The 137,706-nt window shown below is 36.7% G+C and overlaps 3 protein-coding genes and 2 long non-coding RNA genes across 7 annotated transcripts; all 5 read left to right on the top strand.

The window, feature by feature from the left end:
- Positions 1-21,167: 21,167 nt before the first annotated feature.
- On the top strand, positions 21,168-23,041 carry LOC100888239. Its single transcript, XM_030978961.1, has 2 exons — positions 21,168-21,422; positions 22,144-23,041. The coding sequence occupies exons 1-2, from the start codon at positions 21,221-21,223 to the stop codon at positions 22,473-22,475; spliced, it is 534 nt and encodes a 177-aa protein (XP_030834821.1). The 5' UTR covers positions 21,168-21,220; the 3' UTR covers positions 22,476-23,041.
- A 20,155-nt stretch (positions 23,042-43,196) lies between these two features.
- On the top strand, positions 43,197-75,044 carry LOC105445398. Of its 3 annotated transcripts, XR_004062610.1 has the most exons (5): positions 43,197-43,415; positions 49,201-49,496; positions 50,574-50,633; positions 59,713-61,116; positions 74,886-75,044. XR_004062610.1 is itself a non-coding variant. In XM_030977662.1 (4 exons), the coding sequence occupies exons 2-4, from the start codon at positions 49,202-49,204 to the stop codon at positions 72,099-72,101; spliced, it is 639 nt and encodes a 212-aa protein (XP_030833522.1). In that variant the 5' UTR covers positions 43,197-43,415; position 49,201; the 3' UTR covers positions 72,102-72,829. The 3 variants fall into 3 exon arrangements, 2 of the variants coding, with proteins under 2 accessions (XP_030833522.1, XP_030833521.1); XM_030977662.1 differs by lacking the exons at positions 59,713-61,116; positions 74,886-75,044 and adding an exon at positions 71,818-72,829; XM_030977661.1 differs by lacking the exon at positions 74,886-75,044 and having other exon boundaries at positions 59,713-61,268.
- Positions 75,045-87,688: 12,644 nt separating this feature from the next.
- On the top strand, positions 87,689-88,483 carry LOC105445473. The gene is made up of 2 exons (XR_004062609.1): positions 87,689-87,827; positions 88,408-88,483. It is a non-coding gene; the product is annotated as an uncharacterized LOC105445473 (long non-coding RNA).
- A 6,550-nt stretch (positions 88,484-95,033) lies between these two features.
- Positions 95,034-99,603, top strand: LOC115920905. Its single transcript, XM_030977658.1, has 4 exons — positions 95,034-95,219; positions 97,657-97,770; positions 98,185-98,583; positions 99,064-99,603. The coding sequence occupies exons 1-4, from the start codon at positions 95,192-95,194 to the stop codon at positions 99,393-99,395; spliced, it is 873 nt and encodes a 290-aa protein (XP_030833518.1). The 5' UTR covers positions 95,034-95,191; the 3' UTR covers positions 99,396-99,603.
- Positions 99,604-108,214: 8,611 nt separating this feature from the next.
- LOC100890996 lies at positions 108,215-121,978 on the top strand. The gene is made up of 5 exons (XR_004062608.1): positions 108,215-108,285; positions 114,067-114,362; positions 115,445-115,504; positions 119,076-119,391; positions 120,866-121,978. It is a non-coding gene; the product is annotated as an uncharacterized LOC100890996 (long non-coding RNA).
- Positions 121,979-137,706: the final 15,728 nt, after the last annotated feature.

Genomic DNA, 137,706 nt, shown 5'->3' with positions numbered 1-137,706 from the left:
TTTTATTACAAATACTATGTATGTTTATTTTAGGTAGTGTAGGTTGTAGTTTCACTTTGACCCATTCATTTTTGAATACTCTCTAATCGACAAAGTCCAGGAATGTTGATAAACCAATGTATTACCAAAATAATTACGTATAGTCACAAAATGACCCTTTACACTTAGTGAAAGATGTTCTTGTTTTGGCGAGCCTGCAATCCCAGTCTGTGCAGCCACGCAGAGCCTCTGATACATAATATATACGTGACTGTCATATATTACTCGGACATATGCATTCATCACTGTCTGTGAAATGTTCTGTTTGTTTTTGTTTTTGTTTTCCTTGGGTGTATTTGATATGTGCTACATCATGTATACTTTAACTTTAATAACCATTGGTCTCAAATAGTCCTCTATTAGTACATAACATACTGTTTCTAAGCGCACAAAATAACATCAAGCAGGTATACTATAAGAGGGGGGGGGGGAGGGTGGTGGGGGAGGAAGCAAATGGAACATCCCTAAAGTTCCTCCAATTGCTAAAAATGATATGTTCTAAGAAGGTTTGTTAGTGATTGTACAAAGCTCTCTATAAACGTGGAAAGGAAGTATATTACAAAGCGTTGAAGAACATGTGGCAAGGCAAAAAGGCATGGTCGCCATATCAATCATTTCCTTGCACGGGGTCCGGTAGATACATAGATAAATCGGAGATGCGATACGTGTCCTTTTATGCTACTACTACTACTACTGTTTTGTGTTACAACTTCCGATACGTTACTACTACTACTACTACTACTACTATACTACTACTACACATACTACTACTATAACTAGTAAGTCAATACAGCTGCTGCTTCTTCTTATCAGCAGTATAAATAATTTTGTATATTGCTTTGTTCAAGTACATTTTATCCATTTCTACAACACAAATCTTGTAATATACATGTCCGAATCATCAACGACCAATTTATCGAAATTGTTAATCATTCATTTGGTAAATAACATGTAAGCGGGATATTTACAGTGGTGCATTCGGTTAAGGATCTGAGAGGGTCCCCCTCACCCGCTGGCAAAATCAAAGTACCCATAAACCTTCACTAGTACACAAATTTCCCCTCCCCCCCCCCTCCTTTTGTTTTCTCTGGTCAAATTTTGTTTTAAATAATTTCCCCATCAAAGCAATAATTACAAATTATACTTCTTTTGGTGTGTATCAGTACAAGCTTAGAAAAAGATGGGTAGATTGCTGACAAAAGCTCTTCTTCTTTTTGTGATACGAAAGACGCAGACATTATATCAAGCTAAGAATCGCAAACTTCAAATCTGATGAAAAACTATATAAATGTGAATAATTTCATGAAATTGTTTAGTCTATAAAGCGTGTATTTGTATTTATAACTAAATAACATTGTAGTTGTCTTCGGTATCAGATGAACGTACATTAAACAATATTGACATTTTTAATTTCGCGATATTTTTACTCCAAATTCCCTTTTTAAAGCCATAAATTAATAAAGAACTACATATTTATGGTTAAAAGTATGTGAAGTTCATATTATCTGTTATAGCAGGTCAAAGGTAAAACAATTTTGTGTCCCTTCCGTTACGCTGTTGTAGGTACTTGTATTTTTTTTTTTCATTTGTATATATAAAAATGACGTAAAATACAATTTTGCAGACTTCATGCTTTTTTAGGTCTTAGTCTGCAACGTACATGTACTTTTTGGAATTTGAAATTACATCGTTTTATATTTCCAAAGCTTTGATCGAAGATCGAAGATTAAACTTCTCTTGCACAAAACTTTAATTATCATGATAAGTGACCATTTCACCGCTAAAGCACACCAGAGAAAGATGCTTTAAAATGTTGTTGTTTACTAATGTATTATGTCATTATTTCAATGCCTGCACACTTTGCTTGTACCCGTCTGTCACGCTCAGTTTTTCGCCCCTATCCAGATGGACGGTGTTAGTGCCAGGCGCATAGCTAGGGGGGGGGGGGGGGGGCGATGGGGGGGGGGTCGCCCCCCAAAAAAAAAAGAAAAAAAAAGAAGAAAAAACAGAGAGAGAGAGAGAGAAAAGAGAAAAAAAAAAAGTAAGAGGACGAATAAATATGCATCATAATCATTTATTAGAAAATGTAATAGTGAAACGAGCTTTGAATTCTATAGCCACCAGCCCAGCCCAGCGCAAACAAAAATTCGAAATTTTGTATCACCCCCGTGCTGCACCCCCTGGACCCCGACAAAGAGACATGATAAAGACTGTGTTAAAATATTATAAAAGAAACAACATTATATATGCATCATACTCATTTATTAGAAAATGTAATTGTGAAACGAGCTTTGAATTCTATAGCCAGCAGCCCAGCCCAGCGCAAACAAAAATTCGAAATTTTGTATCACCCCCGTGCTGCACCCCCTGGACCCCACCAAGGGCCCTAAGGCGGGCCTCTGAATGCTCATCCGACCGTTAAATTCCTAAATCCCCTAGCTTCCTGGAGCTCTGTCCCCTGGACCCTATTAGGGGCCCTGGACCCCACGCCAATTTACGCTTCACTCTACCTGGTCGTAAATACTTTAGCCCCTCCCTCTCCCACTTTGAAAAAAACGTTCCGCGGGGCCTACAGGCATGCAACATGTAAGAGTCGGATGGTGATGCAAATTTTTGTTCTCCCCCCCCCCCAAAAAAAAAAGAGTTTTTACTCATTACGCCACTGCATAACAATGAATCAAACATTATTTTTGAACATTCAGAAAAGGATTAAAAGTAGAGGACGGTACAACGAATCGTCTTCAGTTTATAGTTAAATGAAACTTCAAAGCTTCAGCATTCGCACAGGAGCTAGGGCGCTTCGCGCACTCTGTAAGTGATTCGAAACCCTAAAATAAAATCCTAGCTATGCGCTTGTTCAGGGCCCATGAAAGCACTGACAAATAATACCCGCATAGTTACAAAAGAAAAAAAATCAAAGATGAGCCCTTAAGGAGAGTGAATCAAAAGTATCACAATGCACTCCATTTCGGAGAGCCCTGCCCCAATACATTATATCATAGGTTTTCAAAACATATAATTTTAATTTTTGCACTTTAGGGGAAAACTTTCCGCAAAATAAACTATAAAAAAAATAAAAAAATAAAGAGTAAATCCATAAATATGTGAGGATTGGGTGTCCATTCTGTCACGCTTGAGTTACCTAAACAAATAAATTGAATATAAGATGGAGCATATAAGACACGTTGACTTTAAAAACTAAATTAAAACAAAATATGTGGTCCTTTGACAGAATAATACATAGTTAGAAGAGTAAATTGATGATAGAGGGCGTAGAAAAAATTAAATGAATCAATTAAAAAAAATATAAAAACAATGTTTAATTTTATGAAAATGTTACAGTAATGTTATAATACTTATTAGGATTCAGATCATTAAATTTCAGCACGATAGGATTAGGGCTTATCAATTAACAGTAGTTTGTTATAAACGCATCAAAAGACTCTCTATCAAGAAAGGTTTGCAAGACAAACTCATTTTCAAGGCGATGGTAAACTTTTTGATACGGAATTTGTTGAAGTATTCCCACAGTGGCTTTTCAATTGATGTCCGAATGATGTAAATAACAAATTTCTTTATATCATGGGATAGCAAATTTGGAATGAAAAAACATTTAATTATAATCTTAATGTTACCAGCAGGGTCAATACCAAACATGCGTTGCGTTCTCCCCCAAACTCCTGGGGACCACTCACAGGATCCTAAAGAGATCCAGCATTGGGCCTACACAAGGCCTGCCACATTTTAGAATGACTTTGATATTTTTGAGTGAAATTTAATATATATGCTTTATATATATATCACAGATAGAAATAGACTGAACAATATTAGTGAGAGCAATAAAAAGCGAATTTGACTTTGTATAAGTACAAATTTCGATACGAAAAGTGGGTTGCATTCTCCCCCAAACTCCAGGGGACCACTCCATGCACTCAGAGGTACCCCTAGAAATCCAGCTTGCCTACACAAGGCCTGACACAGTTTAGAATGACTTTGATATTTTTGAGTGAAATTTAATGTATATGCTTTATATATATATCATAGATAGAAATAGACTGTACAATATTAGTGAGAGCAAAAAAAAGCGTTTTTGACTTTGTAAAAGTACAGATTTTGATACGAAAAGTGGGTTGCATTCTCCCCCAAACTCCAGGGGACCACTCCATGCACTCAGAGATTCCCCCTAGAACTCCAGCTTGCCTACACAAGGCCTGACACAGTTTAGAATGACTTTGATATTTTGAGTGAAATTTAATGTATATGCTTTATATATATATCATAGATAGAAATAGACTGTACAATATTAGTGAGAGCAATAAAAAGCGAATTAGACTTTGTAAAAGTACAGATTTTGATACGAAAAGTGGGTTTCATTCTCCCCCAAACTCCAGGGGACCACTCCATGCACTCAGAGATTCCCCCTAGAAATCCAGCTTAGGGCCTGTACAAGGCCTGACACAGTTTAGAATGACTTTGATATTTTTGAGTGAAATTTAATGTATATGCTTTATATATATATCATAGATAGAAATAGACTGTACAATATTAGTGAGAGCAATAAAAAGCGAATTAGACTTTGTAAAAGTACAGATTTTGATACAAAAAGTGGGTTTCATTCTCCCCCAAACTGCTGGGGACCACTCCATGCACTCAGAGGTACCCCTAGAAATCCAGCTTGCCTACACAAGGCCTGACACATTTTAGAATGACTTTGATATTTTTGAGTGAAATTTAATGTATATGCTTTATATATATATATCATAGATAGAAATAGACTGTACAATATTAGTGAGAGCAATAAAAAGCGAATTAGACTTTGTAAAAGTACAGATTTTGATACGAAAAGTGGGTTTCATTCTCCCCCAAACTCCAGGGGACCACTCCATGCACTCAGAGATTCCCCCTAGAAATCCAGCTTAGGGCCTGTACAAGGCCTGAGACATGTTTTTAGAATGACTTTGAAATTTTTGAGTGAAATTTAATGAATATGCTTTCTATATATATTACAGATAGAAATAGACTGTACAACATTAGTGAGAGCAATAAAAAGCGAATTAGACTTTGTAAAAGTACAGATTTTGATACGAAAACTGGGTTGCATTCTCCCCCAAACTTCATGGGACCACTCCATGCACTCGGAGATTCCTCTAGAAATCCAGCTTAGGGCCTACACAAGGCCTGAGACATGTTTTTAGAATGACTTTGATATTTGTGAGTGAAATTTAATGTATATGCTTTCTATATAAATGGACTGTACAATATCAGTGAGAGCAAAAAAAGCGAATTCGACTTTCAGTAAAAGTACCAAAAATCGAGCAGAAACCTGGGTTGCATTCTTTCCCAAACTCCAGGAGGACCACTCCGGGGTTCTTCTAGAAATCAAGTTTATAGGGCCAACAAGAGGGCCGAAAACATTTCAGAATGACTTTGAAATGTTTCAGTGAAATTGAAGGTAGGTATATATGCTTGAACATTGTACAGATAGAAATAGACTAGGTTGCGTTGTCCATGAAACTCACGGGGCAGCTCAGGACAGTGAAGGATCCAGGGGAGGGGGCCCTTCCCTTGGCCCCAAAAATAGGCAATTTTTGTTTGCCCAAAGGGAGTGGGGGATGATAAGTTTTAAAAAAAGTAGAGCTCAAACCCCCTCCCCCCCCCCAGGGTAACTTTGCTAGTCATTTTAAGGACGGCTATTCATAAGGACCGCTATTTATAACGAGGAAAAGGGGGTCACTATTCACGAAGGCATGAGAACCGCTATTCATAATGTGAGATAAGGGTCGTTTTTCATAATGCACATTGAGGGTCATTTCTCATAAGGAACGCTATTCATGATACAAAATCGGGGTCGCTAGTCATAAACATGAAGAAGGGGCACTATTCATAATTTTTAGAGGGGGTAACTACTGTACTCATCATAAAGACCGCTATTCATAATACGAAATTAGGTTTGCTATTCATAATACGTATATAATAAATAGCGACCCTCTTCTAGTATTATGAACAGAGACCCCTATGAATATAAACGACCCCATTTTGTATCATGAATATCGACCCTCTTCTCATATTATGTATAGCTGTCTTTAGGAATAATAACCCTTTTCTCAAATTATGAATAGCGGTCCTTATAGGAATGTGGTCCTTATGAATAGCGAGCGGTCCCTGATTGAGCAGCACCCATGGCGAGTAGCAGCACATCTGGAAAGAGCTCACTTACTCTTGAATTTACTATAATAAAACTGGGACGACCGGGTGTGACGATTTTATTGAAAGTGGTGGATATTTTCCAAGGCGGTTCTCTTCCAACTTGCTAGGTCTACTTGTTTTGTCACTTTTAATTATATTGATTATCTCACATCTCTAGGAACGAAAATAGGCCAAGTCGCAGGGCTGCTTTTTTGGAGAAAAATTACAAAAATATGTTCATTGTTTTTTTGTGATGTACATGTCAATGCATGAAGCCCAAATTAATGATATTGATAAATCTGTGCGACCATCGGCGAGGACTTTGCATGAACAAGTGAATTGATTTCAATTATTTTTGTGAGATTCTGCATCTGCAATTTTCACTTTAGCGATATTATGAATGATATATTTTCCTGAAGAAAATACTTCCCCATGTTTAAGGCCAAGATCTGAAAAGTTGGGGCACTTTTAGGGATTTTGCAGCACAAAGTTATGTTCCATGTTTAGGGATTTTTTTGCAAAAAAGTAACCCATTAGAGCGGCACATCACTGTATATTGTATGAGGTTGGAAGAATTTACTGTTAGAGGGTGATGCACAGTGATGCCTTTAAAGAAAACTATAAGTATATTTGTGGTTTGAAAACAAAATCAGGATTTTTGTGCATGTTTAGAGGGTTAGTACATGCAGTAGAAGAAATATAATGAGTAACATTTCATACAACATTTATGCCATTTTTTTTTATCAACCTTCAACAATGTTACCGAGTCACTTTATATCATGAAAGCAATTTCATATTCTTGAAGACGGAATCGTTTGAGCTGCCATCGAGTGGTCATGTCTTGCGATAATTATGCCTCGGGTCATTTGTCACAAGTACCTTCTCAAACATGGAAACTATGTTTCTCGCATTCAAGAGATATGTACAATTTTTTTTGGTCTATACAAGTATAGTAATATATAACGTGTCGAAAGAAAAATGCTGAGCACAACATCATTGGTAAAAAATGGTATTATATCCAATTAATGGACGCATGAATTGTAAGTTGCATGAAGATATCCATAGATAGTCATACCGCACGGCAACTTGGACAATCTTTGTGTGCAATTTTTTTACATTAATTCTTAGCCATCCGTCTTAAATCGTGCATGGATCAAGGTAGTGAAGTAGTTTTTAGACTTTTCGTGTATTTTTAACTTATGATTGGAGACATTTTGGCGTGATTTTATCAACTTTCGATTTGGCGGGAAAACGGCGGCCATCTTGGATTTTCAGCTTGAGGTTACCGAATGAGATAGCCTACTACTAGAAACGTGATCAAGAACCTACCATTGATATTTCAATTGGAGATTAGCACTGGAGACAAGACATCTTAAAGGGAAGTAAACTCTTGACTTTTTCATATTACTTCTACCTGTTTACTAGTCTAGACTAGACTAGACCCTATATCAACATGATGAACACTATTTTAATAAGAAGTGTAAACCTTCTGTTTTGTTGCCTTGTCCTAAAACAGACAATTACTACCGCAAAGAAGATTGAATTCTCTTCTCCATATGGAAACCAATTGGACAATGGGTTTTCATACTCGATTCAGAGAGAAGACTGTACGTCAAATTCTGCAATTTATTTCAAGGTCTCTAGGATCTTGTCTCGTCCAACTTTCCTCAATATTGAATTAAGACCAAACAAATACATTGGATTTTGTCTCATCCTACTACTGTCTGGTGACGTGAGCCTGAACCCAGGCCCTCGTAGAGCGGATTTAAGCCTGTCTAAGTGTGAAGTTTGTAAGACTCTTGTGAGGAAAAATCGTAGACAAGTGAAGTGCTCGGATTGTGAGGATACTTATCACGCAACATGTGTAAACATTAGTTCGAAAGAGTATAATAATGTGGTGAAACATAAACTGAAATGGTACTGCCCCGCATGTAAACCTGAACCTTGCGGCATGTGTGAGGAGCTAGTCACAAGGCATCAGAAAGGAGTGGAATGTGACAGATGTTTAAAGTGGGTCCATGCTTCTTGTGGAGGGGTGAATGATGCGGAGTACTCAAATTTGGAAGGGAAAAACTGTACCTGGGTGTGCCCTATGTGTGACTTTATGAACTTTTCAGATACTCTGTTTAATACTTCCATGGATAGTACTACTAGTAATCGATTTTCTGCTCTGAATGACAGTGATGAGGGAAACAACAGTTACACTTCTGATTCCCAAGTTCCTTCTCAAAATCAGAATCCTAAAAAGACATCAAAGAAAAACACAAAGAAACGTAAGAACAGTAGGGATTCATTGCGAATTATGATGGTCAACTTTCAAAGCATCAGAAATAAGACGGCTGACACAAAAGTACTGATAGATGAATACGACCCAGATATAGTGCAAGGTGTAGAGACATGGCTCTCAGAGGAAATAAGCAGTGCCGAGGTTTTTTCTGACTCTTATGATGTTTTCAGGAAGGATCGGCAAGTAGGAATACACGGCGGAATACTAGTCGCATGTAAGAAAGATCTCATTCTGACAAGGAAGGAAGAGTTTGAGGTGGAATCTGAACTTCTGTGGAGCCAGCTTGAATTAAAGGGGCGCCACTCACTCTTGATTGGCACTGCCTACAAACCCAGGCATGATGACAAAAACTTTGTTAGCGAGCTTGAAAATTCCCTTGGAAAAATCAGCAGAAAAGGGAGGGGTTACAACATTCTACTTGCAGGGGACTTCAATCAGCCTAATATTGATTGGGTAAACTCTACTGTGGTATCTAACCACTCGGCCTCAAAGGATACTGCAGAATCTCTTTTGCAGACGGTCACAGGTTTTGGATTGAGTCAGTATGTTAGACAGCCGACCAGGAGAGACAACATTTTAGATCTTGTTTTTACCAATAATGACAGTCTAGTTCGAGATATCAGGGTCAAACATGGAATCAGCGACCATGATATAGTCATCACAGATCTGGACTTAAAAGCCAAATGGAAAAGAATACCGAGACGAAGGTTCTTTGTTCGAAAGAAAGCAAATATTGAGATGATCAATGAAGAGTTGGGTAATTTTCAAGACCGATACTTCAACATGGATCAAGCCTCGGTCCAGGAAAAGTGGGATTTGATCGAAGGGGAAATCAAACGGGTCATGGACAAGCACATACCACAGAAAACTGCAACCAAACCAAATAGTTTACCTTGGTTTAACAGAACTCATCACAGGCTTAGGAGAAGGAAGCAGAGAGCTTATAACAAAGCAAGGGAATCTGGAAAGAGTGATGACTGGGATACCTTCCTGTCGTGTCAAAAGAACTGAGGAAATCTTTAAGAAAGGCGGAGCAGGTGTTTGTGTCAGATAATCTAACTAAAGCAATGAAAGAAAACAAAAAGCAGTTTTGGTCATATATGAAAAGAATGGGTAAAAGTGAAGGAGGTGTTGCGGACCTCAAGGTTGGCAACACAATCATCAGTGATGGGCAAGGAAAAGCTGAAGCTCTAAACACACAGTTTGCAAGTGTCTTCACTAAAGAGGATCAAACTAGCATTCCGTCGTTGGGAACTAGTAACATCCAGAGTATTCCCGATGTAGTGATCCATGAAGGTGGAGTTCTCAAGCAGTTGCAGGACCTATCTCCAAACAAAGCACCAGGACCTGACCAAATACCTCCCTGGTTCTTGAAGATGTTTGCATCAAAACTGGCACCATTGTTAACAGACTTGTTCCAGGATTCTATGGACAATGGGATCTTGCCACATCAATGGAAGATGGCTAATATCTGTGCTATCTTCAAGAAAGGAGATAAAGCCGCTCCAGAAAACTATCGACCTGTGTCGTTGACTTGTGTCGTGAGTAAAATTCTGGAACATATAATTCACTCACATATCATGGACCATCTGGAAGAAAACGATGTGCTAGTGGATACACAACATGGATTTAGAGCGAAGCGATCCACCGAAACTCAACTTATCTCAACGATCGATGATGTTGCTAGAATACTTGACCGGGGTAACTCGGTACACATGGCCATCTTGGACTTTGCTAAAGCGTTCGACAAGGTTCCACATGAACGACTACTGGAAAAGCTTCACTACTACGGGATTAGACACCATACACATCGGTGGCTTAGGAATTTCTTGACATTCCGAACCCAGAGAGTGACTTGTGAAGGTAGTATGTCATCAACAAGCAAAGTTCTATCCGGGGTGCCCCAGGGGACAGTGCTCGGGCCGTTACTGTTCCTGATGTATATCAATGACCTCCCAGACCTGCTGAAAAGCCAGACCAGACTATTCGCAGATGACTGTTTGGTATACAAGGAAGTAGAGAACGAGAGGCACACAGACTCCTTACAGGCGGATCTTACATCTCTGGAGTCGTGGCAAGATAGGTGGAACATGAAGTTCAACGCTTCCAAGTGTTCAGTAATGATCATCTCGAACAAGAAAAAACCTCTGACAAGGGATTATATCTTCTGTGGACAATACTTACAACAGACAAATTCTCATCCTTACCTGGGAGTAGAAATAGACAGTAAACTGACATCGGCGAACCATGTTGACAACACAGCCATGAAAGCCAACCGCACGTTAGGATTCCTCAGGAGAAATCTATGGTTTTGCCCAGGGAATGTGAAAGCCCTCGCATACAAGACCCTAGTGAGACCAGTGTTAGAATACGCAAGCTGTGCCTGGGACCCATACAGGATAGGGCAGATTAATAAACTGGATGCAGTTCAAAGGAGGGCAGCACGCTTCGTAACAGGGAACTACCAAAGGGACAGCAGTGTCACACAAATGCAGACCTGCCTTGAATGGGAATCACTCGAACGCAGGAGGGAAAAGAGTCGTTTGGTTATGCTGTACAAAATCTACAAGGGAAAGGTGGGCCTAAAGCAAGAGGACTACATACAAGTATCAACAGGGTCAAGGTTAAGAAGAAACCACCAACACTCAATAGAAATCCCCTTTGCCAGAAAGGACGTATACAAATACTCCTTTTTTCCAAGAACTGGACGAGCATGGAATGCCCTCGACCAGCAGTCCGTAATAGCTACATCAGTTGATAATTTCAGAAACACACTCTAGCATGCATTACCTGCCATACAAGTTAGCGACATGCGGAACACCGCCCTGCTGACTACAATTTCAGAAGGTTCAGAAGGAAGAATGTACAGTGTACATGGGGTTGGTAATCTAGAGAGTTGGGGGAAAGTTCTTTTCATTTATCGTGTATTTCTCTACATAAAAATGATATTTTCAGATGATGTAATCATTATCATTTACAGCGAAAGAGTTTTAATAATTGTCATTTCCCAATTTTCAGGACTAAACTCAAAACCCGTTATCTAAAATATTGTTTGTTTATCTCATATAACTTTTTTGTCATGACTGATGGAAAAACTTATCAGAATGGGGCATGGGACACCGCCCTCTATTCTAGCCGTAGGGGTAAAATACAGAAAGGGGGTAGTTCGGGGTTGAGAACTCCTTAATACATCTTTTTTTTTTTGGGGGGGGGGGGCAACCACATCACCTCATGATTCGGGCGACGCGATGGGCTCGCTGTAACTTGTCTTTTCGTGCCCCATAATGCTTGTCGGAATGAACGAAATATATTCAATTCTATAAATAAACTACTAAAAAAATTGGCAAACTTATCAAGCTTCTTTAAAGTTAATAATAATTATTGCAATTGATAAGACTCTACATATTTTAATTAAGCAAAGTGGCATTAAAGTCAGTCCTTTTGCGAAAGGATTTGCAAATTGATGTATTTAGCCCCAGGTCCTGCACGATATGCTTCCTGGTTTCTTGCCCCAAGAATATTTTGAGGGAACGCGTTTCGAAATGAGATATGAAAATGGCTTTGAACTTTATTAATACTGTAACTACAATTTTTCCCTTGATAACGAATACAAAAATGAGTGGTAATATTCTCTCCAATTTGAAACATCCCCCCCCCCATCCACTTATTGGTGGGTGTTGATATATCACGATGAAGGCAAACCTTAACAAAATCTGTAACGCTCACTTTTGCCTACAGTTTCCCTGAAAAGTGTTATTCATGTGTAGACTTAAAGATAAAGTTGAACATTGTTTATCTGATGTTCTTCCCCACTTGCATAATACAATGATAACGCTCAGAAATTATTTTCACCTCTTCCCAGAACTCAACCTTCTCCTTAAGTGACTTACAACCATTAATGCATTTGTTTACTTTGTGTTGCAATGTCATTGCAAAGTATTTTTCAATTTGATCTTGATTACTAGCTTTTGAAATTTAAGGAAGTAGACCCAAAATAAAACACACACAAATCGCTTTAGTGTGGTTATTTTTTGTTCTTCAGAGTAAGCTTTTTTTTAAATATTAAAGTGGTTCTTAATCAACATTTCCCCAAAAATTAATTTGCTTTTCAACTGTGACTGATGCTTTTCAGTCATTTCGATTGCTTTCGGATTCATATACGCGGTACCCGCTGCTAAAATATGACTTGATGGTTGTCTAGTCGCAAATATCCTCGAGAGGGCGCCACCCTACTAGGACACATTTCCTGCATCGTGCCTCTTTTCAAAAGCATGCAGTACATAAATTTAGTTCAACACAATTGTGCAATATTCTCTCTAGCCTACTGTAATTCTCCTTTTGAATTCTTGTGCTTCTTGTCTCATAATGCGCCCCGGAATAGTTTCCTAGATATAGATGGCGTACTATAAGTGTTTGCGTTGTATACACTTTTCCTTCATTAGTAATGATATTATCATTCTTATTATTATAATTATTATTATCATTATTATTATTATTTAACCATCATCATTATTATTGTAGTTATTATTATCATTATCATTACTATTATTACTAATTTAACATTGTCATTAATATTATTTCTACAATTATTATCATGCATATTGAGGCGAATTCATCCAATGGCCAGGACTTGAGAAAGGTAGAATTCTGCATAAAAGCAATTTGAAATAAATCAAACACCGACAAAATGCCATTTAACGATCATTCACACTTAACGCATTAATAATAATATAGGCATGGATGTAAAGTCAATAGGGAAGCACGGGCGTATGGCAGCATTCTATTGAAGGGGTGCACGGGGGGGGGGGGGGGGGGGTCTGATATGCCAACAACATGAAAAAACTAATAAACTCAATCATTTGCTAAGGGAATCACCCACTAGTGACTACTCAAACGTTTGGAAACCCATATTTCGAAGGTAAGTATGAGGAAGAAAAATGCAAATGATTTTCGTATAATCCCTTCAACTATTTGCATGACTTACGAAACAATCAAATATAGAGAGTATCAGAAATACATAGGGAAGAAGGTGTCAAATGGCTAGAAGCAGCTTTCATAATTCATAATGATAAATTGTGCATATAATTATTATGCCGTTGTACGATTAATCATAAAGGCCTGGGCAAAATGTTCTCTGCATATCAACACACATACTTTAAGAAGAAGAAAAAAACATTCTCTTTAATTCAAAGTCGTTTTACAACTTTTTGAGCATCACATAATACATTCAGCTAAACTTGACACGAGGTTATTTTCCGCAAATAATATTATTGTTTATTCTGAATTTTGCAGAAATTAGATATATACGAACCCTTGTGCAATTTAACGTTGGAAATTTGGAATTGAATTAGGGCCTTGAGCGAAGAATACACGTTTAGCTGACCAAAAGTGCAAGTGGTTTCCACTCCCCGTGGGATCATAAAATATGTCATCTAGATCGTTTGCCTGTAGGTCTGGAGTATTGATGGTCGTTAAATACCTTTGAAAGGTCATTATATCTTATTTTTATCTGACAATTTGAAGCGTTAAAGAGAATCAAAATAAGTTATAAACAAGGCATATACAAGTCTCCAGCGGTAAGGAAAAGACAAACATAATTTAAGATATTTTCAAGCCGTGTTCATAGTGTCAATAAGGAATCTAAAAGTTCACGACGTTTCGTGCGCTATCTGCAACACTTCGTCTGGTGATAATAACTACTGTAAGCAAGGGTCTTTTATACTCTACGGGAGGACCGGCGGAGCGGTCCATAATTCGATCGATAATTGGAACAATAACGCACAATGCCTATTGGTCGACGCACACGGTGATCGACCAATCACCAGGCCGCTGGTTCGGCTAATGCACCAGGCCTATTGGCCGACGCATACGGTACTCAACCTACCAACGGGCCGCTGGCTCGGACCGTCTGCTGAATGGAATCGACCGGTGTTGGCTTGCAGGACGGCGAGTGTCATGGCGGCGTATCGTCCGCATCCAAAATTCGGGGATATCGATGCCGTTGTCTCTGTTAAAATTATAATATCACCAGACGGAGTGTTGCAGATAGCGCACGAAACGTCGTGAACTTTTAGATTCTTTATTGACCACATTGCGAGACAAACGAATATCACTAGCGATATTATTTTCGATACTACATCCGCAATGAGTAATATATTTAGCATTATTAAAACTTTTTTTTATTTTATAGAAAATATCATTTTGAAATGTTATGGGATGATATAAATAAATTTAAGCCTAATTTGTTTATCTAAATACCAACACATAAATATAGTACATGAACTTCTACGAGTACCAAAATAACAATGCTATAAATTGAATACATCTTTAATATAAAATGTCTTAAAGCGCTGGCATGCTGTATAAGACCGCACAAGGCAAAACAATTGCATATTAAGTGTTTGGCGTCACCTGTGCCTGGGAGGCGAAAAGCGAACTGAATCACTGCAGCCCTCGGGTCAGCCCTCTCGGTATAACTGCTTAGGGGGTATGAAGGTGGACCACTACTCTTATGCGAATGGTGTAGTTTCATTTCCAAATAACTATCATTTTAACACGGTCATATGTACATTTTTTCATGTGATGATATATGTATTTTCCAATATCATTTTCCATGCAGTGAAATACGCTACGGTAACATATTCAGTGGGAAAGATAGAAGGTAAGTTATTTCTCGTACCATGACAAATTTGAAGAGTTGAAATTAATTTCAATTTCTCTTCAATTTTCCGTTTTAGACAAAGCAATTTGATTTGTTTTCGTCTCAGTATTCCAAATGTGTGTTTCACTGATGACAACCTAAATACATGTATATGCACAACTTTCGTATTTTTAATCATTTGTCATATATTGCTCAAAATTTCACGAATTTCAGTCATTTAAATATGTGGTCTGACTTGGCTCTTAATACGTCAAGCGTAACGTGCATGTTCTGAATGAAATTCATCATGTTTTCATTTGTAATCTTTTAATGAACATATACTTCTTTCACTTCGGCTTTTATGCAGCTTTTCATGATATGTAGACTGGTGCATATCTTACATTGGTTGTTACATATACGATTGGTGTTTTTTTTCGCAGGAAAGATATCCTACTATGAATTGTGGTGTTTGGTGGGTGAAATGAATGAGTCTGATTTGGCAAAGTTGGAGGAGGGAATCCGCGACCTAGGCATTCTTGGCGTCGAAGGAGAGTTCACACAGGATTCGGTCTATAACGTTCTTTGTGACTGGAAAGAAACTAACTCATGTAAAAATGAAGGAATGGAATTAAGGAGTACTTTGAACAAGTGTGGAATTCGCTATCCATGGAAAGGCTTGAGCTGTAAGTTTAGATTTCTTCGTTTTATGAAAAGTATTTCTTTAAAAAATATATATTGTGTACGTCAAGTATTATATGAATATAACGAGAGAAAAGGGAACATTGAATTGTATCGTATTGTAGGAAATGTTGCACTGCAACATCCAGTTCACTAATTTATTATCTTGATAATCTAATATTTAGCTCATTAAAGGCAAGTTTTTCAAGTTTTCCCCACGAGAAACATGAATCGATAGATGCGTAAATGTATGAACCATCTCGAAGCGAGGGCATTCATAAAAAAATAATATAAAATAAAAGAAAAATAGGCAATATAACTTTGGGAGCAAAGACATAAAATATCAATAATTATGCCTTTAAAAAAATATTTCACTGAAGTACGCAAACAACAAACATCATCAAAGGTTTCTGAAGAACTACTGGATCACATTGTGCGGAGCATTAGTGAGGAAGGTGGTCTTCGTCGCTTTCTTCGTGAACTTATCGATCAAGGCCGATTTAAAACTTGGTCTAAATCTGCAGCAGAGAAAGGAATCAGTGCGACTAAAGCTATGGAAAAATTGATAAGGTGGCGTGACGGGAATAACAAAGAAGTTGACATCCATCTGTTGAGTCTCGCTCTAGAAAGAGCCACGTGCAAACTACTAGGCAGGACTTTCTTCATGAGTAAGTGATGTGTGAATTAAGGTTTCAAATTTGTGATATACTTGGGGGAAATCCGTATGGCCTATTTCTTCCATTGTTGTATACTGTATTACATATGTTATGCTTAATCTTATGGTGGATCTTAAAATTGAACAGCTGCAGTTGTTAAAAAATGTGTTTTTTAAAATCATTAAATATTTTACTGATATAGAAATTATTCAGGTCCTAGATTAAAGGAAAAGATCAATTAAAGATTGTGTAAGTTTTCTTTCATAACATTGAATATATGAGGAGACCTGAGAGAACAAAGAATGTTAAGACTTTTTTTAGAGCATGCAATAATGATGCTAAAACTACGCTTGCATTTATCAATTATCTCGGGCTAAAATCTATTTATCGTTTTAACACGCGATATGAGTATAAATTCGTCCGATATTTTGTAATACTGAGGTAAAAGGACGAATCTTCAGGTTTGAGTGGATGACGTCTTCTTCTGAAACTCTCATCCCTCTTCTCAATTTCTCTCTTTAATACATTTGTTATCCTATCCACAACATGCCTCCGTACGCTTATTGCAGCCACAGCAATACTCATTTACTGTGTGCAATATTAAAAGATTATTTTGTAATAACAATTTGAATAAAGTTACGCGATTTCTCTTCTCCTTTTTTTAAAGTTCCTAAACATCTCCTGAAGGCTATATCCCAACTAGAGTTACAAGCGTTCGTCCACAAACTGACAGGACGACACTGTACGAAGCTTGCTAAAGCCGTAGGCATCTCTGACGTGAGTGAGATTCAAGCTATAATAGATGAGAACAACGAAGATCTATTTGACACTTGTCAAATGATCAGTGCATGGCTTGCTGGACAGGAATGCTGCAACTACGAGAAGAGATGCAGGCTTGATGATGCTATCATCAGAATTGGTCGCCATGACATGACAGGTAATGTATTCTTTTATGTTAATGAGAAAATTGGCCATCAATTGGTGCCGCTGCAGTCATCGCCGAGGACCCTTGTGAATGCGATGTTCAGTATATTATGTGTTGTTACCATTATAGCGGCTTTGTACACCCGAGCAAGCTACCGTTTCACAGCTTCTTGCATGTCTGCAAGCATTTGTAATAGCAGTTATTGTTTATGCACATTGTACCGTGTCTAGTGTTTCGCACGTGCTAGTGATAGTCTATCTATCTAAGGGTGTGTTTATGCTCAACTTTTTTGGGCCAGAATCAGGCATCTGTTACGCGTTCAGTTCAAAACACGGTTGCGTCCTTTCTCACTTTTGTAGAATCACCGAAAAACGGCGAACACGATCGCCGATCGTAAACTCACAAAAAGGTACGTCTACGATCGGCGATCATTTGTAAACGCGTTTAAATGGGGTCAACGCACTGACCTCTGGTGGGTCTACGTAGCATGTGCAGTGCAGGTTTGCGAATCCAGCTGTAAGACCACCCAGCGAGAATTGCCTGGAGGAGCCAGAGAAGTGAGCATAAACAGTACATCGTGGAACTGCGATTACGATGAGCGTTTACGATGAGCGTTTCACATCGCTCATTCTGCCCTTAAAATTGAGCACCCTAAGTATCTTCTCCCGGTTCGGAGGTTGATTGCAACATCTCTCCACTTCACTCTATCGTCTGCCATTCTGGTGCACTCTTACAGTTTTAGTCCACTCACCAGTTCTGGGTCTCCCTCTAGGTCTACTTACTTGTACTCTTCCTTCCAATACATCCTTTAAGAGGCTTTGGTGCTTTTTAACATGACCAAAGTATTTGATTTTTCTCTCCTTAAAGGCCCACTGCACTACTTGTAGTTACTTGCGCCCTCTATATAACAAACAATGCCTAATCGGTGACCATTGGTCCCCCATGATCCTCTTTTTCCTATGTTGACTGAGAGCTGAGTTAATGAGATAACCACCTGTCCAGTAATCTTGCAGGGCAGTCTAATCCCTCCTGTAAACTATGGCAGATAAGCTTTAACTAATCCCACTAGTTATAGTACCATCGTGTTAATCCGATTATCTCACAATAAACTTGGCACATGGGGGATTTGTGGCTTGGCACAATGGGGATAAGCTCGGTGGCAGGATAAGAGTTTAACAACTATCGTCAGAGATATCGTCATCTCTAAGGTCGGAGCAGCGGTTTTGATAGATTGTTATGATTTCATCAAACCTTAATTATGTGCTTTCTGTTGTCATGTTGGAAATTTTGTATGAGTGTTAAGTTCAGTTTTCTTAATTTTTTAGTACCAATGCCTGTACATTTTTGCGAGTACACTGTCTTTAACATTGGAAAAAACGGTCCATGGTATTATTTTCTTTGTTTCAGATTTTTTCAAGACGACGTACTATCGAGTAGGAACGGGAACTACACTAGTAGGACCACACCCTGATGCCAATGCTTTCAGTAAGTACATTGGTCAACCGTTGCTGTTGTTCTTTTTCTTTAGGTGTTAGTTATTCTAGGAAATCAAATACTTATTACAATAATGATTTCTTGAATATGTCACAATAATACGTGATAAAAAATACCAGATATGCATGTGCTAAACCAAAATTGTGATCCGCTAAAACCAAGTTGACTTCGTCATTCTTATTGGTTTGAACCTCACACAAATAGTCCGACTAGATTGACTGTCGCTGTCATAACAACAAAGCAAATATATGAGAGTCCTTCACAAAACTGAAAATTATTGTCACGAAAAAAGAAGTGCTAATAACAATAGCGTAATTTAAAGAAACCCACGTGATTCATGAATATTGTAAAGTATTTCCGGTTGATAAAATTCATGTCCTGCCCGCACGTTAACAATTCAAAGTCGATGATGCAATTTGAAAAACTTTGGTTGATTTACAGGTAGCAGTAGTGCATTCGATGACGACCTGGCAGTCTTAGTGAAACATCTCCCCTCAGAGGCAATGCATCCTTTTCTTGAGAAGCTTGGCATCCCGGTTGACGAGGGGAGTGAAGTTCTTGAGGAGAGGCTGCGAGGTTGGAGGGACAATAAGCTGAGTGATAATGAAGAATGTCTACTTCAGGACCTCGTTTCCATTTACCAAGAAGTGCTGAACGACAGTAATTGCAGTGATGGTAACTAATTACAAAGATTCATGTGTTTTGTTTGTGGATGACGGCAAAATCACTTACCCAGTCAATCCTTCTCTACAGGGAATATTCTTTTAAAAGAAAAAAAAAAAACATTATTACGATGACACAGAAGTTTACTTATTACTTATTGATTTTTTTTTCTTCTAAATTTGTAGTTATAAAACTTGCTTTAAACACTTCGCCTCCTATAGAGAAATAAAACAATTTAATATGATATTAAATGTTTTCCTTTTATTTGTGGTTACCATTTACATGTATTGTTTTGCAGTATTCGACTTGATAGATGGAGAATTGAAGAACTTGGTTGAAAACTTCCCTAGTGAACAGGTGCAAAATCTCACTTCAAGGCTTGGCATAGATACAAAAAACGAACGGGATAAATCGCTCCTACAACACCTGATAGGTTGGAGGGATAACCATGGAATGAAGACATCCCGGGACGCTCTGAAAAAGGCACTCCATGAAATGGACTTACCAGGTTAGTATTTACTTGTTCAGGATTGATAATAATAATAACAATAATAATAATAATAATAATTAACAACAACACAATCATAAATTCAAATGCTCTAGACACCGGAAGCAAAATTGCTACCTTTCAATTCCAAAAGAAAATCGTTCTTAACATCCAAAACTTCACATGACGAAACACAGCAATATTATAACTAAACAAAAACACATTCGATTAGAGATTTTGTATACTGCAGTGAAATATAAAGCAACCAGGAATATTATTTCCCGAACAAGTACGACATATTTCACAGCATTCTAGTTCATACCATTACTAACTAACATGACTAATGGCTTCCTAATTTTGATAAACGTATCCTCTAATAGTGGGCTAACATTTATTTCTCTTCTTTAAGGATGCATTGTCGACCGGCTGCCTCATCAACATGTATACCAGACTGAGATGGTTCGTTTGGCATACAACATATTATACCAAGATGTTGAACCATTGGCCACACTTCTCGGTATGGACACGAGCAGACGGGAGGTAGTTCAGAAAGCAGATAATGGGACAATAGGTCTTTTGTTACATCTATTGAATCAATATAAAGATGATGACGTGTATCGGCGTCGCGATTTCTGTGTTGCACTGGGAAATCTTGGATATCTGGATGCTGCTCGATTAGCCTTCTTTGGTAAGAAAATTGATCCGAACAAAGTACCCCTAAAAAATGCTTAATGAATTCGATTTAAATGAACTAAGCCCCACAGTATCTCAAACTAACTCCATGTGGATACATGTATTAACAAAAAAAGATTCTTCACGTTTTTGAAATAAACATTTCCCCATCATATTTTTATCTGGCCCTAGCCAATTAAACAATAACGTAAATTTAAAGTAACTTATGCTTGGTTTAAAATCTTCAATCCAATTTCCCTGCCAATTTCATCTTAATTAATTTAGCATGTAAAAAAACATAATGTCAACGAGTTTTCTTGAAAGCCATTTACGACTCCGCAATAATAGACGAAATTACACCATCTACTTTAGTTTTCATCATGTTCTGTAAATTCATTTTCTTGAAAAAAGCTACATATGTTTATATTACCAAGGTTATGAAGAAAGTCTCAGCGAACTTTGTAACATCACATCACAGTTGAATGAGGAGGAAATGGACAAATTGGTTGTCCATCTCAAAGTCGACAAAGCCGACAGATCAATTGGGCGAGGAGCAACGGAACCATGCGTCAATTTGAAGGTGATAACGATGTGGAGGAATCGGTTTAGGACAGAGCCCTTTCACTACAGACTCAAGTTAGCTGTTGGCCTCAAAGCAATTCAGAAAACAGAGATTGCTTATGATGTTCTGGCCGGTAAGGAACACTAATAATTCATAATTGCTCATTATGGAAATCAAATGATATTGCCATATACTTTTCCGTACCAAATAAAATTTGTACAGGAAAAAAAATTTAAATCATGTATCTTGAATCTTCTCTGCAGCATTATGTAGTTGATAAATTCTTTATTATGGAGGAGCCCGTGCATTTACGCTGTGCCATAGCTGTTAAGGTCCCATCATAATTTACTTTGTACTCTGCTAATCTCATTTTAAATGTCCAAATGAAGTTTCCCGAGATATCATGCTTCTGCTATGCAGATGACACACAGCTTTATGTATCATTCAGACCTGATGAACATGCTCAAGAGCGATGTGTCTCACTTCTAGAAACATGTGTAGACTTTGTACGTGGGTGGATCAAAAAGAAATTAACGCTAGGTGGTCGAGCATATGCTTGTGGAGCCCTAAAACTCCTTAATAACTTACCATTGGAAGTCAGGAAAACACCATCCGTGGATATCTTTAAATCTAAACTGAAAGCACATCTTTTCAAATAATTATAAATCTAAGCATATCAGGAGCTCTTGTGGAGCAGTCGAACATATGCTAATTGTTGGATAGCTTCTACACTCTATAAATGTATTTTATTATTTATAATTAGCATATCTTATACTAGACGGAATAAACTTTGTTTTCACACACCCAGAAAAGGATTTTTTTAATATAGCAAATTTGCTATTTTTTCCTAATAGGTAAAAAAGAGACATCGAAGGTCAACCCCGATGTCGTAGAACGTATTTTCAACAGTTTTGATCACGACAGACTGAACAGACTCTGTAAGGAAATTGGACGGTACAAACTTGTAGAAGAGAGCCGCATCAAAGCAACACAAGGCGTGAAGTTATGGGTAGAAGACTGGCTTGAAAAATTCGACAAAACCCCTGCGCGGCCAACAGCAACCAACTTGCCCAAAGACAAGTTCACCTCTCGAAGACTTAAGAATGACGAAATATTCAGGGCCGGATTTTTCGAACTTGCTGAAGAAATCATGCTAGTCGAGTATCCCAGATTCCCATCTGCTTAGTTTACAATTGCATTTCACGGGCTGCCTTATAACTAAATCGCTCTCTTATATTACCAAAACATAAAGAGAATGTTCATCATAATTATGTCAAATAATACATTTGATAGTATGACCAATTCAGGATCTGATATGGTGGCACCCTTAGTTGTACATTTTTGTGCTCATGTATTTTTACTTATTTTAACTGGATTTCGTGTACATCAAATAATGTTTACACCATCGTGGAAGAGCAATGGCTTAGTGGTAGAGCATTGGTCCTATATCCTGGAGATCCCGGGTTTCGAAACCAAGATAAATTTGTGCACAGTTTTTTCTCCTAATGTAGTCTCTCTCTCTGTCAGTCAAATTCTTTATCCAGTTGTATGTTTGATGCCATCATATCTAAATGTTTTATTCCAAAACCTATAACTTTCAAAAGATGCATTCTATATTATGTAGCATTATTATGATTTGAGCATGTCCATTGTTGGTAACATTGTATAGTTCGATCCACATTACTAGGTTCAAACCCTTACGCGTTTTTTTTTATATATTTTAGTTTGTATAGTTCACCATTTTCCCTTTTCCCCCTTTGTTCTTCTGAAATGGAGTAACCATATATTTCATTGTTATTGCTTTACATGTAGATGGAAAATGTTTATCCCCAAAATGATGTCCTTTGTAAATGTCAATTATCATATTCAAGTATGATTATGATTGAAACATACTAACTGGACATTATAGTTATTACTCTTCTTCTTCCTTTCTGCTCTATCCTCGATTGAACTCCTGAATAACAACAAAAATCCGTTATCTTTAATATTGAAGCTAATTAAACTTCTTGCGTGTGATAATGAATCGATTAGACATCCTATGTAATCCGATGCTATTTCAATTTGCATTACTACTGAAGGCTTTCCTTGAAAGATGTAATTTATTTGCTGACACCGAAATTTGATAACTCTAAATTTTATAATTCTTCGTATAATTGTATAGTTTTATATCAATTGTTTTTTATTTATATTTTCTGCATTATTTGTATTTTTATTTTTGTTGTTTTATGGCTGCACATTTTGATATAAGTCTTCATTTAATCCCAATGTACAAATATGATTTGTGTATCATGTATAACATCGTATTTTACTCAACTCCTTGAAATTCAAGTTAAAAATGTAATATTTCATCAGCCTGTTCCATCTGTTCTTGCTTGTGTACCTAACTATTATAATTGGCATGACTGTATATATTTGTTATGTAATCTGTAGGAGATTTCACCCTTCGGCCTTTTCGATTTAGCTTGTCCATAACTATGGATGCATGGTCTTATTGTGTTTTCACAAGTGCCTTCTTTATTTTGTTCACGAGTAAAATTGTACATAAAGCTTTATGGAGAGGCGACGTTGAGACTATTTGATATTTTCCTTGCTATTGAATGAAGGAGTAGGGTTGAGGGGATTAAGTCTCATGTGAATATTTGTTTCGAAATTATTTGCATTATTATTAATGACTTTGTAATCGACCCTGCTTCTTATCCTGAACATGAGTGGCTGCAGGTGTCACGTGATTTGAAGGTCACCACGGTCGATCTGCTGGCCATTGAACCTATAGAGCAATATATCAACGTCTCCCATTTTTTCCGAGTCTGTAAATCCCCTTTTACCCTTCCACAAGTTTTAGAGTGTCAAACACAAATAGGTAACAGATTTATGCACAAATATACATTTGCGATACATTGTCCACAATTCCTATGAGCAAAATAAAAATGTGTAGTTCTAAGCTTTTTAATTTGTTGTCATTTTGTCAAAAAGTATTGTTTCTCACCATAAAAGCAATCATGGGATCTAACGAAACAATATATGCTGCCATCAAAAACTGATGTTGAGTACCTACTGTATGTCTATTAATACATAACCTGCTAAAGATTTACGTGTAATTAGATATAAGAGCATTTTAATAATCATTTTCCTTGTTATTGTGGATGCATATATAAAGAGGAAATGACAAATCTTCTTGAACAAAGCTAAATGTATTGTTCTCTTGTGCCTTCTGGAAGAAGGGAGGACGAGAAATTGGTTCTTATTTAAATAAAACATTGCTGTCTCTTTTAAAGAGAAGACGTTATTGAATTAATAGTGTTAATCATATGAAAGCGACGTGTTTTACACAGATTAATTCTTTTTTTGAGGATATCAGAATATTGATGTGAGACTTTGTAATGACATCAAATCGTACAGTTTTCTTCTTCTTTAATTCTAAGAAGCAGTTATATTGTAGAATTATAAATACGGTGATAAACATTACAAATCTGAATATGAATGTTTATATTATATCTTTGCTTTTATATCATGTTATCCAAATCCATTTTAAAGGTATATCATATAGCAATGTAAATGATACGAATTAAGACCATGATAAAGGGCTAATCGTTTCCGCAAAAGTACTACGGTCAAGCTATCGATGTTTTCATTATATTTGAGCTCTTCTGTGAAAAGGGATTGTGTGTTTCGGTTGCCCGTGTGAATCATTGGAGGTCGCACATTTGTAAATATGTAAAGTAATTAGATGTATACATTTGCCTGAAATGACAAAGGTTATTATACAATAGGCAGGATTGTGTGGGCAGTAAGCCGATGTGGCTTTTTTTGCGGGAGAAACGGTTGATACATTTTCCCTCTTCGTTGGATTGGTTGGGTTTCGGGGATCTACAGGAAATATGTGGTCGCCTGTGGCTTTCTTGGTATTGCGTCTTGTCTCGCCAAATGAGACAGATGTGTTTATTGTGTATAGTTTCGTTTGTGCTAGACATCACGGTAATTGTCATAGGCAGGCGCGTACGCAGACGGGGGGGGGGGGGGGGGGGGGTCGAACCTCCCCCTCAAATTGTGTGTGTGTGTGTTTTGGAAGAACCTCCCCCCCTCAATTTTGTTTTAATTAACACCAAAAATAATACAAATTGTGCTAATGTGTGACCAAAAAAGGTGACCTTACCCCCCCCCCCTCGAACGGTTGCCAGGACCAATTCTTTTATATTTTTAATGTGCTCTTATTTCGATAATCCATTAACAATTTTTATGCGGGGATTGGAACTTGGTCCAAGATTTTGATAAAAATACATATAATCATATTCGTCTTAACAATCCTATTGCCAAGAAAAAATTCGATCAAATGAAGAGAGATTTAGATTTGATAGACCCATGGAGAGAATAGCATGTCCAGGATTTGTTTTTTTACATAGCGTCAACCTACTCCCTTTAAAGCGGCTAGATTGGATTATTTGTTGGTCTCCACTGAATTACTGTCAATCGTTTATGAAATAGAGATTTTTTCCTTGATACAGATCCGTTGATTCCTTGGTCAAGCTATCTTTCAATTCAAATCGTTGTAGGGTAGGTCAAGGGATGATAGTTATGTAGACAAAATTAAAGATGTAATGCAACAAACGAGTGAGACCTATTCAGTCCCATATGATTACAATTCATTAGATTTGGAGTAGAAGGGCAAGGTACACAATATGAATTTACTGTAAAACGATCATTTATTTTTTGATACGTTGTTGACCATGCTCAGAGGTGAAACAATTTTATACGCAGCCAGAAAGAAGAAAAGATTGGAAAATTTAGAATGTGATTTGGACAAGTAAATGATTGATTTGGAGAATGCATTGATATAAAAAACGGACAAAAATAGAGTTTTAGTTATATAATATAAGAATAAAGTTCAGTTAGAATCGTTGAGAAAAGAAAAAAAATGGAAGGAATAAGATGAGGTCTTGAATTAATTGGATGTAATATGGCAAGAAGTCATCGAAATATTTTTTGAATTTAGAAACAAGAAATGATGTGAATAAACGTATATGCAAATTGGTCACTATTGAAAACAAGGGGGTTATATCGCAGGATGATATTATATCACAAATTGTATTGTTCTATTCTAAATTGTATGAAAATAATCCTGTTGTTGATGTAGACTTAAATACAATATTTAATGATTCAGAAATAAGTAAATTAACCACATATGGCTACGATTGTCTCAATTTTCGCTCGCTGGATCACTGCAGCACAAGCATAGCTCGTTCGACGTCACTACCAAACTAGCCAATCTGCTGTCAATGACGTCATATTGAATGCGGCGGCAAATATATTTTGTGAAATTATCGAGAAAGGGACTAATTGCAAACTAGTTTTATTTTTGGATGGAAACGCAGACATTGTAATCTTGACATTCATTGAAGTCATCAAAATAGGGTAAGTTACGTCTCAGATGATTCAAGAGGTCTATTTTGTAGATACATTTTCAATTTCTTAGAATGTTCCACTGTGTTGCAGGGTACCGGGTGTATGCCATTGTATGTGATGTGTTCGCGCGCAATGGCGCGAATTATACATTCTTCTTCTTCGCTATAAGTCGGGTGTGAACATTCCTTTCCTTCTCAATACAATAACTTTCACCTGTCTAAGTTATTCAAACCATACCGCCTCGCCACTCCCATTACGTAATCATTAAAAGGATCTGCATATACAACATTTTCCTGCTATACGTTGTACCGCAGGTAAATACAAATCTCCATGGTATACCTTACAGTCCAAACGATAAATATATGTGCCTTAAACGAAGAAGGCGACAATCGGCGTAGCAGACGACACTTGATAGTAATTTTGTATGTAAGATTGCTTTGCTAAATATAAACTACTTTGTTAATAAATATCAACTAAAATTTCTTTTACATATTTTTAAACCGTCATTGATATTTAATAATTCATGAGTGAGTTAAAGAAACATACCAAACTATATAATGATATGAAATACTTGGTGGCAATTAGGGGAGTTTGACGTGATGACCGATTGCACCCCTCTGCTAATAACCGAATATTCCATGGTGTGTCATGAATATTCATGTTTTTACTTACCTCGGCTAAATGTTTGCTTTTACTAAATGGAAAAATTACGGTGGGGGCTGGATGAAATGGACATAATGAACCAAGCAGAAGTGATCTATGATAATTCATGCTTCTTATCCTTCGTGAGCTTGACCTATAATCTTAAAATCGCTTGGCAAACTGAGTCCAAAGTTCGACTTGTTTCACATGTGTATTATAGGCAATGGCGAGCTTGTAACCTATTTTGAAAAATTATGGTGGGTGAACTTTCAAAAGTCAATGAGACATAAGGGCTCTAATGAAAGAGCTAGTGATAACGTACGTCGGGGTGGATGTGCTTTTCGTTTAAACAAAAAATGAATTTGTAACGATTTGTTGTTTAAACGTCCATAGGCTAACATGTTAGGCTGCTGACTCTGACGATAGGGGGCGTTGTGAAATGAAACTAAACGGAGCAATATGCTTCAATGTCACAGAAGCTCGGAGGAGAACTCTCCATTGAAGAGGTACATCAAGCACTTATAAATATGAACAAATGAAAAATCACCTGGTCTAGATGGATACACCGTCGAATTTTTAAAGTATTTTTGGAAATAATTACACATATTTTTAGTGAGGTATTTGAACTCTGTATATTTATCTGGCATGTCCTAAACACAGAAGTAGGGAGTTATCTCTTTATTGAACGTGGTGTATAAAAAAGGTTCTGCTCGAATAGTAAACAGATTGAAGAACGTACTTCATTTTCTTATACATAAAAATCAGAAAAGGCTGTCAGGGAGTTCGTTTTGTTAATGATAGTTTAGAGACAAAATAATGGTGATTTTTGTTTTCTTCTCTGGAACATTTCCAAGAAAATTATAATATTCAAATAAATTTGCTTTCTTATCGTGGATTATGCGATGCAATTAGACAAGGGTTTAACAATTGTATTATTTTTTAACAAGGTGCCACAACCCCTTTTTCCAGAAACAATGGCATTTGTTATGAAACGTATTAAAGGATGTTCACATATCTATGCAATTTTATTAAAGAGAAGAAAAGGAGGATGTAAACATTTTCTTAAACGGAAATGCGTTTTCGACCTCCATATTGCTCCGTTTAGTCTCATTTCACAACGCCCCCTATCGTCAGAGTCAGCAACCTACACAAAAACGAAAATGCAACTTTGCGAACATATTCGAAATTTATTGAAAGGAAATCTCATGGAGGGAAAATGTTGAAAAGTATCACTTAAGGAAAAAATCAATATAATTATGTATTTTGTATGCAAATATTATTCAATAAATAAATGATGGAGAAAAGGAGATTTGGTAAGATAACTTGTGTTGAATAAGAGGGCCAATCTGCCTTGTTATTTCTTACATTACAGAAAGTACATTGTGAGATAATAATGGTTAAGAATTTAAAGCGTGACAATAGATGCAAAAGAGGAAAGTGTTTTAAGACAATATCAAATACTACCATAACGGTAAAGAGAGATACAAAAACAAAGCAAAAGATAACTTACAATTGTCAATATTTAGTTGGAAAAAAAAAGAGAAAGTAAATACAAACACCTTGTTTAAATTAGCATTTATAGCATACAAATTACAAATCAATAACTGATTTACAAATGGCATTTTGATGGTCTCATTTTCCATTGAAAGGCTAGGGCTATCCTACATTGATATCAATACTGTCAAAATGAAAAGAGATAAACCCAACATGCCTTTTTACTTGCACATGTGTTTGTTGTTGCCTAGCACTAAACAAAAACGTCTGTAGTAATTCTGTGGCCGGTGACCATTATAACAATCCTATTTTAAATACAGCTATACAAGCATAAAAGACGATTGCTTAGTTTCAGTTGGTGATAACATGACGTATCCTATTTCGCTTTGTGCTTGCCCAACAACAGGGTGTTTCAAGTTTCAAGTTTATTTAATTTCACTTTATCAAGAATAAGATATTTGAACATAATGAAAAATGGTAATTATTATAACTAAACATACAATATAGAAAACATAATGTACATGATATCAGATAATACAATCATATAAATCAATCAATAAAGTGGGGGATCTACTAAAAAGCAAAGCTTGTATTATTTAGGTCCCGGTTCATGGATTTGTGTATAACTAAGGGTATTTGAATTAACATAGTTACAAAAGCATATGATTACACGAGGGTTATCTTTAAGTGACACATTTTACTAAACATATCGTAAACAATTGAAAAAAGGAAGAATTATTCACCATATTGTGCCCAACAAGAAACGGGTAGGCCCAACTCTGTGTATAAATGACTCTGGTGCAGATAAGGTTTTGTTTTTACTCTTTGGCAATAGCTTGTCTGTGATTGTTAATTTCTATACTTTGTCCCTTTATAACTACGTCATATAATGTTGTCCTAAATCATTGGATTTCTTTATAAATTGTATTACCATGTATATATTTATTTTAGTTATAGCTGTCTATTTCTTTTGTGTATAAATTGTATAAAAAAGCACTAATACAAAAACTATGTACAGGGACCTTTTTAACTTACATGAATTAAAAAAAAAACACCTTCAACTTGAGTAAGGTACAATTACAACTTCACCGTGTCCTTTATTTCCTCTTGTTGGATGATCGATATTAAAATATGATTTACAGACAGTATGCAAAGTAAGGGGCCTCACAATGAACTCGGGGGGGGGGGGGGACCCCGCAAGTAATTCCTATAAAGTCAGACAGTTAAGAATTATAAATAGTACATTGACGACGATTACTAAGGTAGCTAGAAACTGTCAACAAAGGCCTTTGACAGATCAATGAATACACCGATAGCGAGTGAATTATCTTCAAAGTGAGAGTTGAGTTGAGTGGTCTTTCCACAAGCCAAATTGATTTACAAAACGACAAATTTGTATAGGTTTTGTTGTAAATGATACGTTCTAGAATCTTGGAGAAAACAAAGAGTACTGAGATAGGTCTTTAATTGCTAACTTGTTCCTTTACTCCCCTTTTGAAAAAAATTGGGTTATTCTTGCTAATTTCATTTTATCTGGGAATTTAACGGCACTAAGTGATAAATTAAATACATAGCATAGTGGTTAACGTATTGGGTCAATAACAGCTTTAATAATTTACTACAATTTACTATATTGCCCAATGAATAAAGAGGTGGCGCTATTCAAAGAACGTTCACAGAACCATTGCTAACTACCTCTGATAACACTCATGGAGAGGTATTGCTGACTTAATGTAATGTGTAGAGAGCACCGAGTTGGACACACTATAATAATAATAATATTCCGCTTTTATGTAGCTCCTAATGAAACTATCTCTAAGCGCTTTACAAATATACTATTACCCCGGTCATTGGATTGAATACTTGTCCGCATGCAAGTGTGTGCACAATCTCCTCTCCACTCCCTGGGAACATTCCAGCGACGCGTTACTTGACGCATAGAGACTGTTTGACCAACAATAGGGACTTTTAGAATAACTTTACGAGAACACGACGAATGCCGACTAATCATGCGTGTCAACGTACTAAACTGCCCATGTTGACTACAATTAGAAATCTTTTAGATTGCACTCGACGATATGCACGCATGCAGGAAGTAACACTATGAACATCACGAACAAAGAAAGAGGACAAAATATACAGTTCCAAATACTACCCTCAACAAAAGAACATCCCTTCACTGCTATTATGTAAAAATGTGTAGAACAGGTGAATATGCATGTGACACCTGTTCTACACATTTTTACATAATAGCAGGGAACTGATGTTCCTTTTCTACCTGAGGAACTGTATATTTTATGCGCACGCGGCATACTAGTACCTTGAGCATGTAAAGGCGCTATATAAATACGAATATGTATGTATGTATGTACTAGATTTAGGAAAATCAAGGTTGACGCACTCTCGATCGCCGACTGAGACGACGTCACACGTTGCAGTCAAAGCTGTAGACGTGCAAATCTAAAAGTCCCTAATGACGGTCGCATCCTACCGGGTACCCATTTAACACCTGGGTGGAGAATAGCAAGTACAGGTTAATATCTTGCCAAAGGATATTAGTGCCGTGTCGGAATTCGAACCCTCGACCTTTGCATAACCAGTAAAGCGCCTTAAACCACTCGATCACGACACTCCTACTATTGCGAATATTGTTTAGGGGAAGCCAAAACCAAAATATTTATGTTTAATGTTGTCACCAAATGAAACCAAGGTGGTCGATCTGTGTTAAAGATGGCTCTGACCACTGTAAGTGTCCATGGAATATCAAGTTGAAGAGAAACAAAGAGAGAGAGAGAGAGAGAGAGAGAGAGAAAGAAGCAGAGATTTTTTTATTTGTATATGCTTTATATGAAAAAAGAGAAATATCAGTTCATTGTCACCATTCGACACGCTTCTACAGTTTCTTTACATTTTAGTCACATGATCTGCATACAATTCATATAATTATAGTGGTTTGAGCGTGGCAGACAAGCAATGCACATTCTTATTTTACAGAAAAGAAGCGATAATTTTTTCCAGTCTCCTGTCACATTTGGAATGAAATGTGTCGGTAAACCAGGCGCGGATCCAGGGGGGGAGGCCGAGCGGGTCTCCCCCTTCCCTCTCTGCAAAAAAGAGAGAGAGAGAGAGAGAGAGAAGGAAAAGAAGGGAAAGGGAAAGAGGAGAGAAAGGGAAAGAAAGAAGACAAAGAAGAAAAGAAAAGGGGGAAAGAAGGAGATGGGGGGGGTCGAAAGGGCTTTGCCTCCCCCTCCTATCAAAGAATAAGAGAGAAGAAAGAAAAGGAAAAAATAGATAAAGGGAAGACAAAAAGAGCAAGAAAAAATGAAAAGGAGGGGGATATCAGTTGCAATTTTCCGGCCAACAAGTTGTGGATCAGGAGGGGCAAAAGGTCCTTGCCTCCCCACTCCCCCCCCCCCCCCCCCCCCGTCACCGCCAAAAAAAGAAAGAAGTCGATAATGATGGGTGTATCACCCCGGTACCTTAATCTAAGCTATGCCCTTATAAACTCAGATTTCATTTGCCGAGTAAGACCAGTCCGCCCCCTCATCGTTCCAGCGCCCCTAAATCTTTAGAGTCGGGCTATGCCACCGCAAGATGGAGCAACCCCCCCCCCCCCCCCCACCTCCGCCATCGTCTCCGTTGGCAGATCGCTGAGCCTTCGCCTGAGTGAATGGGTCTGTGTTGTCTTTTGCCATTTGCTTTCTTTGTGGACTCGAGAATCAACACCATATCGCTCTGTATACTGTGTATAAACTGTATTATACGATATAACGTTTCGTCTGTAACGATTTCAGTCTGGCAAAGACAAGAGCACACCTATCATAAACATAACTTCTAAGCCATAGCAGACAGTAGTACTACCGGTTCAGGTATGTTGATTTGTATTGATAATAGCAAATAGCGAAAATTTGTAATTATTAATCATCGATTATTTGTATATTTATGTCCCTGAATATTGGACATCTCTTCATAATCACCGGACTGTTGATCACTTATGGTGTTGGGTTTTAGTCTTCTTTGGTAATACGTTAATGAACATTTGCCATACTCGACCAAAGTGATTTAAATGGGTACTTGGCAGTAATTGAATCCTCGAAATTCTAGGGCGGCGTAATAGTAGTCATGTTAAAGCCAGAGTAATAAATGTGTAGCGTCAGGGGAGTCAAGTCGGACAAACCTAACCTATATAATAAGAACCCACTATTGTCATTAATAGTATTACTTATTTATGAGTATCATAACTACAACATGTATTAGTATTATAATGATTATGATTATCATTATCATCGTTATTATTGTTGTTATTATCAAACCAGGCAGAATGACAAATTTGATGGACCTGAAGTTGAACGAGATAGGGAACGCTCTGGGTGACAACGGGAATCTTCCGGATCTGGGATTACATCTTGGTTTCACACAATCCAAGGTGGACATGTTTCTCGCTACAAATCGAGTTGATGGCAAAGTGTCTGCAAAAGGCACCAAGAATATGCTATATGCATGGAGGAACAAGACTCTCGGCGCGGACCAGGTGAGGGAGCTCCGTGATGCCTTGGTGGCTGCCAAATTGGGGCATATTGCCGAGAAATACTTACAGTGATTTTCCAGGGATATTCTTAGAGGACGAGTTGATGTCACCGAAATGTAACAATTGGTTGATTTCTTATAATTTTGGCAGTTTTTTTTTTATTGTTCTTCGAAGCTACCAAAGTTTCATGTCAAATAAATATACTGGTATCACTGAAAGGTATAGACGATTACATTATTTTAAAGGCCCTCTGTACTAATTGTAGCTAATTGCTCCCTCTATATAGAAAACTTGCCAATCGATGCCTGTTGGTCCCCCATGATCCTCTATTTCTTATGTTATTTGAGAGCTGTCAATGCCCTCGCTGTGTGGTCTAATCCCTCCTGGCCAAACTAGCGCAGATAAGCTTTAACTGACGAATACCTTTAAAGAGGTTTCCCAAATCTTTTAAATGGCAGTTTCCATTGCTCCTGATGTCACAATTTCATTATGCCATTTGAGAAGAATCGATGAAAATAATGCCATCTTTTAAATAGAAAGATATTTTATCTCTTGGACAACTTTTGATATGGAAGTCATAAAAGGGTCTATTTGGCTTGTTCTGTTTGGCTAGGCCTGAATATTGGAAATATTAAACAATCTATTTGTCGAGCTAGGCTCAGAATTTTCACCATTTTCGCTGAAGGTTTCCCAAATCTGGAAGCTGTCAAACATGCAAATTCTTTTTCCCCCATTGTAATTTGTATATGTATATTTTTTTATAATAAAAATAAATAAATAAATATGTAAATCTAAAATGAATTTGATGAACAATCATCATAGCTAGGTGGCTTGTGGTTGTTGATAAGGAAAATGAAACCACAATTCATCTTTTTGTTTATAAGTTACTTGTTACTAAGTACTGGTATTGTATTTCTTTTCCAGATCACAATATAAAAAACAATATCAACAATATAAAAAAGTACATGTTCATATAACATTGAGAATATAGTGAGTGGCTAGATAGCCTACACAGCTTTTTAATACGACAACATCGTCGAGAAAATTAAAAGAAAGAAAGAACTTACAATAAATAAAAACAAGAAACATAATATTCATAGTCGTAAAATTGATGACATCTAGAAAACACAAAACACTTTTAAAACTGTTATTGACCCACCCCACCCCCTACCGGTGGTAAATGTAAATTATGCCAGGAATCCTCCACGAGTTTTAATCAATCTTGTTTACTTTGTACGCTAAGTTATCATATGTATCGAGCCTGTATGCAATTATTCAGCTGTATGTCTAATTTGAATGAAATAAACAGACCCATTGCACAGAAACTTAACTTGCTTTGTTTGCCTTTATTCATGGCCGTTTCTTCGTCTCATGTATAATTTTGCACATAACAAAAGACCCAAATTGACGCCAAAATTCATGTTTTGATTAGCTCCACGTTAAACCCTTTAACAGTTCGATCATCTGAAAGTCTTTGGTATATCTATTCCATGATAAATACAATGTTGCACAGTGAGATTATTATGTGGCATAAAAGAGACTGAATTCTACAATAAACATTAAAAAAAAATCCTCATTTACATGCAATTTATCACGATTGAAAATGTATGTAGAAAAAAAGTGAATTGGACTTGGAATGCGTTAGTTGAGTAACTGCGGTAAGGAACTGAAGTCAATCATATTTATACAAATTCTTTTATTGAACGATCTATCCCTAGCTTCTTGTTGTATTGGGTCAATCTGTTTAAGCACCTACCATACTTAGCCTGACTGCTAACCCTACGGTTTCTACAAGATCAACAACCCAACAGATAAAAAGAATAACACACACACACACACACACACATACACTCAAATGAAAAAATACATAGGAGGAGATGGAAACTTTAGGTCTCTATGGCTGTAGCCATTTACCTAAAGTGCACGGAGTATGTAAGACATGTGGGTGGCTTAATCAGTAACCCAATTTGTTGGTATAACCGAACAGACAGAGTATTTGTTTGTGACTCTGCAGATATATGCAATAAAAAGGAGTTTTAAAAAATGCATGCTGAAAAATAAACACAATAAAAATAATAAATTGTATAAACATTAAAAACATTAGAAAACAAAAGTCAGCGATTGTACCAGGGACACAGTGCGTCCCAGAAAAAACGAAACCGAGAATTATCGATGTTTTATCATAACTTAATCATAATCATAATGGATAAATGACACATATTTCTAAAGCTTAGATCCTCTTCTTTCATTTGATGCATATTTCACGCATGAGTGATTAAAATGAATTTGAAGAGAGGAAACCAAAAATTCATTTGGCGGAAGGTATCTAAATTTCAAAGAGAAAATCCTATTTCTAAAAAGTTGAGTTTCTGCCCTTTCATATGACACCTCAATCAGGAAAAAAGAGCAAGGAATGACAAAGTTCTGTTTGTTTAAAGTAGTGCTTGCATTTCAATAATTTTATCAAACGAATTCGTTTTCACTGGCTGCATGCCGTAGCAAAAAGCAGAATTGACAAAAGAAAAAATCCATTATGGCCCGGGATCCTCGGCGGGCGCATGCCAGGTGTCTACGATACCAACCATTATTGTTAACTAAGACATATGTTCAACAACTTAGCACCTTTCACATTTGCTTCACAGTAATAATACCGGCACAATATGGTTCTTTTTAGTGAATAAATTATTATGTACTCAAATGTTATGTTTTAATTATTCTGCTTCCCTCAGAGCAAGAGAATAAGAGGGAGGCAAGGCAAAAGAGGTAGAGTGAGGCACAAAGAGAGATAGAGGGGGTAAAAGAGTACAGAAGGAGAGATCGAAAGAGAGAGAGAGACAGAGCAAGAGAAGGAGAGGGGCCAAACAAGAGAGGGGAAGAGAAACAAAGCAAGAGAGAGAGAGAGAAGAGAAGAGAAGAGAGAGAGAGAGAGAGAAATGCAATGGAGAACGATGCATTAAATATTTCCATTTCCGTGACAGAAATGTGAATTAAATAGTTTGTATATAGGCACTTCACAAAGACGTATGCATTTAATTTGGTTACATTACGAAAATAGACTATTGTCAGAATATGTACTGCTGTCACTTTCGTTGTGACGAGCACACGTCACATCCGTACAGCAATTTAAATGTTTTGCTCGAAATAACCGAAACAAAAATCGCTCTTAAAAATCACTTGATTGAAGTACGCCCGTGATATTTGGCAGATTTAACCTTTGATTAATTTACAACAAGCTATAATCTTTGAAATTCGGAGTGGACTCGGGCTTTAACCAATGGTCCAAAATATTTCTCATAGACTTAACATGCAAACCTGACAAACGGCCTTGGCATAGTCGCGATTTCAACATTCAAGTGGAAATTTTGACATGATCCCAACATCTGATTAAAAGACAAAGTACACAATTTGTATAGCCCATAGTCTCAGCTATAAAATACCAAAATTTGAAAGAAAATAGAGCACAAATAAGCTAGATAGTGCTCAAAGATTAATGTAATGTAGATTCATGATGTGAACGAAATTCACCTTCCATCGACATAACACGCAAATTGAGAAAATTTTGACATGTCGCCTTTAATTGAAATTTTCACCATGATGACGTCATCAATGGGCACTAACCTTGTAGAGAATTGTCTCAGCTACAACATATCTAAGTTTGAAAGTAAATTAATCAATATCGACAAAGATATAATTGATTTTCCATAAATTTGCTGACGTCATAATATGCAAATTCGTTTTTTGAGTTCCAAGGCCATAATGATGATGTCCCGATATATATAATGGCCAGATGAGACCTGAAATCATATCTCCAACTCATATTCTATCCAAATATGAAAAACAAATTGGGGGTCTGTGGACTAAAGAGCTATAATGGATTTTGTATAAGCATGTTATTGCCCATATATGCTATGTATTACAAGATCTCGCGCGTACGAACATGTATTTTAAACGTACGCTCATTCCATTATTAGTGGTCATAAAAAGACAAACATGGTATCAAATTGTTCGGAAAAAAATGAGGAATATCCTGTCAAATTTGCACTAGGAGGATTTTTTTTTTTCGTTGGCGCATTTTTTTTTTTGGCGAAATGCTTAGAATGGCCTGAAACGTACTCTAATTTGATTTTAACATGATTTTGAGCATTTTTATATTTGCGCGCGCACTGACGCGCGGACGTACGCGTACGCGCACGTTTATTGACCTGAAATTGACCGGACTGATATTGACCTTGATCATGGTAAATATGAATGAGAAATGACTTTCAGTTACGAAGTTATGATCATTTGAGATTTTCCAAAAAAAAAAACACAAAATGGCGCCTGGATGACGTCATGAAGACCTGATGACCTTGAAAATGTTCCAGTCACGTCTTATGACAATGACCTATGACTGTGCTAAAATTTAAGGAAATTTACTGTACCGATCTTGAGTTATCCTGGCCACAAAAAAGTGGGGAGTAATAAATAAAAATTCTTAAAGAAAGAAAATTCTGACGAAAACAATAGGTAGTCTGTCGAAGACACTGAGACCACCTAATAATTGGCAAGGGCATACATTTGTAGTTATAAAAAAATGAACGCTAATGAGACAAATAAAAAACTGATTGAAATATGTTTACAGTTTGAGGCAATCTGAGAGTAAATTGAATTAAAGTGTATGTTGCAAACATAATATTATAGCGGTTTGTTTAAAATCAAGAATCTATTGATGTGCATGATAATAAAAAGTTATATGTCTGAGCAAATAAGAATTCAGAAGGGATTTAACAATTGCTATTATTGTTAAATGTAATAAAATCATACACTAGCGGTAAACTGATAAATGCGTGGACGAGGACTTCAGTGGATGACTTGGAGAGGAATTTACGAATTTTACCAATTTTTCTCAGAGTTAACAACGGTTTTGAATGAAATTATAAAACGATTTGTAATTTGAATCGGATGCAGTTCTGTGGTATTTCTTCGAAGGGAGAACAGATGTAGCACTTCCATCTTGTTGCCGTTCAAGAGCAGAACGTTTTCAGTCAACCAGGAACGAATAATACGAGGACAGTCATCCAGTTTCTGTAATATTTGAACAAATTGTCCAGACTTAATAGTAAAATATAGTTGGGTGTCGTCGGCATATAACATCGAGGAGAAACCCTGGGAATGAATGATGTCCTCTAAGGGTCTCGTATAACATGTGAACAGTACAGGCCCGACGACGGACCCTTGTGGCACCCCAACCTAAGCAGAGTAGGAACGTGAGCCATCGATGATCAATGGTTGATATCGCCCAGTGATGTAAGATTCAAACTTCAGTCAGTTGATGGGAAGGGACAAACTAATGACTCTTATTCATCTACATCTAGCTGACTGATGAATGTCTGGCATGATGATTTCACAAAAGTGCTTTAGCATTTGCTTTTGGAGGGTTTTTGTATGGGGTGAAGCTTTGCAGGTAGAAAAAACGTAATAGACAAATTATATATAAAATATATGACATAAGTGTACATAAAAAGTCAAAAGATATGTGATGTATACATTATTACAGATCAACATAAGTCAAGATGAATTTGTAATTTAGACTCCCTTTAAATTCCGAATGGAAATTTTAATGAAAACCCTATCAAAAATCAGTTATCTAAATAGAATTTGGTTATAATGAAATACAATTTATCATACTAAAATCCTGGCTATGAGCTGAAGTGATCTCATAAGTGTGCCTCGAAATAATAATAATAATACATTTATATAGCGCAGCTTTTATACAAAATATATTCAGCTGCGCTGGTTAATGCTAAAGTATTTCTTGTTACAGAAGCAATACCGGGTACACAAAAGAAAGTAATTATACAAGCAAGGTGCACATCTTACGCTATGGTCACAAACCCCAAAAAGTAGCCTGCTCGACGACCGGGCGGCGAGTTTTGGCCAATTTTGCCCGGTCACCAAGTGGCGGCCGCCCGGGCACTGCTTGTATTTAGGGCATCGCTCGGTCGCCGCTGAAGTTTTAGCGCGGAGTTAAAATTAAAATTGGTCGGCGTCCGTGCAGTGCCAGCTAGCTGTCGTAGTCGTTGTGGTGGAATCAACGGCGTAGACCTTGTTGAGAGGCAAAAGCGTTGTTGTTGATGACCAGCCTGAGGAAGCCTCACATATTTATTTGATTTAATTTGATTTTGTATTGAAATACATTTAAATCAGGATAACAAGAAGCAGACATAGGCATATATATTCCCAGTTCGCCCGTGAGAAATTCACGGCCCGGCGGGCCGCCGCATGTACGCCTACGAGACACACGAATATCACCAGCCGGCCGCCGAGCAATTTCTTTAAAATCAGCCGGTGGCCGTTGGGAGACCTCCTGGGAATCGGTGGGTCATTAGTCGGTCACTGCCGGGACGCCGCCCGGAGAAGTTACCCGATTTCGCCCAGTTTTGACCTAAAATCGACCTGCGACCGACGGAATATCGACAGCTAGGGCACCGCTCAGTCATAATTCGGGCTCTACAGCCTGCTCAACTTCTCCAAAATTCGTTGGGCGATGCTTAAATCCCACCGGAGACCAAGTAGGCTAGAAATCGGTCGGTCGCCGCTTTCAGTTGTGAACATAGCTTTAAAGACATCCTAAAGAATTCGGGCGGCGCCTGCTCACTTTTCACTCGCCACCCAAAATACGCTCGGTGCCCGGGCGGTCGCCGACCTAATTGAGCGTTCGCCGTCGAGCGATTTAGGTCAAAAATCGAAGCCGCTGGGTCAAAGGCTGCCGAGCGGTCCCCGCTGGGAGATCAGTCGGTCACTGGACGGCGAGTACAAAATCTGCGGCATTTGACCTAGCGGCTTCGATTTTTGACCTAAATCGCTCGACGGTAAACGCTCGAGTAGGTCGGTGCCTGGGCGGCGACCGCCCGGGCATCGAGCGTATTTTGGTCTACGAGGCACCCGCAGATGCTACGCCCAGCGGCTACTGAGCAGGCTAAAATCGGTCGGTCGCCACTCTGAGTTGTGACTATAGTTTGAGCCAACCCCCATGCGTGTGCGTGTGACTTTGCTTCCGCAAAAAGCGAATGCAATGCATCTCATTTGGTACATTTAATTCATTTTCTCACTCCGCCAATCCCAACATAATACATACTGTAATGAGGCATCACTTTGGCGCAAGTCGATTTTTGCACTCTCGCAGACAATGCCTTCTGTTCATCCAAGCGTGAACACTGTCACAAAAATGATACCAAACGATTTGGGATAAAACACTCTTTCATAAGATGTATGATAATTTACTCTTTAAAGATGATTTTTTTTTTTTTAATAATTAGGAATTTCCTAGGTGTAAACATTTTTTTTTTGTCTGAAACGGTACTGCAGGCAGCTAGTGAAAACGATTTCGTTTACTAAAATAAGGGATATGCAAGCATTTCTTTAAACATTTAGATTTTTGTTATTCCTGGCTCATTTTTCCCGGTTGAGATGTCATATGAAAGGGCAAACAATGAACTTTCTAGAAATGTGACTTTCCCTTTGAAATTCAGATACCGTTCGCCAAATGTCTTTTTGGTACCCTTTTAACAAATTGTTTTTATCACACATGCCTGAAAATGCATCATATCAGTTGCTTTAAATAAAAGAGGAGGATCAAAGCTTCACAAATATGTGTCATTTATTAATCATAATTGTGATTAAGTTATGATAAACCATCGATAACTCTCGGTTTTGTTTTTTTCTGGGACACACTGTACATTGTACGTGGCTAGTAATTAGCAGGGGTCCTTCCTCTTAACGATTTATTGGATGCTTTCGGCATACGGAGACCATGGCATCACAAAGAAGTATTTCCCCGCCATGCATGCCGCCGTTGTGCAGATGGCTAGCTATTATGTTTGTTCAGAAGCGGACTCGATTCAATAATTATAGAAAATGCAGTAACTAGTATTCCAGATAAGGTTCACTTTTTAATCAAATGAAAATAGCTCGCTTAATTAAAAAAGTAAAACATTTAAAACCTCCTAAATATAATATTTAAAAATTTAAAAATGGGACATTTTTTTCTGACTCACTCTGTAAATCGAATACATCATAGCATCCTTGTTACTGTTGCTAATGAAATTGCAGTTATTGTTATAGTTGTTGTTTTAACACATTTCTGTTTTAATTAGCATACAGCTCCAGATTTCTCATTATCAAATCTTTGAAAACGAAGTGTCTTACTGTAGCATAGGCCAAAATAACCAACCAAGTGGAGGAAATGGAGCAACGAATTCTTCATATTCAATAAAAAAAAATAAAAAAAAAAAGAATCTTGTATGAACCGTTTACTCCTCTTCAGTGGCCAGAGTTTGTTTCTAGTTTTAACCATAAAATCGCAAATGCCACATTTTCTGCTCCTTTTCAATGCCAATAAAGTAATAATCATATCTTTTCTCGGTTACTTTATGATATAAAACGCGCTTTCCATTAGGGTTCCGTTCACATGCATATTGACACTCCATTTTAATTGTATAGTGAAAATCGAACCGAAAGTACAACACCTTCAATATGCTTGGAAAGCCTTATCCCGTCTCCCATGGCTTCGGCTACTAATAATCAGTGCAATATGGTTGTATTGGCGTGTCTATGTTTGAAAATGGCACTTGGCTGGAATATTTTTCGGGAACAGAGCGTGTACACTATCATTCAAGTTCAAGTTTATTGATCATGCACAGTTACAAGGCATACAAATCGTTTTCCAGCTGTTTCTTCAATATATATAACATCAATTAACATATATGTACTGTCAATTTATACAAAATACTAAACCAGGAATAAAAACAACACACAATAGGAATGAGTTCAAAATGGTATACATGTAGGCTTTGGTATAGAAACATAATAACACAAATTACAACCGTAGACATTTGTAAATTATTAATCGAATCCAATGACCTGGATAACAATAATAACAATTTAAACCATTGAGAAACGTAGTATTAACTGCTTTACAAATGTGACTGACATTACGTGGATTAGCAGAAAGAGAATGCGTTTGTGGTACCTCACACTGCTTAATCGTTCTATCATTTCAGTTTATGTCTACATACATTCACTTTTGGTTGAAGAGAATTGTTTGGATCGTATATTTTTTGTCATAAGAAGTGAACCGACAAAAATAACACCAAAACATGTGAATAATTATAATGATAGTCTGGGCACAAATAGTGGTTCATCCATGTATTATCACTCTGGTCATCGAATTCAGGCTTGCCCGCAAACAATGTAATATAACAAATTTCAATCCGGACAGCAGAAATCCAGATTTACACCAAAATTGTTTAATTTTCAGGTTCTGGGTTTCTCTTTTACTTTTCTTCAAGGCTATATGAAATATACCAGTATCTGGACACCAGAAATCCAGTAAACAAACGAGGCTCAAGAGATAAGTTTAAAGTATCATACTCTTGTATAAGAACTGTTCTATTTACAGAATGATATATACAGGAGGCCCTGAGCAAATTCAGTGAATGATTTAGCTGACAGAGATGTCCAGATCAGAAGTGTAGCTGTGGTCAAAGAGGCTACGTTTCTTCATCTTGATAAAAACGTAAATAGTTCAAACCAGTACAAAAACGAACAAGCTAATACACAATTGAACACCAAGAAATGGGGGGAAATGAAATATTAAGAGGGGAAAAGAAAACAGCCGCGGCAGATAAATGATTTTTGAGGCTTGAGCCAGGTGGTCACTGACAAACGTTTGACTATTCATTGCTTCTATCATTATTACCATTAATCTTACTTTTACAGGCCCACGTTTTGCTTTCGTATCTTTATCACAGGACATCGACTTTACTGGTGTGATAGTCTGAGAAAGTACGTACGGTTCACGAATATTATCTACCGCGAAAACTAGTTCTCTTTCGTTATCATGATTGCTAATGCACAATTATTACCCTGTGTATTTGCATTTCAATAAAACACACATTCAAGTATACACACTCACTGATAAGAGGACACTAGTGTATCTCTGAGTCACAAATCTGCAACGGTCGGAAATTCGTCGCCATAGGATCAACATTTCGAGGTGTGATTAAGTACATTGTCTTGAAGGTAAGAAATATAACAGTACTTCTTATTAAGGAGAAGATCGAGTTTTGATAAAGATGGCTGGTACCTGAAAAGCTAGTAAAGTGCACTTATATTCGAAATTTGACAAGAACTAGCTCAACCGTTTGGACCGATGTCGAATGTGTGTGTTGTTTCACATACATAATTGTGTATGTAGTCTCACATGCCTAATTCTGTATGTAATCTCATATTCCTAATTATTATGTATGTAATCTCATATTCCTAATTATTATGTATGTAATCTCATATTCCTAATTATTATGTATGTAATCTCATATTCCTAATTATTATGTATGTAATCTCACATACCTAATTATGAATGACATCTCTTATACCTAATTATGTATATAATCTCTCATATGTAATCGTGAGTGTAATCTCTCATACATCATTATGTATGTTATCTGCCATACACAAGTCATTAGTGTATTCTCTAACATATAATTCTGTATGTATTCTCACATACCTAATTATTGTTGTAATCGGGGTTGTAGTATTATGAAAACTTTTGAAGACTTGGTTGTAGAATTTGATATCCCAATAACTGACCAACGCAAGTATGATTCCCTGATGAATGCGTTATATTTATATTGGTTTATTGATCATCAAGATGTTCATGAGAATATTTTTGATAAGATCGTTCTTGAGTTACTAAGGAAGTTGAAAGTGCCTATAGCTATGCTTATTCGGAACTACGTAACAAAGATAAATCATTCCAGGCCAAGATTGGTAATAAGTGGGAAGAGTGGCTTGGTTTGGATAGAGATGAAATTGAATGGTCTGTTATACACAAAAATAATTTCAAATGCAGGGATAGTCCTTTGTATTACTTCTGTCAGGAGCTTCCTGAAACCTTGATTCATATATTTTGTAAATGCACAGTAGTTGCTTCAATGTGGACAAAGCTTGCAGATTATATTGATAATATGACGAAGGAGACAACGATTTACTCTGTTCGCTCATATATTTGGTATTGATATCGGTGGCAGGCATGATGTTTGTATTATTTTTTTTTTATTATTCCTGTTCCTCAAATTTTATATTATTCGAGGTAAATTTCAAGAGGTAGAATTAAATTTTAAGGCTTCCTTTCTTTTGTAAAAATGAAACAGAAAATTGAATATAAAATAGCAGAGAAGAAAGGTAAACCGATTTCCCACTTTAGGAAATGGTCACTTTCTTTCTTGTAGAATTTTGGTCCCCTGGTATTTAATAATTCTTTTACTTCCTTATTGTCAATTATGTTATTATATTGTTAATATTACTTTATTTCAGTGAAGCCTCTCCTTGACGAGTTCAGTCTCGGTTTTCTTACATAATATACAACCTTTAAGCATGTCAGGGTAAGCTTTAGATAGGCACAAATGTAACTGGCTAGAATGAGGCATTTGTGTTGTGCTGTTTTGTGTTGTATTGTCCTGTGTTGTACCGTGTTCTGTATACATCCATTTACTTTATTGATATGTTATTACTGTATGCGATGTCGTTGAGTTTTATTTTCAATAACAAAAAAATACAAGAATGAGAAAATTTCCTCTCAATTTGATCATTCAGGAACACGTAGTACATACCGATTGTCATATCCTACGCAATCTTTATAATAACACCAAACCGATTTATCCTCACATCAATTATTGGTGTCTTGAGTGTTGTGCCTATGTTCTGTGTTAAGAGGGTTGTAATGGGGCCAACCCACACAAGACACTGGTAATTTGTAAATATATTACGTTGAACAAAGTAATGTTCCCTTACATCAAGTATTGGTGTCCTGTGTTCTCTGCATAATTCTTCTCTTAGCAAACGAGTGATCTTGGAGAGAGGCGAGGAAAGCAACTGACCAGCAATATGCCTAAACTGTACAAAATTACTCCCTATGCATTGTTTGTGTTTAAATTTGTTGTGCAATACGTTTTGCCATTGGTAGGAATATGTATATAACAGGGTAAAGATATTGCGTTTAAAAATAGAATTTACTATCACATCAATTATTGGTGCCTCGTGTTTTGTTTAAATTTACTGTGTTAAAAAAGGAATGTAGTGAGGCTAACTGGGATCAGAAACTGATAATTATAATAAAATGCCATGCAGAAAGCAATTTACCCTTACATCCATTGATGGGGGCTTGTTTATTGTATTGAAATTTTCTGTGTTAAAAGGCTTGTAATGGAGCTAACCAAGATCAGAAACGGGTAATCTGTTTAGACATTGCGTTGAATAAAGCAATTTACCCTCACATCAATTGTTTGTCCTCTGTGTTTTGTGCAAAATTGTTCTTTTGGCAAATGAACGACAGTGCCGAGAGGCAGAGAAAGCAACAGACCAGCAGAAAGCCCAAACTTTACAAGAGGATTCACTTTTCCTTTCTTTGTGTTCCAAATACCTGTGCAGTTCATTTTGCTAATGATATGAATCCGTAATTAACAGGGTAAAGAAGATGGCGAAGAATACAACAGAAGGAAAATTTAAGTAGCACCGTGCATGAGATAATGTACTTGATTAATCCAAAATTATTCATACAAATAATTCAAAGGGTATCGCAGTAACAAGTACCTTTTGGATTATTTCATCGATCTCCTTAAAATAACTAGAGCCATTGATTAGGAAAGTTTTGCTATCCTGTAGGCACAATATGACAACCCCTGCTTTGTTGGGAAAGCACAACATTAAAGAATAGAATGCTGTTAAATGGGAACATTTCCTCCAAGATGAACAATGAAGAGAACAAGGTTGTCAAGGGCCCAGATAATTTTTATGAATCTGGGTCTGGATGACATTGACTACGGAGACTTCAAGCTCTACTTTCTGGCCAAACTGAGAAGGCCAAAATCTCTGCATTGAGCTGTGTTGGCACGCCTTTAGCAGTGTTCTGGGGTAATACATATTGGGAATGTCCGCTGAACAATGACATGAAAACTATTTAAAGCATATTTCTTCTAAATAGCGTATGAAAAGAAGTGGAATATAATAGTTTTATCAAGAGAAGGAAGCTAAAACTTACAAATTCTCAGACAAAACGAAATTCCTGACCCTGGATTAATGTTACGGTCGAATGCCTAGCATCAAAGTACTATTCATGAATCACATCTACCGTGGAAACTAGTAATCTTCTATTATCCTGATTGTCAATGCAAAATTCATACTGTGTGTATAGCTGTATTTAAAAAAAAAACATATTCAAGTCTTCACACTCACTGATAAAATTACTGTGTATCTCTAAGGCACACATCTGCGACGTTCGTCGCCATAGGATCAACATTTCAAGGTATAAGTAAATGCATTGTCTTGAATGTAAGTCACTTGAAGAAAATCGTACATGAACTTTCCCCTGAAACCAATAGAAGTGTGCTCATATTCGAAATTTGACAAGAACTAGCTCGAACCAATGTCGGATGTGTTTGTAGTCTTACATATATAACTCCATGTGTTATCTCACGTGCCTAATTCTGTATGTAATCTAACCCATGCATGAAACTGGTAATATATAAAGATATTGCCTTGAGTTAAGCAATTTACCCTCACATCAAGTTTTGATGACTTGTGTTTTGTGCTAAATTGTTGTGATGGTGCTTACCAACACCAGAAACGGGTAATTTTGTAAAAACATTACGTTGAACAAAGTAATGTTGCCTTACATCATTTGTTGGTGTCCTGTATTCTCTGCACAATTCTTCTCTTAGAAAACGAGTGACTTTGGAGAGAGGCGAGGAAAGCAACTGACTAGTAATATGCCTAAACTGTACAAAAGTATTCCCTATGCAATTGTTTGTGTTTAAATTTATTCTGCAATACGTTTTGCCATTGCTATGAATATTTATATAACAGGGTAAAGAAGATAGGAAGATTCAAGTAACATTTTGCATGAAATATTGCAGTCATCGAAAATTATTTCTTTAGATAATCCAAAGAGTATTGCAATAAATATACCTTTCGCATTATTTCCCGAAGCTCCTTTTTATGGCAAGAGCCATTGATTAGGAAAGTTTTGCTAACCTTATTTGAGCTGGGCACAATATGACGTTCACTGCTCTGTTGAGCAAGCACAAAATAACAAAATACCCATTTTGTGACCACATGAAACTATGTTGGCCAACCTATGTGTATAGGTGATTCTGGACTGAGCTTGTGTTGGCGCGCCTTGTTGAAGGACTATACAAATTGGGTATGAACGCTGTACAATAAGCAGAAATACTATTTTAAGCAGATTTGAGCTAAATAGCGTATGAAAGGAAGTGAAATATAATAGTTCTATCAAGACAATCAAGCTAAAACTTACACAAAACATACACATAGAAAATTACTGACCCTGGCTTTGATGAAAGATTGCCGTTGCGGCTCAATGCCTAGTATCAAAGTACTGTTCATGAATCTCATCTACCTTGAAAACTAGTTCTCTTTCATTACCATGATTGTTCATGCACAATTATTACCCTGTATATTTATATTTCGATAAAACACATATATAAGTCTACACACTCACTGATACAAGGGCAGTACAGTGTATCTCTGAGTCACACATCTGCAACGTTCGGAGATTCGTCGCCATAGGATCAACATTTCGAGGTGTACTCAAGTGCATTGTCTCGAAGGTCAGAAATAGAACAGGTTGAGTTATACTGAAGATGGAAAATAAATTGTGAGTTTTCTCATTGTTTGTATGTCACTTTAGAAGAATATCGTAGTAGGACCAATGCCCGAAAAAACTATATAGAAGTGCCCTCATATTCGAAATATGAATGGAAATAGCTCCAACGTTTGGATCAATTGTCGAAATTGTCTGTATTGTCACATATAATAGTAATAATAATAGCTCACATTTATAATGCGCCTAATACTTTGTTTCTAGGCGCGGAACATATTATTACCCCGGTCATCGGATTCAGGCTTACCCGCAACACAATGTATGCACATTTTCCACTCCCTGGGGAGTATTCCAGCCAGTCGCCATTTTACAAGCGCCATTTGCTAATCCAACCACATTAACTTTCGCATCCTACCGGGTATCCATTTTAACACCTGGGTGGAGAGTGGCAAATGTAGATCAATGTCTTGCCAAAGGACATTAGTGCCGCGGCGGGACTTGAACCGCGGACCTTGTGATCCACAGTCCGGTGACATATCCACTCGACCACGACACCTCTACATATCTACTTCTGTGTGTAGTCTTACGTGCCTAATTATGTGTGTAATCCCACATACATAATTCTGCGTGTAATCTCATATAACTAATATTGTGTGTAGTCTCACATGCTTTATTCTCTATGTAGACTGCGCATGTGATCTTCGGCAAGAATGAATCATTTTCCTCTCAATTTGACCATTTAAGAATTCATAGTACTCACCGATTCTCATGTTCAACATAATCTTTCTTTCCCAATTAATTGCATAATGGTTTCGCATCAATATGATCACATGACCAGTGCTCATTTTTATATTGAAACTTACTTTTCACATCCAACAAGTTTAGGTTGTCGTTGCTCTCAATAATTATTTTTTGACAATAAAATGGCATTGCCTGCATGCAAAGTAAATATCTGCATAGGATGAAGACAAATCAAGAAAGTTATGGTATTTTTTTTTTCAATGAGTTTTTTTTATAATTGACCCGAAATTGATTAAAACGAAATCTGCTATGGGTACTTTTTTTCGTCAACAGTGTAGGGTTAACGGTTTAACAAGTTAATTTCATTTATTCGTTCAATTTTTTAAACTAACCTCAGTGGAAGTCTTAAGTATTTCCCCCTGTTCTTTTTTATATATATGCATCTAGAATGGCGGGTGTAAACAGGCAAGATTTCGATGATATTTTGAAAGCAGTTGCCAGAAGAACAAAGCAAGATGTAGAAATAGATGATCTCGGAAAGGCACTAAAAATTCCTTCGTATGATATTCAAAGTGCTCAGAAAAGGAACAGCCAAGATCATTCACATATGGGGTCGTTGGAGTTGCTGAGAGACTGGATGCAAAGACAAAATTCATCAACAATGAGACAGACCTTGATAGATGCCTTGGTAAAGATAAAACGGAATGACATACTCGAAGAATGTTTTCCGGAGGACGGCGCTGGTTAGTACAGAGTACTTCTAAGTTCTATCTAAATAAATTGAAAGTTTTGAGCCAGGAGGGCGTCAATTAATATTCTTTAACCCATGATTGACGCCCTTCTGGCTCTAAATAGACGTAAAATATTCGAACGTATCACTTTGCTGAATAACGTATTGCTAAACCCATCGACTGAGCGCAGGGCTGCCATCCAATTTCACGTCGAATTTTCTTACACCCAAGAAAAAGAAAAATAAGGTCGCGAACAACTCCGTTTTATTATTTATGTGGAGATGGGAGTGCTGAGAGCAGTCCCCTCAAAATTATGAAACAGTCAATATTCGGAGAAAAGAAATCCCATTTTAAAAGTGAACTGTTTGCCTTCTATCATTGTATCTAGTAAATCATTTAAGGACCAACTTACATTCAACATTGTTGCTCTCTCTTAGAAATGTTACACGTAATATTTTGGTAGGGTACGTCAGCATTCGATCCCCTCCGCCCCCAAGCATAATTCTGCGTACACACCCATATGGATAATAATAGGTATTATTATCATGATTAGAATGTCTGATTTGGTATTTTTATGCAATGTACTTTCATGATGGTGTGTCTCTATAGTGTATGATTTAAACATAGACCTTGAAAAAGTTGGATTGTAGATACCCAACCAAAACATACATATGTTGTTACCAATACCGATAATTAAATAATAATGATTATAAAAATACTACGTCTAATGATAACAATAATGATGACGATGATGATGATGATAAGAATGATACATGGGCATTACCAAATGTAATTATCTGTACATCTTCGGGCCTCAATTTAAAATTGCAATTGGTTAATTTCTTTTAAATGCTCCCTAATTTTGCATAACTCCAATGCTGAAACGTGTTTCCATTTGTATTAATTCAACACTATATTTCTTTTCCTCGCAACCACCGATCTCTCAATACCTAAAGAAAATAACAAAAACTCACCTTTCCTGTTAATAACTTAATTGTAAAACGCATATGAACATACGTGGAAATTGCAATCTATAAATAAGGTATTACTATTAGTATTATTAGTATTATTATTATGATTGTTATATAGATACTGTGACCGAACCTACCAAAAAAAAACCAGCATCGCGTACCTCTGGACTACTAACGGGTAAATAATGTAGTATTTGTTTTTCCAGTAGAGTTCATGAAAAATAAGATCATGAAATTATTACAATTACTGTTGAATTATACAGTATATACATGTACACACACGCAGACACACACACACACACACACGCACACGTACACACACACGATAAAGACACACATACGCGTCTCTGTGTGTGTGTCTTTCTCTCTCTCTCTTTTCTCTTTCTTTCTGTCTCTCTCTCTATCTCTCTCTCTCCTTTTCTCTTTCTCTCTCTCTCTCTCTCTCTCTCTCTCTCTCTCTATGAGGGTAGTGTCAGTGCCAATGTGAACTGCATGGACACAATTAATATTTGGTGTTCATCCGTCGCTTTAATCTCAAACCACCCATGTCATTGAAATTCAGACAATAGAGTAACTCGTACTTTACCCTACATAACCGCTAACTGTGAACAGATATTTGTCACATCGATGTTCCTGGTTCAAATAGAAGGCATTCCCTTTTCGAAGTAGTTCATAGGCCACTAACTAAATACGTTCATGCAATTGCAATCCCATGTGATTCATATGGATGCGTGCATTATTACCACTGAACAAACGCAAACAATTCGGGTACATTTAGGGTCCACATACTATATCCAGATACAGATTTTTGTTTTAAACTTCCCGTTATGTTTATATCTAAGCGATGGATGAAACTACATAGTCTTTATTGTTATTGAAATCCGTTTAGGCCTATTCTGTTTTACAAAACAGCTTGTTTATACTTTGATGGGAATTTTTGATATTGTAATCAAATCATTTTGGTTTAGAGACATTTCAACTTTCTCTAAAAATAGATATCTGTTCCTACCATGTAAACAATAATTGTCTTAAAAGGAAACCTCACCCCGTAGAATACGTGTAGGTATTCTGAAAAATGAGATATAATTCCTGCCCGTTGATGTACAATATTCCCTACGGAAATGAACAAGAGATATATAGATGACGATGTGATGCCTTTTAGCATGGCATGGGTGCAGTCATTTTCTTGAACATGTGACGTACCAGTTGAAGTTATACATGTATTGTGCACCAAGCGTTAGTTGGAAAGACTTTTTTTTAATCAGTAACAAAACGTTTACTTTTCAATGATGAAAAATCATAGCTGAGAATATAGAAATTATAATTGGTTAAAAGGATATAACAGGGAAACGATACTTTAGTATACTATAGCAGTTGTCAAATATATTTCATAAATGAGAAACATTTGATGAGTTCGAGGGTCTTAGATTTAGTAGATACTCATGATAATAGACGAGTCGGCAGTCAGGTTTGTGATGATGGTGACCATGTTTCTTGAACTACGACGGATACCGGATATATCGGATATCGTATATCGTAACATCCCCCTTCCTCTGGAAAGATTGGGAATCAGTGAGCATCACTGATCGATGATTAATGACATATTGCTTTGATAACAATACTTTTGGTAGTATGCAAGTTTTGGTTATTTGCTTCCTAATGAACTTTTTCCAATCAGGTTATATAACATAAAATCTTGATTTGTTTTCAATACGTTTCTTTTGTATCGTATTAACGAATGAGTATTGACTGTATAAATAATTATATCGTTCCACTTTCAACTTCACAGTTGATCTGCAAGATTGAACATAGTTTTGATATAACTTGATTCCTTTATAAAATGAATTTCCAAACGAAACATGTTTGGGCTAGCATCTGTTTAGACTTATAAACATTATGCTTGTCATACCAAAAATACTGTACAATGATTATACATACATATGAACAATAAACTTCTTAGACTACATTAAACTAAGCGTCTTCTGTGTTCTTCTTTATCTTCTCTCTTCTTTGAAGAAATTTAAGAGTTCAGTTTCAATCTTCAAACATGTATCTCGCTGGTGTACGGATGTTGCGTCCATATCTTGTTGTGGTTTGCGAGTTTGATGTTGGTCCTTTAGATTGAATGTTCTGAGTTTCTGGTGTTGGCTGATGGCTGTTGCCATTCTGTTGTGGTGTTTCTGCTTGAGTAGATGAAGTGTAGTCTTCGTCGAACCTAACACGCTTTGGAGTAGGGTTGGTTGACGATGGAATCTCCCTCAGGTGAGATCGGTTTCGTCTCAGGATTCCTCCGTTAGGTGTTGATACTTCATACGACCTAGGCTCGTCGCAGACTTTGGATACTTTGGCTGGTATCCAAGTATGATCTTTGGGATGTAGGACTCTGACTGGTTGTCCTACGTGGAGTGGTGGAAGATCTGGACCCGCATGTCGATCGTGCGTTTCTTTCATCTTACTCTGTCGATTCAAGAGATGATCAGTGGTGGTAGATTCTCTTGAAAGATAATGACTTGGCAGTGTTGTTCTGATGGGTCTTCCAAACAACATCTCTGCAGGTGATCTCATGTGACTGTCAACGGGTGTTGCTCTTAGGTGTGACATAGCCAGTTGACTGTCTTGGCCAGTCTGTGAACACTTTTTCAACAGATTCTTGACGGTACGAACCATTCTCTCAGCTAGTCCGTTGGATCTTGGATAGTGAGGTGAAGAGGTTGTATGGGTGATCGACCACTTCCGGCACATGTCCTTGAAGTGCTTCCCGACAAATTGTGGACCGTTGTCGGATACGATCTCCTCTGGTGGACCAAATAGACTGAAGATTCCACTCATCACGTTGGCTACTGCAGCACTTGATGTGTCAGTCAGCTTGTAGACTATCGGATACTTGGAGTAATAGTCAGTGACGAGTAAATAGTCTTGTCTGTTTAGCATGAACAAATCTGTTCCTAGTCTAGTCCAAGGTGCTGAAGGTACATCATGGGGAAGCAACGGCTCTTTCTGTTGCCTTGCCTGGTGTTCCTGGCATGCAGCACATTGCTTTACGATCTGTTCAATGTCCTTGTTGATATGTGGCCAGAACACTGTCTCACGAGCTAGTCGTCTCGTGCTCTCGATTCCCATGTGTCCAAGATGAAGTTGTCTGAGGATATCTTCTCGAAGTGTCTTCGGTATGATGACTCTGCTTCCTTTGAAGAGTACTCCTTGAGATACTCCAATCTCATCTCTGTAAGACCAGAATTCCCTGAGGGATGTCGGCAGCTCCTGAAGAGTTTCAGGCCAACCCTGAGTGACTGTCTGCCACAATGACCTAAGAACAGGGTCATTGGATGTTTCCCTCTGGAGTTCTGTTCTCTTGTGTTGTCCGAAGAAGATCAAGTCGATTTGATGAGTGTCTTCTACTTCGGAGCAGATTGATTCCACTCTGATGTCTAGTGGAACATCGCGTGCTTCCTTGGGGTTAGGAAGACGGCTCAAGGTATCTGAAAGAATCATTTCTTTCCCAGGTCGGTACTTGACTTGGCATCTGTATCCTTGTACCTTGATCAATAGTCTCTGTAGACGAGGTGGTGCGCTTCTTAGAGGTTTCTTCCAAATTGTCTCCAAAGGCCTGTGATCTGTTATCACAGTGAATTCCTTCCCGAATAGGTATGTATGGAATCGGACGATACCAAACACTAGGGCTAAGGTTTCCCTCTCTATGTTCGAGTAGTTGGACTGTGCATTGGAGAGACTTTTGGATGCAAAAGCTACGGATTTGCCATCTTGGAGCAGGCATGCTCCCAGCCCTTTCATTGATGCATCTACCTCAACGGTTGTCTCTTTCTTTGGGTCAAAGAACTGCAGGCATGCACCTGATGAGACTGCGCTTTTCAGGCTGTTTAAGGCATGTTCGTGATCCTCGTCCCAGACAAATGGAATTTCCTTGTGAAGGAGTTCACGAAGTGGTGCTGACTTCTCTGATAGATTAGGAATGTATGGTGCTAGGTATGTGAATAATCCTAGGCATCTCTGAACATCTTCCTTGTCCTTAGGTGAAGGCATTGTATTGATAGCTTCAACCTTGCTTGGATCTGGGAAGATTCCAGATCTTGTGTACATGGATCCAAAGTAGCTGATAGCTTCCTTCTTGATAGTACACTTGGAGCTGTTGAACACGAGTCCTTCCTGTTTCGCTGTCTCCATGAGTAAGTGGAGATTCTTGTCGTGTTCCTCCTCTGTTTTCCCGACAATGGCAATGTCGTCTGCGATACATACGCAGCCAGGCACATTCTGGACGATCCTATCCATGTGTTGCTGGAAGATGTCTTGGCTTGTGCATAAGCCGAAGGGTAATCTTTGGAAACAATATCTTCCAAATGGTGTTCTGAAGGTGGTCAGGTCTTGGCATTCCTCTGCTAGGTGTACTGACCAGTATCCAGCCTTTGCGTCTAGCTTGGAGAAGAATTGAGCTCCTGCGAAGATTGGTTGGATTTCTTCCAAGGTTGGAATTTTGTGTGGACACCTTTTCAAGGCATCGTTCAACCTTCTGGGGTCAAGACATATCCGTATGGATCCATCTTTCTTCACAACGGTGGTCATCGAGCTACACCAATCTGTGTGGTGTTCTATCTTTCTGATGACTCCTTGCTTCTCCATGTTATCTAGTTCGGCTTTGATCTTGTCCTTCAGGTGGACACTGCACTTTCTAGGTGCATCTATGGTGGGCTCTGCATCATCTTTCAGATGCAGCATTGCTTTCCCGCTAAAGCTTCCTATGGCATCAAACTGATCTGGGTATGTTTGTTTGAGGTCACTAACACTTGTGATAGGTGTATGTGTAGGTGTGTCCTTGTGCATTGTGTGGATTGTGATAATCCCGAGATCTGTGCAACCTAACAACCCTAAGATAGCTGGTCCATTCACGTCTGCTACGTAGAATGTATGTGTATACCATTCTGGACTCTTGTATCTACACTTTATGTCTAGTGTACCAACGCATGGTATTGATATTTCGCCATATGCTACTAGCTTTACTGGTGTACGTTTCACTACTTGCCTCCACTTGTCACCATATATTTGTTTGGCTGTGCGTACTGTGATAGTATTAGCGCTTGCCCCAGAGTCTATCTTCAGATATAGGTAATGCTGACCTGATTTCTGTGGGCATATGATGTCAATGTTTGCAAAAGCTACTGTACCCTTTGAGTTGATCACTGTGTGTGTTCCGATCGTGTGTATGGTGTCAAAATGTTCGAAGTTTGATGGACCTGCTGATTGTTGATGTTCATGATCTGTGCTAGTATCATGTTCAGTGTCCATTTCACTTATCGGTTTATACTTTCGACCCTTTGATTTTGATCGTGATTGGTTACCGTGTTTCGGTTGACGGTCATCAGATTTATGGTCATCTGATCTACGATCTGGTTTTCGACTTCGATCGTTCTTAGCCTTTCTACAGAACTTGGCCCAATGGCCCTTTGTGTCACAGGCACGACACACATCGTGGTACGCAGGGCACTGACGAGGTTTGTGGATACGTCCACAGTTTCCACACGTCTTTCGTCCCTGGTTCCGCTTGAACGAATCTATGCTTTCTTTAGCCGGCTCAAGCGTTTCTAGGCATTTTCTGCTCGCCGCAACTGCCTCGTATTTTCGACCCTCTACTAGAATTGCTTCGATTAGATATCCTTTAGGCTGGTCCAATAGGAATTTCTGGAATTCTAGACTTGGTGTTGAGGTGATGACTACCTCCATTATCCGCTCGGCAAGCTCGGATTCCTCAAAATCGCATGTGTTGGCTTTGTCTCTACATCGAGTAACGAATGCGTCAATGCTCTCATCTTGTCTCTGCCGATATCGCATCAGCTCGAGACGATGGACCCGAAAATTAATGTTTACCTTTATTTGTTTCTCAAATAATTTCCACAGCTCTTGTGGTTTTTCTTGGTCGGCCTCTGATAGCCCAGACGCATTGATGCGGCGCAAACCTTCGTTGCCTACAGCGATTTTTATTTTTATAGCCTTTTTTTTTGTTTTCTGTTATTTCTTGATCTGCCAACACAAGCTCCATTCTCTGCTTGAATAGCTTGAACTCTTCGGGTAGGTCTGGTACCTCCCAGTTCATCTCTGGATACTTAGTACTCATTGTATATGTCACGTGTGCGTATTGGTTACGACAGATTATATGAATGAGTGTAAATCTTTGTGTTGTTTATCTTAGTGTGAACAGGTCCTAACCGGCTGGTGTTGATAAGGTTCGTACACGTAAACCTGTGTACGCTCTCACACCTGTGTGAATGTCATTAGGTGTCTCATGCAATGAAAATGTTGATCACTCTCACTCAATATGTCCGACAGTGACAATTCCTCACACACCAGATATTATTGTTAATATTATCTGAAAACAGGTTTAATGTTCACACCTCTGATTTAGTTTAATTTTAGATTTAAACTTTGCTAGTTAAGTCATTATGCAGACCCCTGTGTCAGTGATTGAGCACAGTTATAACTTGATTAGGCTATTCTGAGCAGGCTTTATGAACCTTTATATGCTCATACACACATCACCATTCACGTACGAGTTCATCGGGATTACGCAGTAGCATCAGTGTCTCGGTACACTGTGCGGTATGTACGATGCACGTACTATGCATACGAAAAAGTGCGACGTGACAAATCGCTAATCGACGATAATTTTGCTAATTATACTTCCCAACTGTCGTGAACTGGATCAATTGTGTCTTCAAAAATCAAACTTGATTTCGAAGATCCCAGCAGCTGCCACCATGATGAGTTCGAGGGTCTTAGATTTAGTAGATACTCATGATAATAGACGAGTCGGCAGTCAGGTTTGTGATGATGGTGACCATGTTTCTTGAACTACGACGGATACCGGATATATCGGATATCGTATATCGTAACAACATTCACCCCAGCTTAATAGTTGTGGTAGCGGTCGACTAGATAGTTAGCTTCACCGACTTATTAGTGCAATTTGCGTTCTGGAAATTTTAGTACATTTAATGTAATAACAGGTGAATACAATGCTTCATCAACGCACACACCTTGGAATAAATCATCTATAAATTTTAATTCATTTATTTGATAAAAAACTTCACATAGTACGTCACATTATCAAGAAAATGGCGATGCCCATGGCGTGCTGAGAAACTGTACATTATTCTTGCTTTATGCCTCTCTCATACATTTTGATGGGGAATCTTGTAGATAAATGGGCAAGATTATACTAAATCTCTCATAATAAATAAAGTTATTTCTTGGGTGAGGTTTAGTATATTGTTAAAATGATCATGAAGTACCTCAAAATGAAAAAAAAAAAAAAATCTTTGAGTGACCGGTATTACCATACTCATTTTCCCCAATAGACTGTAGTGTAATAAAAACCGTGAGGAAAACTATTTTTTGAATTTCGATTTCGTATCTTGAAAATCAGACAGGCGATCGGCTTGTAAAATTCATGGGGTTCCTTACTGACTAAAAGGTTATAATTATCATTGCAACATGAGCTAAATCCAGGATTTATTTTGAGAATCTGAGACAAAGTTACCCAATCCTTTTAAGTGGCCTACAAACTGAAATTAACATGTAGTTTGAGATTAGCATCAGGACCTACAGCTAAAACATAACCAAGATAACAAATTTCATACCGTATCTGGACAGGCTACAGCCTGGACATCGATCCCCAGATACCCCCCCCCCCCCCATTGTTTCAGTTCCCATAAATCTATGAACTCGGGCTGCGCCACTGCTCATATCCCCAGGCTCTAAACCCTATGTTAACTGGGAGGGGGGGGGGGCAATTTGACCCCCCTGTAGTAGTTTAATGACTAGTCCGGAGCCGCGTCAGATATTCAGTTTTCCTTTCGTGACTTTTTTCTTTCGAGTCTTACGCATCTTTTAAAAGATTTTTTTTTTGAAAATCGGACGTATAGTTACAAAGTCACGTAACCTTTTATGTTTGCATGTCAGCCCGAAAATCGCTCATTTGTTGTGATTTGTGTACAAAACATATGGAAATGTCATTTTTCCTAAGAAGAGATAAAACATTGGTTAATTGGTCTTGTTTAAAGTTTAGGTGTTTATTTTGGGGTCAAAATAGTTAAAATTTTAGTTATAAATGAAATAAAACAACAAAAACAATAAAATACATAACTTAGAAATTATCAAAGCAAGAGATAACATAAGGTATAACCTGGCTCTTCCATTTTTTGTTGTCGTATTCTTATTCCAAATGGTCTAACGAATTTATGTAGTGAAAAAGAATGCTTAAATATGAATTATATATGATATATGGGTAAAAATGAAAATGTTATGATCTTATTTGCATAAATTACCATAAATATGCAAATGAGTAAATTTTTCAAAAAATTGAAATTACTATAGTATTCTATACACTTCACTTGATATGCATGCAAATTTTCGCGGCGATCGGCTGTGAAACGGCCGAAATCTTAGGGGCGTCAAATTGCCCCCCCCCCCCCCAATAAAAATCTGGTCTGAAATAGCCCAGTTAAAATAGGGTTAACCGTCACAAAATGTAACAACGCCCCCACCGTTCTCGTTGGCAGATTGCTAAGCCTTCGCGTGGGTGAATGTGACTTTGTTTTCTTTTTATTTGTCATTCGCTTTCTGTTATCGACTCGAGAATCATTGCCGTATCGCTTTGTATACTGTTAAAAACTGTGTATACAATATAACTTTTCGTCTGTCACGATTTTAGTCTGTCAAAGACAAGAACACACCTATCATAAGCAAAACTTCTAAGACATGGCAGACAGTAGTACCGCAGGTTCAGATATGTTGATTTATATATTGATAATATAGCAAATAGCGAAAATTGGTAATTTCTAACCTTCGAACATTTGTATATTTATTTCGCTGAATATAGGACATTTCTTCAAGTGGACTGCTGATCACTTATGGTTTTGGGTTCGAGTCACGCCGCGGCACTAATTTTCTTTGGCAATACATTAATGAACATTTGCCATACTCGACCAAAGTGAGTTAAATGGGTACTTGGCAGGAATTGAATCCTCGAAATTCTACGGCGGCGTAATAGCAGTCATGTTAAAGCCAGAGTAATAAATGTGTAGCGTCAGGGGAGTCAAGTCGGACAAACCTAACCTATATAATAAGAACCCACTATTGTCATTAATAGTATTACTAATTTGTGATTATCATTACTGCAACATGTATTAGTATTATTATGATTATGATTATCATTATCATTTATATTATTGCTGTTATTATCAAACCAGGCAGGATGACACCTTTGACGGACCTGGAATTGATCGAGATAGCGGACGCTCTGGGTAACCACGTGAAACTTGCGGCTCTGGGATTACATCTTGGTTTCATCGAATCTGAGGTGGACATGTTTCTTGCTACAAATCGAGTTGATGGCATTGTGTCTTCCAAAGGCACCAAGAATATGCTATCTGCATGGAGGAACAACACTCCCGGCGCTGACCAGGCGAAGAAGCTCTGGGATGCCTTGGTGGCTGCCAAGTTGGGGTACGTTGCTGAGAAACACCTGAAGTGATTTTCCTGGGATATTCTTAGAGGATAAGTCGATGTCACCGGAATGTAAACTGTTGATTTCTTATAACTTTGGCTTTTTTTTTTAATTTTTGTTCGAAGCTACCGAAGTTTCATGTCAATTAAATATACTGGTATCACTGAAAGGCATAGAAGATTTCATTATTTTGGAGGCCCTCTGTACGAATTGTAGCTAATTGCTCCCTCTATATAGAAAACTTCCCCAATCGGTGCCTGTTGGTCCCCCATGATCCTCTATTTATTATGTTATTTGAGAGCTGTCAGTGCCCTCGCTGTATGTTCTAATCCCTCCTGGCCAAACTAGTGCAGATAAGCTTTAACTGACGAATACCTTTAAAGAGGTTTCCCAAATCTTTTAAATGGCGGTTTCCATTGCTCCTGATGTCACAATTTCATTATGCCATTTGAGAAGAATCGATGAAAATAATGCCATCTTTTAAATAGAAAGATATTTCATGTCTTGGACAACTTTTGGTATGGAAGTCATAAAAGGGTTTAATAAATTGATTTGTTTGGCTAGGCCTGTATGTTGGAAATATTACAAAATCTTAGTTACATTCTAATTGTCGAGTTAGGCTCAGAATGTTCACCATTTTCGCTGAAGGTTTCCCAAATCTGGAAGCTATCAAACATGCAAATTCTTTGTCCCCAATGGTAATTTGTATATATATGTTTTTTTTTACATAAAAATAAATCAATAAATATGTAAATCTAAAATACATTTGATGACCAATCATCATAGCTAGGTGGCTTGTGATTGTTGAGGAAAATGAAACCACAACTCATTTTGTTTGTGTATAAGTTACTTGTTACTAAGTACTGGTATTGTATGGTAGTTATTTTCCAGATCACAATATGAAAAACAATATCAACAATATAACAAAAGTACATGTTCATATAAAATTGAGAATATAGTGAATGGCTGGATAGCCTGCTCAGCTTTTTTAATACGACAAATTTGTCGAGAAAAATAAATGAAAAAAAGAACTCGAAATAAATAAAAACAAGACACTTTTTCATAATAGTCGAACAATTCTGTTGATGACATCTAGAAAACACAAAACACTTCTAAAACTGTTATTGACCCACCCCACCCCCTACCGGTGGTAAATGTAAATTATGCCAGGAATCTTCCACGAGCTTTAATCAATATTGTTTACTTTGTACGCTAAGTTATCATATGTATCGAACTTGTATGCAATTATTCAGCTGTATGTCTAATTTGAAGGAAATAAACAGACCCATTGCACAGAAACTTAACTTGCTTTGTTTGCCTTTATTCATGGCCGTTTCTTCGTCTCAAGTATAATTTTGCACATAACAAAAGACCCAAATTGACGCCAAAATTCATGTTTTGATTAGCTCCATGTTAAACCCTTTAACAGTTCGATCATCTGAAAGTCTTTAATATATCTATTCCATGATTAATACAATAATGCACAGTGAGATTATTATGTGGCATAAAAGAGACTGAATTCTACGATAAACATTAAAAAAATCCTCATTTACATGCAATTTATCACAATTGAAAATGTATGTTGAAAAAAAGCGAATTGGACCCAGTTGAGTAACTGCGGTAATGAACTGAAGTCAATCATATTTATACAAATTCTTTTATTGAACGATCTATCCCTAGCTTCTTGCTGTGTCAATCTGTTCATGCACCTATCATACTTAGCCTGATTGCTAATCCTACGGTTTCTACAAGATCAACAACCCAACAGATAAACAGAATAACTCACACACACACACTCAAATGAAAATAAATAAATAGGAGGATATGGAAACTTTAGGTCTCTATGGCTGTAGCCATTTACCTAGAGTGCACGGAGTATGTAAGGCATGGGGGTAGCTCAATCAGTAACCCAATTTGATGGTATAACCGAACAGACAAAGTATTTGTTTGTGACTCTCCAGATATATGCAATAAAAAGGAGTTTTAAAAAATGCATGCTGAAAAATAAACACAATAAATATAATAAATTGTATAAACATTAAAAACATTAGAAAACAAAAGTCAGCGATTGTATATATTATCAGGCACCACTATTTATACAACTGAGTTAACATAAGATAGAATGATTTGCAATTCTGTAGCGGCATTCAAACATTTCTTGTATCTTGAATATCACAGATCACAGATATTCATGATAGAAAATGAATATATACATATCAAGACCAAAATACTTATCAAACCATATCATTGTATGAGAATTGAGAACAAATAATATAATTACACGTACTACTTATCTAAACCATTCATCTTTTACCTTTTTACAGTAAATGTCATTGTTTCTTAATCATAATTCGGCCACTATGGGTTCTTTGAAATATGAATTTCGTCAACTAGGAACTTCTAGTACCGGATACACTTTACAAATACATTTTGTATATTTGCTTTCCATACAGTATATACTACTGATATAGTTTTTGCCCTCGTAGTTTCATGCATATATTTCTCAAGGAAATACTTGTGTATATTTTGCTAGGCTATCTTACATCAATAGAAACTGAATCTATGTAGGCTGAATTTGAAAGAAGGGTTACTTTTGTTTTCTTTTCACATTCCCGACACACTCCAGACACACAGTAATGAGCTATGGCATATTGATGGGTCAATTATTGTTCTTATACATCCAATTAATCACACAGTGAAATTTGTCACCTCATGATCTATAGTTATTCCTAATGGCGGTGAATGTGATGATGACCGCCAGTCGATTTGCCCCGCTTGTTTCTGTTCAATATTCAACTGCTTCTCATGTCCCATATGTGTAGTAAACAGCGATTGTATACATTATCAGGCACTACTATTTACTACAGGGGCAGGGGGCGAAAGGCCCTTGCCCCCCCCCCCCAACAAACCTAAAACAGAAAGAGAAGGAAGGGAAGGGAAAAGGAGAGAAAGGGCAAGAAAAAAGTGTTTATTTAACGAATGTTTCATTGTTATTTGTTTAAGCTGGCAAGGCTAGAAATCTTAAGTGCTAAAGCTTTATCAATCCCCAATCAATCCTTACTAAATGCGTATCCCGTACATAAGTCGATAATGATGCGTATATCACCCGGGTACCTTCATCTATTATTATTTGCCCTTATAAACTCGGATTAAATTTTCCGAGTAAGACCAGTGCACCCCCCCCCCATCGTTCCAGCGCCCCCTTAATCTTGTTAATCAGGCTATGCCACTGCTCATACCCCTGCCCCTAAACCCTCCCAAAATGAAGTAACCCCCCCCCCCTCCCGCCGTCATCTCCGTTGGCAGATCACTGTAGCTTCGCCCGTTTTGAATGGGACTTTGATCATCTCTTTTAATTGCTATTTACTTTCCTCATGGAGAAGCCATTGCCATACTACTGTGAATAGAATATAACGTTTCGTCTTTCACGATTTCTGTCTGGCAAAGACAAGAGCATACATATCATAATCATAACTTCTGAGACATGGCAGAGAGTAGCATTGCAGGTTCAGGTATGTTGATTTATATAGATAGTAGCAAATAGCGAACTTTGGTAATTTCTAACCTTCGAATATTATTACCATTAAACCAGACGGGATGCTGTCTTTGACGGACCTGAAATTGAACGAGATAGGGGAGGCTCTGGGAGACAACGAGAATCTCATGACTCTTGGACTTCATCTAGGTTTCCCACGACCCAAGATGGAAATGTTTCTTGCTACAAATCGGGCTGATGGCATTGTCTTCCAAAGGCACCAAGAATATGCTATTTGCATGGAGGAACAAGACTCCCAGCGCGAAAAAAGTGAAGGATCTTAGTGAGGCCTTGACGAAATCCAATTTGAAGCTCGTTGCCGACGATCACCTAATTCCTAACAGGGCTACGAACCAGGCAGAACCTGTTAAAAGGTACGTAGAAGGTACTAAATAAGTCATATAGCTACGTTTAGTCACATTTCACAACGCCTCCTATCGTCAGAGTCAGGAGCCATACATGTTAGCCTATGGAATTGTACAAAAAAGTCGTTAAAAATTCATTTTTTGTTTAAACGAAAAGCACATCCACCCCGAATTACGTTATCACTAGCTCTTTCATTGGAACCCTCATGTCCCATTGACTTTTGAAAGTTCACCCACCGTAATTTGATCAAAATAGGTTGCAAGCGATGATCCGTCCAGGAGGTAGAGGTCAGTGGTTTGTGCTGGCAATGTTCCAGCGAGCGAAAATGAGACAATCGGAGCAATTTGATTATGAATTCAACTACACATCTCCTTAGAAATCAAAGTTGCTACCAAATGGAGTAGTTTTAGCTACTTTTACGAATCAGACAAAGATGTGTTTTTCTTTGTTTATGTTGTTTGTTTTGTTTGGGTTTAGTTTAGTTTTGTTTTTCCTTTCATACCATTTCCCCAATTTGACATGAAAGTGCTCGACTAAAAAATCATGGAAACAATTCGTAAAACCAGTACACTAGTTTCCATGTACAAATTTGGTTACGTATTCAAATAGAAAGTTTAAATGGTAAAAGAGTGATTTCTCTATCCATAATAAATCGCATCCTTTTCATTGCTTTATTTGCCAGTCTGTCCGTCCTCCTCCATTCAAACTAGTATCCTTTTTTTCTTTACTTCAAATAACACGGGCAGAGGAACAAGAATGAACGAAAGCGTCTCACAGGAGCAACTTGACACTTCACGAGGCTTGACAAAACTCCTTGTTACTCCAGAACTTGAGGATGAAGTTGGAGTCAAACTCAGAGTAAGGCTGGACGTAAAAGAGACATCAAACACTAAAAACGTCTCGGCACTAGCAGGTTAGTACCACAGGATGGGGTCGATGAGGGAGGGGGGGGGGGGCTACAGAAAGTAGTACATGATAATGAAAGAGATTATACGGTACTCGCTTGTAATACATTTTTAACAGAAATGTATTTTTCACCTGCAAAAGGTGTTCATTATTGATGATTCAATGATTGATGATTATTGATTACTGATCAAGCACATTCATGACTTTGACATTTATTACTCTAAAGCATGAACTAGGACTTCACCACGTGTAAGATATGTGAATATTTGTGCTCATAAACTATGTTCTTTAGTACGAACTGCCTATGGTCTATTTGAACTTCACATCCTTATTGGCCTATTTAGGAATACCCAGAATATATGCGCTAGGATGAAATATGTGTATTTTGTTGTACCTTGAAGAGTTATTATTCTCATCTTTTTAATTTTGAGCAGATGAGTCGGCACATTTTTCGGGGGAGGTTATCAGCGCTGCGATCCAGGTAGAACCTGGAATAAGGTATGTATGAACAAGGTACTCAATCAGTATTATGAATACACCTAAGCTTCTCCTTATTTCCGAAAGGAATAGCTATAGCTACTTTTACGATTCAGACAAAAATATGTTTTTCTTCGTTTAGTTTGTTTTGTTTTGTTTTTCCATTCATACCGTTTCATCAATTTATATAAATACCTTCATTGGTTTGACTCCCCGGCCCTATTTAAAAAGTGTTTTAAAATCATGAAAACATTTCTAGAAACAGTAAACGAGTTTCCATTTACCAAATTTAGTTACGTATTTATTTAAAAATGTTAAATGGTGAATAGTGCTTTCTCTATCCTTAATAATTCGCTTTTCCCTCACTGCCTTATTCGCTTATTGTCTTTATGCCCTCTCCATATAAACTAGAATCCTTTTCTCCTTTCTTCAAATAATCGGGGCAGAGGAACAAGAATCAACCAGAACGTCTCCCAGGAGCAACTGGACAAGGTCTCGCGGGAATTTCCAAATGCAAACTTCGAATCCTTCAGCTTAAAACTAGGCATCGGGGCGAACGAAGCCAACAACATTCTGATGAAACACTCCAAGGACTACCGGAAGGCCTTGATGGAAATCCTCATGGCCTGGAAGAACAGGACCGGTGGCCCTTGCTCAGAACTAGAAGATTACTTGAGTGCCTCGGGGGCAAAAGCTTTGATAGCGGATATACTTTATCCATAGAGCCCGGGGTCGGTTATGAGGCACGGGACCGAACTCCGACTAGACCAAACTAGGGACTTTTAGATTTGCGTGGACGTATGACGCCCTTTTTAAGGCACTGACAGTTGAGTGTGACGTCCTTTTAAGGCACTGGCAGTGCCTTAAAAGGATGTCACACTTTGCAGTCCACGTTATCGTCGTGCAAATGTAGAAGTCCCTAATTTCGGTCTCGTAGGCCTACTGAAAGGTTTATCTGAAAGCTTGCGAGATCGATGGCCTACGACAGCCACGAGACCGATAGCCCTTGGTCGAAAAGGAATTTTAGTTCATCTCTTATGTAGAAAAAATTAAAATTAAATTTAGTAATGATGATAATCATATTGATATTAATGAATTTTGTACATATCATTAGCTAATTTTTCTTGTTGTACTACCAGATAATTTGTTTAAATGCAGACATATTACGATTTCGGCTGTATACTTTCGAAAACTCAACCTAAGGACTTTTTTCAATAGCCTTGTCTATCACTGCCAGAAATATGCGGACATTGTGATGACTATTACGTAATCCGAACATGATTTAAGTAGGATTACGATAGAGTATTAAAATTGATTGTTGATTTTTTTTTCTTTGAAGATAGTTGTTATCATGTGACACTTAACTTTGGCTATGGGGTCCCACGTGACTATGCATTATTCTTAACTATTGTGCTTAAAAGCTTTGTAGTGACTTGAACTTTACTAAGGTCACGAATGTTTATCAACATTGTATATACTTAACATTTCAAGCATTCCTTTCGTTAGCACTTTCCGTTCAGCCAGCTTCAATAACAATAACATTCTACAGCTGCACATTCTAAACATTCTCTTAGTTTATTTCATCCATGGAGCCACCCAGCAACAAGAGTGTTATTTAGTTACTCCAATCGGATCGCACCTTATTGTTTCTATAAGCCAATCATCACATCTTTAGAGCATTTGGAAAAGTCTCCACACACTTATTTCACTCACTTCTCCTATCTTCAGTTTCTACAATCGGACGTGTATTTTAGGACGATTGCAGATTATACAACAAGCGTTATCTCGTTGGTTTTCACATTAATAGGGAGCTTTATCATCATCGTTTTATTTTGAGGACTCCATCGCAAATTAGATTTATGTCTTCAAGTTAATTTCGGAAAGTGTGAACTGTAAGGTTGTGTGCCTTCATTATATTCGCGTTTCGCTAGCTAGCTAGTCGCGCTCCACGTGCTGATTCATCACTTCGCTATATCGCACTATTCTTCCGCTTCCTGATTCATTTTCCAGTTTCGTTCTACACTCAAGATATCAGCTTGGATAATTATTAATAACGGTAAGAATACTCATTTAGTTTATCCACAACATTTATTCCTACAGCTTCTTTAAAGCCCCACTGCACTACTTGTAGCTACCTGCCCCTTCTATATAGAAAACAATATCTAAACGGTGCCCATTGGTCCCCCATCATCCTCTTTTTCTTATGGTAGTTGAGAGCTTAGCTGGTGAGATAACCACCTGTCAATGCCACGCTGGGTGGTCAAATACTTTCTGACCAAACTAGTGCAGACGGGATTTAAATGAAGATAGCATACGTTTAAATTGTCATATTGCTAAGGCTCGTTCAGATATGAAGCGGTTAACGGCGGCATTTTTATTTCAATGTGTAACGACTGACAACTGCGCGCAATTTAAGTTCCTGCACGCGTTTATGGAGCTAGATGTGTTTAGAAATTTCAGAAATGTGAAGCGTATTGTTTAACAAATAACCGTTGCGGTTAACCGCGTGATAACTGAACAACGCTTAAGATGTGCATTACATTGTACAGCTGGTACATAATCAGCAGGTTGTAACTCGGATTCGTATAGAAGTAGTAGTAGTTGACTTTGTTTACCTCGTGATTGGAAATGAAAATTAAAACTTGTAACTGGATTTTGTTCATTTGACATCAACATTTTTGCAAACTTATTCGAAATGAATTTAAAGGTATTATCATGGAAGGCAAATATTGACAAGGTTCACCTCTGAAATGTTTGAATTATGTTTAAAAAACTTATAATTAATGTTGTGATATAAATATGATTCATGTGTTTTTCTTTGTAATCAAAGTTATTTTATAAGTATAATTCAATTAATAAATGATGGTTAAAAAAGACTTTGCACGATAAATTTTGTTGGATAAGAAGGCTAATATGCCTTGTTATTTCTTACATTACAAATACATGTAATACATTGTCAGACACTAACGGTTACAAATTAAAAGCGTGACAATAAATGCAAAAGAGGAACGCGTTTTAACACAATATAAAATACTACCATAACAGTAAAGAGAAAAACAAAAATAAAGCAAAACAAATTAGCATACAATTGTCGATGTTTAGTGGTGAAAAAGAGAAAGTCAATACAAACATCTTGTTTTAATTAGCATAATGAAAATTACAAAGCAATAACTGAGTTTATAAAATGCATTTTAAGGGTCTCATTTTTCATTGAAAGGCTAAGGCTATCCTACATTGAGATCAATACTGTCGAAATGAAAATAGATACACACAGCATGCCATTCTCCTTGCACATGTGTATGTTGTTGTCTAGCACTAAGCAAAATACGTCTGTAGCATGTGGGCGGCGACCATTATAACAATATTATTTTAAATACATCTACGAGCATTAGACGTTTACTTGCTTTCAGTTGGTGATAACATGATGTGTATTATTGCGCTTTGTGCTTGCCCAACAAAAGGGTGGTATTCGCCATATTGTGCCCAACAAGAAACGGCTAGGCCAAACTCTGTATATAAATGACTCTGGTGGACATAAGGTTTTGTTTTTACTCTTCAGCAATAGCTTGTCTGTGATTGGTAAATTCTATACTTTGTCCCTGTATAACAACGTCATATAATATTGTCCTAAATCATTGAATTTCCATATAAATTGGTATTACCATGTATATATTATTTTAGTTATAGCTGTCTATTTCTTTTGTTTATAAATTGTATATACAAAGCGCTAATACATAAACTATGCACAGGGACCCTTTAAAGGTACTATGTCCCCTTTGCAGCTAACATCAAGTTCTGTAGAACTTTGCAGGAATCATGAATATGTCATGTATGTCCTATCTGTGAGATTTAAACGTTATCAGTGTAGTAATATTCAAATTATGCAAGGAAACCCGTGTACTTCCTAGACTTCACTGTCAGACACTATTGAGTGACTGACTGGCTTTTTGTTTTCTTTAATAATAACAAACATAAAATGAGCTGTAAAGGGTACATGAGCATTTGTCTACATCAATAACCCACTTCTTGTAATGGCCACAATTAAACTGATTGAATCTTTGTGCAGCATACAACGTACGACAATTAGGTACAATGGTCTGAAATCAGACTATTACTTACTGGCTCTATAGCTCTTAAGTCGATTCGACAACTAATAGTCGTTATTTTCCCACTTAAAGACATTTTCACGCCTCCTTATTTTGAGGGAAGTTCTAAATTAGTATTATCTTTCAAATGGGACATAGTACCTTAAAGCTTACATGTATTTTTTAAATAAAAAAAACACCTTCAACTTTAGTAAGGTACTATTGCAACTTCACCGTGTCCTTTATTTCCTCTTGTTGGATGATCGATATTAAAATATAATTTACAGACAGTATGCAAAGTAAGGGGCCTCACAATGAACTATGGGGGGACCCCGCAAGTAATTCCTATAAAGTCAGACAGTTAAGAATTATAACTAGTACATTGACGACGATTACTAAGGTAGCTAGAAACTGTCAACAAAGGCCTTTGACAGATCAATGAATACACCGATAGCGAGTGAATTATCTTCAGAGTGAGAGTTGAGCTGAGTGGTCTTTCCACAAGCCAAATTGATTTACAAAACGACAAATTTGTATAGGTTTTGTTGTAAATGATACGTTCTAGAATCTTGGAGAAAACAAAGACTACTGAGATAGGTGTGTAATTGCTAACTTGTTCCTTTACTCCACTTTTGGAGAAAAAAATTGGGTTATTCTTGCTAATTTCATTTTATCTGGGAATTTACCGGCACTAAGTGATAAATTAAATACATAGCATAGTGGTTTACATATTGGGTCAATAACAGCTTTAATAATTTACTACAATTTACTATATTGCAAATGAATTAAGAGGTGGCGCTATTCGAAGACAGTTCACAGAGCCATTGATAACTACCTCTGATAACACCCATGAAGAGGTATTGCTGACTTTAATAATGTAATGTGTAGAGAGCACCGAGTTGGTCACACTATAATAATAATAATATTCCGCTTTTATGTAGCTCTTAATGAAACTATCTCTAAGCGCTTTACAGATATACTATTACCCGGTCATTGGATTGAATACGTGCCCGCATGCAAGTGTGTGCGTACAATTCATACAATTACAGTGGTCTGAGCGTGGCAGACAAGCAACGCACATTCTGATTTTACAGAAGAGAAGCGATAATTTTTTCCAGTCTCCTGGCACATTTGGAATGAAATTTGTCGGTGAACCAGGCGCGGATCCAGGGGGGAGGCCGAGCGGGTCTCCCCCTTCCCTCTCTGCAAAAAGAGAGAGAGAGAGAGAGAGAGAGAGAGAGAAGGAAAAGAAGGGAAAGGGAAAGAGGAGAGAAAGGGAAAGAAAGAAGACAAAGAAGAAAAGAAATGGGGGAAAAAAAGGAGATGGGGGGGGGGGGGGTGGTCGAAAGGGCCTTGCCTCCCCCTCCTATCAAAGAATAAGAGAGAAGAAAGAAAAGGAAAAAATAGATAAAGGGAAGACAAAAAGAGGAAGAAAAAATGAAAAGGAGGGGGATATCAGTTGCAATTTTCCGGCCAACAAGTTGTGGATCGGGAGGGGCAAAAGGTCCTTGCCTCCCCCTCCCCCCCCCCCCCCCCCCCCCCGTCACCGCCAAAAAAAAAAAGTCGATAATGATGGGTGTATCAGCCCGGTACCTTAATCTAAGCTATGCCCTTATAAACTCAGATTTCATTTTCCGAGTAAGACCAGTCCGCCCCCTCATCGTTCCAGCGCCCCCTTAATCTTTAGAGTCGGGCTATGCCACCGCTCCTACCCCTGCCCTTAAACCTTCCCAAGATGGAGCAACCCCCCCCCCCCCTCCGCCATCGTCTCCGTTGGCAGATCGCTGAGTCTTCGCCGTGGTGAATGGGTCTGTGTTGTCTTTTGCCATTTGCTTTCTTTGTGGACTCGAGAATCAACGCCATATCGCTCTGTATACTGTGTATAAACTGTATTATACGATATAACGTTTCGTCTGTCACGATTTCAGTCTGGCAAAGACAAGAGCACACCTATCATAAACATAACTTCTAAGCCATAGCAGACAGTAGTACTACCAGTTCAGGTATGTTGATTTGTATTGATAATAGCAAATAGCGAAAATTTGTAATTATTAATCATCGATTACTTGTATATTTATGTCCCTGAATATTGGACATCTCTTCAAAATCACCGGACTGTTGATCACTTATGGTGTTGGGTTTTAGTCACGCCGCGGCGGTAATTTTCTTTGGCAATACATTAATTAATTATTAATGAAAATTTGCCATACTCGACCAAAGTGATTTAAATGGGTACTTGGCAGGAATTGAATCCTCGAAAATTATAGGGCGGCGTAATAGCAGTCATGTTAAAGCGAGAGTAATACGTGTGTAGCGTCAGGGGAGTCAAGTCGGACAAACCTAACCTATATAATAAGAACCCACTATTGTCATTAATAGTATTACTTATTTATGAGTATCATTACTACAACATGTATTAGTATTATTATGATTATGGTTATCATTATCATCGTTATTATTGTTGTTATTATCAAACCAGGCAGGATGACAAATTTGATGGAGATGAAGTTGAACAAGATAGGGGACGCTGTGGGTGACGACGAGAATCTTGCGGCTCTGGGATTACGTCTTGGTTTTCAACAATCCAAGGTGAACTTGTTTCTTGCTACAAATCGAGTTGATGGCAAAGTATCTTCAAAAGGCACCAAGAATATGCTATCTGCATGGAGCAAAAAGACTCCCGGCAAGGACCAGGTGAGGGAGCTCAGTGATGCCTTGGCGGATGTCGAATTGGGGCATATTGCTGAAGAATACCTACAGTGATTTTCCAGGGATACTCTTAGAGGACGAGTTGATGTCACTGAAATGTAACAATTATTGGTTGATTTCTTATAATTTTGGCAGTTTTTTTTATTGTTCTTCGAAGCTACCGAAGTTTCATGTCAAATAAATATACTGGTATCACTGAAAGGCATAGTTGATTACATTATTTTAAAGGCCCTCTGTACTAATTGTAGCTAATTGCTCCCTCTATATAGAAAACTTCCACAATCGGTGCCTGTTGGTCCCCCATGATCCTCTATTTCTTATGTTATTTGAGAGCTGTCAGTGCCCTCGCTGTGTGGTCTAATCCCTCCTGGCCAAACTAGTGCAGATAAGCTTTAACTGACGAATACCTTTGAAGAATTCTCAAATCTTTTAAATGGCGGTTTCCATTGCTCCTGATGTCACAATTTCATTATGCCATTTGAGAAGAATCGATGAACATAATTCCACCTTTTAAATAGAAAGATATTTCATCTCTTGGACAACTTTTCGTATGGAAGTCATAAAAGGGTCTAATAAATTGATTTGTTTGGCTAGGCCTGAATATTGGAAATATTAAAAAATCTTAGTTACATTCTATTTGTCGAGTTAGGCTCAGAATGTTCACCATTTTCGCTGAAGGTTTCCCAAATCTGGAAGCTATCAAACATGCAAATTCTTTTTCCCCCATGGTAATTTGTATATGTATATGTTTTTTAATAAAAATAAATAAATAAATATGTAAATCTAAAATAAATTTGATTACCAATCATAGCTAGGTTCAATTCAATTTTTCAATTCAAAAGACTTTAAAAACCGTTAAAAAACATACAAATATATACATGTGATAAAGTACAGACATTTTAAAATATACAAATCATGAGCATTGTGTTTAAATTAATTAAAAAAACTGTGAAAATGAGTAGAAGAAAAAGGGAGCACCTGTAGGAAGCTTATGTTAGCTTGTTGATTCAGATGTCCAAATGAATAAAATAATTACACAGATATAATAACATAATAATGAGTATTGCGCATGTATTTGTTCTACGCCTCTCTCCCTCCCCACCCCCACCATCCCCCCCACCACTTCCCCTCCCCCTTCTTTCTCTCTTATGGTAATTTACAAATTATATATTATTTTAAAATAGGTATTTAACTATAAAAACAAATTAAAGGGATAAAAGATATATTTTAAGATTTTTCTTGAATGAGTTTAAGTAAACATATTGAGTGAGAGAGGATGGAAGAGAATTCCATACTGTGGGCCCTGTATACCTTACCGATTGTTGCATGTACTGTTTATCAATATTCCAAATGTGTAACTTTAGACTATTTCGAGTATTATATTTATGAATTTTAGAGTTAGTTTGGAACATAGTGGCAAAAGATGATGGTGCATTATCTTGAATACATTTGAATACAAACACAGCATTTTGATATTTATTTAGGCTATAAATATTGAGGGTATTTAACTGTCTAAATAAAGGTTTAGAATGGGCCAAATAATGAGAGTTTGTACAATATTGTAGACAACGCTTCTGAAGTAAAAATAAGGGTTTCAACTTAGAATGACTTGTATTTGCCCACACGATGTTATATGACAAATAAGAGAGAATGAGTGAATTATAAATCATAAACAATACATTTCCAGGTAAATAATACTTCAGCTTTGACAATAATCCTGTAGTTTGACTAATCTTTGTAGAGATCATGGCAATATGGGATTTCCAAGACAATGTTTCATCTATGAGAATACCTAAAAATTGATTATTTGAGACTTTTTCAATAATTGTTTGATCAATATATAATGGTGGAACTTGATTTTTCAATTCTCTTTTGTTGCACTGAGCTGTTCTAAAAAGAATACATTTGGTTTTGTCTAAATTAAGCGATAGTTTATTTACCTTTAACCACAGAGATACATTCTTCATGTGTTCATTAAACTGGTCTATCAGTGAGTATTAGTTATTATGGCTTAAGAGCAAAGAAGTGTCATCAGCAAATTGTACAAATTTTAAGGAATGAGAAGAGTTGCATATGTCATTTATATATAAAAGGAAAAATAGGGGGCCTAAATTTGACCCTTGAGGAATTCCAGATTTAATCAGTAATTTGGTAGAACTGTATCCATTATATTCAGTAAATTGGTACCTTTGTGAAAAATAACTCTTAATCCAATTCAATGCAATACCTCTGATACCATAATTAACTAATTTCTTAAAGAGAATGGAAAAATCAATGGTATCAAACGCCTTACTCAGGTCCATAAAGACACCAAATATAAACTGTTTTGAATACAAGGGATTAACAATGATATCATGAACAGATATTAAAGCATGGTCAGTAGAATAATGGGTTCGAAATCCAAATTGATTATCATGTAATATATGGTGTTTAGATACAAAATTGTATATACGATCATAGACTAATCTCTCCATGATTTTTGAGAAGCATGACAAAAGTGATATAGGACGATGGCTTGTGATTGTTGATAAGGAAAATGAAACCACAACTCATCTTTTTGTTTATAAGTTACTTGTTACTAAGTAATGGTATTGTATGGTATTTCTTTTCCAGATCACAATATAAAAAAAAATATCAACAATATAAAAAAGTTCATGTTCATATAAAATTGAGAATATAGTGAGTGGCTAGATAGCCTACACAGCTTTTTAATACGACAACATTGTCGAGAAAATTAAATGAACTTACAATAAATAAAAACAAGAAACATATTATTCATAGTCGTAAAATTGATGACATCTAGAAAACAAAAGACACTTCTAAAACTGTTATTGACAGGTGGTAAATGTAAATTATGCCAGGAATCTTCCACGAGCTTTAATCAATCTTGTGTACTTTATACGCTAAGTTATCATACATGTATGTATCGAACCTGTATGCATTTATTCAGCTGTATGTCTAATTTGAATGAAATATACAGACCCATTGCACAAAAAACTTAACTTGCTTTGTTTGCCTTTATTCATGGCCGTTTCTTCGTCTCATGTATAATTTTGCACATAACAAAAGACCCAAATTGACGCCAAAATTCATGTTTTGATTAGCTCCATGTTAAACCCTTTAACAGTTCGATCATCTGAAAGTCTTTGGTATATCTATTCCATGATTAATACAATAATGCACAGTGAGATTATTATGTGGCATAAAAGAGACTGAATTCTACGATAAACATTAAAAAAATCCTCATTTACATGCAATTTATCACAATTGAAATTGTATGTTGAAAAAAAGCGAATTGGACTTGGAATGCGTTAGTTGAGTGGCTTCGGTAATGAACTGAAGTCAATCATATTTATACATATTCTGTTATTGAACGATCTATCCCTAGCTTCTTGTTGAGTCAAACTGTTTATGCATATATCATACTTAGCCTGACTGCTAACCCTACGGTTTCTACAAGATCAACAACCCAACAGATAAAAAGAATAACACACACACACACACACACACACTCACATACACGCGCGCGCACACGTATTTATTTTTTTATTGTGTTTGTGTGTGTGTGTGTGTGTATGTGGGATAGGAACTCTGATATGAAATCGCGTGCGGACTTCTCGATTTGCACTAGCATTACTGGACTTCTACGTTTGTGGTCGTTTTTTTGAAGCAGGGTGGCATGCGCTCTGCTCAGAAAACACCGCATACGTCGCTGTGCACTGGTGAACATGCAACTCGAAAAGTCCCTACCAGCATATCTACCAGACTAGCAATCATGAGACAAAGAGCTAAAAATGATACGATAAAATTAACATAATTTATTAATATATATTCTCAATTACATACAACTTCCCTGTACATGTTTCGGTTTTGATACGTATTTCCTAAACACGATAGATGCGGGTACTTGGCCTTTTGTATGACTAATACAAAATATCTCGCATAATGAAGCCTCCGATTCCTCATTTTGAAGATAGTTGATTACACATTTGCAGGATCTCATTAATCAGAATAATGTCTTGTTTGTTTTTTATAATTTATGACAAAAACCTTGCTTTCTGCAATAAGAAATGACATATTAAACATAATCGATATAATATAAGGACCGTTCGATGATGTATCAACAGACACTACCATGCTGTCGTATCTTTCCAATGTTATTCATTCGACATGTAATAGAATTTGAATCTCATTTATTGGGGAGGAAGAAGAAGAAATGTTAAGCTGCAATGACATTTAGGAGGTTTTAAATGTTTTACTTTTTTAATTTAGCGAGATATTTTCATTTGATTAACAAGTGAACCTCATCTGGAATACACGTTACTGCATTTTCTATAATGATTGAATCGAGTCCGCTTCTGAACAAACATAATAGCTAGCCATCTGCGCAATGGCGGCATGCATGGCGGGGAAATAATTCTTTGTGATACCATGGTCTCCGTATGCCGAAAGCATCAAATTAATCAGTAAGAGAAAGGGACCCTGCTCATTATTAGCCACGTACAATATACAGTGTGTCCCAGAAAAAAACGAAACCGAGAGTTATCGATGGTTTATCATAACTTAATCACAATTATGATTAATAAATGACACATATTTGTAAAGCTTAGATCCTCCTCTTTTATTTCAAGCAACTGATATGATGCATTTTTCAGGTATGAGTGATTAAAAAAAAATTGTAGAAAGGGTACCAAAAAGTCATTTGGCAAACGGTATCTGGATTTCAAAGGGAAAGTCACATTTCTAGACAGTTCATGTTTTGCCCTTTCATATGACATCTCAACCGGGCAAAATGAGCCAGGAATAACAAAAATCTAAATGTTTGAAGTAATGCTTGCATTTCCCTTATTTTAGTAAACGAAATCGTTTTCACTAGCTGCCTGCAGTACCGTGTGAGTAAAAAAATGTTTACACCTAGAAAATTCCTAATTATTAAAAAAAAAAAAAATTATGAAGAGTAACTTATCATACATCTTATGAAAGAGTGTTTTATCCCAAATCATTTGGTATCATTTTTGTGAGGTATGTGTTCACGCTTGGATGAACAGAAAGCATTGTTTGCGAGAGTGCAAAAATCGACTTGCGCCAAAGTGATGCCTCAGTACAATATGTATTATGTTGAGATTAGCAGAGTGAGAAAATGAATTGAATGTACCAAATGAGATACATTGCATTCGCTTTTTGCAGAAGCAAAGTCACACACACACACACACACACACGGACGCGATAAAGACACGCATACGCGCGCGTGTGTGTGTGTGTGTCTCTCTCTCTCTCTCTCTTTTTTTCTCTCTCTTTCTGTCTCTTTCTGTCTCTCTATCTCTCTCTCTCTCTCTTTCTCTCTCTTTCTGTCTCTCTCTCTCTCTCTCTCTATCTCTCTCTCTCTCTCTCTCTCTACTAGGGCAGTGTCAGTGCAAATGTGAACTGCATGGACACAATTACTATTTGGTGTTCATCCGTCGCTTTAATCTCAAACCACCCATGTCATTGAAATTCAGACAATAGAGTAACTCGTACTTTACCCTACATAACCGCTAACTGTGAACAGATATTAGTCACATCGATGTTCCTGGTTCAAATAGAAGGCATTCCCTTTTCGAAGTAGTTCATAGGCCCCTAACTAAATACGTTCATGCAATTGCAATCCCATGTGATTCATATGGATGCGTGCATTATTACCACTGAACAAACGCAAACAATTCGGGTACATTTAGGGTCCACATACTATATCCAGATACAGATTTTTGTTTTAAACTTCCCGTTATGTTTATATTTAAGCGATGAATGAAACTACATAGTCTTTATTGTTATTGAAATCCGTTTAGGCCTATTCTGTTTTACAAAACAGCTTGTTTATACTTTGATGGGAATTTTTGATATTGTAATTAAATCATTTTGGATTAGAGACATTTCAACTTTCTCTAAAAATAGATATCTGTTCGTACCATGTAAACAATAATTGTCTTAAAAGGAAACCTCACCCCGAAGAATAAGTGTAGGTATTCTGAAAAATGAGATATAATTCCTGCCCTTTGATGTACAATATTCCCTACGGAAATGAACAAGAGATATATAGATGACGATGTGATGCCTTTTAGCATGGCATGGGTACAGTCATTTTCTTGAACATGTGACGTACCAGTTGAAGTTATACATGTATTGTGCACCAAGCGTTAGTTGGAAAGACTTTTTTTTAATCAGTAACAAAACCTTTACTTTTCAATGATGAAAAATCATAGCTGAAAATATAGAAATTATAATTGGTTAAAAGGATATAACAGGGAAACAATACTTTAGTATACTATAGCAGTTGTCAAATATATTTCATAAATGAGAAACATTCACCCCAGCTTGATAGTTGTGGTAGCGGTCGACTAAATAGTTAGCTTCACCGACTTATTAGTGCAATTTGCGTTCTGGAAATTTTAGTACATTTAATGTAATAACAGGTGAATAAAATGCTTCATCAACGCACACACCTGGGAAAGAATCATCTATAAATTTTAATACATTTATTTGATAAAAAACTTCACATAGTACGTCACATTATCAGGAAAATGGCGATGCCCATGGCGTGCTGAGAAACTGTACATTATTCTTGCTTTATGCCTCTCTCATACACTTTGATGGGGAATCTTGTAGATAAATGGGCAAGATTATACTAAATCTCTATTAATGAATAAAGTTATTTTTGGGTGAGGTTTAGTATATTCTTAAAATGATCATGAAGTACCTCAAAATGAATTAAAAAAAAAAAAAATCTTTGATTGACCGGTATTACCATACTCATTTTCCCCAATAGACTGTAGTGTTATGAAAACCGTTAGGAAAACGATTTTTTGAATTTCGATTTCGTATCTTGAAAATCAGACAGGCGATCGGCTTGTAAAAGTCATGGGTTCCTTACTGACTAAAAGGTTATAATTATCATTGCAACATGAGCTAAATCCAGGATTATTTTGAGAATCTGAGAAAAAGTTTCCCAATCCTTTTAAGTGGCCTACAAACTGAAATTAACATGTAGTTTGAGATTAGCATCAGGACCTACAGCTCAAACATAACCAAGATAACAAATTTCATACCGTATCTGGAGTACCGCCTGGACATCGATCCCCGGATAACCACCCCCCCCCCATCATTTCAGTGCCCATAAATCTATGAACTCGGGCTGCGCCACTGCTCATATCCCCAGGCTTTAAACCCTATGTTAACTGGGGGGGGGGGGGGCAATTTGACCCCCCTGTAGTAATTTAGAGACTAGTCCGGAGCCGCGGCAGATATTAAGTTTTCCTTTCGTGACTTTTTTCTTTCGAGTCTTACGCATCTTTTAAAACATTTTTTTTTTTTAAATCGGACGTATAGTTACAAAGTCACGTGATCTTTTGTGTTTGCATGTCAGCCCGAAAATCGCTCATTTGATGTGATTTGTGTACAAAACATATAGAAATATCATTTTTCCTAAAAAGAGATAAACATTGGTTATTTGATCTTGTTTGGAGTTTAGGTGGTTGCTTTTGGGCCAAAATAGTTTAATTTTAGTTAGAAATGAAATATAAAAAAATACATAACTTTAAAAAAAACAATGAAATACTTAAGAAATTATATAAACTAAAATAAGGAATAACCTGGCTCTTCCAATTTTTGTTGTCGTATTCTTATTCCAAATGGTCTAACAAATATATGTAGTGAAAAAGAATGCTTAAATATGAATTGTATATATGGGTAAAAATTATAATGTTGTGACCTTATTTGCATAAATTACCATAAATATGCAAATGAGTGATTTTTTTCAAAAAAATTGAAACTACCATAGTATTCTATACATTTCACTTGACATGCATGCAAATTTTCGCGGCGATCGGCTGTGAAACGGCCGAGATCTTAGGGGGGAGTCAAATTGACCCCCCCCCCCCCCCCCCCCCCCTCAGTAAAAACCTGGTCTGAAATAGCCCAGTTAAAATAGGGTTGACCGTCACAAAATGTAAAAACGCCCCCACCGTTCTCGTTGGCAGATCGCTGTGTCTTCGGGTGTGTGTGACTTTGTTCTCTTTTTATTTGTCAGTCGCTTTCTGTTATGGACATGAGAATCAGTGCCATATCGCTCTGTATACTGTGTATAAACTGTATTATACGATATAACGTTTCGTCTGTCACGATTTTAGTCTGTCAAAGACAAGAGCATACAAATCATAAGCATAACTTCTGGGACATGGCAGACAGTACTTTTGCAGGTGCAGGTATGTTGATTATTTTGATAATAGCAAAGAGCGAAAATTTGTATTTCTTATCATCGATTACTTGTATATTTATGTCCTTGAATATTAGACATCTATTTAAAATCACCAGGTTGTTGATCAATTATGGTTCGGGGTTCTAGTTACGGAAGGCTGTAATTTTCTTTGGCAAAATATTAATGAACATTTGCCATAATCTACCAAATGGAGTAAATGGGTACCTAGCATGAATCAAATCCTCGGAATTCTAAAATGGCATAATGGCAGTCATGTTAAAGCCAGGGTAATGACTGTGTATCGCCAGGGGTGTCAAGTCTGATAATCTAGAGCTCTTTTAATAAGAAACCACTATCGTAATTGATATAATTATTGTAATCATTATTATTATTGCAATAACGATCTCGTAGTGGCGTACGCAGGATTTTTTTAAGGCGGGGGGGGGGGGGGTTAAAATCGGGACAAAAATTTCGCAACGACTCAGCCAGCCGCTGAATAAGCGGGGGGGGGGGGGGAGAAAACTTTTCTTCCTTTTTTTTTGGTCTCGAAATTTGAAAATTTGACATTTTGATCCGTTGGGGGGGGGGGGGTAAGGTCATCTTTTTTAGGTCAGCCATTGGCATAATATATATTTTTTTGTTTTATTCTTTTATAAAAAATCTAAAGTTTTCCCCCAAAACACACACAAAACATATATATTAAAAAAACTCAAGGGGAGGGGTTTAACCCCAACCCCCCCCCCCTACCGTGCGTACGCGCCTGGACCTTCGTCATTGCTTTGTTTTCGTTCACATTCTGCCCCATTAATATTCTTCTTCTCCGTGTTCTCTTTGTTTTCATCATGAAATCGCATTCGTTTTGCACGTACTGCTTGTAATCACTAGTTATGCCCTTTCCTCATGTTCGTTTCCTTCCACATTTCGTAGGCATAATCTCTAGCAATTCACCAAGGTCACTACATTCTTCGATTTACAACATCACTCATGCATAACCGTCCAGAAGCCATTTTGTCCGTTTCTGGTCCGTTTTAAGGCCTTTATTTCTTCCTTCCTATCTCCATTAGCCTAGATCCTACAGAGTTTTAACAAATTCCTCTAAATAGTCCAAGATATGTTCTTTCATCTGCGACGCATAACTTGACCTTCAAAATGCCATCTTCGCACCGAAAATTCAAATCCAAAACCGACTCCGTGAAAAATCTCTTTTTTTTTTTTTAATGGACCTCTAAAAATAAAAAAATTGCCATATTTTTCTCATACCATTTTCATTTCGTCTCAGTTTCTAGCAGTATCTTTAAATCATAATTGCACATAGACATGCTAAATTTCACGCACCAATGAATATGCTGACGTCATAATATGCAAATTTAAATTTTGAGTTCGGAGGCCATTATGATGACGTCATGAGTTAATTGAGAGTCAAATGAGACATGTAATCATATCTCCGACTCATAATCCATCCAAATATGAAAACAAATTAAGAGTTACAATGAATTTTGTATAGGCATATATTTTTGCCAATGTATTTTGGATAAAGATAGCGCAGGCCCGCGCGTGCTGTCAACTTTGACGGACGCTCATTGCGTTATTACTTGTCAGAAAAAGGTGAACAAGGTATCAAAATGCTTGGAAAAATGTGTCAAATGTGATGATAGAGAAAATTTGGCGATTCTATGTTGAAAAATACCACTATATACTTGCGGAAACGCGAGCGCACATTTTTGAAATGCTTAAAATGACAGGTTCGTACTCTCGTTTAATATTAAAATGATTTTGAGCACTTTTAAATGTTGACGCGCGCGTCATGACCTTTATGTGACCTTTGATGACATGACCTGTTGACCCTTGACCTGAAGTATATGTGATATGAATATGAACGATCTTTGGTGACGCGTCATGATGATATGATTGATAATGTGATTTCACAAAATGGCGCCTGGATCACGTCACGATAACCTGATGACCTTGAAAATGTTCTTGTCACGTTTCATGATAATGATCTATGACTGTGCCAATTTTGAAAGAAACTGACAAAACCGATCTTGAGTTATCCTACACAAAAAAGCGAAGAAATGAATAAAAATAAAGAAATAAAGAAAGAAAGAAAATTCTAACGAAAACAATAGGTGATCCGTCGTAGACGACAGACCACCTATTAGGGACTTTTAGATTTACACGACGAGAATGTGCACCACCACGTGTGACATCCTTTTAAGGTAATGTGACGTCCTTTTAAGGCACTGCCGGGCACGACCCAGCGCCTTAACACAATGTCACACGCGGCAGTCAACGCTCTCGTCGTGTAAATATAAAAGTCCCTAATAACGTCTCGGCACCAGCAGCTAGGTTAGCATCACAGGATGGGGTCGATGAGGGAGGGGGGGGGGCTAAAGAAAGTAGTACATGATAATGAACGAGATTATACGGTACTCGCTTGTAATACATTTTTAACAGAAATGTATTTTTCACCTGCAAAAGGTGTTCATTATTGATGATTCAATGATTGATGATTGTTGATTACTGATCAAGCACATTCATGACTTTGACAGTTATCACTCTAAATGCATGAACTAGGACTTCCCCACGTGTAAGATATGTGGATATGTGTGCTCATAAACTATGTTCTTTAGTACGAACTGCCTATGGTCTATTTGAACTTCACATCCTTATTGGCCTATTTAGGAATACCCAGAATATATGCGCTAGGATGAAATATGTGTATTTTGTTGTACCTTGAAGAGTTATTATTCTCATCTTCTTAATTTGAGCAGATGATTCGGCACATCTTTCGGGAGAGGGTAACAGCGCTGCGAACAAGGCAGAACCTGGAATAAGGGATGTATGAACAAGGTATTCAATCAGTATTATACATACACCTAAGCTTCTCCTTATTCCCGAAAGGAATAGCTATAGCTACTTTTACGATTCAGACAAAAATACGTTTTTCTTCGTTTAGTTTGTTTTGTTTTGTTTTTCCTTTCATACCGTTCCACCAATTTATTTAAATTCCTTCATTGATTTGACTCCCCTATTAAAAAGTGTTTTAAAATCATGAAAACATTGCTAGAAACAGTACACGAATTTCCATTTAACAAATTTGGTTACGTATTTATATAAAATGTTAAATGGTGAATAGTGCTTTCTCTATCATTAATAATTCGCTTCTTCCTCATTGCCTTATTCGCTTGTTGTCTTTCTGCCCTTCTCCATTTAAACTAGTATCCTTTTCTTCTTTCTTTAAATTATCGGGGCAGAGGAACAAGAATCAACCAAAACGTTTCCCAGGAGCAACTGGACAAGATCTCGAAGAAATTTCCAAATGCAAACTTCGAATCCTTCAGCAAAATATTAGGCATCGAGGGGAACGAAGCCAACAACATCCTGACGAAACACTGCAAGGACTACCGGAAGGCCTTGATGGAAATCCTCATGATCTGGAAGAACAAGACCTGTGGCCCTTGCTCAAAACTAGAACATGCTTTGAGTACCTCAGGGGCAGAGGATTTGATAGCGGATATACTTTATCGATAAAGCCCAGGGCCTACTGATAGGTTTATCTGAAAGCTTGCGAGACCGATGGCCTAATACAGCCACGAGACCGATAGCCCTTGGTCGAAAAGGAATTTTAGTTCATCTCTTATGTAGACAAATTAAAAATTAAATAATTAAATTTAGTAATGATGATAATCATATTGATATTAATGAATTTTGTACATATCATTAGCTAATTTTTCTTCTTAGTACTACCAGATATGTTATACATTTTTTTTAATGCAGACATATTACGATTGTGACGTAAGTAGGATTACGATAGGGTATTGAAATTGCCTATGAGTCGATTTTGTTTTCTTCGAAGAAAGTTGCTATCGTGTGACAATTAAATTTGGCTAAAGGGTCCCACGTGAACGTGACTATGCATTATTATTTCCTATCGTGCTTAAAAGCGGTTTCTATTTATATGCCTTTATGTAACATTTAATGGTGAATATTCTTTGGAACAAAGTTATCCTTGGCGAATATATGGAAAAAGAATTTGGCATAAACTACGTCAAGGAAATATCATTAAAAGCTGCTTGAATTTCAAATCACTCGAGAAGACGATTGAATGTGAAGAATTTCTACATCGTTTAAAAAATTATGATCATGATTATTGCTTGAAGTGCAAATGCACAGAAAATTATCTTCATTATTTTTTAAGTGTGATTACGCAAAAATATTTTCTCGGAAAAACAGAATTACTTTTCGATAATGAAAACATTGATTACAGTGATAAAGCTGTAAGCAAGCAGTGGGATAATATAAATTCAAACTATTTAGTTTTTAATAATTTTTTTTTTAAATTTAGCTTCTTACGTTTTATATACACACCAACAAAATGCAATTTTACAAACATATTCGATATTCATATAAAGGGAATATTATGGAGGGCAAATGTTGTAAAGTATCACCTCTGGAAAAAGATATTCGTTATGTTAAAAAAACGTACAGTCAATGTTGTGATACATGTATAAGTATAAATACAGTTCTTCTTTGAAATAAATATAATTAGGTATTTTTTATGTAAGCATTATTCAATTAATAAATGAAGGAAAAAGAGAAAAAAAAGACGCTTGTTACATTATTATACATGACACTGAACACTTTCAGCACACAACAATATTATAAGTAAAGTGGTTAATATATTTCAAATTACATAGTACATTATACAGACTGTCCTTCCGGCAAAGTTGCGAGAGTCGTCGACGATGTCGGACTCGAATTTAGTCGAAAGCTGAAAATCGAAGAAACAATTGGTAGGTTAATTGGAAGTGGGTAAATAGTGGTCACCGCAACTTTATTTTCCAATTAAGACGGGGTTTTAGATCATAGATGACGTCAGTGATCATAGTACAGTTCAAAATAAATGATGAACGAAAGCCAAGGGTTAGCGATGTTGATCGGATGCGGAGTCCACGTTCGGTGATGGTGGAACTCTGAATAGAGTTCGACGTCGACGGTGATCGAAGACGGAACGAAAGTCGATAATGTCAATATCCAATTCATTATTGGAGCTTGCAACAAACGTCAAAGTTCAAACGCCAAATTGGAGGTCGACGACGTGGTGATGGTGGCGTTGATGAATTGGTGATGAGGCTGGTGAAGAACGTGACGATATAGAAACTACTCATTTTATATTGCGTATAATATATCTGTAATATTAAAAAGACAATTTTTAATTATATCCATAACAAAAACAAATATGAATACAACTGTTAACATGAAATCACAAAGTCACATAAGTAGACATGACATCGATTAGGTTATTTTGTAAATTTGCTGGGTTGATTTGCAGTATTCCATTTATTTTCTAAAAAGAATAAAACATTTAATTATGCGATCAATGCCACTACTGACAGCAGATTTAATTGTAAATGAACAAACTTTGCTTTGAATGATATGCCCTATAAGACCATAAAGATCCTACATCAAATTACGTACATGAAATCATACATGTTCAGTCTTAGTTATCTTGTCGGAAGGTGTTTTAACTCACAGTTGATAATGTCATAAATGACTATTTAGACATCAACTAGATCTATGAGCATGTTGATTTGCAGTATTCCATTTATTTTCTAAAAAGAATAAAACATTTAATTATGCGATCAATGCCACTACTGACAGCAGATTTAATTGTAAATGGACAAACTTTGCTTTGAATGATATGCCCTATAAGACCATGAAGATCCTACATCAAATTACGTACATGAAATCATACATGTTCAGTCTAAGTTATCTTGTCGGAAGGTGTTTTAACTCCCAGTTGATAATGTCATAAATGACTATTTAGACATCAACTAGATCTATGAGCATATTGTAAATAAAGTAGATGATTCGTATTCAGCATGATTTTACAGATCTAAAACATCAAGAAGCTCCTGTCGAGGCAAAGCTGCATTGTGAATAGTACCACTGCAGTCAACTTGATTTAGAGGCGCGATAGCTCAGTCGGTAGAGCAGTGGTCTCGTTATCAAGTGACCCGGGTTCGAAACCAAATCGATGCGCTAGTGCCCTTTGGTAAGGCATTAATCCTCATTACCAGGTCTCTCGGAGAGGACCTCAAGCCGTCGGTCTTCTGGTTGCTTACTAACAAGCATTTATTGCTTTCTTAGCTGTCAGGTAAAATACCACCACTACCACTATCACTGCATTGAATACATGTAAACATCGACCCTTTGGCACATACATAGCCATTCAGATAATGTGGAAATGGCAATTAAATTTGCAATTTGTAGTGTATATTCTGAGTCAGGTGTATACCTGTTTGCGCCGTGTGGGTTTTGGGGCTTGACTAGTACAGACCTACTTCACGATATTTCATGCTGTTGCACAATCTGTAAATTTACACACCATCGATAAAAAGCCAAATGAAAGTTGATAGTTTTCCCCTAATTGAATTTGAATTTATTAACAACAGCACATCACAATAATGACAGTACATATAAACAATCATACAATGCAAAAAATAATACTGATACATGTATACATAACATAAGATTAATGTCGATTGAACAGTAATGGTTTTAAAACGATATTTTTTAGACATACATCTGCATACTATTAAATGTACAAAAGATTTTTCGTAAATATGTATATTACTATGTTTAGGTGAAGTTGTTAATGGGAACTAGAAGTTAGCACAAGTGCTAGTCGAGCTAGTTCCATTCTTTGGCAAGATTTTTTTCTGTTAATTTGTTTTTACATATGAATGTAAAACTTTTTTGTTTTGTATTTACATATATACAACAAAATAATACAATATCATGTAAATTTTCAATAATAATTGGATACGTCGTAACTACATTAATCCTTACTTTTTTATATAATAAATTTAAATCAGATTTCTAGCTGTACTTTTCAGTTTTTCAATTCAAATAATACCTTAGAAAACTAATGGACAATGAAATTACATCAATATTTGTTTTACAATGGTGGATATGTGAATTAATTGCGACCAAAGCAGAAAAATACATGACCATGCTAATACCACACAGCAATGGTACTGAGCCATGGTTAGAACCAAACAAACGTGAATTGAACCTTACAACTGCCAAGTACCGCAATGTACCATGTACAAATTCGGAAGAACCATGGTTACCATGGTCCTTGTTTTTATAACCATGGTAATACCATGGTTCTTGCTTGGTAGTACCGTGGTAAGAAACGAGTACTAGCTCGGGTACCATAGAGTACCATGGTTACCATGGTCTTTTTTGTATAAGTGTCACACAATGGGGTAGTCCCTACCCCCCCCCCCCCCCAATACACACATACACCGTCCCCGTTGGCAAATCGCTGTATGTCTGCGTGGGTGAATGGGACTTTGTTCCCCTTCGCCATTAGCTTTTGTTATGGACTCAAGAATCATTGCCATATCGCTCTGTATACTGTGTATAACCTTATATACAATATAACGTTTCGTCTGTCACGATTTCAGTCTGGCAAACACAAGAGCACATCTATCATAAGCATAACTTCTAAGCCATGGGAGACAGTAGTATTGCAGGTTCAGGTATGTTGATTTATATTGATAATAGCAGATAGCGAAAAATGGTAATTTCTAACCTCAGAATATTTGTATATTTATGTCCCTGAATATTATACATTTCTTAAAAATCACCGGACTGTCACAGTGGATCCCCTCGGTTTTCGGGTCGCACCGCGGCACTAATGTTCTTTGGCAAGACATTAATGTGCATTTGCCATACTCGACCCAAGTGAGGTAAATGGGTACCTGGCAGATAGGCCTATCAATTCCTTGAGATTCTTAAGCGCCATGATTATGGGCATGCTAAAGCCAGGGTTATAATCGTGGAGCGCCAGGGATGAAACGTCTGACGCTCCTGAGCTCTTTAATAAGAAACCACTATTGTAATTGATATAATTATTGTAATCATTATTATCATGATAAATATAATATTTTTAATAAGTATTAATATAATGTTATTACCATTATTATTATTACCACTAAACCAGATAGGATTCTGTCTTTGACGGACCTGAAATTGAACGAGATAGGGGAGGGTTAGGGTTACTTTTTAATAAATATTAATATAATATTATTACCATTATTATTATTATCATTAAACCAGACATGATGCTGTCTTTGACGGACCTGAAATTGAACGAGATAGGGGAGGCTCTGGGGGTCAACGAGAATCTGATGACACTTGGACTACATTTAGGTTTCCCACGACCCAAGATGGAAATGTTTCTAGCTACAAACCGATCCGATGGCAATGTGTCTCCAAAAGGCACCAAGATTATGCTATTTACATGGAGGAACAAGACTCCCAGAGCGAATCAGGTCCAGAACCTTCGTGCTGCCTTGATTGATTCCGAATTGGGGCTGGTTGCCGAGGAACACCTATAATTGATATCCAGGAATACTCTTAATGGACGAAAAAGTTGGTGTTAATTGGGTTTCGATCATTCGAAGGTACCGTGTTTTGGTATAGCTATGTTTAAAACAGATAGCCTGGCGCCTCTCGGAGACTAACAGACTATTACAAAATGAGCCGATTTCTCCAGAATCTATAATTGGATTTGAAAATTCGAAGGAACCGTGTTTTCGGTTTAATATCTAGAACTGATGATATGGCCAGTGATTCTAAAGGCACCAACAAAATTTGTGCATGCAGGAACAAGACTCCCAGATCGATTCAGGTTCAGAATCCAGGGTGCAGGTCCAGGATCTCCGTGCTGCCTTGGTATTCAATTCAATTCAATTCAAGGTTTTATTTCGAAAAACATAAAGTACAATGATGCACATGCTGCAGCTAAAAAGCTGAAATGTATGTGTTTACAATGATCAAGGATACATATAAATAGGAAAGAATATCTATCACAAAACATATCTACATTATCATACAATGAAACCATGACAGATAAAATACTGGTCTGGTTAAAAAGACAACTGTTCATATATACAAATTTTAAAACAAGTTGGGTTTGAAGAGAAAAACTTAAAACAATCAGCGATTATTAAGAAGATCAATAAAATATGGTATTGCACTTTGTTTAAAACGAGAGGTTCTGCATTTATATTGACTATACTTGTGTTTATTTCGTAAAGGCATGCCAACAATTTTTCGTTCAGGAATCCAGCCTTTGCATTGTGGGTTATTAATTAGAGATTCAGCGAAAACAACACATAATTTTTCACGCCTTATTTGTAGTCGTTCAAGCTGGCATCGTTTCAAAGCGTCTTCATAATTATAACTTTTTCCTAAAATGATTTTACATACCCTTTTCTGAATTCTTTCTAAATGATGTATGTGCTCTAAGGTAAGACCTCCATTAAAAACAGGTGCACAATACTCTAAAAGAGGACGAATGTAACCAACATATATTTGGATTAAGTCAGGAATTGGTAACTTATATTGCTTAACCATTCTAAACATGTATAGTTTTCTATTGCATTTTTTAAAAACTTCATTTATGTGAGTGTCCCATTTCAAATTTTGCTGGATGTAGACTCCCAGAATTTTTACAGATTTTATATATGACAATTGTGAGTCACCAATACTAAAAGTCTCAGGAATAGATGGATTTTTCATAAATGTAATTCTCATTGCAGTACATTTGTTATGGTTTAGTTTCATGTGATTACTTTCTGTCCATTCTAATAAATTATCTAATACATGTTGTAATATTGATTGTTTCTGTACAGTTCGACCTTCAAGTAAAGTAAGATCATCAACATATTTAAAATATAACAACGATTGATCTTGGCAAGCATCATTGAACATAATTAAAAATAAAATTGGGCCTAACTTCGTACCTTGAGGAACCCCGGCATGGGTGGTTACATATTCAGAAAAAACATTTTGATATTTTACACACTGAGAACGTTGTTTTAAAAAACTTATAATCCAATTTATAATAAAAGGTCTGACATTGAGATCAATCAATTTCCTAATCAAAATATTGTGATCTAATAGGTCAAATGCTTTGGAAAAATCTGTACAAATAAAAGTTGACATTGATTTTGGTCTCTCACAGTTTTCGAAAATATTATGTAATAGTTTAATAAGATAGTGAGATGTTGATAAACTAGGTCTATTGCCATATTGGTGAGGGTCAATGTACTTAGATATGTCTTCCAAAAGCCACTTGGCTATAAAGGATTCTGCCATTTTTGAGAGACGACTAGTTAAGGCTATGGGGCGTAGTTGTTCAATTGTTGGTGGTTGAGACTTTGGGATTGGAACAATTTGACTTCTTTTCCACTGCCATGGTACTATGCCCTGATGAAAAGATGCATTTAAGATATCTGCTACAGGTTGACTTAATTCATATGCAAATTCAAGTATACGTTGATTGGGGCAGCATTACTGAAAAACACCAAGATGGCCGATTTCAGTTAGTTAAGACCAGAACACCTTCGTTAGCTGCCTGTAAGAACAATGAACATGATGAAGATGGTTGTTACTGCCTATCAATAAATGGTTCTTACGGCATTCTTACGGGCATGCAGCCGACGACGAATCGATGTCATTTGAGAGATTTGTTTAATTCTAACTTTGGCAGGTTTTCTTTGTCTAGTTTCATGTCAGATATATCGTGGCATCATTGAAAGGCATACACGATTACATTATTTGCAGTGACGAGGTTTTAAAGATTTCTTGATTGGCGGTTTCCCAATGCTCCTGATGTCACAATTTTATTATGCCATTTGATAAGAATTTAAGAACATAATGCCATCTTTTAAATAAACAAATATTTTATTTCTTCTTTTTTTGGTCATTTTTATCTGTAATTGCAGTGGTGATAAATAAAGGACAACTTCTTGCATGTATGCCAAAAAAGGATCCAATAAATTGATTTCTTGGGCTAGCCCCTAAATATTGGCACAGTTAAACATCTAAGTTACTTTGAACTTTTTCTTGTCGAGCTCAGATCAGAGTTTTCACCAATTTCCCAAATCATCCCCATGGCCGTTTTGTATTATTTTGTTTTATTAATAATTTTTCGAAATATGTGTATATATATAGAGAGAGAGAGATATCTTGGTGTCAAATACTCTTGAATTCATTTGATGACCGAATCATCAGAGCGAAGGGGTTTGTGATTGTCGATAAGGAAAATGAAATTACAACTCGTGTATTGTTACTGAGTTGTGGTATGGTATAGTATTTATTTTCCAGTTCACAATATAAAGAACAATATCAACAAAACAGAAAATTGTTCTTTGTATAAAAAGATTATTTTGAATGTATTTAAACATGCACAAATATTTGATTTGTTTATTTGTGTGAAAATTATTAATAAATAGCTTGTGGAGGGCTCACAAATTGAAGGGGAAAAAATATGTACATATAAAATCGAGAATATAGTGAATGGCTGGATAGCCCAATCAGCTTTTTTTTATATGACAAAACTGTATACAATTATTTAGCTGTATGTGTACTTTGAATGAGATAAACACTGTACAGAAAAATAACTTGCTCTCTTCGCATTTCTTTACGGTCGTTTGTTTGTCTCACATACAATTTCTTACAAAACAATAGACACCAATTGACGCAAAATTAAGTATTTCATGTCTTGATTAGCTCCATGTCAACCGAATTACCATTAATTAAGATTAATCTTGCACTGGAAACAGTTAGATCATCTGAAAGGCCTTGGTATATCTATCCCATTATCAATACAATTTTGCATAATGAAATTATTAGACCTATGTGGCATTCAAAGAGACTGAATTCATTAAAATACAAGTCTTCCCCATTCATACGCTACTGATTACAATTAAAAATCTATGCATAAAAGTGGCGAATTGGACTTTGAATGCGATAGTTGAGTACCTGCAGTAATAAACTAAAGTACGTCAATCATATCTATATACAACTCGCTCCTAGATCATAATCAAATGATTGGTCAGCCTATGAAATCGATTTACTGAGACTATCATACGTTTTCTCATGACAAATCGTGCAATGGTTTCCAGTACTGCCCTACGATTGTTAAATACACGATGCACAGCAGTGCGTGAGGAGGTCAGTTACTTTTTAACGTGTTTAGAGGTAATGTGCGCGCTGAGGTAAGACTAAAAGCGTTGGATCAAAACACTACATGGAGTCCGGCTTTTGCTGTATAAGTTTGTTAAGTTTGCTTATTACATAAAACTGACGAAAGAAAGTATACACTAGGTGAAAGAAATCAATGAAAATAAACACAATATGTAAATAAAAATTCGATCGCTATTGCCGGGCCTCATTCGTGCTCAAATCACAGTGACCAACACAATCACATCAAATCAAACATCGCTCAGTGTTTGTTTCGTTTATTGGTCAGTGGAGACCTCTTGAAGCAAATTTCACAACATTCTTTGTTGTAAACATGACATTTTAAGCCTTTTTTCAAAGGAAATTACTCTTAACACCCGTCTTCTCCAAAGGCTTCGTGGCTCGCTGCTACCAATTCCTTTTTTTCTTTTGCTGAAATAATAGTAAGGTTGACAATGACAATTGACAATGATTTTTAATGATTGCTGGTGAAACTTCGAGAAAATACAAATATGATAGTCGTCGTAGAGGATAAAAAGGCAAAGTTCGTATGAAAAAATAATTCTCCGGCCGACCGACATTATACATCTCACTGAATTCATCGAGCGAGAATAGGGACTTTTAGATTTGCACGACGAGAACGTGGACTGCGACGTGTGACATCCTTTTAAGGCGATGTGAAGGATGTCACACGTGGCAGTCCACGTTCTCGTCGTGCAAATCTAAAAGTCCCTACTACCGACACAGCTGGCCCCACACAGCAACATTTTTCTCCGTATCTTCCTTGCTTCCTCGACGAGATGACTCCACCCAACAACCCCCTCTCTCTCTTAATCCCACCCTCCTCTATCATACTCTTGTCCTCCCCTCTCTCTCTCTCTCTATCTCTCCCCCCTTTTTTTGCATCCCCCATTTCTTCCGTTTCATTTTTCAATACGACATTTTTTTCAATGTGACGTGGCCCCGGAAGCTTAGGGGTTTGAGGCATTTAATTAGGGTCAGATGAGCATATTTTGATACCTTACTTGTGACACTGACAGGTCTCTAATTGGCGGGGGGTCCAAAGGGCTGAGCCCCATGAAGCCCTGGGATTTTAGGCTTTTAATTACGTTCATAATTATGAGCATCCAGTGGTCGCCTTAGGGCCCCTGGTGGGTCCAGGGGGTAGAGCCCCGAAAACCCAGTGGTTTCAGGTATTTAATTAAGGTCAGATGAGCATCCAGGGGCCTGCCTAAGGGCCCTTGGTGGGGTCAACGGGGCGGAACCCCCCGTAATAATTTTGTTCAGTTAGGGGGGGGGGGGGTTGGGGACTCAAGCCCCTTGAATCCCGCCGTCTGCAGGCCCTGACATGAAGGCTCCTAATTTATTTTTGGGGAATTTGCAATTTTCCAACAAATGCATAACAAAAGAATAATTTACAAAAGAAATTGAGAAAAAATCCCGGAAAATCATGTCATTTCAGCAACATTTGTAAATCAATGGTATCGAATTAGAAATAAACCACGTTTGAATTTTATTTTTGGGGCAACTGCCTCCCTATCAGTACGCTAGTGTTCAGGGGCTGATGTATTCTCACCCCTATAATAATAATTTAAAAAACACGCGCTTTCCCATCCTCTCACAATATTTCCAGTATATGCGCGTATCGCTATTATAAAATGACTTTTTCTTTATTTTTTACTACTGCTACGGACACACAGAATAAAGGGAAATAAAGCTTGTTAAAATAAAGTTAAATTGTAACGTTTAATTTCCAATCATTTTTTCTGTTTCACACACTTTGTTTTGGCTTAAGTAAAAAATACAGTAGGTAATTAAACTTATCTTTAACAAAATAATTCTGGATGGGTAGTTTCCCGTCTGACATCGATGCCGGTCACAGCTCGTCTCGTCCACTTGGCCCTGGCCTCCGCAGACGGCGTCTTTGCTCCACTTGGCCCCGGTAGTCGCCCCGGATTCTTGACCTCCGCAGACTGAGATACGATGGTGTGCGTCCCGATCCCAGACAAGAGCTAGCCCCCGACGAAAGCTATGGAGAACCGGGTGGCAGTTGATCGAGCTAGCCTCTCGTCCCGACGTGGAATTACCCTCAGATATTGACTTTAATTGCCGACTTCTAACATGACGTTCAGTCTATTATAGCTTAGGTGGTTCTCCTCGATTGCAGAAAATCCACCTCTTAATATACCCTACGGTTACTAAGTAAATTCTAAAAACATGACTACAAATATTTGGAGAGAAAATGATCTTACAAAGGAAAATACTTGTATTGAAAAGAGGCTTCCTAAATGTGTGCCAAACAACAGATAAAACATGTACACTGAATTAATGACTTCCCCAGGCCTATTCATATGGAACAATACATCTTGGTCTGAAAAGAAAACATCTGACCTTAACATCTTCACCTGACCTTAACAAAGAATACTCCAGACCAGAGAGCAAAACAAATAAATTTCTTTCCTGAAACCCATTCTCTCACAATATTTCCAGTATATACGTGTATCGCTATTATAAAATGATTTTTATTTAATTCATGTTTTATTATTTGTTATTTTCTTTTGGTAAAAAATACGGATAAATTTTACTCCCTTACTGCTGATTTTTTTTGTTCTGGGGGGGGGGGGGGGGGGGAGTGAAAATGCGTTTTGCCCCCCCCCCCCCTCCCCACACACACACATTTTTGATTGGGGCATCCGGTTGAATTGGACTTTGATAAACTCGTTTAATTGCTGTTTCCTTTCCTGAAGAAGCCATTGCCATCAGGATATTGCCAGATCACTGTGTATAAAATATAACGTTTCGTCTTTCACGATTTCAGACTGACAAGGACAATTAAGAGTATACATATCATAATCATAACTTCTGAGTCATGGCAGACAGTAGTACTGCAGGTTCAGGTATGTTGATTTATATCGATAATAGCATACAGGGAAAAAAGTAAAATTCTAACCTTCGATTATCTGTATATTTATGTCCCTGCTTATTAGACATATCTGCAAAATCACCGGACTGTGGATTACGTTCTAGTTTTGATGCCACAGGCACAATAATGTGATAGATTTACACAGTTGTGTATTGCAAAATATTACTCATTTGACCAAAAACATAAATCATTAGTTAGATGAGTAAGTTTGCTGTAAAGGTACTATGTCCCTTTTGCAGCCAACCTCAAATTCTTTAGGACTTTGCAGGAATTATGAATATGTCATGTATGTCCTATATGTGAAATTTAAATGTAAGCCGTGTCCCAATATTCAAATTATGCAAGAAACCTGTTTACTTGCTAGACTTCAGTGTCAGACACTATTGAGTGACTGACTGGCTTTTTTTCTTCTTCTTTGATAACAACATACATACAATGAGCTGTAAAGGGTATATGAGCTTTGTCTACATCAATAACCCACTTCTTGTGATGGCCAAAATTAAACTGATTGAATCTTTGCGCAGCGTAAAACGTATGACCATTCAGTACAATGGTCTGAAAATCAAGACTATTACTTATTGGCTCTATAGCTCCTAAGTCGATTTGACAACTAATAGTCGTTATTTTCCCACTTGAAGACATTTTCAAGCCCCACCTTTTTTTAGGGAAGTTCTAAATTAGTATTATCTTTCAAATGCCGTTGGAATTTAACCTTTTCATTTTTTGGCCTGCAAATGGGACATAGTACCTTTAAGTGATCAATGTGTGCGAAAATATAACATACAAGACAAAATGGATGTTCAATATGAATATTGGTCACTGTTTTCATCATTTGAGATAAATCTAAGACCATGTGAAAGCATAACATATTCCTTGAGGGATTGATTTATACCAAATATCAGTAGACTTATCGGAATAGGTCAAACTGCCTAGGCTCATGAAAGTTGTATGAATGTAATTGTACCACACAAAAAACGTATTGTTAGGGTCAGGTATTATGGGACCATCGAGACATTGAGGAGTAGAGCACCCAGGTGCCCCTTTGTAATTAGTTTTTCAGGGTCTTTATGTTATTTATCGTACTTGGTAAAATAAAGCACTGTCCAGCAGCCTTTTCATTGTAGGCAGGGGCGGTCGAGCGACTTCCAAAGTGTGGGGGGACCAACAAAAAAGGGCACTTTCTAGAGAATAAAAAGGGCACCTACAATGGGAAATCTCAAAGCGAAAATACACAGTTTTTTAGACATTGGCATAAACCCCTACATTGTGATTACATTATCAGGGATGGTTTCAATATTGGTTTCTCTTTATACATCGATACAAGTTGGATGGAAAGCCTAAAAATTGATTTGCGAGCGAGCGAAGCGAGGGAAGCGAACTAGGATTTTTTTTTTAAAGGTTTGTGAGGTCGCAGTGCGAAAAATTACATATAAAGTGGGAAATCCCCATCCTGATGGGGTTATGAGCACATTCTCATAACGGAAAAGACTAAAATACCTTTGATGGGTAACATAATTATATCATCTATAAATTTGAGCGAGCGTAGCGAGCGAGCTATGAGGGAAATTACTCTTAGTCACTTTGAATTAGGGGCACGTTTAATGCATGATGAGAGGAAAAGGGGACACTTATTAAAAGGGATAAGACACTTAATAGAAAAGAAAAGGAGCACGTGTCATAGTACAAATGGTAATTATCAGAGACGAAAATGAGGCACTTCTTACACCTGAAAAAAGCACTCACCTAGAATGAAAAAAAGCACTTATGAGAATGAGAAATGGGCATTTGTTGACGGAAAAGTATCACCCATCAGATTTTAATAGGGGGCATTTATAAGAGGTAAAAAGGTTTTTTTTTTATCGCACCTGAAAATGAAAATAAAAAAGGGGCACTTATAATAAAGGAAAATGTGCATTTGTTGAAAGAAAGGGGGCATCGATCAGATTTTAATAAGGGCATTTATTTGAGATGAAGGGGTTACTTATCAAAAGTGACAAGAGGCACTTCTCGTACCTGAAACGGGGCACGTACTAGAGATTAATAAAGGCACTTATGAGAATGGAAAATGGACATTTATTGCAAGGGAAAATGGGCACTTGTCGAAGTAACAGAGGCTCGTGTCAAAAAAAGGGGTAATTATCAGAGGTGAAAAGGGTGAGGGGCACTTTTACAAAATAATAGGGGCACTTTTCAAAGTAAAAGGGGCACTTTTCCCATGTAATAAGGGGCACTTTTTACAAAGTTAAAGGGGCACTTTTACTATGTAAAAAGGGGAATTTGGAAAAGCGAGGGGCCCCCTGCCCCTGGAAGGGCCCCCTCCGATTGTAGGAGCAGTTTTTCCCTGTACAAAGGCGACGCTTAATGAAATTGTCAGACTGGTTCTTTTTACTACTTTAAATTTCATTTAGCAGAAGTATCATCGCATTTTGTGTTTGACGAGGAATCAAAGACCTTAACTGTGAGACACGGTTACACACTCCATGTTGGGAATGTAGACACAGTCCAGGATCAAGAGGAATGTGAAGGTGAATTCATGTTTAGCATCGTTCTTTCAGATGAAGATTTAGATTCTTACTGAATTTTTTTTAAAGTAGCTCTGTATATTGATTTTATCAAAATTGATCATAATATCAAAAAGATATAAAAGCAATTTCGTCTTTCTGTAAACAAAAAGTTTTATAAAAAGTAATGTTTTTGCGCCATTCATTATTTTATACGTATCCAGGAACGTCTCATTCTGAGAAATTGCTTTCTCTTGGAAAATAATTACGATCCTGAGCTTAAAAGAATAAGTAACGATTTAGAGTATTAATAATTCTTTAAAGTTGTATTCATGTTTTAATGAAGCTTCAAGAAAAAAACTTTGGCTAGAACTTTTGTTTTCTATTATATTCATAGTTAAATACGAGGTCATAATGAAAGAATCATATCTGTTTCAGAGATGGAAGTGGATGCTTACATTGAGCCCATAAAAAAGGCTGGTGCTATTAAAGCTGATCCTAGGATTCTGCAGCTCCTTCAGAAAGTGCCTCCAGATTGTCACAACCCTGGAAAATGGAAAGTTAACCAACAATTGTGCTCCGAATTAGTATCCCTATTCCAGGAGCAAGGCGCTGCTCTAACAAAGGTTCGGTTTGACTCGGTGCACTTCTTCGTTAGTGTCAAACTCGGGCCCGATCACGATGCCTTTCTTCAAGCCTGTAGAGACGGCACACTCTCGCGAGGCTTGACAAAAATTCTTGTTACTCCAGAACTGGAGAAGGAAGTTGGAGTCAAACTCGGAGTAAGGCTGGAAGTGAAAGAGACATCAAACACAAATAACGTCTCGGCACTAGCAGGTTAGTATCACATGATGGGGTTGATAATAGCATTGATATATAGCAAATAGCGAAAATTTGTAATTATTAATCATCGATTATTTGTATATGTATGTCCCTGAATATTGGTCATCTCTTCAAAACACCGGACTGTTGATCACTTATGGTTTTGGGTTCGAGTCACGCCGCGGCACTAATTTCTTTGGCAACACATTTATGAACATTTGCCATACTCGACCAAAATGAGTTAAATGGGTACTTCGCAGGAATTGAATCCTCGAAATTCTAGGGCGGCGTAATATCAGTCATGTTACAGCCAGAGTAATAAATGTGTAGCGTCAGGGAAGTCAAGTCGGACAAACCTAACCTATTTAATACGAACCCACTATTGTCATTAATAGTATTACTAATTTATGAGTATCATTACTACAACATGTATTAGTATTATTATGATTATGATTATCATTTTCATTGTTATTATTGCTGTAATTATCAAACCAGGCAGGATGACAAATTTGATGGACATAAAGTTGAACAAGATAGGGGACGCTGTGGGTGACGACGAGAATCTTGCGGCTCTGGGATTACTTCTTGGTTTTGCACAAACCAAGGTGGACATGTTTCTTGCTACAAATCGAGTTGATGGCAAAGTGTCTGCAAAAGGCACCAAGAATATGCTATCTGCATGGAGCAAAAAGACTCGCGGCGAGAACCAGGTGAAGGAGCTCAGTGATGCCTTGGCGGATGTCGAATTGGGGTATATTGCTGAGAAATACCTACAGCGATTTTCCAGGGATACTCTTAGAGGACGAGTTGATGTCACCGGAATGTAACAATTATTGGTTGATTTCTTATAATTTTGGCAGTTTTTTAATTGTTCTTCGAAGCTACCGAAGTTTCATGTCAAATAAATATACTGGTATCACTGAAAGGCATAGTTGATTACATTATTTTAAAGGCCCTCTGTACTAATTGAAGCTAATTGCTCCCTCTATATAGAAAACTTCCACAATCGGTGCCTGTTGGTCCCCCATGATCCTCTATTTCTTATGTTAATTGAGAGCTGTCAGTGCCCTCGCTGTGTGGTCTAATCCCTCCTGGCCAAACTAGTGCAGATAAGCTTTAACTGACGAATACCTTTAAAGAGGTTTCCCAAATCTTTTAAATGGCAGTTTCCATTGCTCCTGATCTCACAATTTCCTTATGCCATTTGAGAAGAATCGATGAACATAATTCCATCTTTTAAATAGAAAGATATTTCATCTCTTGGACAACTTTTGGTATGAAAGTCATAAAAGGGTCTAATAAATTGATCTGTTTGGCTAGGCCTGAATATTGGAAATATTAAAAAATCTTAGTTACATTATATTTGTCGAGTTAGGCTCAGAATGTTCACCATTTTCGCTGAAGGTTTCCCAAATCTGGAAGCTGTCAAACATGCAAATTCTTTTCCTCCCATGGTAATTTGTATATGTATATTTTTGTTTAATAAAAATAAATAAATAAATATGTAAATCTAAAATGAATTTGATGACCAATCATCATAGCTAGGTTGCTTGTGATTGTTGATAAGGAAAATGAAACCACAACTCATCTTTTTGTTTATAAGTTACTTGTTACTATTAAGTACTGGTATTGTATGGTATTTCTTTTCCAGATCACTATATAAAAAACAATATCAACAATATAAAAAAGTACATGTTCATATAAGATTGAGAATATAGTGAGTGGCTAGATAGCCTACACAGCTTTTTAATACGACAACATTGTCGAGAAAATTAAATGAAAGAAAGAACTTACAATAAATAAAAACAAGAAACATATTATTCATAGTCGTAAAATTGATGACATCTAGAAAACACAAAACACTTCTAAAACTGTTATTGACCCACCCCACCCCCTACCGGTGGTAAATGTAAATTATGCCAGGAATCTTCCACGAGCTTTAATCAATCTTGTGTACTTTATACGCTAAGTTATCATACATGTATGTATCGAACCTGTATGCATTTATTCAGCTGTATGTCTAATTTGAATGAAATAAACAGACCCATCGCACAAAAACTTAACTTGCTTTGTTTGCCTTTATTCATGGCCGTTTCTTTGTCTCATATAGAATTTTGCACATAACAAAAGACCCAAATTGACGCCAAAATGTCATGTTTTGATTAGCTCCATGTCAACCTCTTTAACACCAGTAAAGATAAATCTTGCACTGGAAACAGTTAGATCATCTGAAAGTCTTTAGTATATCTATTCCATGATTAATACAATGTTGCACAGTGAGATTATTATGTGGCATAAAAGAGACTGAATTCTACAATACAAATTTTTAAAAAAATCCTCATTTACATGCTATTCATTGAAATTGAAAATGTATGCATAAAAATAGCGAATTGAAATTGGAATGCAATAGTTGAGTGACTGCGATAATGAACTGAATTCAACCATATTTATACGAATTCTTTTATTGAACGATCTATCCCTAGCTTCTTGTTGTATTGGGTCAATCTGTTTATGCATCTATCATACTTAGCCTGAATGCTAACCCTACGGTTTCTACAAGATCAACAACCCAACGGATAAAAAGAATAACACACAAACACACACGCACATACACACACACAAATGAAAAAATACATAGGAGGAGATGGAAACTTTAGGTCTCTATGGCTGTAGCCATTTACCTAAAGTGCACAGAGTATGTAAGACATGTGGGTAGCTCAATCAGTAACCCAATTTGTTGGTATAACCGAACAGACAGAGCATTTGTTTGTGACTCTGCAGATGTATGCAATAAAAAGGAGTTTAAAAAAAAGCATGTTAAAAAAAAACACATGAATATAATAAATTGTATAAACATTAAAAACATTAGAAAACAAAAGTCAGCGATTGTATATATTACCAGGCATCACTATTTATACAACTGAGTTAACATAAGATAGAATGATTTACAATTCTGTGGCGGTATTCAAACATATCTTGTATCTTGAATGTTCTTGTAACCTCACCATTGTAATAAAATTGGTATTCTTAAAATTCTTGTAACTTATCTTGGAAATTCTCTTGCATCTTTTCTATCATTAGGGGCATAAACTGAAATGGCACGTAATCCTAATTAACATATAATGAACGCAAGATAATATCATCAGATATTAGGTACAATGTATTCTGAGATATTTGTATCTCTTCTTTTATCTTAAATTCCATGGTAATAAAACATTATTTACAACAGATTAGAGAATATTTTATCTCATGATGGCAGCAAAAGGATGTGAAATATTAAAGATGTGATATCATAATCATCCATGTTAAATATGACAGTAAGTTGTAAACAAGTACAATAAATCGGTGTAATTTTAATCTCAATCCCGTTTTACAACATTAAAAACATATCATTTAAACAAAACAAAAAAATCAAATTTGCCATGCCTTTAAAAAATGGAATAAAGACATTATATATATCTCTGGATTTTGAAAATGATTTTGTTTTCCAGTACAGTTGTTTTAAAGCTGGTTTCAACAAATAATAATTATTTCACTTAATTTATATCAAAAGATTTTGATGCATAATAGTCGAAAGCACATCATCTTAAATCATCATTACCTAAATGTTGCTTGAAATTCCCGGTTCAGGAGTCTGTTAGAAACCTCACAGATATTCATAATAGAAAATCAATATACATATGAAGACCAAAATACTTATCAAACCATATCATTGTATGAGAATTGAGAACAAATAATATAATTCCACGTACTACTTATCTAAACCATTCATCTTTTACCTTTTTACAGTAAATTTCATTGTTGTTTAATCATAATTCGGCCATCATGGGTTCTTTGAAATATGTATTTCATCAACTAGGAACTCAAGTACCGGACACTTTACAACTACATTTTGTATATTTGCTTTTCATACAGTATGTACTACTGATAAGGTTTTTCCCCTCGTAGTTTCATGCATAAATTTCTCAAGGAAATACTTGTGTATATTTTGCTAGGCTATCTTACATCAATAGAAACTGAATCTATGTAGGCTGAATTTGAAAGAAGGGTTACTTTTGTTTTCTTTTCACACTCCCGACACACTCCAGACACACAGTAAAATAAGGAAATGCAAGCGTTACTTTAAACATTTAGATTTTTGTTATTCCTGGCTCATTTTTCCTGGTTGAGATGTCATATGAAAGGGCAAAATATGTACTTTCTAGAAATGTGACTTTCCTTTTGAAATTCAGATACCGTTCGCCAAATGACTTTTTGGTACCCTTTCTACAAATTGTGTTTTATCACACATGCCTGAAAAATGCATCATATCAGTTGCTTTAAATAAAAGAGGAGGATCAAAGCTTTACAAATATGTGTCATTTATTAATCATAATTGTGATTAAGTTATGATAAACCATCGATAACTCTCGGTTTCGTTTTTTTCTGGGACACACTGTATATTGTACGTGGCTAGTAATTAGCAGGGGTCCTTCCTCTTAAAGGGAAAGTCCACCCCCAAAATAAGTTTGTTTCGATAGAGGCAGAATAATAAGAAAATCAGGTGAGTGAAAGTTTGGGCAAATTCTGAATGAAAATAAGAAAGTTATGAATTATTGAATTTGTGATCAATCAAATACAAATTGGCAACTCTGTGACTTATTATACGAGCTCTCCTTCATTTGCTTCGTGCATAATATTCCATAAAATCATGTTTTCTTCGTTATTGATGACGGAATATATATTTGTTCCTTGCAGGGGGAGTATAGAAACATATTTGAAATTATTATATTTAGGGTGCATGTATGGTTGAAATTTTTCTTGAGGGAAAATGAAAATTTTACATTTTTTTAGTACTGAGCAAATGGAAGTTGAGCTCGCATGATACGTCATAGAGTTGCCAATTTGTATTTGATTGATCACAACTTCAATAATTCATAACTTTCTTATTTTCATTCAGAATTTGCTCAAACTTTCACTCACCTGATTTTCTTATTATTCTGCCTCTATCGAAACAAACTTATTTTGGGGGTGGACTTTCCCTTTAATGATTAATTGGATGCTTTCGGCATACGGAGACAATGGCATCACAAAGAAGTATTTCCCCGCCATCCATGCCGCCGTTGTGCAGATGGCTAGCTATTATGCTTGTTCAGAAGCGGACTCGATTCAGTAATTATAGAAAATGCAGTAACGAGTATTCCAGATAAGGTTCACTTTTTAATCAAATGAAAATATCTCGCTAAATTAAAAAAAGTAAAACATTTAAAACCTCCTAAATGTCATTGCAGCTTAACCCACTTCATTTCTTCTTCCTCCCCAATAAATGAGATTCAAATTCTAGTACATGTCGAATGAATAACATTGAAAGGATACATCAGCATGATAGTGTTTGTTCTAACATCATCGAACGGTCCTTATATCATTTCGATTATGTTCATATGTCATTTCTTATTGCAGAAAGCAAGGTTTTTTCATGAATGAGAACAAAAAAAACAAGACATTATTTTGCTTAATGAGATCCTGCATGTGTAATCAATTATCTTCAAAATGAGGAGTAGGTCGCTATTATGCGGGAAAATGTATTAGTCATACAACAGGCCAAGTACCCGCATCTATCGTGTTTAGGAAATACATATCATAACCGAAACATGTGCAGGGAAGTTTTATGTCATTTAGAATATATATTATTACATTCTGTTAATTGTATCGTACCGTTTTGAGCTCTTTGTGATATAAGAGTTCTTATCCCAAACACACACACACACACCACCCTAGCACACACATACACACACACCCACATAAATGATATAAATTCATTCAAACAAATTAAATAAATGTATATACCGTATGTGTGTGTGTGTATGTGATTATATACATTATATTAAAAGGGTTCCGGAATAAAAGCGGGCATGAGTGGCAATGACCACCTCCCTCCCCCTCCCCCCTCCCTCCCCAGTCATCTCCGTAAAACCCATTAGGGTATTGAAAGTAATTACCATTGAGTTAATTTCTCGAAAGTCTTTGTTATTATGTTGTCGTTTTCTTCTCGCTATCATAGATTCCACTGGACAACATTGTACAGCAGGACAAAGTCATTCCTCAACATCTCATGGTAAGGTATTCATATCTAGGGGAATCTTTTTTTCAAAAAGAAGCAAAACACATTATTTTCATTTGAAAATGGAGCAAAGCACATTGATATTTATCATATATTCTGTCAATGCTTCTTCTGAAATGATTAAGAGACCATATTAATCTATTTCACGACCCTAAACATTACTGTCAAGATTAGTTCGAACTAAATTCAGTTATGCTTTTAGTTATTATTTCTTAAAGGACACCTTCCCGATAGCAAATCCCCTAAATTATTCTACATTTTGTTTCGATGGTGATACATCTTCTTTCTAAAAAAGTTAGTCCTGAAACTTTCTACAATATAGATTTAGTTTTAGCACCAAAAACATAAATGTTGCTGTTATTATACTTGTTATTGGTAGTACGTGTAGTATATTGATGGTCTTGATGATGATCGTTATCATTATTATTATCATTTTATCACTATCGACACCACCATCATCTTCATCATTGCAATCTTTTGATCATCCGTGTTGCGATTTATATTACTGTCGTTACACCATTCGTCCTAGGTGGATTGCAGAACCGTACTGTGAGGCCAGCTGACCCGAGCCCTGAAACATTGGACCGTGTGATGGTATGATTTCATAAAGTATCAAATACCTTAGTAATACCTCCAGGGGGGTGTTTCACAAAGATCCTAAGTTGAACTTATCTCTAAGTTGGACTTAAAAATTATGGAAAGCCGTTAGCATCTTTGGAAATATTTTGTAAAAGTTTTTTTGAAAGGCATAAAATGTTGATTCAAATCATTCATGTTTTCTATCATCAAAGAGATTTCATGTTCTGGATGTGGAATTTATAAAAAGTCTAAATTACTTGAATTTCTGCTTAGTCCATAAATTTTAAGTCCAACTTAGAGATAAGTTCTACGTAGGATCTTTGTGAAACAACCCCAGACCAACACTACACTCACGTACCAACACAAAAACTTTTCAGGGAGAGGGTGGCCTGTCCAGGTTTTCTCCCACACTTTTCAGGAAAATTAGTTTCAAAATCATTCGTTAATGCAACCGTGTGTATGTGTGTGTGTTGAAGAGTATGGAAGCAGGAGACCGTCAAAAACATGGATATACGTCGTGCGGTAATTCGAATTACCACACAACATAAATAATTGCGTTGTGTAGTAATTCGAATTACCACACTACCTAATTACTTACGTAGTGTGGTAATTCGAATTACTAAACAACGTAATTCCGAATTACTGCTCAACGTTTTCACGTCATGACGTTAAATAATGATTAAGGTTGTTATGTTTAGATTTCCTAAAAACTACGAATTTCTTTTGACCAAATTATTGACATCGAATACATTGAATACATTGCTGTGATTGATAGTAATGACTCACCCAGTAACTTGGTGCAAGTGAGATCTGGCAGTCTTGTAAAGATTGTCTGATGTCAGTCATGCACGCAGAGATTCAACTGAAAATGGTATTATGATGTACTTGGAGGATATAACTCTATCAAGACATATCATGAAACCCATGATTAAATATTCATATTTTAAACAATAAAACTTTTTAAAAATGGGACATTTTTTTCTGACTCACTCTGTAAATCGAATACATCATGGCATCCTTGTTACTGTTGCTAATAAAATTGCAGTTATTGTTATAGTTGTTGTTTTAACGCATTTCTGCTTTAATTAGCATACAGCTCCAGATTTCTCATTATCAAATCTTTGAAAACGAAGTGTCTTACCGTAGCATAGGCCAAAATAACCAACCAAGTGGAGGAAATGGAGCAACGAATTCTTCATATTCAATAAAAAAATAAAATAAAAAAAAAAAAGAATCTTGTATGAACCGTTTACTCCTCTTCAGTGGCCAGAGTTTGTTTCTAGTTTTAACCATAAAATCGCAAATGCCACATTTTCTGCTCCTTTTCAATGCCAATAAAGTAATAATCATATCTTTTCTCGGTTACTTTATGATATAAAACGCGCTTTCCATTAGGGTTCCGTTCACATGCATATTGACACTCCATTTTAATTGTATAGTGAAAATCGAACCGAAAGTACAACACCTTCAATATGCTTGGAAAGCCTTATCCCGTCTCCCATGGCTTCGGCTACTAATAATCAGTGCAATATGGTTGTATTGGCGTGTCTATGCTTGAAAATGGCACTTGGCTGGAATATTTTTCGGGAACAGAGCGTGTACACTATCATTCAAGTTCAAGTTTATTGATCATGCACAGTTACAAGGCATACAAATCGTTTTCCAGCTGTTTCTTCAATATATATAACATCAATTAACATATATGTACTGTCAATTTATACAAAATACTAAACCAGGAATAAAAACAACACACAATAGGAATGAGTTCAAAATGGTATACATGTAGGCTTTGGTATAGAAACATAATAACACAAATTACAACCGTAGACATTTGTGAATTATTAGTCGAATCCAATGACCTGGATAACAATAATAACAATTTAAACCATTGAGAAACGTAGTATTAACTGCTTTACAAATGTGACTGACATTACGTGGATTAGCAGAAAGAGAATGCGTTTGTGGTACCTCACACTGCTTAATCGTTCTATCATTTCAGTTTATGTCTACATACATTCACTTTTGGTTGAAGAGAATTGTTTGGATCGTAGATTTTTTGTCATAAGAAGTGAACCGACAAAAATAACACCAAAACATGTGAATAATTATAATGATAGTCTGGGCACAAATAGTGGTTCATCCATGTATTATCACTCCGGTCATCGAATTCAGGCTTGCCCGCAAGCAATGTAATATAACAAATTTCAATCCGGACAGCAGAAATCCAGATTTACACCAAAATTGTTTAATTTTCAGGTTCTGGGTTTCTCTTTTACTTTTCTTCAAGGCTATATGAAATATACCAGTATCTGGACACCAGAAATCCAGTAAACAAACGAGGCTCAAGAGATAAGTTTAAAGTATCATACTCTTGTATAAGAATTGTTCTATTTACAGAATGATATATACAGGAGGCCCTGAGCAAATTCAGTGAATGATTTAGCTGACAGAGATGTCCAGATCAGAAGTGTAGCTGTGGTCAAAGAGGCTACGTTTCTTCATCTTGATAAAAACGTAAATAGTTCAAACCAGTACAAAAACGAACAAGCTAATAAACAATTGAACACCAAGAAATGGGGGGGGGGGGAAATGAAATATTAAGAGGGGTAAAGAAAACAGCCGCGGCAGATAAATGATTTTTGGGGCTTGAGCCAGGTGGTCACTGACAAACGTTTGACTATTCATTGCTTCTATCATTATTACCATTAATAATGGGCCTGTAATAGTAAGCTATTACAGGCCCACGTTTTACTTTCGTATCTTTATCACAGGACATCGACTTTACTGGTGTGATAGTCTGAGAAAGTACGGTTCACGAATATTATCTACCGCGAAAACTAGTTCTCTTTCGTTATCATGATTGCTAATGCACAATTATTACCCTGTGTATTTGCATTTCAATAAAACACACATTCAAGTATACACACTCACTGATAAGAGGACACTAGTGTATCTCTAAGTCACAAATCTGCAACGGTCGGAAATTCGTCGCCATAGGATCAACATTTCGAGGTGTGATTAAGTACATTGTTTTGAAGGTAAGAAATAGAACAGTACTTCTTATTAAGGAGAAGATCGAGTTATGATAAAGATGGCTGGTACCTGAAAAGCTAGTGAAGTGCACTTATATTCGAAATTTGACAAGAACTAGCTCAACCGTTTGGACCGATGTCGAATGTGTGTGTTGTTTCACATACATAATTGTGTATGTAGTCTCACATGCCTAATTCTGTATTTAATCTCTCAAACGTAATTGCTAATGTACTTTGTCATACTTAATTATTTGTGTAATCTCATATTCCTAATTATTATGTATGTAATCTCATATTCCTAATTATTATGTATGTAATCTCACATACCTAATTATGAATGACATCTCTTATACCTAATTATGTATATAATCTCTCATATGTAATCGTGTGTGTAATCTCTCATACATCATTATGTATGTTATCTGCCATACACAAATCATGAGTGTATTCTCTAACATATAATTATGTATGTATTCTCACATACCTAATTATTTTTGTAATCGGGGTTGTAATATTATGAAAACTTTTGAAGACTTGGTTGTAGAATTTGATATCCCAATAACTGACCAACGCAAGTATGATTCCCTGATGAATGCGTTATATTAAGATTGGTTTATTGATCATCAAGATGTTCATGAGAATATTTTTGATAAGATCGTTCTTGAGTTACTAAGGAAGTTGAAAGTGCCTATAGCTATGCTTATTCGGTACTACGTAACAAAGATAAATCATTCCAGGCCAAGATTGGTAATAAGTGGGAAGAGTGGCTTGGTTTGGATAGAGATGAAATTGAATGGTCTGTTATACACAAAAATAATTTCAAATGCAGGGATAGTCCTTTGTATTACTTCTGTCAGGAGCTTCCTGAAACCTTGATTCATATATTTTGTAAATGCACAGTAGTTGCTTCAATGTGGACAAAGCTTGCAGATTATATTGATAATATGACGAAGGAGACAACGATTTACTCTGTTCGCTCATATATTTGGTATTGATATCGGTGGCAGGCATGATGTTTGTATTATTTTTTTTATTATTATTCCTGTTCCTCAAATTTTATATTATTCGAGGTAAATTTCAAGAGGTAGAATTATATTTTAAGGGCTTCCTTTCTTTTGTAAAAATGAAACAGAAAATTGAATATAAAATAGCAGAGAAGAAAGGTAAACCGATTTCCCACTTTAGGAAATGGTCACTTTCTTTCTTGTAGAATTTTCGTCCCCTGGTATTTAATAATTGTTTTACTTCCTTATTGTCAATTATGTTATTATATTGTTAATATTACTTTATTTCAGTAAAGCCTCTCCTTGACGAGTTCAGTCTCGGTTTTCTTACATAATATACAACCTTTAAGCATGTCAGGGTAAGCTTTAGATATGCACAAATGTAACTGGCTAGAATGAGGCATTTGTGTTGTGCTGTGTTGTGTTGTATTGTCCTGTGTTGTACCGTGTTCTGTATACATCCTTTTACTTTATTGATATGTTATTACTGTATGCGATGTCGTTGTGTTTTATTTTCAATAACAAAAAAATACAAAAATGAGAAAATTTCCTCTCAATTTGATCATTCAGGAACACGTAGTACATACCGATTGTCATATCCTACGCAATCTTTATAATAACACCAAACCGATTTATCCTCACATCAATTATTGGTGTCTTGAGTGTTGTGCCTGTGTTCTGTGTTAAGAGGGTTGTAATGGGGCCAACCCACACAAGACACTGGTAATTTGTAAATATATTACGTTGAACAAAGTAATGTTCCCTTATATCAAGTATTGGTGTCCTGTGTTCTCTGCATAATTCTTCTCTTAGCAAACGAGTGACCTTGGAGAAAGGCGAGGAAAGTAACTGACTAGTAATATGCCTAAATTGTACAAAATTACTCGCTATGCATTGTTTGTGTTTAAAGTTGTTGTGCAATACGTTTTGCCATTGGTATGAATATGTATATAACAGGGTAAAGATATTGCGTTTAAAAATAGAATTTACTATCACATCAATTATTGGTGCTTCGTGTTTTGTTCTAAGTTTGCTGTGTTAAAAAAGGAATGTAGTGAGGCTAACCGGGACCGGAAACGGATAATTATAATAAAATGCCATGCAGAAAGCAATTTACCCTTACATCCATTGATGGGGGCTTGTTTATTGTATTGAAATTTTCTGTGTTAAAAGGCTTGTAATGGAGTTAACCAAGACCAGAAACGGGTAATCTGTTTAGACATTGCGTTGAATAAAGCAATTCACCCTCACATCAATTGTTGGTCCTCTGTGTTTTGTGCAAAATTGTTCATTTGGCAAATGAACGACAGTGCCGAGAGGCAAAGAAAGCAACTTACCAGCAGAATGCCCAAACTTTACGAGAGGATTCACTTTTCCTTTCCTTGTGTTCCAAATACTTGTGCAGTTCATTTTGCTAATGATATGAACCCGTAAATAACAGGGTAAAGAAGATGGCGAAGAATACAACAGAAGGAAAATTTAAATAGCACCGTGCATGAGATACTGTACCTGATTAATCCAAAATTAGTCATACAAATAATTCAAAGGGTATTGCAGTAACTAGTACCTTTTGGATTATTTCATCGATCTCCTTAAAATAACTAGAGCCTTTGATAAGGAGAGTTTTGCTATCATTATTTGAGTTGGGCACAATATGACAACCCCTGCTTTGTTGGGAAAGCACAACATTAAAGAATAGAATGCTGTTAAATGGGAACATTTCCTCCAAGATGAACAATGAAGAGAGCAAGGTTGTCAAGGGCCCAGATGATTTTTATAAATCTGGGTCTGGATGACATTGACTACGGAGACTTCAAGCTCTACTTTCTGGCCAAACTGAGAAGGCCAAACTCTCTACATTGAGCTGTGTAGGCACGCCTTTAGCAGTGTTCAGGGGTAATACATATTTGGAATGTCCGCAGAACAATGACATGAAAACTATTTAAAGCATATTTCTTCTAAATAGCGTATGAAAAGAAGTGGAATATAATAGTTTTATCCTGGATTGATGTTACGGTCGAATGCCTAGCATCAAAGTACTATTCATGAATCACATCTTACGTGGAAACTAGTAATCTTCTATTATCCTGATCGTCAATGCAAAATTCATACTGTGTGTATAGCTGTATTTCGATTAAAAAAAAACATATTCAAGTCTTCACACTCACTGATAAAATTACTGTGTATCTCTAAGGCACACATCTGCGACGTTCTTCGCCATAGGATCAACATTTCAAGGTATAAGTAAATGCATTGTCTTGAATGTAAGTAAATCGTACATGAACTTTCCCCTGAAACCTATAGAAGTGTGCTCATATTCGAAATTTGACAAGAACTAGCTCGAACCAATGTCGGATGTGTCTGTAGTCTTACATATATAACTCCATGTGTTATCTCGCATGCCTAATTCTGTATGTAATCTCACATACCTAATTATATGTGTAGAGTATGAGATCTTCAGCAAGAATGAGAAATTTCCTCTCAATTTGATCATTCAAGAACACTTTTTACACACCAGTTGTTATGTCCTACGTAACCTTTATAATAACACCAAACCAATTTATCCTCACATCAATTATTGGTGTCTTGAGTGTTGTGCTTATGTTCTGTGTTAAGAGGGTTGTAATGGGGCTAACCCACGCATGACACTGGTAATATATAAAGATATTGCCTTGAGTTAAGCAATTTACCCTCACATCAAGTTTTGGTGACTTGTGTTTTGTGCTAAATTGTTGTGATGGTGCTTACCAACACCAGAAACGGGTAATTTTGTAAAAACATTACGTTGAACAAAGTAATGTTGCCTTACATCATTTGTTGGTGTCCTGTGTTCTCTGCATAATTCTTCTCTTAGAAAAAGAGTGACTTTGGAGAGAGGCGAGGAAAGCAACTGACCAGTAATATGCCTTAACTGTACAAAATTATTCCCTATGCAATTGTTTGTGTTTAAATTTATTCTGCAATACGTTTTGCCATTGCTATGAATATGTATATAACAGGGTAAAGAAGACAGGAAGATTCAAGTAACATTTTGCATGAAATATTGCAGTCATCGAAAATTATTTCTTTAGATAATCCAAAGAGTATTGCAATAAATATACCTTTCGCATTATTTCTCGAAGCTCCTTGATATGGCAAGAGCCATTGATTAGGAAAGTTTTGCTAACCCTATTTGAGTTGGGCACAATATGACGTTCACTGCTCTGTTGAGCAAGCACAAAATAACAAAAAACCCATTTTGTGAGCACATGAAACTATGTTGGCCAACCTATGTGTATAGGTGATTCTGGACTGAGCTTGTGTTGGCGCGCCTTGTTGAAGGAGTATACAAATTGGGTATGAACGCTGTACAATAAAAAAGCAGAAATACTATTTTAAGCAGATTTGAGCTAAATAGCGTATGAAAAGAAGTGAAATATAATAGTTCCATCAAGACAATCAAGCTAAAACTTACACAAAACATACACAAAGAAAATTACTGACCCTGGCTTTGATGAAAGATTGCCGTTGCGGCTCAATGCCTAGTATCAAAGTACTGTTCATGAATCTCATCTACCTTGAAAACTAGTTCTCTTTCATTACCATGATCGTTAATGCACAATTATTACCCTGTATATTTGTATTTCGATAAAACACATATATAAGTCCACACACTCAATGATACAAGGGCAGTACAGTGTATCTCTGAGTCACACATCTGCAACGTTCGGAGATTCGTCGCCATAGGATCAACATTTCGAGGTGTACTCAAGTGCATTGTCTCGAAGGTCAGAAATAGAACAGGTTGAGTTATACTGAAGATGGAAAATAAATTGTGAGTTTTCTCATTGTTTGTATGTCACTTTAGAAGAATATCGTAGCAGGACCAATGCCCGAAAAAGCTATATAGAAGTGCCCTCATAATGCGCCTAATACTTTGTTTCTAGGCGCGGAACATATTATTATCCACTCCCCGCCATTTTACAAGCGCCATTTGCTAATCCAACCTCATTAACTTTCGCATCCTACCGGGTACACATTTTAACACCTGGGTGGAGAGTGGCAAATGTAGATCAATGTCTTGCCAAAGGACATTAGTGCCGCGGCGGGACTTGAACCGCGGACCTTGTGATCCACAGTCCGGTAACATATCCACTCGACCACGACACCTCTACATATCTACTTCTGTGTGTAGTCTTACGTGCCTAATTATGTGTGTAATCCCACATACATAATTCTGCGTGTAATCTCATATAACTAATAGTGTGTGTAGTCTCACATGCTTTATTCTCTATGTAGACTGCGCATGTGATCTTCGGCAAGAATGAATCATTTTCCTCTCAATTTGACCATTTAAGAATTCATAGTACTCACCAATTCTCATGTTCAACATAATCTTTCTTTCCCAATTAATTGCATAATGGTTTCGCATCAATATGATCACATGACCAGTGCTCATTTTTTATATTGAAACTTACTTTTCACATCCAACAAGTTTAGGTTGTCGTTGCTCTCAATAATTATTTTTGACAATAAAATGGCATTGCCTGCATGCAATGTAAATATCTGCATAGGATGAAGACAAATCAAGAAAGTTATGGTATTTTCTTTTTCAATGAGGTTTTTTTTATAATTGACCCGAAATTGATTAAAACGAAATCTGCTATGGGTATTTTTTCGTCAACAGTGTAGGGTCAACGGTTTAACAAGTTAATTTTATTTATTCGTTCAATTTTTTTTTAAACTGACCTCAGTGGAAGTCTTAACTATTTCCCCCTGTTCTTTTATATATATATGCATCTAGAATGGCGGGTACAAACAGGCAAGATTTCGATGATAAATTGAAAGCAGTTGCCAGAAGAACAAAGCAAGATGCAGAAATAGATGATCTCGGAAAGGCACTAAAAATTCCTTCGTATGATATTCAAAGTGCTCAGAAAAGGAACAGCCAAGATCATTCACATATGGGGTCGTTGGAGTTGCTGAGAGACTGGATGAAAGGACAAGATTCATCAACAATGAGACAGACCTTGATTGATGCCTTGGTAAAGATAAAACGGAATGACATACTCGAAGAATGTTTTCCGGAGGACGGTGCTGGTTAGTACAGAGTACTTCTAAGTTCTATCTAAATAAATTGAAAGTTTTTAGCCAGGAGGGCGTCAATTCATATTCTTTAACCCATGATTGACGCCCTTCTGGCTCTAAATAGACGTAAAAAGATTCGAACGTATCACTTTGCCTAATAACGTATTGCTAAACCCATCGACTGAGCGCAGGGCTGCCATCCAATTTCACGTCGAATTTTCTTACACCCAAGAAAAAGAAAAATAAGGTCGCGAACTACTCCGTTTTATTATTAATGTGGAGATGGGAGTGCTGAGAGCAGTCCCCTCAAAATCATGAAACGGTCAATATTCGGAGAAAAGAAATCCCATTTTAAAAGTGAACTGTTTGCCTTCTATCATTGCATCTAGTAAATCATTTAAGGACCAACTTACATTCAACATTGTTGCTCTCTCTTAGAAATGTTACACGTAATATTTTGGTAGGGTACGTCAGCATTCGATCCCCTCCGCCCCAAGCATAATTCTGCGTACACACCAATATAGATAATAATAGGTATTATTATCATGATTAGAATGTCTGATTTGATATTTTTATGCAATGTACTTTCATGATGGTGTGTCTCTATAGTGTATGATTTAAACATAGACCTTGAAAAAGTTGGATTGTAGATACCCAACCAAAACATACATATGTTGTTACCAATACCGATAATTAAATAATAATGATTATAAAAATACTACGTCTAATGATAAAAATAATGATGACGATGATGATGATGATAATAAGAATGATTAATGGGCATTACCAAATGTAATTATCTGTACATCTTCGGGCCTCAATTTAAAATTGCAATTGGTTAATTTCTTTTAAATGCTCCCTAATTTTGCATAACTCCAATGCTAAAAAGGTGTTTCCATTTGTATTAAATTCAACACTATATTTCTTTTCCTCGCAACCACCGATCTCTCAATACCTAAAGAAAATAACAAAAACTCACCTTTCCTGTTAATAACTTAATTGTAAAACGCATATGAACATACGTGGAAATTACAATCTATAAATAAGGTATTACTATTAGTATTATTAGTATTATTATTATGATTGTTATATAGATACTGTGACCGAACCTACCAAAAGAAACCCAGCATCGCGTACCTCTGGACTACTAACGGGTAAATAATGTAGTATTTGTTTTTCCAGTAGAGTTCATGAAAAATAAGATCATGAAATTATTACAATTACTGTTGAATTATACAGTATATACATGTACACACACGCAGACACGCACACGGACACACGCACACACACACCCACGATAAAGACACACATGTGCGTCTGTGTATGTGTGTGTGTGTGTCTTTCTCTCTCTCTCTCTCTCTCTCTCTATGAGGGTAGTGTCAGTGCCAATGTGAACTGCATGGACACAATTAATATTTGGTGTTCATCCGTCGCTTTAATCTCAAACCACCCATGTCATTGAAATTCAGACAATAGAGTAACTCGTACTTTACCCTACATAACCGCTAACTGTGAACAGATATTTGTCACATCGATGTTCCTGGTTCAAATAGAAGGCATTCCCTTTTCGAAGTAGTTCATAGGCCCCTAACTAAGTACGTTCATGCAATTGCAATCCCATGTGATTCATATGGATGCGTGCATTATTACCACTGAACAAACGCAAACAATTCGGGTACATTTAGGGTCCACATACTATATCCAGATACGGATTTTTGTTTTAAACTTCCCGTTATGTTTATATTTAAGCGATGAATGAAACTACATAGTCTTTCTTGTTATTGGAATCCGTTTAGGCCTATTCTATTATACAAAACAGCTTGTTTATACTTTGATGGGAATTGTTGATATTGTAATCAAATCATTTTGGTTAGAGACATTTCAACTTTCTCTAAAAATAGATATCTGTTCCTACCATGTAAACAATAATTGTCTTAAAAGGAAACCTCACCCCGAAGAATAAGTTTAGGTATTCTGAAAAATGAGATATAATTCCTGCCCTTTGATGTACAATATTCCCTACGGAAATGAACAAGAGATATATAGATGAAGATGTGATGCCTTTTAGCATGGCATGGGTGCAGTCATTTTCTTGAACATGTGACGTACCAGTTGAAGTTATACATGTATTGTGCACCAAGCGTTAGTTGGAAAGACTTTTTTCTAATCAGTAACAAAACCTTTACTTTTCAATGATGAAAAATCATAGCTGAGAATATAAAAATTAAAATTGATTAAAAGGATATAACAGGGAAACGATACTTTAGTATACTATAGCAGTTGTCAAATATATTTCATAAATGAGAAACATTCACCCCAGCTTGATAGTTGTGGTAGCGGTCGACTAGATAGTTAGCTTCACCGACTTATTAGTGCAATTTGCGTTCTGGAAATTTTAGTACATTTAATGTAATAACAGGTGAATAAAATGCTTCATCAACGCACACACCTGGGAAAGAATCATCTATAAATTTTAATACATTTATTTGATAAAAGACTTCACATAGTACGTCACATTATCAAGAAAATGGCGATGCCCATGTCGTGCTGAGAAACTGTACATTATTCTTGCTTTATGCCTCTCCCATATATTTTGATGGGGAATCTTGTACATAAATGGGCAAGATTATACTAAATCTCTCAGAATAAATAAAGTTATTTCTTGGAGTGATGTTTAGTATATTCTTAAAATGATCATGAAGTACCTAAAAATGAAAAAAAATCTTTGAGTGACCGGTATTACTATACTCATTTTTCCCAATAGACTGTAGTGTTATAAAAACCGTTAGGAAAACGATTTTTTGAATTTCGATTTCGTATCTTGAAAATCAGACAGGCGATCGGCTTGTAAAAGTCATGGGGTTCCTTACTGACTAAAAGGTTATAATTATCATTGCAACATGAGCTAAATCCAGGATTTATTTTGAGAATCTGAGACAAAGTTACCCAATCCTTTTAAGTGGCCTACAAACTGAAATTAACATGTAGTTTGAGATTAGCATCAGGACCTACAGCTAAAACATAACCAAGATAACAAATTTCATACCGTATCTGGACAGCTACCGCCCGGACATCGATCCCCAGATAACCCCCCCCCCCCCCCAATCGTTTCAGTGCCCCATAAATCTATGAACTCGGGCTGCGCCACTGCTCATATCCCCAGGATCTAAACCCTATGTTAACTGGGGGGGGGGGGCAATTTGACCCCCCTGTAGTAATTTAGAGACTAGTCCGGAACCGCGTCAGATATTAAGTTTTCCTTTCGCGACTTTTTTCTTTCGAGTCTTACGCATCTTTTAAAACATTTTTTTTTTTTTAAATCGGACGTATAGTTACAAATTCACGTGAATTTTTGTGTTTGCATGTCAGCCCGAAAATCGCTCATTTGTTGTGATTTGTGTACAAAACATATGGAAATATCATTTTTCCTAAGAAGAGATAAAACATTGGTTATTTGGTCTTCTTTAAAGTATAGGTGTTTATTTTGGGGTCAAAATAGGTGAATTTTAGTTATAAATGAAATAAAACAACAAAACAATAAAATACATAACTTACAAATTATCAAAGCAAGAGATAACATAAGGAATAACCTGGCTCTTCCATTTCCATTTTTTGTTGTCGTATTCTTATTCCAAATGGTCTAACGAATTTATGTAGTGAAAAAGAATGCTTAAATATGAATTATATATGATACATGGGTAAAAATGAAAATGTTATGATCTTATTTGCATATATTACCATAAATATGCAAATGAGTAAATTTTTCAAAAAATTGAAATTTCCATAGTATTCTACACACTTCACTTGATATGCTTGCAAATTTTCGCTGCGATCGGCTGTGAAACGGCCGAAATCTTAGGGGGGGGGTCAAATTGCCCCCCCCCCCCCCCAATAAAAACCTGGTCTGAAATAGCCCAGTTAAAATAGGTTTAACCGTCACAAAATGTAACAACGCCCCCCCCCCCCCCACCGTTCTCGTTGGCAGATCGCTGTGTCTTCGCGTGGGTGAAAGTGACTTTGCTCTCTTGTTTTTTGTCATTTGCTTTCTTTTATGGACTCGAGAATCATTGCCGTATCGCTCTGTATACTGTGTACAACTGTATATGCAATATAATGTTTCTTCTGTCACGATTTTAGTCTGTGAAAGCCAAGAGCATACATTATGCTATTGTCACATTACCCAAAAGTAGCCTGCTCGGCGGCCGAGCGGCGAGTTTTTAACCAATTTTGCCCGGCGGCTGCCCGGCCACCGAGCGGCGGCCGCCCAGGCACCGCTCGTTTTTAGGGCATCGCTCGGTCGCCGCTGAAGTTTTAGCGCGGAGTTAAAATTTGGGCGGCGCCTGCTCATTTTTCACTAGCCGCCCAAAATACGCTCGGTGCCTGGGCGGTCGCCGCCCGGGCACCGACCTAATTGCTGGGCGATGCTTAATTCCAGCAGCGACCGAGCAGGCTACTGATCGGTCGGTCGCTGCTCTGATTTGTGACCATAGCTTAAGAGCATGCATAATGGCAGTCATGTTAAAGCCAGGTTAATGACTGTGTAGCGCCAGGGGTGTCAAGTCTGACACTCTTGAGCTCTTTAATAAGAGACCACTATCGTAATTGATATAATTATTGTAATCATTATTTTAATTGATATTATTATTATTCCTTCACAAAATATTATTATAATTGATATTATTATTATAACTTCACAAAATATTATTATTATTACCATTAAACCAGGCGGGATGCTGTCTTTGACGGACCTGAAATTGAACGAGATAGGGGAGGCTCTGGGAGTCAACGAGAATATCATGACTCTTGGACTATATCTTGATTTCCCAAGATCCAAGGTGGAAATGTTTCTTGCTACAAATCGGGCTGATGGCAATGTGTCTTCCAAAGGCACCAAGAATATGCTATTTGCATGGAGGAACAGGACGCCCAGCGCAAAACAGGTGAAAGAGCTTCGTGATGCCTTGGTGAAAGCCGATTTGAGGCTCGTTGCCGACGAGCACCTTCGTAACAGTGCTACGAACCCGGCAGAACCTGTTAGAAGGTATGTATAAGGTACTAGATCAGTATTATGAATTCAACTACACCTCTCCTTTTGAGATAAAGTTATTACCAAATGGAATATGTTTGGCTACTTTTACAAATCAGACAAAGATGTGTTTTCTTCGTTTAGTTTATTTGTTTTGTTCTGGTTTATTTTTGTTTTGTTTTTCTTTTCATACCATTTCCCCAATTTATTTAAATTCCTTTCTTTCTTTATTTATTTATGATATAGACAGGGTGATTCATTATTAGCAATATCGGTGGTCTTACATGAGGCCCTGTTAAACATAATGGGGAAAAATATTTTAACAAATATATATATAATGATAATAATAATAACAAAATCATGAACATAAATTCATAACAGCAATAAAGAATAAGTAAAAACATGTATAAACATATATACAAAGTATTCGGTATCCTCGTAATGAATGAATGGTTTGTTTATTTTAGTTTTGCCATGCTTTTTCGTTCAAGAAAACGTTGTTGCATATTTATAATATCTTAATGTAACATTTTAGTATAGACGGTAATTAGTTTTTAAATCCGATGAAAAGTAACTATAGTTCGATATGTATTAGACTTTGAAAAAAGGCAACAGATACAGTTCTTAAGCAAATTATAGAAACTACTTAGGCTCAGTTAAGAAAGACATTAGGGATACCAAAATTGTTATGTACATACTTACAACAACAACAAAGATTACAGAATAGTAAATTACCGGATAATATGCCAAATTAATGCTTGTGATGTAGTATAGAAAATGAATGTACACTCTTAAATAACATTAAAAATACAAATGCATTTATAACTGATAATCAGTTATATGAAATCATTCTTCAAGTTTGAAAAGCATTATATCGTCTGACATTCAGGGCTAAGAAAAGAGACAATCAAACATTTTTTTTCAAGTAGGAAAATTACAAATGTCATATCCTAAACAAAGTGAACAACAAAAAAGCATCAGGCGAAATTTTCCTAGCAATAAGGATGTTTATGAATAATACATTTTATCAAGTTGTTCTGCAACGGCATAATTAACTAATCGTTTAATTTTTACAAGAGAAATGTGCTGGAAAGCTAAAAAGGAATTAAAGTAAAACTGAAGTAGAGACACTAAACAAAATTCATCTTGTCATCTTATCTTATTGGGAATCGATATTGCAAGATTGTTTGAATATGTATTTAAAGGTGTTCATAGAGCTTGCCATTCTCAATGATCTTTCCAATTGATTCCATGTTATAATTGAAGATACGAGGGAGTATGGTTTGAAACCCCTATTAAATGGTGCTCGACTAAAAATCATGGAAACGTTTCTAAAAACAGTACACGATTTTTCATGTTCTAATTTGGTTACGTAAAATAGTGCTTTCTCTATCCAAAATAACTCGCTTCCTTTTCATCGCTTTATTTGCCAGTCTGTCGTCCTCCTCCATTCAAACAAGAATCCTTTTTTCTTTTCTTCAAATAACAGTGGCAGAGGAACAAGAATCAACGAGAACGTTTCCCAGGAGCAACTGGACAAGATCTCGAAGGACTTTCCAACTGCAAACTTCGTATCCTTCAGCAAAATATTAGGCGTTGGGATGCACCAAGCCAACGGCATCCTGATGAAACACTGCAAGGACTACCGGAGTGCCTTGATGGAAATCCTCATGGCCTGGAAGAGCAGGACATGTGGCCCTTGCTCAGAACTAGAAGCTGCTTTGAGTGCCTCAGAAGCAGGGGATTTGATAGCGGATATACTTTATAAGTAATTTTAAGGGTCTCATTTTTCATTAAAAGGTTAGGGCCGTCCTACATTGATACCAATATTGTCAAAATGGAGAAATATACCAACCTAACATGCCAATTTTGTTGCAAATGTTGCTGTTGTTGCCTAGAACCAAACACAAAAACGTTTGTAGCAATTGTCGGGGCGGCGACCATTAATAACAATATTATTTTATATGCATTCACGAGCGGGATAGACGTTCGCTTCGATTCACGTTGTCACAATTGTCTGTGATTGGTAAATCTTATATTTTGTCCCTGTACAACTACGTACAACTGGTGTCCTAAATCATTGAATTTGTATATAAATTGGTATTGTCATGTTTATTTCTATAGTTATAGTTGCCCATTTCTTTAATGTATACAAAGTGCTAAAACATAAACTATGTACAGGGACCCTTTAAACTAACATGTATTCTTTCAATAAAAAAATTCAAAACTTAATAATAATAATAATAGTAATGATAATAACACTCAGATTGTATATAGCGTCAATAACAACTAAGTCTTTAAGCGCTTTAAACTTGGAGATTATTACCCAGGCTTTAGCTGTGCTGCCATTACAGTACCAAAGCAACTTCGCCATGTCTTGTATTTCCTCTGGTGCATATAAGATTCTTTCTTTTACTCTTCAACAATAGCTTGTCTGTGATTGATTCATTTTTTACTTTGTCCCTGTCTAATTACGTCTTATAATATTGTATTTCCTCTAATTTTTAAATTATTAGATATATTTATTACTACAAACTCCTGGAAATGGTTATATTTTCTTATCAACGCTTATTTTATATATTTTTAATTAAAACAATTTATTATGAATAATGTCATGTTATTATTATTATTATTATTATTATTATTAACATTATTATTAATAATATTATTATTAATAATATTATTATTATTATCACTATGATTATTATTATTATAAATATTATCATTATGATTGTTATTATTATTATTATTATTATTATTATTATTATTATTATTATTATTATTATTATTATTATTATTATTATTATTATCATTATAATTATTATGGATATCACCAATATTGTTGTTATTATCATTAGTATATAGAAGCAGCAGGAGAAGAAGAAGAAGAAGAAGTAGTAGTAGTATAGAAGGCCTAAAAGTAGTGGTAGTAGTAGTATAGAAAATCCACTACTGTGAGGACGAAGATAACACTGTGATTAAATGTAATCGATAGTTTCTTATTCAGAATATCACATGTCATTTTTTTTTCCTCATGGACTTTTAATATTAAACGAGTGAAAATCTTTAATTGGTCGAATATATTTTATTTCTTGTTGGAAGGCATTAAAGGAATAAATGTAGTTGGTTTTGACATCAATCCTACCAGGACCAGCCCCTGACCGTTCCCCGCACCGACTTGGTCTCTGTTAATTTATCCTTCACACTTCCGTAGATAAAGTGTGGCAAATGACGAAGAGCGAACAAAAGCGCAGAGAATCGGAGCAAAGAGCTGGAGAGAAGAGAAGAAAGGGAGAAGGTAAAACTGGACGAAAAAAGAAGCCGAAACGACCCATCCCGCACCTTCCCGCTTGTATTGTAGTCCGCATGGTAAACCGCTCCAACTAGTGCCCCCTTAATGGTTAGACCTTGCCAGTGGTCCTTCAAATCGACTGGAGCCGTGCTACACAAAAGTTTGGTTGAAGAGGCCTGTTTATGTTATTCAAGTTGCCATTACCGTATGATAGTACGAGCAGACCGATGCATATATTCAAACAATACGAAGCAATATGTAGCAGGATAGAAATAAGTTTGAATTGTATGTAGCCTGAGAGGAGAGGGGAGAAAGGAGAAAAGGAGAGGGGGGGGGGGGTAGGGGAAAGACAGAGAAGACTCTCTGGGCAGAATAGTTAGCTTTCAGGTGGAATGCATGGGTTTGTAGTAAGAGCTCAGGTCACCGCTTGGTAACTGAGTTTTAAAAAAAAAATAATAATGAATGAATATAATTTTAATCAATAAATATATTTAATGAAACATTTTTTTTTTTTTAAGCTGTCGAGGCTTGAAATCAAAAGTGCCAAATCTTTATCTCCCCCCAACCCCCTAACAAAAAAGGATTGTTACTAAATGCGTATCCAATTCAATGAAAGCTCCCGATCACGTTGTATTCCTACTACCAATGGCGTGGAAGCAGTCGGTTAAATGAATGAAAGAAACGTGAGAAAACAGATAAACGACAAGGAAGAAGAGAAACAAGAACAGAATAAGCCGATAATGATGCGTGTATCACCCTATAACACCTTCCCCTAAGCTATGCCATTATGAATTCGGATATCTTTTTCCGAGTAAGACCATTCCGCCCCCTAACGTTCCAGCGCACCCTAAATCTTTGGAGTCCGTCTATGCCACTGCTCATATCCCCTGCCCCTAAACCCTCCAAAAATGGAGCAACGCCCCTTGCTCTACCGTCCTTTGCGTGGGTGAATGGGAATTTATTCTCTTTCGCCATCTGCTTTCTCTATGGACTCGAGAATCGATTTCCAAATCGCTGTGTAAACTTTGCATACTGTGTATAATAGTATATACAATATCACGTTTCGTCCTTCGCGATTTCAGACTGACAAAGACAATTAAGAGCATACATATCGTAATCATAACTTCTGAGACATGGCAGAGAGTAGCATTGCAGGTTCAGGTATGTTGATTTATATTGATAATAGTAAATAGCGAAAATGCCACAGACACAATAATGCAGGGGCGGCCGAGCGACTTTCAAAGTGGGGGGCGGGGGCACCCACATAAAAGGGCATTTTCTGGAAAAAAAGGGCACCTACAGTGGGAAATCTCAAAGCGAAAATATACAATTTTTAGACATTGGTATATACCCCTACATTGTGATTACATTATCAGGGATGATTTCAATATTTGTTTCTCTTCATACATCATACAAGATATCGCTTAAGCATCAAACTTTACAGTTGGGTGTAATGTCTGAATATGCATTTACGAGCGAGCGAAGCGAGCGAGAAAATTTTTAAAGATCTGTGAGGTCACAGTGCGAAAAATTACATCTAATAAAGAGGAAAAAAGCCAATCGTGATGGGGTTATAAGCACATTCTCATAACGGAAGACTGAAAAGACCTTTGATAAGTAACATAATTATATAATCTTTAAACGCGAGCGAGCGCAGCGAGCGAACTTTGGGGGAAACTGCTCTTAGTCGCTTTAAATAAGGGGCACGTTTAATGATTACATGAAAAGGGGACAATTATCGAAAGGGATAAGACACTTATTAGAAAAGAAAAGGAGCACGTGTATAAGTACAAAGGATAATTATAAGAGGTGAAAATGAGGCATTTTTTCACTTGAAAAGAGGCACTCACCAGTGATGAAAAGGAGGTGTTTACGAAAATGGGAAATAGGCATTTGTTGACGGAAAAGGGGCACCCATCAGATTTTAATAGGGTCATTTATAAGAGGTGAAAAGGGGATAGGTCCCTTATTAGAAAGGAAAAGGGGCACGTATCATTACTAAAAGGGGAATTATCAGAGTTGCAAAGGGGCACTGACCAGATATGAAAAGGGGCACTTATGAAAATGTTAAAGGGGCACTTATAATAAAGGAAAATGTGCATTTGTTGAATGAAAAGGGGCACCGTTCAGATGTTTAAAAGAGGTAGTTATGAGAAGGGGAAGGGGAAGTTATGAGAAGAGGAAGGAGCTCTCTCTTTTTAATGGGGGCACTTATCATAAGGAAAAGGGGCACTTATTAGAAAATAAAGAGGGGCACATGTTAAAATGAAAGGTGCGCTCATCCGAGTTTAAAAAAGGGGTAGTTATTAAAAGGAGAAGGGGCACTTCTTACAAAGGAAAAAAAGGGGAAATTGTCAAAGTAAAAAGAGCACCTCTCAGTTTTGAATAGGGCAATCATCAGAGGTGAAGGGGGCACTTATTAAAAGTGAAAAGGGGCACTTCTCGTACCTGAAAAGAGGCACTTACTAGAGATTAAAAAGGGCACTTATTCAAGATAATTTCAAGATTCATGAGAATGGAAAATGAACATTTATTGCAAAGGAAAATGGGATCATGTCGAAGGAAAAGAGGCACGTGTCAAAAATAAAAAGGGCACTCGTCAGAGGTGAAAAGAGGAAGGGGGCACTTCTACTAAGTAATAGGGGCACTTTTCAAAGTAAAAGGGGCACCTTTCCTATGTAAAAGGGGCACTTCTTCCAAAATAAAAGGGGCACTTTTCCTATGTAAAAAGGGGCATTTTGGGGGTATCTAAAAAGTGGGGGGCACTGTGCCCCCCTGCCCCCCCCCCCCCCCCGGAGGGCCGCCTCTGCAATAATGTGATAGATTTTCACAGATGTGTATTACAAAACATTAAAATCATTTGACCAAAAAGATAAATCATTACGATTAGTTAGATGAGTAAGTTTGCTTTTAGTGATCAATGTGTGCGAAAATATAACATACAAGACAGAATGGATGTTTAATATGAATATTGTTCACTGTTGTGTTGTGACCATGTGAAAGCATAACATATTCCTTGAGGGACTGATTTATACCAAATATCAGTAGACTTCTCGGAATAGGTCAAACTGCCTAGGCTCATGTAAGTTGTATGAATGTAATTGTACCACACAAAAAAAACTCATTGTTCAGCTAAGAGATATGCTTATTGGAAAGATAATTTATTGGTACCTATTGATGTTGACTGGGAAAAGGTTCATTGCACTAATTTCTTTTGTACTCTTGATACTAAATTAAGGTCTTTTTATTTTAAAGTCTTTCACAAAGCCATTGCAGTGAATGGTTTCCTATTTAGGATCAAGATGAAGGATTCGCCTAATTGCTCTTTATGTGAAAAGAAAGAGGAAATTTTAGTTCATTTATTTTGTGAGTGTGAAAAGGTTGCTCCAATTTGGGACAAATTGTGACTGTCATTTGTCAGAAATTAAATTCCAACTTACCTGTAACCAATTTTGAAAATCTTTTTGGCATCTGCAGTGACAGGTTTGTCTCATATCTGTTTTTGCTATTGAAATGTCATATTTATTCATGCAAGTTTAGAAATATGCTCCCCAATTTCACAGCGTTCAAATCACTGGTTAAGAAACAAAAAGAATTGGAATATCTGTCAGCCAAAAAGAGAAGTAAATTGCCTAGTCACTTTAAAAAATGGCGTTTTGACCTTTAAGCTTTTATGTCATCATATATAGACCTTTCTTTTTCCTCTTTGTTTTTAATATGATCTAACAGTGATCTTTTTCTATAATATTTTGTCTTCTGTACTCCCATGTTTACTTCTGTACATATTCCTGTGCCCCTTTACAGAGATACAAGTATTTATTGTTACTCCAACCTCTTTTTTCCCCCTTTTACATTGCTGTTAGTTATTTCCCATAGTCAAGTAATTGTGCATTACTTGTGTGCATATAATTTTTGTTTACAAATCACATTGCCACTGTGAAGCATGAGCAATAACCTCGATTGGAATTGGGTCAGTTTACGCGTGTTTCCTTATGGCCTATTCAGGAATGGGTTGTATTTTTATCACTTCAGTTGATTTCCGCACGCTCTGTCTGCGCAATTCGCCGACTGGGCGTCTGGAGTGGGCGGGGTCGGGATGTGAGGCGATCTGTCTTACCCGCATGTTGCGTGTGGATTGTGTGTGTTGGGGGGGGGGGGGTTGTGTGTTTGAGTGTTAGTATGAGAGTGTTGTGGGTGTGTATGTGAGGGGGTTAGAGCGGATTGTCTCATTCATTGACTTTGCTCTTCCAACCTGTTGGTGGTCTTGAGTTTCCATTGTACCTGTGGATGGTTTATTTTTACTCCTTTTTCTTCATTGTGGGCCCAACGAAATTTTCAGTTTCTGATGCAATGCTATCACGAGTTCTTGCTTTTGTACTCGTAATTGTTATAATTCTGATTATTTGTATTACGTGTACTCTGCCTTGATTTGATTTCTTAATAAACACATAAATAAAATTTAAAAAAAACAACTCATTGTTAGGGTCGGGTATTATGGGAACATCGAGACATTGGGGAGTAGAGCACCCAGGTGCCCCTTTATAATTAGTTTTCAGAACCTTTATGTTATTTATCGTACTTGGTAAAATAAAGCACTGTCCAGCAGCCTTTTCATTGTAGGCAGGGGCGGTCGAGCGACTTCCAAAGTGTGGGGGGACCAACAAAAAAGGGCACTTTCTGAAGAATATAAAGGGCACCTACAATGGGAAATCTCAAAGCGAAAATACAGTTTTTTAGACATTGGCATAAACCACTACATTGTGATTACATTATCAGGGATGGTTTCAATATTGGTTTCTCTTTATACATCGATACAAGTTGGATGGAATGCCTGAAAATTGATTTGCGAGCGAGCTAGGATTTTTTTTTTAAAGGTTTGTGAGGTCGCAGTGCGAAAAATTACATATAAAGTGGGAAATCCCCATCCTGATGGGGTTATGAGCACATTCTCATAACGGAAGACTAAAATACCTTTGATGGGTAACATAATTATATCATCTATAAATGTGAGCGAGCGTAGCGAGCGAACTATGAGGGAAATTACTCTTAGTCACTTTGAATTAAGGGCACGTTTAATGCATGATGAGAGGAAAAGGGGACACTTAATAAAAGGGATAAGACACTTAATAGAAAAGAAAAGGAGCACGTGTCATAGTACAAATGGTAATTATCAGAGACGAAAATGAGGCACTTCTTACACCTGAAAAAAGCACTCACCTAGAATGAAAAAAAGCACTTATGAGAATGAGAAATGGGCATTTGTTGACGGAAAAGTATCACCCATCAGATTTTAATAGGGGGCATTTATAAGAGGTAAAAAGGGTTTCTTATCGCACCTGAAAATGAAAATAAAAAAGGGGCACTTATAATAAAGGAAAATGTGCATTTGTTGAAAGAAAGGGGGCATCGATCAGATTTTAATAAGGGCATTTATTTGAGATGAAGGGGTTACTTATCAAAAGTGACAAGAGGCACTTCTCGTACCTGAAACGGGGCACGTACTAGAGATTAATAAAGGCACTTATGAGAATGGAAAATTGACATTTATTGCAAGGGAAAATAGGCACTTGTCGAAGTAACAGAGGCTCGTGTCAAAAAAGGGGTAGCTTTCAGAGGTGAAAAGGGTGAGGGGCACTTTTACAAAATAATAGGGGCACTTTTCAAAGTAAAAGGGGCACTTTTCCCATGTAATAAGGGGCACTTTTTACAAAGTTAAAGGGGCACTTTTACTATGTAAAAAGGGGAATTTGGAAAAGCGAGGGGCCCCTGGAAGGGCCCCCTCCGATTGTAGGAGCAGTTTTTCCCTGTACAAAGGCGACGCTTAATGAAATTGTCAGACTGGTTCTTTTTACTACTTTAAATTTCATTTAGCAGAAGTATCATCGCATTTTGTGTTTGACGAGGAATCAAAGACCTTAACTGTGAGACACGGCTACACACTCCATGTTGGGAATGTAGACACAGTCCAGGATCAAGAGGAATGTGAAGGTGAATTCATGTTTAGCATCGTTCTTTCAGATGAAGATTTAGATTCTTACTGAATTTTTTTAAAAGTAGCTCTGTATATTGATTTTATAAAAATTAATCATAATATCAAAAAGATATATAAGCAATTTCGTCTTTCTGTAAACAAAAAGTTTTTATAAAAAGTAATGTTTTTGCGCCATTCATTATTTAATACGTATCCAGGAACGTCTCATTCTGAGAAATTGCTTTCTCGTGGAAAATGATTACGATCCTGAGCTTAAAAGAATAAGTAACGATTTAGAGTATTAATAATTCTCTAAAGTTGTATTCATGTTTTAATGAAGCTTCAAGAAAAAAACTTTGGCTAGAACTTTTGTTTTCTATTATATTCATAGTTAAATACGAGGTCATAATGAAAGAATCATATCTGTTTCAGAGATGGAAGTGGATGCTTACATTGAGCCCATAAATAAGGCTGGTGCTATTGAAGCTGATCCTAGGATTCTGCAGCTCCTTCAGAAAGTGCCTCCAGATTGTCACAACCCTGAAAAATGGAAAGTTAACCAACAATTGTGCTCCGAATTAGTATCCCTATTCCAGGAGCAAGGCGCTGCTCTAACAAAGGTTCGGTTTGACTCGGTGCACTTCTTCGTTAGTGTCAAACTCGGGCCCGATCACGATGCCTTTCTTCAAGCCTGTAGAGACGGCACACTCTCGCGAGGCTTGACAAAAATTCTTGTTACTCCAGAACTGGTGAAAGCCGCTGGAGTCGAACTCAGAGTAAGGCTGGACGTGAAAGCTACATCAACCACAATTAATGTCTCCGCACCAGCAGGTTAGTATCACATGATGGGGTTGATAATAGCATTGATATATAGCAAATAGCGAAAATTTGTAATTATTAATCATCGATTATTTGTATATGTATGTCCCTGAATATTGGTCATCTCTTCAAAACACCGGACTGTTGATCACTTATGGTTTTGGGTTCGAGTCACGCCGCGGCACTAATTTCTTTGGCAATACATTTATGAACATTTGCCATACTCGACCAAAATGAGTTAAATGGGTACTTGGCAGGAATTGAATCCTCGAAATTCTAGGGCGGCGTAATATCAGTCATGTTACAGCCAGAGTAATAAATGTGTAGCGTCAGGGAAGTCAAGTCGGACAAACCTAACCTATTTAATACGAACCCACTATTGTCATTTATAGTATTACTAATTTATGAGTATCATTACTACAACATGTATTAGTATTATTATGATTATGATTATCATTTTCATTGTTATTATTGCTGTAATTATCAAACCAGGCAGGATGACAAATTTGATGGACATAAAGTTGAACAAGATAGGGGACGCTGTGGGTGACGACGAGAATCTTGCGGCTCTGGGATTACTTCTTGGTTTTGCACAAACCAAGGTGGACATGTTTCTTGCTACAAATCGAGTTGATGGCAACATATCTTCAAGGGGCACCAAGAATATGCTATCTGCATGGAGCAAAAAGACTCGCGGCGAGAACCAGGTGAAGGAGCTCAGTGATGCCTTGGCGGATGTCGAATTGGGGTATATTGCTGAGAAATACCTACAGCGATTTTCCAGGGATACTCTTAGAGGACGAGTTGATGTCACCGGAATGTAACAATTATTGGTTGATTTCTTATAATTTTGGCAGTTTTTTAATTGTTCTTCGAAGCTACCGAAGTTTCATGTCAAATAAATATACTGGTATCACTGAAAGGCATATTTGATTACATTATTTTAAAGGCCCTCTGTACTAATTGAAGCTAATTGCTCCCTCTATATAGAAAACTTCCACAATCGGTGCCTGTTGGTCCCCCATGATCCTCTATTTCTTATGTTATTTGAGAGCTGTCAGTGCCCTCGCTGTGTGGTCTAATCCCTCCTGGCCAAACTAGTGCAGATAAGCTTTAACTGACGAATACCTTTAAAGAGGTTTCCCAAATCTTTTAAATGGCAGTTTCCATTGCTCCTGATCTCACAATTTCCTTATGCCATTTGAGAAGAATCGATGAACATAATTCCATCTTTTAAATAGAAAGATATTTCATCTCTTGGACAACTTTTGGTATGAAAGTCATAAAAGGGTCTAATAAATTGATCTGTTTGGCTAGGCCTGAATATTGGAAATATTAAAAAATCTTAGTTACATTATATTTGTCGAGTTAGGCTCAGAATGTTCACCATTTTCGCTGAAGGTTTCCCAAATCTGGAAGCTGTCAAACATGCAAATTCTTTTCCCCCCATGGTAATTTGTATATGTATATTTTTGTTTAATAAAAATAAATAAATAAATATGTAAATCTAAAATGAATTTGATGACCAATCATCATAGCTAGGTTGCTTGTGATTGTTGATAAGGAAAATGAAACCACAACTCATCTTTTTGTTTATAAGTTACTTGTTACTAAGTAATGGTATTGTATGGTATTTCTTTTCCAGATCACAATATAAAAAACAATATCAACAATATAAAAAAGTACATGTTCATATAAGATTGAGAATATAGTGAGTGGCTAGATAGCCTACACAGCTTTTTAATACGACAACATTGTCGAGAAAATTAAATGAAAGAAAGAACTTACAATAAATAAAAACAAGAAACATATTATTCATAGTCGTAAAATTGATGACATCTAGAAAACACAAAGCACTTCTAAAACTGTTATTGACCCACCCCACCCCCTACCGGTGGTAAATGTAAATTATGCCAGGAATCTTCCACGAGCTTTAATCAATCTTGTGTACTTTATACGCTAAGTTATCATACATGTATGTATCGAACCTGTATGCATTTATTCAGCTGTATGTCTAATTTGAATGAAATAAACAGACCCATCGCACAAAAACTTAACTTGCTTTGTTTGCCTTTATTCATGGCCGTTTCTTTGTCTCATGTAGAATTTTGCACATAACAAAAGACCCAAATTGACGCCAAAATGTCATGTTTTGATTAGCTCCATGTCAACCTCTTTAACACCAGTAAAGATAAATCTTGCACTGGAAACAGTTAGATCATCTGAAAGTCTTTAGTATATCTATTCCATGATTAATACAATGTTGCACAGTGAGATTATTATGTGGCATAAACGAGACTGAATTCTACAATACAAATTTTAAAAAAATCCTCATTTACATGCTATTCATTGAAATTGAAAATGTATGCATAAAAATAGCGAATTGAAATTGGAATGCAATAGTTGAGTGGCTGCGATAATGAACTGAATTCAACCATATTTATACGAATTCTTTTATTGAACGATCTATCCCTAGCTTCTTGTTGTATTGGGTCAATCTGTTTATGCATCTATCATACTTAGCCTGAATGCTAACCCTACGGTTTCTACAAGATCAACAACCCAACGGATAAAAAGAATAACACACACACACACACGCACATACACACACACAAATGAAAAAATACATAGGAGGAGATGGAAACTTTAGGTCTCTATGGCTGTAGCCATGTACCTAAAGTGCACAGAGTATGTAAGACATGTGGGTAGCTCAATCAGTAACCCAATTTGTTGGTATAACCGAACAGACAGAGTATTTGTTTGTGACTCTGCAGATATATGCAATAAAAAGGGGTTTTAAAAAAATGCATGCTGAAAAATAAACACAATAAATATAATAAATTGTATAAACATTAAAAACATTAGAAAACAAAAGTCAGCGATTGTACAGTGCGTCCCAGAAAAAACGAAACCGAGAATTATCGATGTTTTATCATAACTTAATCATAATCATAATGGATAAATGACACATATTTGTAAAGCTTAGATCCTCCTCTTTCATTTGATGCAACTCATAAATTATGATGCATATTTCACGCACGAGTGATTAAAATGAATTTGAAGAGAGGAAACCAAAAATTCATTTAGCGGACGGTATCTGGATTTCAAGGAAAAAATCACATTTCTAAAAAGATGAGTTTCTGCCCTTTCATATGACACCTCAATCAGGAAAAAAGAGCAAGGAATGACAAAGTTCTGTTTGTTTAAAGTAGTTCTTGCATTTCCATAATTTTATCAAACGAATTCGTTTTCACTGGCTGCATGCCGTAGCAAAAAGCAGAATTGACAAAAGTTCGTTGACAATCAGCCATGCATGAAGTCTTTCATTTATCTTGGTCTTGGTTCTTTAGTTATTACTTTGTGTACTTTTTCCTCCGAGCAGCAGCAGTGCAGCTGCCCTCCTAATAACATGTTGAAATGCATGGGGGAAAAATCAAAGAAAAAATCCATTGTAGCCCGGGATCCTCGGCGGGCGCATGCCAGGTGTCTACCATACCAACCATTATTGTTAACTAAGACTCATTTTCAACAACTTAGCACCTTTCACATTGCTTCACAGTAATAATACCGGCACAATATGGTTCTTTTTAGTAAACAAATTATTATGTACTCAAATGTTATGTTTTAATTATTCTGCTTCCCTCAGAGCAAGAGAATATAGGACGCAGTGCAAAAGAGGTAGAGTGAGGCACAAAGAGAGAGAGAGAGAGAGGGGGGGGGGGTAAAAGAGTAAAGAAAGAGAGATCAAAAGAGAGAGAGAGAGAGAGAGAGAGAGACAGAGTAAGAGAAGGAGAGGGGCAAAACAAGAGCGGGGAAGAGAAACAAAGCAAGAGAGGGCTTTAACCAATGGTCCAAAATATTTCTCATAGACTTAACATGCAAACCTGACAAACGGCCTTGGCATAGTCGCGATTTCAACATTCAAGTGGAAATTTTGACATGATCCCTACATCTGATTAAAAGACAAAGTACACAATTGTTATAGCCCATAGTCTCAGCTATAAAATACCAAAATTTGGAAGAAAATAAAGCACAAATAAGCTAGATAGTGCTCAAAGATTAATGTAATGTAGATTCATGATGTGAACGAAATTCACCTTCCATCGACATAACACGCAAATTGAGAAAATTCTGACATGTCGCCTTTAATTGAAATTTTCACCATGATGACGTCATCAAAATGAAAAACAATGGGCACTAACCTTGTAGAGAATTGTCTCAGCTACGACATATCTAAGTTTGGAAGTAAATTAATCAATATCGACAGAGATACAATCGATTTTCCATAAATTTGCTGACGTCATAATATGCAAATTCGTTTTTTGAGTTCCAAGGCCATTATGATGATGTCACGATATATATATATATATATATATAAATGGCCAAATGAGACCTTAAATCTCCAACTCATATTCTATCCAAATATGAAAAACAAATTGGGGGTCTGTGGACTTCCTAAAGAGCTATAATGGATTTTGTATAAGCATGTTATTGCCCATATATGCTATGTATTACAATATCTCGCGCGTACGGACATGTATTTTAAACGGACGCTCATTCCATTATTAGTGGTCATAAAAAGACAAACATGGTACAAAATTGTTCGGAAAAAAATGAGGAATATCCTGTCCAATTCACACTAGGAGGAATTTTTTCTCGTTTGCGCGTTTTTTTTTTTGGCGAAATGCTTAGAATGGCCTGAAACGTACTCTAATTTGATTTTAAAATGATTTGGAGCATTTTTATATTTGCGCGCGCACTGACGCGCGGACGTACGCGCGCGTTTATTGACCTGAAATTGACCGGACGGATATTGACCTTGATCATGGTAAATATGAATGAGAAATGACTTTCAGTTACGAAGTTATGATCATTTGAGATTTTCAAAAAAACAAAACAAAATGGCGCCTGAATGACGTCATGAAGACCTGATGACCTTGAAAATGTTCCTGTCACGTCTTATGACAATGACCTATGACTGTGCCAAAATTTAAGGAAATTGACTGTACCGATCTTGAGTTATCCTGGCCACAAAAAAGTGGGGAGAAATAAACAAAAATTGCAAAATGCCAGGACGCGCAAAAACGCGCGCGCATGCGCGTGTGCTCATTTTTTGGCAAAATGCTTAAAATGACCTGATTTGTACTCTTGCTTAATAGTTAAGTGATTTTGAGCATTTAAACATTTTGAAGCGAGCGTACGCGCGTGTCATGACCTTTATTTGACCTTTGATGACATGACCTGTTGACCCTTGACCTGAAGTATATGTGATATGAATATGAGTGACCTTTGATGACGCGTCAAGAAGATATGATGGATAATGTGATTTCACAAAATGGCGCCTGGATGACGTCATGAAGACTTGATGACCCTGAAAATGTTCTTGTCACGTCTCATGACAATGACCTATGACTGTGCCAACATTGAATGAAATTGACTAAACCGAACTTGAGTTAATATCCTAGGCACAAAAAAGTGTAGGAAATAAATAAAAACTAGAATTTAATTCGTCACGAGGACGAATAAGGTGGTCTGTCTTCAAGTCTTATGATAGATTATAATATTTACTATATTGAGAAAGGGAGAAGTATATAGATATGTAAACAATGATGATCATCATGATGATCATGATGATGATGATCTTGATAGTAATGGTGATGACGATGATGATGATGATGATCATGATGATGTTGATTATTATCATCAACAGACCATGATGACATCAGACTGAAAAAATCAACAAAAATCGAGCCGAAATAACGGCGATATTGCTAGCAAAAGACAAGAATGTAGAATCCAGATTTGAGAAAAAGTCATCTCCCATGAGGATTACACGCAAAAAGTAATGGATCAAGTGATAATAGGGTAATAATAAAGTAAATATGGTTGTTTATTACATTATTTGCGATTGTACGTGTTTTAATATTCAAAGGAGATGGTACAGTGAAAGGTCAAAAAGAAAAAAAAGTGAAGAAAAAAAAAATCGTTGGAGACGCCCGGACTCGAACCAGGGACCTCGAGGTCGGAAGTCAAGTGCGTTACCGATATTCCAAAACATTTCCTTTAGAGATTATACGTAAACGGAAAATGGAATTCTCAAATCCCACTTTGTAAGTGAAATATGAGCATGATCCCGGCATCTGATCGAACAATAAAGGGCACATTTGGGATAGCTTATTGTCTCAGCTACAACATACTCAAAGCTTAGCGTAAACAATGATAAAACGGCGGAGATATTGCTCGCGAAAGACGAGAATGTAGAATCCAGTTTTGAGAAAATGTCATGTCCCATGGAGAATACACGAAAATGTGAAAAATTGACATGCCTCCTTTAATCGCAAAAATACGCCATGATGCATTTGTCAAAATGAAATATCTTGCAACTGCATTTGTAGAAAATATTCTCTGGTAGAACATATCAAAATTTTAAAGAACATTGATCAATATTTACAGAGATACAATCAATTTTTCAAAAATCTGCTGACGTCATAATATGCAAATTGAAATTTTGAGTTCGGAGGCCATTATGATGACGTCATGAGTTAATTGAGGGTCAAATGAGACATGAAATCATATCTCCAACTCATGCTTTTTCCAACCATGATATAAAAGTTGGGGGTCAATTGAATATGTGAAGAGCTATTTCGATTTTTAAAATGGCATGTTTTTGATCAAATTTGCATTATATTTCCCATAGCAGCAAGCGCGGATTTTGAACTTTGACGCGCGCTCACGGCCTTATGAAAGGTCAAGAGTGACTGAAATTAATGTAAATTGTCATTTACGGTAAAAGGAATCTAAATCATGTAAACATTTTGAATTTGACCTTTGCCGCGCGTTGTGAGCGCGCACAACGTGCGCGGGGACACGAACGGACGGGAAATTTTGAAATGCTTAAAATGACCTGATTCATACTCTCGTTTAATAGTTAAGTAATTTTGAGCATTTTTAAATTTTAACGCACGCGTACGCGCGCGTTATGACCTTTATGTGACCTTTGATGACATGACCTGTTGACCCTTGACCTGAAGTATATGTGATGTGAATATCAATAAACTTTGAGTACGCATCATGAAGTTATGATGGATAATGTTATTTACAAAATGGCGCCTGGATGACGTCACGATGACCTGATGACTTTAAAAATGTTTCTGTCACGTCTTATGGCAATGCCCTATGACTGTGCCAAAATTGAACGAAATTGATCAAACTGATCTTGAGTTATCTTGTCTACAAAAAAGTGAATAAATAAATAAATAAATAAAGAAAATTCTGACGAAATCAATAGGTGATCTGTCTACGACAGACCACCTAATAAAGAATAAATAAATAAATAAATAAATAAATAATAGAGAAAGAAAATTCTGACGAAAACAATAGGTGATCTGTCTACGACAGACCACCTAATAAATAAAGAAAGAAAAATCCTGACGAAACTAATAGGTGATCTGTCGCTGACAGACCACCTAAATATAGTTGGGTGTCGTCGGCATATAACATCGAGGAGAAACCCTGGGAATGAATGATGTCCTCTAAGGGTCTCGTATAACATGTGGACAGTACAGGCCCGACGACGGAACCTTGTGGCACCCCAACCTAAGCAGAGTAGGAACGTGAGCCATCGTTGATCAGTGGTCGATATCGCCCAGTGATGTAAGATTCAAACTTCAGTCAGTTGATGGGAAGGGACATACTAATGTCTTTTATTCATCTACATCTAGCTGACTGATGAATGTCTGGCATGATGATTTCACAAAAGTGCTTTTGCATTTACTTTTGGAGGGTTTTTGTAGGGGTGGAGCTTTGCAGGTAGAAAAAACGTAATAGACAAATTTATATATAAAATATATGACATAAGCAGCGCTCAAAATACACGGGGGCGATGGGCGATTCGCCCCCGTGAGCTCCATAATCGCCCCAGTCAGGTTACTCACGGGGGCGATTGCAAAATTAAAAATCGCCCCCGTGGAATTATAAAAAAAAAGATTATCTTTTCTGATATAACTTGACACAATATTGAGTATCAATTTTCAAACTTTAAACCAATGCAATGGAAGATGGCGCTTTCTTTCTCTCCCATTTCTTTGAGTATTACCGATACAAACAACGGAAGCTCGCAGTGCAGCTAATGCGCATGTAGCCGTCAGCAGTGGCTATACTGCACCGGTAGTACCGGTGTGCGCGCTGACGCCCAATATCTGCTGGAGCTGGAGACGCGGATCGCGCAAGGACTGAAACATGGAGAAGT

This window comes from Strongylocentrotus purpuratus, unplaced genomic scaffold (genome assembly GCF_000002235.5).
Source record: "Strongylocentrotus purpuratus isolate Spur 01 unplaced genomic scaffold, Spur_5.0 spur5_scaffold_1, whole genome shotgun sequence".
NCBI lineage: Eukaryota > Metazoa > Echinodermata > Echinoidea > Camarodonta > Strongylocentrotidae > Strongylocentrotus > Strongylocentrotus purpuratus.
Note: the sequence above shows the minus strand (reverse complement) of the source record. Positions and strands in the feature narration are given on the sequence as shown.

Coding starts and splice junctions, on each gene's coding strand:
- LOC105445398 (XM_030977662.1), top strand. CDS start 49,202: ATGGCGGGTGTAAACAGGCAAGATTTCGATGATATTTTGAAAGCAGTT. Junction 49,497..50,573: donor TTTTCCGGAGGACGGCGCTG/GTTAGTACAGAG, acceptor ATTGTTATATAG/ATACTGTGACCGAACCTACC. Junction 50,634..71,817: donor TACCTCTGGACTACTAACGG/GTAAATAATGTA, acceptor TTATCAAACCAG/GCAGGATGACAAATTTGATG.
- LOC100888239 (XM_030978961.1), top strand. CDS start 21,221: ATGGACAAATTGGTTGTCCATCTCAAAGTCGACAAAGCCGACAGATCA. Junction 21,423..22,143: donor TGCTTATGATGTTCTGGCCG/GTAAGGAACACT, acceptor TTTTCCTAATAG/GTAAAAAAGAGACATCGAAG.
- LOC115920905 (XM_030977658.1), top strand. CDS start 95,192: ATGGCAGACAGTAGTACTGCAGGTTCAG. Junction 97,771..98,184: donor GGATCAAGAGGAATGTGAAG/GTGAATTCATGT, acceptor TATCTGTTTCAG/AGATGGAAGTGGATGCTTAC. Junction 98,584..99,063: donor TAACGTCTCGGCACTAGCAG/GTTAGTATCACA, acceptor TTATCAAACCAG/GCAGGATGACAAATTTGATG.